Below are 144,179 nucleotides of genomic sequence, written 5' to 3' on the forward strand. Positions count from 1 at the left end.
GAGATCCAAAACATACTGTGCCATAACTATAAAAACGCTGCCTGGCACATCACCAGAATATACTAACTTTTTCTATTTCTCTCCTATTAACCAAAATGCTTCCTTCAGAGATATTTGCTCCCATCCATTGAACACCATTGACACTCAGTTTTCTACTCTGCTGTTCTGCAACTTTAATTTGATCTGAAAAGAGGAGGTAAAATATTTGCTACTAAAAGATTTCACCTAAAATAAAATCATATGTTTCCCCACGTTGCTCATATTCAAGAATAGTGCATTAAAAGTCAGTCCCGCAAGTCTTTATTATTCAGGCATTTAATCATATGGAAAATGTGGTAATTTAATTAAAACAAGCAACATAGGTTAGCCATCCCTAGGGATACAAACCAAGGGAAAATGATCTAATCCATCAGGTTTCCATTTTGAAAATGTATTAATAGTAGACCACAAGACCTCAAGAAAAAAAATGCTATTCATTTGCAAAGCAGTAATCCGATGCTGAAACAATTTCAATGTAGGAAGCCAAAATGTACACTGCTTTTACTCAGTGTCTGCAACTAGTGCTCGTCAGAACATAACGTGACCTAGCAAAGATCTATAAACATAGTTCAATAAAGGTTGCATTCTTTTACTAGAGACACACACATAGTTCTGTGTTTTATCAGTGTAGACAGGCATTGATTTTGAAGGTGGTACTTTTCAATGAAATCCTGTTTGTGGATAGGGAACTACTACAGATTTTCAATCATCATTGTTTTGTAGTTTACTAAGTTTATTCTTTCCAAGTCTTATGTCTGCCCCCACCCCCGACATTTAAAATGATTTATTGGTACTGTGATTTTTTTTATTTTTTAAACGGGGATGAGAGGAAAGATTCTCATGTGCTCAACTGGTTTTGCATTTCTCCAAGGTCTCCACTAAATCAGCATTCAGCTTTTACACCTTCTCAGAATGGAAGCGTTTACTGTTTGATTGCAAAGTCCTTTTTCCTATTCACAAAACCCCAAAGCCACAGTCCTAGTTTCAAAACTAGACACACATCCTCTATTATTAGAAATCACATAAGCGATCTTTGCAAGAAAATGTGCATTACATATTAGTGTCCTAATATGCTTAGGACATTCATATGGGAGGAGGGGAGTGTCAGTTATCCACATAGGAGATTTACTCTGCCCCAAAAGGAGCAGCTTTTATTTGCACAAGGACATATTTGAAATTTTTTCAGCAATGAAAGTAGATAGTTTGGCACTTTTAGTACCTACAGAATTCACCATAATTCTGTAGATATTTTGCATAACCATGTGGTCCAGCATAATTCTAATTTTCTTAATAGTGGTCTTAATCCTGCAAGGTCAATGTACCCAAATAAAATTCACACTGAAAATAGCAGAAATTGTAACACAAGAAATGCAGGGCTGTGCCCAATGCAAGTTGCATTTTTCCAAATATGATCTGTAGATAGGAAAATATAGGCCAGATCCTCAGCTGGTATATCTCAGCATAGATTCATTTCTTTTCCCATTGCCTATATGTGGTGGTGTAAAATATTTCAACATACCATATACAAAAATATTATGTACATTTGCTGTAACCATTACATAATTAATAGTTCTTATCCTTCTGATTTTTTAGCTTAAATTGAAATATTCAAAGTCTTCAACGTGGAAGTTAATTCCTAGTGAGGAAAATAGAAAGGAGCATAAGCCCTGGCAAGTGAAGTATAAAAATATAATTAGGAAGGCCAAAAAAGAATTTGAAGAACAGCTAGCCAAAGACTCAAAGTAATAGCAAACAAATTTTTATGTACCATACAAGCAGGAAGCCTGCTAAACAACCGGTGGGGCCACTGGACGATCAAGATGCTAAAGGAGCACTCAAGGACAATAAGGCCATTGTGCAGATACTAAATTAACTCTTTGAATTGGTCTTCACAGCAGAGGGTGTGAGGGAGATTCCCAAACCTGAGCCATTCTGTTTCAGTGACAAATCTGAGAAACGGTCCTAGACTGAGGTGTCATTAGAGGAGATTTTGGAACAAACTGAGAAACTAAACAGCAATAAATCACCAGGACCCAGATGGTATTCACCCAAGAGTTCTGAAGGAACTCAAATGTGAAACTGAAGAACTAATAATTGTGGCTTGAAATCTATCATTTAAATCAGCTTCTGTATCAAATGACTGGAAGCTAGCTAATGTGAAGCCAATTTTTTTTTAAAGGACTACAGCGGTGATCCTGGCAATTAAAGGCCAGTAAACCTGACTTCAGTACCTAGAAAACTGGTTGAAACTATAGTAAAAAGCAAAAGTGTCAGACACATAGATGAACATAATTTGTTGGGGAAGAGTCAACATGTTTTTTGGAAAGGGAAATCATGCCTAACCAATCTACTAGAATTCTTTGCGGGTGGGGTCAAACAAACATGTGGATAAGGGAGATCCAGTGCATATATTGTACTTAGATTTTCAGAAAGCCTTTGACAAGGTCCCTCACCAAAGGCCCTTTAGCAATGTCAGCTGTCATGGGATAAGACGGAATGTCCTCTCATTGGATTGGTAACTGGTTAAATGATAGGAAACAAAGGGTAGGAATAAATAGTCATCAGAATGGAGAGAAGTAAATAGTAGTGTCCCACAGGAGTCTGTACTGGGATCAGTCCTATTCAACATATTCATAAATGATCTGGGGAAAGGGGTAAACAATGAGGTTGCATAATTTGCAGTGATACAAAACTACTATTCCAAGCTCTACAAAGATCTACAAAAGGATCTCACAAAATTTGGTGACAGGGCAACAAAATGGCAGATGAAATTCAATGTTGATAAATGCAAAGTAAAACACATTGGAAAACATAATCCCAACTATATATATAAAATGATGGTGTTTAAATTAGCGGTTACCACTCAAGAAAGAGATCTTGGAGTCATTGTGGATTGTTCTCTGAAAACATCCACTCAATGTGCAGCGGCAGCCAAAAAAGCGACCAGAATATTGGGAATCATTAAGAAAGGGATCTATAAGACGACAGAAAATATCATATTGCCTCTGTATAAATCCACTGTATGCCCACATCTTGAATACTGCATGCAGATGTGGTCACCCCATCTCAAAAAAGATATATTGGATTTGTAAAAAGTTCGGAAAAGGGCAACAAAAATGATTAGTGATATGGAATGGCTTCCATCTGAGGAGAGATTAATAGAACTGGGGTTTTCAGCTTGGAAAAGAGATGACTAAAGGGGGGATATGATTGAGGTCTAGAAAATTATGACTGGTGTGGAGAAAGTAAACAAGGAAGTGTTATTTACTCCTTTGCATAACACAAGAACTAGGGGTCACCAAATGAAATTAATAGGCAGCAGGTTTAAAACAAACAAAAGGAAGTATTTTTTCCACACAGTGCTCAGTTGACCTGTGCAACTCCTTGCCAGAGGATGTTGTGAAGGCCAAGACTATAAAAGGGTTAAAAAAAGAACTAGATACATTCATGGAGGATAGGTCCATCAATGGCTATTAGCCAGGATGGGCAAGGATAGTGTCCCTAGCCTCTGTTTGCCAGAAGCTGTGAATGGGCGACAGGGCATGGATCACTATTCTGTTCATTCCCTCTGGGGCACCTGGCATTGGCCACTGTCAGAAGACAGGATACTGGGCTAGATGGACCTTTGGTCTGACCCAGTATGGCCATTCTTATGTTCTAAGTCTTAAATATTTTGTGTCTCAACAGTTTTGCATCTTCATCTCCAACTAGAATGTTAACACTTCCCAGTCTCCTGAAGCAATTTTTAAAACAGTGGTTCCTGAAGCACATTTTAAATAGATTATAGAATATAAATTCAAAAAAGTTCTCATAACTCTATTCTACATTTCAAGGAAAACACTCTCCAAAATTCATAATACATCCTATGTAATTCTAAACTACACAAACTGGAGTGTACTTTAAGCATCAATATGGCTTCACCAGTAAAAAATATAAATGCATGTTGATTTTATATATTAGAAAAGACATAGAATCTGCCTCTGCACTCCAGCATGTGTAATCAAGATTGACACCTGCAGTTCCAAGAATGTAACGAGATTCCTCTGGGAGCCCACAGAAGGGCTCAAAATGCCAGTGTGGGATTTCCCTGCTATGACAGTCATGGGTGAAAAGAGTTACAGCTGCTAATGAATCTGCACTCCTGTCAGACAGTTAGGATTAAAGGAGTCCCTCAGCCTTTCTTTAGCTGGAATAAAGAGAAGAGGAAGGGAATTTTCTAAAGCCATTTTCACTTCTTGCTTCCCTTTTAACAATCTGGCAATGTCTTCCAGACCTGTTGCACAATCTCAATAACTGCTACAGCTAGAGGTGCTTTTCTTGCTTTATTTCTTTTATTCTGTATCTAGGAAAGACAGCCTACAAACACAAACAAAATAGCATGCACATTATATTCTGTCTAGGTATTTATATCACGATTGTAGTCATCTGAGTGCTTCACACATGATTTTAAAATCTGGTAAGTGTTCTCTGCCTCCTATTTTGACAAAGGTAGATTTATTATTTATCATAGACTCAGACTTTAAGGCCAGAAGGGACCACCATGATCATCTAGTCTGACCTCCTGCACATTACAAGCCACAGAACCTCACCCACCCACTCCTGTAATAGAGCCCTAACATCTGGCTGAGTTACTGAAGTCCTCAAACGTTGATTTAAAGATTTCAAGTTACAGAGAATCCACCATTTACACTAGTTTAAACCTACAAATGACCCCACCCCCCATTCTGTAGAAGAAGGTGAAAAAACCTAGGGTCTCTGCCAATCTGATCCGGGAGGAAATTCCTTCCCAACTCCAAATATGGCAGTTAGGTTGACCCTAAGCACTTTGGCAAATGCATCAGCCAGACACCTGGGAAAGAATTCTCTGTAGTAACTCAGAGCCCTCCCCAGCTAGTGTCCCATCACCAGCCATTGGGGATATTTGATACAAGCAGTCGCAGATCAGCTATATGCCATTGTACGCTGTTTCATTGTACCATCCCCTACATAAACTTATTAAGCTCAGTCTTGAAGCAGTTAGGTTTTTTGCCCCCACTGCTGCCCTTGGAAGGCTATTCCAGAACTTCATTCCTCTGATAGTTAGAAACCTTTGTCTAATTTCAAACTCATTGATGGTCAGTTTATATCCATTTGTGTCGATATTGGTGCTTAATTTAAAAATACCTTCCCTGGTATTTATCCTTCTAAGATATTTATGGAGAGCAATAATATCTCCACTCAGCCTTAGTTTGGTTAGGCCAAACAAGCCATGCTCTTTTAGTCTCCTGTCAGAAAATAGCATGATCAGAGGAATGGAAAATCTAATAGCCCTTCTCTGCACCTGTTCCATCATTATTTACTGATGTGTGTGAAAGCTAAGTCAAAGCAATGTGTTTTACATTTAGCCCTGAGATTTGTGGTCACTCTGTGCTCTTGCAGGAATGAGTTCCATAGAAGTAGAACTTTCTTTTCAATTGGCCTATCTCCTGCTTTTACAAGTTTCCCTCATGTGATTCCAAGGGTCTTGGACAACACAAGCTAATGCGTAGTACTGTGATCCTAGAGAACTTATCCTACATAATCTTTTGAGAATGCCAAAGAGGTTGGAACACCCAATCTGTTCTAGGCCAGGTATCTTTTGCCTCACTTCTGTTCCTCACATAAAGTCTGTAGTTGATTCTCTTTTCTTTTTGAAAACAGCAACATGTGGCATTGCACATCTATGTATTGCTCTTGGCATGTGAATATTGTTATCCAGATAAATAATGAATAGTATGTGTTATGGGTTGGACCCCTTGGGATGCCACCTGATTTGCTGAGATACCACTGAGTCTACCTATTCTGCCAGCATGGGCCCCCTTTAACCTGTATTCCTGAGCCAGGCTATTAAAGCCTGCTCCAGCACAGACACAGGCAGGGCCACACCCAGCTGCCAATCAGCTCTGGGAAGACTCAGTTTAAGGGACTTGCACTAGCCTGCAGGTGGCCACATCCCTTGGAGTGCAGACCCAAAGATATATTATGAAATCTGCCTCCTCCCTCAATGTGGAGGAAGGTATGCACAACTTCTACCCCCTCCCCCCACCGTTAGAAATTACAGAAATTGGGTTATATTATAAACAAAACAAATTTTATTAACTACAAAAGGCAGATTTTAAGTGGTAAAAGGGGTAACAAACAGAACAAAGCAGATTACCTTAGTAAATAAACAAAAGCCGCAGACTGAGCTTAACACACTAGGTAGGTCGGATACAAATTAACAAATTCTCATCCTGAGTAATAAACAGGCTGGCTGATTCTCAAGGCACAAGTTACCTTGGCTTTTCCAGGGTTTCATACACAGGCTAAGGATCTTAGCCTGGGACCATAACTTCTCACAGTTCAGTCTTTGGTCCTCACTGTCCCTACAATAACACACCTGAAAACAGAGGAACACTCATGTTGTCATTGTCCCTCTTTTATATCTCCCCCCCCGGCCACAACTGGCTGGAAAGCTTCTTTTGTTGTGACCTGGGTCAAACAATTCTCATTGCGTAGAACAGGGGAGGGCAAACTACGGCCCGCGGGCCGAATCTGGCCCAGCAGGGCTTTCAATCCAGCCTGTGGGATTGCCAGTCTCATGGTGCAGCAGGGCTAAGTCAGGCTACCTGCCTCCCCTGGCCCCGCGCTGCTCCTGGAAGCTGCCAGCACCATTTCCCTGAAGTCCCTGGGGGGTAGGAGGACAGAGGGTTCCGCACGCTGTCCTCGCCTGCAGGCACTGCCCCCCCACAGTTCCCATTGGCCGGGAATGGGAAACCGTGGCCAATGGGAGCTTCAGGGGTGGTACCCACAGGTGAGGACAGCACGCGGCGGAGCCGCCTACCCCACCCCACCCCACCCCACCCCCAGGAGCCATTATCGGACATGCTGGCCACTTCCAGGAGCAGCATGGAACCAGGGCAGGCAGGGAGCCTGCCTTAGCCCCGCTGCATGCCACTGTGACCCCGGAGCTGCTCGAGGTAAGTGGTGCCGGGCCAGAGCCCACACCCCAAACCCCTCATGCATGCCAACCCCCTGCCCCGAGCTCCCAACCCCCTGTCGTATCCTGCCCCCTCCTGCACCCTGCACCCCCTCATACACCCCCTTTTGCACCCTAATTCCCTGCCTGAGCCCTACATTCATAGCCTTGTATACAATTTCCCCATCCAGATGTGGCCCTCGGGCCAAAAAGTTTGCCCATCCCTGGTATAGAGCTATCTGAGCTGTGTCAAACAGTTCTCATTGTGTCGAGCTCTCTCTAAGAGGTTTCTATTGCACACAGTTCCTGGGGTAATCTTTATGCTTGTGTGCATTTCTTCAACAAGCCACTAACATTGTTTAGCCTCATCCTACATTCTACATTTGAAATACAGAGACATGGTCAATATTCCCAGCATCAGATACAAAAATGATACATGCATACAAATTGGATAAATACATTTAATAAATTATAACCTTTCCAAGGATCTCTTACAAGACCCATCTTGCATAAAGTATATCTTAGTTATACCATATTCATATCATAACCCTATTTCCATAAAGAGTATGGGATGTAATGTCTCAGTATGGTGATCATATTTTAAATAAACTAATTTCACAAGAAAGTTGTTTTGGGGTTGAATTTGGGGGAGGAGATCACTTAAGTTTGAGCTTTTATTCTGAGTAGGTTCCCAGTTCTATGTCACCTATGTTTCAGTGAACTGTATGCATATAATCAGAGAGGGAAACAATCACTATATTCCAAAACAAACAAAGACTCTTTAAATATTCAGTGAGTGCACTAAACAGAAACAGCACAGACTGAATATCAGTCATTGATTAAATCTAGTCCTCTCCTAACTAACGGCATTGCAGGAAAAAACCTGGAAAGGTTATATGGAAGGATAAGTTTCAGAGTAGCAGCCGTGTTAGTCTGTACTCGCAAAAAGAAAAGGAGTACTTGTGGCACCTTAGAGACTAACAAATTTATTTGAGCATAAGCTTTCATGAGCTACAGCTCACTTCATCGGATGAAGTGAGCTGTAGCTCACAAAAGCTTACGCTCAAATAAATTTGTTAATCTCTAAGATGCCACAAGTACTCCTTTTCTTTTTATGGTAGGATAAGGGCTTCCTAGGTGAGTAGATATTTCTAATTCAGATTCAATTTACATTTTTGTCTCTCTATACTAAGAAGAAAATGTATAGATTTATTGACAAAAAGATAATATTGTTTAAGCTTCATAAGTTATTAATGAAAAACATGCTACTAAAAAAGAAAAAATATTGAATAGTAGGAAGTAGTAAGACAGCAGCAGTGTTTAATGTGTTATAAACAATTCACCAAAACTTCATTTTACCATCGTAAATGTAGCATTTAAGGCCAGATTCTAATACCCATATTCATTCTAACTAGTACCTTAATAAATAGTCCAGTCTCACTGAAGTCTACTATTTGTGAACTAAGGTGCAATTTGATATAAGTAAACAAATCAGAATCTGGCTCTTGACTTAAAGCCCCAGTCCAGCAATCAAATGATTTCAGTGGGGTCCTCCAAGGTTGTAAAGGGCTGCCTGTGCAGATCCAATTGCAGGACACAGGCCTCACAGAATTTCTGTTGGCTGTTCAAAAAAAAAAATGTCTTGCTAAACTTCTGTTACCTGATTATAACAGAATCCACTCTCTTTCGAGCCTCACACTACATCATATCCTGTTTTGTCTGAGTGATGAAGGTACAAGGAGAGGAATTTTTTTCACTCTTACATGCTAGCAGAAGCCGAGTTGCAGGCACTAGGGCCTTCTTACTCCAACCTGCAAGAAAAGATAAAACAGAGACTACAAATAAATAATAGTAGATGGGGTAATGCATGGGCCAATAGTGATTACAAGGTCATAAAAGCACAAAGGTTCTGAAGATCCAATAAGCCATGCAACACGTAGCAGTGCACAATGTTTGTCAAGGGAATATACCCAGAGTGCAATAAAAGCATGTTGTTCTCCTGAAAAACTTTATTACATAAAAGAAATGAAATCAAATACCAAGAGATCTTGACACAAAGGTCCCTAAATATCTATGTTCACCACGAGAGTCCCATTCCGTTACTCCATATAACTTTCTGATTCCAAAGTCCTGATCTCTGTCTGTTGTAGAGCTGGGGAGCCAGATCCCCAAATGATGTAAATTGGCATAGTTCCACTGACTGCACCAATTCACATCAGCTAAGGATTTGGGACACAGTCTTTTTACTTTCAGTCCTCACTACATTCCTCCAGCACCTTTCCTAAGTGTTTCTTAATATCAACATAGGTATACACAGAGTGTGTACAGTGTAAGACTGAATTCTGCACAGTAAATGCAGCAAAGACTGTGTTTACACAGTTCAGTAATTTAAACTATTATTATGGGTGTGCCCTGTTGAACCTACTACACATCTATCATAACTTTATTCAGATTTGATGATAAAATTAGGTCTCTAATACTTCCATCTTGTATTTTAAGTCATTTAATAGAGCAAACCAATTTATGGTCTCTTCTTTCCTGCTTCTTACTTGTGGCACTGCTAGATTAACAGACTAACTCTTTCAAATAGAGGAATTTTGGGAAGGGATATTATTTGGGATTTTTGTTCTCTTTAAATCAAAGAACACCTTTGTTTTGAAACAAACATTTTAAAATGTTACTGATTTTAAAATATCAACTATGTGCTGTCTTTTTTATAATTTACTTGTTAAAAGTTCTCTAAGAGACCAAAAATGAGAATCTTCATGCCCGAGTTTATTAGACAAATGAAATGGAGAAAGTGGAGCAAATTTGGAAGAAATGGCCTAGATTTTCAAATCTTGGTACGTAAAGTTAGGTTTTAATGTCCATGTTTAGGCACCTGATTTTCAGAAAAGCTGGACATGCACTAACTTCCACTGACATCAAGGAGACTGCTCACATGTATAATAAAGCAAGCTGGATTTAGATCCAAATTATGTAGTCTGCTGTATACATGTACTTTTAGCTTCCATCATCAGCTAGCTATTCCTCAAAGAAATCCATTTCTTTTTTTCTGCAATAGGAAAGATATGAATCCTGAATGGCTTTCTGAAAAAGAATCACTCTGCAAACATGATTCTTGAAAATCTAGACATTATGGTTCAAATAGGGAAATGAAATATAAATAAAATTACATTCAGATAGTATAAGGGAAGATTTTCAAAGGCACAGAGAGCAATTAGGACTCCAACCCTAATTCAAAGTCATTGGGAACTGGGTGCCTAACTGCTATTTGTGCCTTTGAAAAATCTGTCACCTCTAGCGGTTTCCCCCTACTAAACACTATAGTTCAGTTTGCAAACTATTGTAAGTTTGTAACTCCATTGTAACTTCTTTTTACAGTCATTCATATTTTTCTGAAAGTTTTTTTTCTTTTGGACTGAGATTTTCCATTCTTTGTTTCTTTCCGAAAGTAAATACTTTGGAAAGTTTGAGCAAAGTCAGCTGTTTGTGAGCTATAGGAAAGGGAAATAAAATACACTTTTCCTCATTTTAAAAAAAGTTCTAACACCACAGTTTGAGACATAGTTCTGGGGGGGGGGGGAGGGTTGAAGCCTGAAATATGACACGGAGTTAATCCCCACTGAGGTCTAGTTCGTTTTCTTAGCTTGAGAAGAAGTCAAAAAGATTTTTTTTAAATTAAGCAATTCAAAGATCCCTTCTCTGATTATAAATATCTTTCTATTAGTACAATGAGCCCATCCTTCACTCCCCAACTGATCTTGCTATGTGACTGAGAGCTACTCCAATATAACTCAGGAATAAAAGAATAATAATGCTCAATAGCTTCTGAAAAGAATTTAGCAAAGCACTATGAAGCTACCCTCTTGGTGACATCATAATGGCCATTCTCCCCACCCTGGTTGGGAAGCCCAGAAGCTGCTTTTGTTCCTGAGGAGAGGGCAGCACAGAAGCTGCTGCATTGAGACTGCCTCCAAGACAATTTGCATGAGGACTGTTAAAAGGCCCTATCTACACTAGGGAGATTTTTCAACCCTTTTCCACCATTACTAATAAGCATTAGCAAACTGAGGAGCCCTGGTGTAAGGCTACCAATACAGTTTGCAACCTTAGATCATCCAACTCCATCTAAGAATGAGTCTAATTGACATGGCACTGAAAAGATTGAATTACAGTACTGCCCAATCTGGGCTGTACAACCATACTGGCTGCAGTGAAATTACATGGGGGTCAGCATAAAGCTTGGCTGTTCTGTATCCAGAAGGTTAAGCATGAACTGGATACGTTTCCAGTATAATACTTAGAATGTGTTCCGGAAAGTAAAGGAATCTACATTTCATTTGTCAAAACAAGAGTTGGAGAGGAGTGAATACCTGTCAACCATGCACAGACTCTGGGTACATGATCCCTAATCATCTTGACTTAAAGTCCCTCCCCCGTTACATAAAATGGTCATTAAAGGGGAAAAGGATCAGAACTCCAGAATGAATATTTGTAATTTTATATTTAGTTCTGTTCCCAAAATATTAATAGGAAGACTGTCTCTTCCTCTCCTCTGTACAGTAAAGTGTTGGGGTGTTTTTAAAATCATTTATCTCTTCTTTAAAGGGCTAAGGAGATCCTTTGGCTTGACCGATTACATAAGGCTCTTGAATAGTTTCAGTATCTTAATGAGGCAAATTACAATTGTCTTTCCACCCTTCATTGCATTTAATCACTGTATTTATTAGCTGTAGCATTAACTTTGTACATGGAAGCCTCTTTCAAGTTTTACCAGTTAGATCATAAGAACTCTTAAATACTGTGTTAAAACAGTGAAGTAAATAACTCAAGGTTCTACAGAAGATCAGCTTCTGATGAAAATATATTGCTATTAATAGAGTTCCTCTCTCCGGTGTGTCCAAATATCAGCCAACACTTGACTTCTAGCCATACCATCATTTCTTCTAGACTGTTTACTGATAAACTAGTTATTTATGGAGTAAGTCATTGATATCCTCCATATTTTATGAGGAAATTAATGGAAAATATGAAAATTTAGGTTTGGCTGAGATCCAAAAGGTTATTTTCTTCTGCTGCTAAATTGCAAGCAGAAATACAGACATGATTTGATGGAATTAATCATACATATAAGAGCAAAAGAAACTAAGAAATGATCCAGATCAGTTTCAGATTCAAAATGCTTTCCCTCCACCCCAGGTCATACTATCTTTGTACTAATACCTGGTTATCCAGATACCCGTTTTGAAAGGGGCCCAATATTTTCAGAAAGCAGATCTTATTTGGAAAGCATATACCTATAAGTTAAACTTCCAGCTGGTGGTTTGTCACCGCTTTCTAGCTGCCATTCACTAATGAAAGCAACAAGTCAAATGGGTAAAAATGAAAAGTCAATCTTTGCCAATAAGCACATTTTATAAAAGCAAACACATGCACATTACAGTCAAGTCAGTCATCTTAGCTTCTTCAGAAAAAAATGTTAACCTAGCTAATTTCTATGAGATCAAAAGTATTGTATCTCTGGAAAAATTAACTTGTTTTATGTGCTGGCTCTTACTGAAGTGACTTAAGTATATTCCACAAGCACATGTTGTTAAACAGCCTAACTGGTTCCACTTTGTGGGCTTTATATAAATTTTTGTTCAAGTGGAAATTGTTGATGTTATGGTACTGGACCTAAAGGAAGATGCCTCAGTAACTTCAGTCCCTATACATACCTGTACAAACACCTAATATGTTATGGGTGCTACCAGAGTAAATAGTGGCAGCACCTTTACAGCACCTTTCACCTGAGGATTTCAAAGTACTTTACTTAGTTCATTATGTCTCACAACAACCCTGTAAAAAGTATCTACAATATGTAGATTCTCATACCATGACCAGCACCCTGGTACTGAATGCCCTTGTCCCATATTCTAGTATCATCTCCAGATAGTTAAACCAATGCAGAGGGAGGTTGAGGGAAAGATTTTAAAAGGCTCAAATGGAATTTAGGTGCCCATCTCCTAAAGATTTTAATTGTGAGTTGGGCACCTACCAGACCTATGTGTCTGAAAAGCTTCCATTTTAAGTCCCATATTTTTGATAAAGTGGCCTTTAACTTTGGGTGGCCAAAGTTAGGTGGTAATTATAGGTGATAAGAACACCCACAATTCTGAATGAAGTTGGAGGGGTGAGGCCAAAGGTGTTCAGCACCTCTGAAAATGAGACTCAGTATCTAGAGCTGGGAATAGACAAACCGAAGCATGCAAAAGCAGAGACCGCTTTTGAAAATTTGACTTTAAGTAACTCACCCAAGGCTGCGCAGCAAGACAAGACAGACCTGAGGACACAACCCTGTAACAGGGAGTTCAGAGGGCTGGGCAGCCTAGTGGTTAGTGCGCCTGACTTCCAGCCCCTAGCCTCTCTGTCAGGCTGGTAGAAGTGCCTGTTCCTGACCTTACGCCAGGAATCTTTGGCTTTCCACCCACATCTGGGTTTAGGCCCTTAAGTGGGTGTGGGAGGGGAACCTGGGCCCTCTGTCTGCTCTAGTCCCAGCCAGGGCCCTGTAGGAAGTACACTGCAGCGTCCTCCCTGCAGTGAGTTTAAGTTGCTTCCTTGGGCTCCTTCCTAATTATAGCTCCCTTCAGTTTGGAACATGACCCCTATAGCCCAAACAGTCACTCACCTTACAACCAAAAGAGTCCAAAGGAGCAGGGCCCATGAGTTCTCAAAGGGGATGGTGATAGAAGGCACTACCTATGAGCCTTACACCCATTCTGTGGTCACCTCTCAGGCTCACTCTTCTGACTGGCTTCCTAGAGAAGAATTTCCCTCTCCTTCTGCCTGTCTAACACCCTTTGCTTGGTCTTCTGAGATCCTTTTAACCCACTCCTCCAGCTGAACAGCTGGAGTATACATGGCGGGGGGGGGGGGGGGGGGCATCACCTGGGCCTAGATTGCCTTTTAACCCCTTCAGGCCCAATGGAGAGCTCAATCCTGTGAGGTTCCAAATGCCCTCAATTTATATTAAAGTCCCTGGAAATTCAGGGAACTCAGCACCTTATAGATCCAAGCCCCAAAAGCAAGTAAGTAATTTATTTAATGAAAACAATGACAAAGTATAGTGAAAATAGTGACATTAACGTTATTTTGGAGCACAGGTTAGCATGATTTCATGTTACCTGCCATATGAAGTTCTGTTTGTCCTAATTATGTTTATATTTTAATTATTTGATACAGGTAGAAGGAATAATCCTGTGTGTGTGTGTGTGTGTGTGTTTACATACAGTCACTATTTACAGCTTGCTCAGAGCCTACTTGTGTAAGAACAATTTTCAAATTATCTCCTAAAGGCTACATTCCACCTACTCACTGTAATCTTTCATTATAGAGTTATGGATTGTAAGTGCCAGACTTCTACAAAACAGATTTGTGAGTCTCTACAGTTTATTGGATAAAGAGACAAGTGCCTTCATTTTTCAGTGCAAAAAAAAAAAGATGACTGTTGTTTGCTTTTAATTTAACACTTCTATTACAGATGTACAAGATCATGCTTTTGTTTCAGAAGCATAAAAATGTTTGTACTGATGCTTTTCTCCAATACAGGGATGCACTTGGAATAGGTCTGATTTCCTTAATGACTTCTGGCTTCTGCATAATGCAATGGTTATATATAGAAGAATAAAAATGTTATTAAATGTGGACAAAAGTACTACTTAACCTCTGGGCTTTTCTGATATTGCAGGTATTGTTCCCCGTCACCTCTCTCCCCCCGCTACTAGATATTTCTTATTTTCTAATGCCATTTATAATTTTATACAGTTTTACACTCACTTTCAAAATATTTCCATGTGATTACTTGAGAACTGATAGAAAGGTCTAGTTGTGTGTACAGTAATTCAAGTAGGGCTAGAGGCATGAAGTATGCATTTTCTGTAATGATATAGTCGGGGTTTTACATTTAGTGTGTACAATTCAGGTATCTTTATACCCATATTCGCATGTTCTTAAGTTGATCTTTGTTCAATAATCTTACATGTCACACACACATATGGAAGCCAGCCAAAAAAAAAAAGTGAAATAAGGCTTTAAGTTGCCCCTTTTCTACTCTAGCACCTAATCAAAATTTGGACAGAAACAAGGGATAGTCCTGGGTTTCTTTGGTGCATTGTTGTTTATTTACAAAGAATGTACAAAATCCTGTGTCTCTGATCACAGAGGGAATCAATTAGCAGAAAGCAGCTTTTTTGCTCATAGCAGCAAGAGCACTTTTTCCAGACTAAACTGCTAACTCAAGAAACCTCTCCCCAGGTTTCTTCTAGGATAAGCCACATGCTTTCAGCTGCTCCTTTGTCCTGTCTCTCTCACCAGTTCAATCTGTTCTCAGTTTGTGTGTTCCCATCATCCACCCCCACTTACACCTGGTCACAATACCTAGTCAAACTCTCCTCCCAACTGGTGCTAGTTTTGGCAGATGCTTGTTTTGTTCAGGCCTTGTTTTAGGTGTGGCCCTTTGACAGTGTTTTACAGCTGACTTAAATGGGGGACACATTCGCCCCTCCATTTAAAGAGATTTTAATTCAGCCCGTAACCAGGTTTCATCCATCTCATAATAATATCATTCAATTTTGTTCCAGAAAACAGGTTTTATTCCATTATGCCTGTCCAAGAGAAACTCTGCATGACTAAAAAAAGTGACCATCTCCTAAAATTTCCCACAGACAATGCCCATCATGTGAATGAGGACTAATCACATCTATTTCTGTTTGTATCTCTAGTGATTGCCCCTATTAGGAATATAAGGGTTGCCAATGAAAGACTGTTCTTAATGTGCTGAGCCACTTCATTAGCTTACCACTTATTTTTTGTTATTTGGCATTTAATTTGTATTTCTATAAAACATTATGAATAGAATCATTTCAGTTACTGAGTCAGTGCTCTAGAGGCTAATCCTCTCGTGCACTGAAATTCCCAGAATCACCTTTTAATGAAATACTTTCCATATTTAGAGCTATTCACATTTATAGAATCTGGTACAAGAGACAAGTTTATTTTGAAAACTTGAGTCTCCATGAGTTCAGAATTAAAATGATTTAGAAAGCTAGCTTGGTGGATTAGAGGAAAGTCTGATGAACTTGGACCAAAAGAATCCTTGGTCAAAGAATCCTAGAAAACTCCCCTCCCTTTCATCTACCCAAAATGAGTTGCAGAGCAGTCACTTTTATATTCTGAAGGGGAAAGTAGGGTCCTTCAGTGCTGACAGAATGGTTGTCTAAGGGGATAAGTAAGTAATTCATCTTGAATTGGTTTTATATTTCATGGAGTATTAGAAAGGGTATAGACCTATTATGTGTGACTTCTTAATCTCAGTCCCTGTTTATATGCTTTTTTGTTCTACATTGGACCTTCCATGTCTGGCACGTAAATTATGCTCATTTTGTATTCCCACTGAAAGACAAATCAATGCAAATTTCCACTCATGGCAGACATATACATTATTTATGTCTCTCTTGGAATGGACTTCCATGGCAGCTGCACCTACTTATTCCATGATACATTTAGCTAAATTTGAGTTTTGACCATACACTATACTGCATTCCTGATTTGGCATAATTTTAAACTGGTTTATATTGCATGTCAAGTAGCTGTGGTACCCCTTTTCCTAATAATGATAAAATAAAAGGCACATTTTAAAAAATGTGTTCTCATTTCCATGGGAGAATGTAGAATCAGGACCCAGATCCTTGGGTATTTAGAAGTAAATGACTGCCCCACTTAATTGGGTGGACCATACCCATACATAGAATTAAGTAGTGCATAGTTGATATATATAGTAGATTTCTATCAAAAATTTCCAGAAAATTTTCCAAAAGATTTATCTGCACTAAGAAAGGATTCCTTCATTCACAGTCTTAACTTTGCCAATCCAACAGTAATTAATGAGATCAGAATGGTTACAAACAGACCCTTTAAAGAGCGTTGGGTTTTTTTAAACAGTCTGAAATGTCCAGTTGTTTCAATAGTGCAGAGGAATGATTTTAAAAGCACAATAGAATAAGAAAAGTCACAAAGGGAACTATGGAACTGTGTTTGCACTGATATTTTGTCCCTATCCTCCATTTCTATCATCATTTAAGCTGGTGGCAGCAACAGTAATATAAACAAGTCACCGATGATTTAATTAACATGTCATCTAACCTAGTTCAAACAGGGCTAGAAAACATGGTGGTTAAAATCAGAGCTGGCCAAAACTTGGCATTTCCATTCTGTAGGAAATTCCGAAGTCAAAGAAGTTTTGTTCTGATTTGGAAGAAACCATAAACATTTCAAAATTTCCCACAGAAAGGAAATTCTGTAATATTTTTGTTTCAGAAACAAAACAGAGCAGCCAGCTGCTCCAGACTCTGGACGGGGAGCCTAGAGAATACATCTACGCAGACCATGGCAGCGAGTGTCAGAACCTGGGTCAACTGACTCGGGCTTATGGGGCTTGTGCTATGACACTAAAAGTAACTGTGTAGGTATTTGGACTGGAGTTCAGGCTCTGAAACCTATCTCCCCCTCACCCCACCCCCAGGTTTCAGAGCCTGAGCCCAGGTTGCCTTGGGACCCCTCACTTGAGCCCTAGAGCCCCTGGCCCTCAAGCAGAAATGACAGGACTTCCCTAGAGCTACAAATCCTACAAGCCCTAGGATAGCCATCAGCCCATCAGATAAGCTGGCAAGAAACAGGCAGGGTTCCAGCAGAATCCTGCCTGTGTTTCGGATGAACTCAGTCAAAACCAAAACATTCTGGTTACGACAAATTTCTAATTTTCCTATGGAAAAATGTTTCATCAAAATGATCCCGACCAGCTCAGTTAAATATCATCGATAGCAAGGGCCTTATCTACACTCCTTCACCCTGCATTTCTAACATCAATTCATCTTGATTTATGATAGCAAAGATGGGAACTTTTAGGGTAAAACCATAATGTATACCAAGACTTAGAGATTCTTTGAGCAAACTGCTTTTCATTACACCAGTGTAAATCTGAAGTCTGTGAAATTACTGCTTTCCATTGCTGTGGATTTACATCAGTATAAATGAATACAGAATTTAACTCTTCTCGCCTAATAGTAAGAATGTATAGACTACTTCTTATAGGTAGACCAGCTTATTTGATGGTAAAATGTCCTACATAATGATATAGTGCATGAAGGACAGTATGATCCCAATCCTAGGTCTAAAATGTGTGAGGAGAAAGCAAAGCACAACATTAGGTGAAAACATTTATAAGGCAGTTGAAAACACAAATTAAAAGTTGTGTATCTATGATATAGTATATGAAAAATTGCATACGGATAACGTCTGCTATTTTGAGCTTAACATAGATGATGCATATAAAAGGCATACATGGAAATCAAAGAAAAACTGATTTAAAAAAGATGTCAGGAAGCCCTTTTTTCATGTAAAGAATCATAAATACATGAAATGACCAAGCAACAAACCATTCAGATGAAAACACTGGGGCTATTCAAAAACAATTGCATTGAATCATGGGACGGAACTGGATATGAAATTACTATGCCTTCTTTTGACATATCCCAACATCCTGTGTGTGCATTTTTCAATATATAATGTAAACACACACATACAAAATTCTGGAGTCTCATATGCACTCCATTGAAATAGCTGTTCCTTAAAAATAACCTGAAAAAAGTCAGATGTGCTGACGACACAGTAACAAGAAATGAACACATACCACGAACACAATACAGAGCAGGAAAGCCAAGCCCTTAGTTCTTTCTATTTCCACATTTGGCACTCAAAATCAAATTTATTGAAATTCATTTTGAATGTTCATACTGTTCACAGTCATGCTCTTTTGGTCTTAAGAAGACTAATTGGTTTGCACTCAAGATCAGAAAGCTCTTGGTTGCAAAATACAAATCCTTTTCTGGTTAAAATACTTGGGTTTTCTTGGGCTTCTTTTCCTCTGAAATCATTAGAAATTACTCTAGTACCATCTGAAATAGTTACACTTTGTAACTGATTTTTTTAAATATACAAAAAGAAAAGGAGTACCCGTGGCACCTTAGAGACTAACAAATTTATTAGAGCATAAGCTTTCGTGAGCTTACACTTAAGTGAGCTGTAGCTCACGAAAGCTTATGCTCTAATAAATTTGTTAGTCTCTAAGGTGCCACGGGTACTCCTTTTCTTTTTGCAAATACAGACTAACACGGCTGCTACTCTGAAACCTTTAAATATACAGTAAATACAAACAACTTTTTAAAAATTGAACCCGCTTCAAATTGGGAAAATTCAAAATTGAAAAAATACCATATATTATATTCACCCACATCCAAACAAAGTCACTAATATTTACATCCATACAGATTCATACAAACACCCCCACATATGTGGAGATTATATCCATGTGATTAATTATAGGCACATATGAAAAATTGCAGAACAATGTGATAAGTTAATATACCATACACCTTTGACCAACTTACCAGCTTTGCCCACAAATAGAGCTATCAGGGCTACTTTTAATATTCCAGCTTCCTGAGCAATGTCAAATTGCAACCATTTGATCTTCCAATCAACCTCACAGATTCCTCTTCCCTCAAGTTTAGAATTTCCTTCCAGATTACACCCTGGAAGGGTCCAGGAAGGGGAAAAAATATCAGACATGGTCCAGTATTTTTGTATTGTCAATGTTCTGAAAGTTTATATTTATTATTTATATGTCAATAGTTCTAGATCAAGCCCTCACTGTGCTGGGCACTGTATGAACAGTGAATAAGAGACAATCTCTTCCCCAAAAGCTTACACACTAAATAGAGAAGATAGACACAGGGTGAGGAGAAAGGATGTAACATGTAAACAAAAAGAGAACAGATTGATGGTGTGCAAGTGCCATGAAAGTTCCACCATTCTGGGTGTTTCCAGGGGTGAAAGTAAAATTTCTCTCTTATTGGTACGGGAGGCAGTTCTACCCCCTCCCCCCTTGAAGGGGCTGGGCCTCGAGTGTAAGGGGCAGGGCTGGGGGGGTCAGCCAGCCCGCCCACGCCACCCGGGGCTCCAGTGGCGATTTAAAGGTCCCGGGGCTCCAGACACTGTGGCTACCACCACAGCAGCCAGAGCTCCAGGCCCTTTTCAATCGCCAGCATTGGGGTAGCTGCTCCCTTCCCCCCGCCCACCAGCAGCCGGGGGCGGGGGGCAAAAGGGACAGGGATGTTACAGCGCTGCCATGGCAGTGCTTTAAGCAGGGTCCTTTTGCCGCGGCAGTGCTTTAATGTCACTGCCCCTTTTGAGCGCCCCCCCACATCCGCAGCTTTCATCTGCTTTAAAGTCAGTGGTACGGGCCGGTACAGGTGGCTACTTTTTCCTGGTACGCCATACCAGCCTGTACCGCCTTACTTTCACCCCTGGTGTTTTCTATACATTTCTATACATAAAACAAAACATGCTGAAAATTTTGTAAGAATTTTTCTTAACATATTTGGCACATGGAGAATCCACAACGGTCTAGTGTTCTAAAACATTTCAGCTGGAACTCTTGTGATGACATCTTAGTGTTACTTGTGGTTTTGTCACTTGTGAACCATACAGTCATCTTCATACCTTCATACACCATTGTGAATACAACAGTCTTGCAAAATTGTCAAAAAATATTTACCAGTCCATGCTAAAAATCTATTAATCAACCCTTACATATAACACAAACACTTCACAACTATTTTGCACACATACCATCATTCAGCTCAATTTTCAACACTCCACTCTGTCTCACATCCACACCCACACACAATTTACCCCTATTCAACCCTCCTACTCCGGGCTTGTCTACACTACTGCTTAGTTGATGTAACTTACATTGTTTGGGATGTGAAAAAAACATCTCCCTGAGTGGCGTAACTTACATCAACCTAAGCGCTGTCCACATTGACGCTATGTCTTGTGAAGGCAGAGTAATTATGTCAATGGGAGAGCATTCTTCCTTCAGCATAGTGTGTCTTCACCAGATGTGCTATAGTGGTGCAGCTTCGCCAATGTAGCACTGAAGTATAGACTTGCTCTCAGTCACAATTCCATTTGCTTACCGATCCATTCACTCTGACTTAGAGTAACATTTGCCTAAGTGACTTAGGCTCCATTTTCAAAAGTGACAAGCATTTAGGAGTTTAAGTCCATTGTTTTCAAATATGTCCAAGCTGGTGTCCAAATGCATCAGTTCTATTTTCGCACTTCTTTAATTCTTTTCTATCTCACTCTCCTAAATTCATGATTTTTATTTTTCTCAACAACTCTCCAGAATATGTGGAGGAAAGATTCATTGCGGGGGAATCACCCTAAAGATGATGAGCTTAGCTGCACTGAAAATTTGGGAGAGATAAGGTTTGGTAGTAGGAAGTTTAATCTTGGGAGATACTGTAGTTGTGAGAAATTCCCCTCAGGAGAATCTCACCATGTCTTGGAGGATTATCAACAATGTCTTCCTACCATGGTAATGGGAATAATGAGCAGAAGGCAGGGCTGTAATTTGTGATGAAGAGGTAAATATGATTGATAGAGAAAACCGCTAAGGTCCTAAAACTTCCTGACAGTTCAGCTCTTTATTACAAGCTAACTTAAAACCAAGCCATAATTCAGATCTCCAAACTCCCTTGAATGCTAACCTTTCAATTACTAGAATGCAATCACTATTGCCTGCTGCAGTGTGAAGGAACAAAACACTCTAAATGTCACTTTCTTGATTATAAACTACATTTTCAGTACAATACAATTTAAACGGTTCTAAAAGCCTTAGGCACTATCCTCACAATTGCAAATCATTCTGGTTATCGCCTGCTGGAAGGGCCACATCAAAATCCCAAGAGTGTCATCTTCCTGGAAAGGGCAAAAGAAAAAATGTGTGTGAAAAAGTCCTACATGTTTAAGGGAAAAGAATACAAAAACTAAAAACCTGTTTAATTCTTCTGTGGCCATCTTGAGATGTACATGAGGAATAATGAAGAAAATAGTATGAATATACATTAATCTGAATTGGAAACACTCCTTCCCCAAACCTCCTGTAGTTTAGGGAACGCTCGATTCCATATCTGCATCCCAACTTCAGAGTCCAAGTCTGTCTTTGTTATTACCATGAATTACTTTAGAGTATCCAGAATTACAGTCCTTCAAAAAAGACATAAGAGAACTTTCCCCTTCCCAAGAGATCTTACAATCTAAATAAATGATATGAAAAGTTATGGTACAGAAAACAAGAGATGTGTAAGGACAAGGATGAAGCAACATAACATTCAGTACAACAATGGGAGAGTTTTCCTTTCTGTACATTGCATACATACATCCTCACTCCCTACCTGATTCTGAAAATGAAAATTGACAATGACATGTTGAAAAAAAGAGTTATATTAAGTGTTTCAATCTCTAATTGTTTTTCTGTGTAATTAGTCCATAAGGAAAATCAAAGTTGGATCTCAACTTGAGAAATTTTAGGTGTGGCTGTACTTTGAAGAGTAACTGTGTACAAATATTCTGTTTACCTAATCTTTCTCTGACCTAGTAGATGCAGGCATTTAGAATATTGCCTAAGTCACCCCCTATTCCCTTTCGATAGACCACCTCATCCTGTGGGGGAGGGAGGACGAAGCACACACCACAGGCTACTATGTTTCCCCCTCTCATAGATGGACAGGAAGAGGTGGAGAGAGTGGAGCCTTGATTCCACATATGTGCATACAACCCAAAGCATCTATCAGTGTAGTTACACTAAAAGAAAAGGAGTACTTGTGGCACCTTAGCGACTAACAAATTTATTAGAGCATAAGCTTTCGTGAGCTACAGCTCACTTCATCGGATGCATTTGGTGGAAAAAACAGAGGAGAGATTTATATACACACACACAGAGAACATGAAACAATGGGTTTATCATACACACTGTAAGGAGAGTGATCACTTAAGATAAGCCATCACCCACAGCAGGGGGGGGAAAGGAGGAAAACCTTCCATGGTGACAAGCAGGTAGGCTAATTCCAGCAGTTAACAAGAATATCAGAGGAACAGTGGGGGGTGGGGTGGGGGGGAGAAATACCATGGGGAAATAGTTTTACTTTGTGTAATGACTCATCCATTCCCAGTCTCTATTCAAGCCTAAGTTAATTGTATCCAGTTTGCAAATTAATTCCAATTCAGCAGTCTCTCGTTGGAGTCTGTTTTTGAAGCTTTTTTGTTGAAGTATAGCCACTCTTAGGTCTGTGATCGAGTGACCAGAGAGATTGAAGTGTTCTCCAACTGGTTTTTGAATGTTATAATTCTTGACGTCTGATTTGTGTCCATTCATTCTTTTACGTAGAGACTGTCCAGTTTGGCCACCCTATATCGGAAACCTACTGACCGCTATTCCTACCTACATGCCTCTAGCTTTCATCCAGATCATACCACTCGATCCATTGTCTACAGCCAAGCGCTACGATATAACCGCATTTGCTCCAACCCCTCAGACAGAGACAAACACCTACAAGATCTCTATCATGCATTCCTACAACTACAATACCCACCTGCTGAAGTGAAGAAACAGATTGACAGAGCCAGAAGAGTACCCAGAAGTCACCTACTACAGGACAGGCCCAACAAAGAAAACAACAGAACGCCACTAGCCATCACCTTCAGCCCCCAACTAAAACCTCTCCAACGCATCATCAAGGATCTACAACCTATCCTGAAGGACGAGCCATCGCTCTCTCAGATCTTGGGAGATAGACCAGTCCTTGCTTACAGACAGCCCCCCAATCTGAAGCAAATACTCACCAGCAACCACACACCACGCAACAGAACCACTAACCCAGGAACCTATCCTTGCAACAAAGCCCGTTGCCAACTCTGTCCACATATCTATTCAGGGGATACCATCATAGGGCCTAATCACATCAGCCACACTAGCAGAGGCTCGTTCACCTGCGCATCTACCAATGTGATATATGCCATCATGTGCCAGCAATGCCCCTCTGCCATGTACATTGGCCAAACTGGACAGTCTCTACGTAAAAGAATGAATGGACACAAATCAGACGTCAAGAATTATAACATTCAAAAACCAGTTGGAGAACACTTCAATCTCTCTGGTCACTCGATCACAGACCTAAGAGTGGCTATACTTCAACAAAAAAGCTTCAAAAACAGACTCCAACGAGAGACTGCTGAATTGGAATTAATTTGCAAACTGGATACAATTAACTTAGGCTTGAATAGAGACTGGGAATGGATGAGTCATTACACAAAGTAAAACTATTTCCCCATGGTATTTCTCCCCCCCACCCCACCCCCCACTGTTCCTCTGATATTCTTGTTAACTGCTGGAATTAGCCTACCTGCTTGTCACCATGGAAGGTTTTCCTCCTTTCCCCCCCCTGCTGTGGGTGATGGCTTATCTTAAGTGATCACTCTCCTTACAGTGTGTATGATAAACCCATTGTTTCATGTTCTCTGTGTGTGTGTATATAAATCTCTCCTCTGTTTTTTCCACCAAATGCATCCGATGAAGTGAGCTGTAGCTCACGAAAGCTTATGCTCTAATAAATTTGTTAGTCTCTAAGGTGCCACAAGTACTCCTTTTCTTTTTGCGAATACAGACTAACACGGCTGCTACTCTGAAACCTGTAGTTACACTAGTGTACTAGGGAGCATATGCTGTCATAAGTATAACTCTCTTGCAGTGTACTCCTCCTGAGAGCAATAGGAGACCAAGAGGGATATTGTGACTGCTGGAATCACAGTCTTCGTCTCAGGCTGCTCAACAACGTACTGCCCGCTACTCTGGGCTAGACTGCAAACTGATGATTTAGTCTCAAGGAGAAGTTTTGGAAGTATAAATAGATTAATGTGGCCACTCTTATAAAAGATCACCATAAATTATGTTAAATAGTAGAGTATTGAGATAAAACTTATCGTCACTACTGTCATTTGGCTAGAGACTTCAGTCCATGCTTATGTTAAGTAGGATTAAGTGTATAATTCAAACAAAGATCTGAGCAACTTTTATTCAAATATGCTGAACCATCCCTGAACATGGCAAGTTTGAAACAGGAGGTATCACTGCAGTGTAATCACCGTTATATTATGGCATCAGCCCAGAGTTCCTCTGTCTCAGGAGTGCAAGACAGGTCATGTGCAAGTTCACTAAACTAAAAGCAGAACCCACACATTGTTCACCCAATTCCAACATCAAGCAGGAATTAAATGCATGTGCTACCAGCCGTAAGTAGGTACTACAGGTTTGCAGATTCAAACTCTTTACATTAGCAGGAACAGAGGAAATAACTGTACATGCTCTGAGCTGAAACCTTATCTTTCAATAGTTAGCGCAAGCAGAAAATCTGAACACAAAGACAGTTTGCTCTATTTTCATAATTGGGAGACAAAATTTCAAATAATAAAAAAAGGAAACTGGATATTTGTGGTTCCAATGCCAGAACAAAGAAAAAAATAACTTTCTGCTCAATTACCATGGAGGAAGTCCCCAAAAAGGATAAAAGAGCACTTTAACAAGGTGAGATGCTTAACTGATCAGACCTACTCTGTCACTTTCATCTTTTGCAGCACATATGAAGCAGAATGACGACTTCCGTGCCAACCCTTGGCATGGTGACCATGGACTGAAAAAAAAGGAGTCAGGAAGGCTGAAGACAAAAGTGGAAGCAGTTAAAGGCAGCAGCCAACTCTACAGAAACAAAGCAGCTGGCAGGAGACAAGGACAGGGAAGAGACTTGCGCCTGTCTGGTGTGTAGAATGGCAACAGCATAATAGGAAATCTGAAAGACACAAACAAGGATAGCTGTATGCAAAGTGGAAGAAAACCCTCCAATTACTGCTTTAGACAGCCCTATTAATCCTGAGAAGTACTCCTGACAGAACATCTATTCTATTTTCACTCTATGTGTTCTGTCTAATGGGAACTGTATTATGTTTGACACTGAGGGTAATTACCTCACGAAATTTTTGCATAAAAGAGAAGTAAAGGCTTTAATTCTCCGCAGGTGTCTTGGACACATTCCTTACAAATTCTTTGACCTAAAATGAGGTGCAGCACATCCCTGTTTTGCAGGGCTGCTCTCAGAGTGGGATGGTTTACATTTGAGGGCCAAGTAAAAGACATTTCTCATACAGTAAATGGAGCAGCACGTAATATATTCTCCCATCATCACACAAGCATGGGTCATTGATTGCTCCAGCAAAACTAAGTTAATACCCCACCCTCACCCGCCCACTACTTACTAGAATGTTGTACATTTTAAAATATTCATCCTTTTGCATTAAAAGAACTGAAGGCTAATACTGACCTGGTAACATTTGATTCCTCTTGCAGTTGAAACAAAAACATTAGCTCTTGTACATCAGGGTTGTCATATAATGTTTCAGGACAACTTGTGGTGAAAAAATAGAAAAGGATAAGATAGGTTTTGGTTGGGGAGAGGGGTTGTGCCCTGATAAAAGTGCAATTGAACAAAAATGTTATGTTTTATTAAAAGACAGATATATATATACTCAAAGGTATGGTAAATTGCTTGAAACAGTTCATGAAATACAGTATCCAGATTGTGCTGGATTTGCATCTATTTGCAGACAGATAACAAAACAAGCCTCATCCAAAAGAGCTTTAACATGCAGGCTGTTAAATGATTCATGATAGCAAAACCCTGATATTTGAAAACAAGTTACTTCTTGCCTTTTCCCTGAGATGAATTAGGGAAAGAATCAACAACAACATTTCTAGGATTTTTTTTTTAAGAAATCAGTAAAATATCTGAAGTTCTGCACAGTAGATGAAATACCAGGTATATTTGTGCACAAAACACTAATATTTCACATTTACTAATAACTTACTTATATTTTACATTTGGACAGTATCTTTAATTTGATATGGTTCTAAACAGCTTCACATACACACCATTGTGTGTGCATTCACGTTGACTCACTTCAGTGGTTTAATGTAAGAGCTAGGTATCCACATCACTCTACTGCCACCACCACCACTATCACTCCTGTTGTGGTGGGTGGCAATTTATGAGTATACTACACATTGAGAAGAGATATTTTTACCAAGGACTTTGAGGTAAACACCTACTCCTACAAAAAAAGTCACAAGCTTTTCACACCATCCACGCAAAACTGATAAATGTTTGGTTCATAAGGAATATAATCCAAAGCACCACAAAATAATAAACTATAGGCTAGATGTGGTTGTAGTTAAGAAACACAAAGAGCTGGGTCAATAATACCAGGACTTGAACATCAAATATCAAGCTTCTACATCCAGAGCATAGTAGACTTTGATGCTAAGCTATCTCTTCTAGATGCAGACTCCGCCTCCTTTTTTGGTAAATGATTCAGTGTCATTACTCCTTTAGATGGGTAGCTGGCACTTGCTACTTTGGCATCGCATCTCTTTAGAACCATTCAGAACAGGATAGACAAAGAACTCAGGGGAAAATCTGAGACTGCCTGAAAACTATGAATCTGTTGAACAAACCCAAACAAAGATGGCCAAAGTCTAGTATAATTCAGTTGAAATCAATGGAGTTTCACAATGGATCCACAGTGGAGTTTCACAATTGCCCTATGAGTTGTACCGTATGTATGTTCACCAGATATCTCAGAAGCTAATGTGCATCATCATGTTGTAGATTCACAGAAACTGAGATGCTGGTGGGCTCAGCTGCACTGCAGGAGATGCAGGTTTGAATCCCTCCTCTGCATCAGGGTTGGAACCCAGATGAGTGCCCTAACCACTGGGCTATATAGTCTCTCTCTTTCTCTCTCAACCAATGACTATTCAAGTATTTTATACAAAGTGGAACAGCTTCAACAAAGATAGAGAGAATAGCCTAGGATGGTAGTTAAGGCCTGGTGCATGGTGACTGCAGTCAGAAGACAAAAATGGTCCCTTAGATAATGTGCTTACTACTTATGCTAAACAAAAAAGAAGAGCTGTGTGTGGCTCAAAAGCTTGTCTCTCTCACCAACAGAAGTTGGCCCAACAAAAGATACTACCTCACCCACCTTGTTGCTCTAATATATTGGGACCAAGATGGCTATGACTATACTGCAGACAAGTTCAATATGTGAATCTCAAATCACAGAATTATAGAATATCAGGGTTGGAAGAGACCTCAGGAAGTCATCTAGTCCAACCCCCTGCTCAAAGCAGGACCAATCCCAACTAAATCATCCTGGACAGGGCTTTGTCAAGCCGGGCTTTAAAAACCTCAAAGGATGGAGATTCCACCACCTCCCTAGGTAACCCATTCCAATGCTTCACTACCTTCGTAGTGAAATAGTTTTTTCCTAATATCCAGCCTAGACCTTCCCCACTGCAACTCTGAGACCATTGCTTCTTGTTCTGTCATCTGCCCTACTGAGAACAGCCTAGCTCCATTCTCTTTGGAACCCACCTTCAGGTAGCTGAAGGCTGCTATCAGATCCCTGCTCACTCTTCTCTTCTGCAGACTAAATAAGCCCAGTTCCCTCAGCCTGTCCTCATAAATCATGTGCCCCAGCCCCCTAATCATTTTTGTTGCCCTCTGCTGGACTCTCTCCAATTTGTCCACATCCCTTCTGTAGTGAGGGGACCAAAACTGCACAAAATACTCCAGGTGCAGTTTTTGTCCCCTCAGTACCAAATAGAGGGGGATAATCCCTTCCCTCAATCTGCTAGCAATGCTCCTACTAATACAGCCCAATATGCCATTGGCCCTCTTGGCAACAAGGGCACACTGCTGACTCATATCCAGTTTCTCGTCCACTATAATCCCCAGGTCCTTTTCCGCAGAACTGCTGCTTAGCCAGTCGGTCCCAGCCTGTAGCAGTGCATACTGTGGGAGACTGTATCAAAACTATGCTAAAGTCAAGATATATCACATCCTCCGCTTTCCCCATATCCACAGAGCCAATTATCTCATCATAGAAGACAATCAGGTTGGTTAGGCATGACTTGCCCTTCATTAACCCATGTTGACTGTTCCTGATCACCTTCCTCTCCTCCAAGTTCTTCAAAATGGATTCCTTGAGGACCTGCTCCATGATTTTGCTGGGGACTGAAGTGTGGCTGACTGGTCTGTAGTTCCCCGGGTTCTCTTTCCTCCCTTTTTAAAATATGGTCACTATATTCGCCTTTTTCCAATTGTCTGGGACCTCCCCCGATCACCATGAATTTTCAAAGATAATGGCCAAGGGCTCTGCAGTCACATTAGCCAACTCCCTCGGCACCCTTGGATGCATTAGATCTGGACCCATGGACTTGTGCATGTCCAGCTTTTCTAAATAGCCCTTACCCTGTTCTTTCACTACAGAGGGCTACTCACCTCCTCTCCACACTGTGTTGCCCAGTGCAGCAGTCTGGGGGCTGAGACACTGGACAAACAGAAATCAACTTCCTCTGGAATTAGATGGTACACACTGCTAACCAGACTTCACTGAATAAGGGTCATAGAGTGCACAGAATTATGAAGATGATTCAGTGGAAGAGGCAAAACCAGAATTCATGATAGTGTGACTCTAAGCCCTGTACACATTCCCCTAGACTAACTGATATTCTACTGAAGAAAGCAGCAGGAGAAATATCTCTTTCACTGGATTTTGCATTTCCCTAACTGTTTAAGAAGTTGTACAGAGGGTTTTAGGGCCATTTAGTTAGCTCTACAGCTCAAAACACAGATGCACACTCAAGAAAAAATTCTGCTGAACATGCTCAGTATACAGTTTCCATATGTTCATAATAACTTAGTCAAAACAAACACATTTCTCTAGAACAAAGTCATGCACTGCACTTTCCCTTCACCAAAATAAAAACACCCCACTACTCCATGAGCCCTAAAAATACAAATCTATACTGGAACAAATGCAAGCAGCATAGCAAAGTCCCAGTAAAATAAAAATAAATTAGCTTGATCTTTCAAAAATTTAAAACAGGAAAACATACTTTAATACACACAAACTACCCATCACATCTAAACCCTCAGACCACCCCAACCACCACAGCAAATAAATGGTCTTCACAACAGTCAATAAAAAAGTCAACCAATTTGAGCTATTTTGGAACCAGGGGGTAGAAGAGGAGCAAGCTCTTCAGCCAAGCTGCCCGCACAGAGATAGTCCTGGCAGCTCCCTCTCCTATATTCTATACCAGAGGGCTCCTGTTTGAGTGCATTCGTGGACCACAGTGGTGGCCATATCCCATGGAGAAAGGTAGTCTTTGAAGTGGACAGACCCCAAGCTTTATAAGCCTTCATAGACTAAAACGGATTTATTATCTGCGGTGTATGCTTCCTGATCAGATGATAAACTTTTTTTTTTAAGAGAACAACTAATGAAGAATGGTAAATAAAGCATAATGCACTCCAAGGGAGAATTTTGGAATGAATAGTCAACTGTGTTAAACATTTATGAAACTTTGGGGATTTGCAAATAATTTTATAAATATCTGACTTCTGTCAGAATACTCAAATATGACCCCTGTCAAAAAATGACAGTGAACCTAGTTCATTGCTTACATTCAAAGTATTAGTTTTTTGATATATCCACCCTGATGTACTTGACTACATATACCTTGAAAACCACAGACTAGAACACCATCCTCATTTATATGCAACAGTTCTCAGTGCATTAATTACTTAGTAGGAGAAAGTTAATCCAGGAGTGCCATGAGTCCCCCATTCACTCAAGTTGGGCCAGTTCAGTGTATATGTACATAGTACTTGCTGGGTGTAAATTTCAAAATTCTGAGTATATGCATTAATCAAAATTCATAATGAATTGCTGCTGTAATTTCCATGCCATATTTGACAGATAACTTTTTAACATATTGATAAAATAATGTCCTATATCTCTAACTCCGTATAAAGGAACATCAATTCTATGATGTATTGGCATCTTGTGGCTCTGGGACAAACAGTTTACAGAACTGTACACAGTTCCTCAACAAAGTTATAAAATCACTATTGGCCAAATGTATTCCTGGTGTCACTCAACTGCCTTGAGAGGAATTTCACTATGGGTTAATCATTTTAAAGCAAGGCTGCAAATAGCATTTAAATTATTACACTAACTTTCTTGTCACCAAGTGACACCAAGACCACAAATACTTGTATCAAAACTCATATATAGCAATTCATCTGCAATAAGGGAGAAAAGTGCTGGAATGCAATCAGAGAATTTACTAAGTGTGACAGAACAGGTCAAATAGGAGGTCAGCAACATGGGTAGTTTGGCATCCAGAAATTTATTGGCAGAACAGCGAACCGCGGCTACTGAGAGCTGCGGGGGGCCATGCTGAGGACAGTCAATGTCAGCAAAATGTCTTGCGGCCCACAATCAGATTACCCTGATGGGCCGTTTGCAACCTGCAGCCCATAGGTTGCCCACCACTAGTTTAGAAGAATCAGCATTTTCTGACAAAATTCACTTCACCAAAATTTCCCTGACCAGCTCTATGTAAGAGCAGAATAAGCAAGCAGTAAAACAGAATTTGCACAAGCAAGTCTTACATAAGAAATCAGAATGATGCAAAGAATAAGCCAAATTACTTGGCTGTATATTACCATCTGCATATTCAATCAAAGAAACCCAAACGCATAATGCTCATTATTTTTCCAACTTTCATATTAGTAAAATATTTTTACAAAAATATTCTACCTCACACCACAACAATAACATTTGAGTTATGTCTAGAGCTCTGCTCTCATACACAAATGTGTGTACACATCTGATCCGCAATCCGCAAAAATTATCTGCAGATATCCGCATTCGCGGATGCAGATATCCGTAGATTTGCAGGGCTCTACACAGGAGGCTGGACTGAGGCATCTCCCCCCTCCAAAGCCCGGTCGGGGAGACACGTACTGGAAGCTGTGGGGAGCAGTGGCGGACCCTCCACCTGCCCTAGGTGGGGGGCCCAAGCAGCCCCCCTACCCAGGGCAGGTGGAGGGACCCAGGTGTCCCACAGCTACCAGTGCAGCTCTCCCTGACCCGACTCTGGCTGGGGAGTGGAGCAGCTCAGAGCCGCAGCCTGATCATGATAAGAACTGGGCGGGCAGCTGTGCAGAGCTGTGGCAGATCCTTCCCCGGCCCTGGTCATAGGGCCTGAGCAGTCCCCACCCCGTCCCTGCCTCCCAGCGCCCCTCCCCCCGCCCAGTGTCCCTGCCTCGCAGCCCCCTCCCAGGGCAGGTGGAGGGACCCAAGCACCCCACAGTTGCCAGGATGGCTCTCCCCAACCTGGCTCTGGCTGGGGAGGGGGGCAGCTCATAGCCACAGCCCAGCTACAATAAAAGCCAGGCAGACAGCTGTGGGGAGCCACAGCGGACCCTCCACCTGCCCTGTGTATGTGGCCCGAGCAGCCCTAGGCCCCTGTCCTTGCCCCCCAGGCCCTCCCTCCCAGGGGAGGAGCCACCCCACGGTTCCTCACAGCTGCCCGCCCACTCTTATGGTCGGAGCCCTGTGCGGATACAAAATTTGTATCCACATGCACACCAGTATCTGCAGAAATGGTCCACGAATATAAAGCGGATATCCATGGATTTGCAGGGCTCAAGTTATGTCATTGGAGTTCAACAGTGATTGATCAATAAGAAACAAACAAAAAACAGTCACCATCTTATTTGCATGCAATAGTTCTCACTGCATTCATGATTATTGTACAACCCAACTTTTGGTTTTGAATGCTTTTTATCTATCCCAGTTAAAAAAAAAGATCTACTGATTAATACGGGAAAGCCTAAAATCATACCACTTTTGCCTCATAAATTGTTCCCAAAAAGACATGAACTCCAGAGTTATCCTACCACATGGGTTTAAATACATCTCCTACTGAACTATACTCCATATGTCTGTTAGAATTTCACATTTTATATAACCTTTATCATGTGAAATATAAATTGTGCAAGATTTGATTGGCACAATTACTATTCTTGTCCAGCCTAAAAAAACCCAAACAAGCTAATTACAAGAACTACAATGCTTTCATCATCATAAGCATCCTATGTCAGTATAGTCCTGGCTGGAAGTTTCATTTGCTGGTGCTGTAAACTCTCATGTTCCGGAATCCTGGGCAAACTCAAGCATGTCTGTTGAAATCAACAATTGCTAGTTTTCCCTGGAGTAGCCTGTGACTAGTAGGTTTAAGATCTAGCATGCATCAGTATCTCAGGTACAAAATTCTTCTATCATCTGTGTCAAACAGTTCAATCATCTGACCACAATGATCTGCAAATATCACAAATGACACATGCTTCAAGCTTTACAAGTCGGATATATTTTGAAACTAGACCAACAAGGAGGATCAAAACATGAATAAATGAAAAACAGATAACTAAATATGTAGTACAGACTTAAATGTCCAACATCTTATATAATAATTAAAACAAACAAAGCATTTATTTAGTATCTTGTAGTTTCTGGAATTCTTATTGGACGCATTCCTGATAATAGAAAAGGAGTACTTGTGGCACCTTAGAGACTAACAAATTTATTAGAGCATAAGCTTTCGTGAGCTACAGCTCACTTCATCGGAGCTGTAGCTCACGAAAGCTTATGGTCTAATAAATTTGTTAGTCTCTAAGGTGCCACAAGTACTCCTTTTCTTTTTGCGAATACAGACTAACACGGCTGCTACTCTGATTCCTGATAATGTTTCATAGAACATCCTTCATTCCACTCATACTGAAATATCAGACCAGATGGAGAAAGCTCGACTCAGAGGCTTGAAGAAAAGGAGCAGGGAAGGTCTATATTTTCATTAACTCGTTGATTGACAAAGAGAGCTGCAATAAAGTTATTTTTTCTTTTCATTTCCTCTTTTAATGGTGTTTTCTCAAGTCCACAGAATAATTTGTGTTTTTATTAGTGTTCTCCTTTCTCCCTGTAATATTAGTCTTCCCACAATACCATGCATATTTAGTCTAATCACATTTCTGTGCTGCTGCTTTTTCCTCTCTCTCCTTTCCCCTTGCTGAAGGGCACAGAAATGTCCATACTGGGTCTAGCCCACTATCCTGTCTTCCAACAGTGGCAAATGCCAAGTGCTTCAGATGAAATTAACACAACAGGCAATCATTGATTGACCCATCCCCAGTCATCCACTCCCAGCTCGACAGTCAGCAGTTTAGGGATACCTAGAGCACAGTGTTGTGTCCATAACCATCTTGACTAACCACCATTGATGGATCTATCCTCTATGAACTTATCCAATTCTTTTTTGAACCCAGTTATACTTTTGGCCTTCACAACATCCCCTGGCAACAAGTTCCACAGGTTAACTGAGCACTGTGTGAAGTAGAACTTCCTCAAGTTTGTTTTAAATCTGCTGCCTATTAATTTCATTGGGTGACCCTTGGTTCTTGTGTAATGTGAAGAGGTAAATAATACTTCCTTATCTCCACACCATTCATGATTTTATAGACCGTTATCATATCCCCCCTTAATTGTCTCATTTCTAAGATGAACAGTCCGAGACTTTTTAATCTCCCCTCCTATGGAAGCTGTTCCATACTTCTAATCATTTTTGTTGCCCTTCTTTGTACTTTTTCCAGTAATATATAATGTTACTAATACTAATATATCTTTTTTGAGATGGGACAACCAGCACTTCACCCATTATTCAAGATGTGGGCATAATATGGATTTATAAAGTGGCATTGTGATATTCTCTGTCTCACCTGTTCCTTTCTTAATGGTTCATAACATTGTTAGCTTTTTTGACAGCTGTTGCACACTGAGCAGATGTTTTCATAGAATTATCCATAATGACTCCAAGATCAAGTTGTAACAGCTAGATTCCATCATTTTGTATGTATCACTGGAATTATGTTTCCCAATGTGCACTCCCTTGCATTTATCAACATTGAATGTCATCTGCCATTTTCTTTACCAGTCACCCAGTTTTGTGAAATCCCTCTGTATCATTTTGCAGTCTGCTTTGGACTTAACTATTTTGAGTAATTTTGTATCCTCTGAAAATTTTGCTACCTTACTTTTTACCCCTTTTCCCCGATTAATTTATGAATATGTTGAATAGCACTGGTCCCAGTACAGATCCTTGGGGGGACTCCCTATTTACTGTGAAAACTGACCATTTATTTCTATCCTTGTTTCCTATCTTTTAACCAGTTACTGATCCATGAGAGGACCTTCCCACTTATCCTATGACTGCCTTCTTTGCATAAGATCTTTGGTGAGCATTTCTAAGAATGCTACTATGGAGGTCCTGGACTTCAATCCCTTACCTATCAGTCTATATTTGGCCTACTGAACCTTTCTCCTACCTTTTACTATGTCATTGGTACCTACATGTACCACAACCACTAGCTCCTTCCCAGCACTAAACATAAGTTGGGCTGGATGTCTCCAGAGGTCTGCAACCTTTGCACCCAGCTTGCAATTCCCCATGTGATTCTCCCAGTCATCACAAACCTAAATATCTATTTTCTAATAATTGAATCCCCCATTACTATTACCTGTCGTTTTCTTTCGTTGAGAGACAAAAGTACTTTTCTACATCAATTGTGATGCTATTGACCATCATTGTATTCAGCACACAGGGCTAAATTTTCAAAGCAGTAGAACTACATGCACAAGATTTGGCAGAAGACTGTGTGAGTGGGCATGCAGTGCCTGCTAAGGTATTTAAAGAAGAAATGACGGTCACAGTAAACTTGAAAGTGCATCTGTATGGCATCTAAGAAAATGTGGTTAGGGTGCAAAAAAATTGTAAATGCAACACATGGGCCAGTTCAGGATCATAGGTTAGGCTTATTTTAGTGAACAAAAACAACACATTTAGAAAAGGTAGTCATAAATGGGAACAGTAACAACAGAAAGCAGCTCCCAAGGTCCAGCCAGGATATTGGGGCACTTCTGGCATACATATTTCTGCTACATGAATGGACGCTGTACTCAAGTAGCAGAAAGAAAGTTCTCACCACAGTGGAGAGAGAGAGAAATCCAGATATAAATGGATACAAAAAAAAACAAAAAAAAAAAGTGTCCCTACTCTACTCATAGAGCATCGCAAAAGGAAGAAATTAGAGCTGCACCACAGGAGCTCATGCTTCTCATGAGAAGAAGCAAACTCCTCAAGGAGCAGATGGAACAATAATCAGAAGGAAGTGCATAGTACAGACCCTCCTATCACAGCAAATCATTTAATTTATGTTTTCAGTTTAAATTATGCAAAAAGATGTCAATTCCAGGCCATCCAACAATATTCAAGGTAAAACAGTAGCAAATAAATTCTATAATGAAGACAAAATTTACAAATCTCCTTGCAAGTTCCTGGCATGAAGCTATCTAATGGTATATACACACACACCACAAAGATTAGAGAATACAAACCTGCCACAAAATACTCCTATGTAACTACTGAGAATGGAAGTGCATTTACATCATCCCTGAGTAGGATTAGTCAGAACATTCTCTGATGCATGGTACCATTTGTTGAGATACTAATCTGTTTTAATATTCTCAGGCAGACAAACCCTGAGCTGGAGTTATGCACAATTTCCTTTAGGAATTATCTACCATCTTTTTAGTTGTGCCACACTGAAAACTATATATATATTAACCCAGTATGAAATGGATAACATGGCATGGATTTGTTTTTCTCCTGTCTCTGTCCTGTTTAAAGGTAGCAGTTGAGGAATGGTGGTGAAGTAACTGATTATTTGAAGTTTGCAAGTAGTTTCATGTGTGGGCATCCATCCAGGCCTACAAGAGTCCTGATATTATTGAGCTAAAGCCAACCAGGGAAGTATCACTCTTTTAGCAGGGTGGCAGCTCGGCATGGGGAGGAGGGAAAAGGAGAAGGAAAGAGACAAGGAAGAGAATACCATCCTAGGTGTTGGCAGCTGACTGGGAAACAGGCAGATGTGCAGACCTCGAAGGCCCAAAGCTTAGCTGCCAAACCCTTTGGGGAAGTGATTGTGGAAGGAAGAAGAACAGTCTGTGGCATTTACCAATTGTGTCTCCAGTCAGACATGCTCAGACATGGGGTGAGGCTGAATGAGGTGGAGAGAGCAGTTAATCATTGCACTGAATGAGAAGATGATCACGCTTTTGGAGGAAAAAATAGTTGGGGGTTGAAAGAAACATCATTGAAACTAGTGTACCCACCTTTCTTCATTTAAGATAGCTGTAAGAAACAGGCAAGCTCCTTTATTAAATCATAATAGTCCTCATCAGAAACACAGGTATACATCACCACCCAAAACAGAAGCACACGTGAGCTCAGGAATTATAACTATGTGGATGGAGGGTTTTTCCACTGAAAAATGCTTGAAAGTGCATCTGTATGGCATCTAAGAAAATGTGGTTAGGGTGCAAAAAAATTGTCAATGCAACAAATGGGCCAGTTCAGGATCATAGGTTAGGCTTATTTTAGTGAACAAAAACAACATATTTAGAAAAGGTAGTCATAAATGGGAACAGTAACAACAGAAAGCAGCTCCGAAGGTACATTTGTCTGTGTGTGAGGGAAGAGGAGCGGAGAGACACAGAAGCAGCCCGAAAGCCAAACTGACAGTAATAGAAGGTCTGGGAATGATGTTTTGGAGAAAGCTAAGACAGCAGCTTTTTGGGCACAGAATGCTGGCTGGAAAGGCAGTTTTGGAACAAAGAAACTGTCCTCCTCCTATTCAATTTGGACTGTTCAGCAAACAAACAAAACTGAATCAAAGAAAGTACCTGGCTCTATCATCAGTTTCTCCTCCTACTGGAAACAACCCACAGGTCCCTGAACTTTGGCTTAGCAAAGATGGGTAACAATACACAAAGCACACGTGATGTCTTGGTCAACAGAATTTTAGCTGGGTTTTATATGCGTATATGTTAGGCAAAGCCTATACACTTCAGACAGCATCAGGCCCTCAACCATGAGCTGTTTGTTTCATAAAGCCTACCACCACTCATGCAGAGTTCAAAGCTGCCTCTATATTCCATACACCAAAAATGAAGGATTCCTGGACTGGCTTTATGAGTGGTTGGTAGTACAATGTAGGTGACTGCTGTATAGTTGTCCCTCCATCAGCAAGCAATCAACATGGAGTTTGTGGCCAGATAATTACACCCTCAACTGTACAATCAGTTTTATCTGTACTCAGGTTGTAAACTGCTGGAACCATGCCCATCTTTCCCCACCCAGCCCTTAGTTGTATCCTTGCAACAAATTTCTAGCTGTAAATTAGAATCAATATTCCATTCATGTTTTTAAGTTGGTTAAAAAATAGCAAGTTTTACTTGCATCTCTCTGGTTAGCATATAAAAGCACAACTCTGAAAATCCAGTTCGCACAATTCAGCTAAAGCAATTATTTACACAAAGCTGCATTTAAACTAGAAGAAGGCTCAATCTGAATTTGTATATTTCAGAGAATGGAATGCAAGAGAGTACAAAAACCCCTCTCTTAGAATCTCATGACATTCTCAAATTTAGTAAGGGCTCTAAAGTAACGAAATATCACTTAGTTCCCACACCCATAATGTAAGGTAGTGGTCAGAATAAAATGTAAACATTTCAACCCAATAATCCCTTTATATCTTAATTTAGACAAACCAGGCCTCCTTTATAAACACAGTAATAGACACACAGGCTCTACCTTATATTTTGGGAAGAAACTACTACTGGATTCAGTTAATTGCTACTTTGAAAGTAACTGCACAGATTTGAATGCCAATCAAAAGATTAAAACTGTGCCCAGTGACATATTATTTCCCTTTTAACACTACAGACAATGCATACAACGGTATAACTGTACAACCGGCAGAGCATCCTGTTGAGACTCCTGCAGAAGTAGATGGGTTGAAGGAATACGGCTGCTCTTGCAGAGAAAAAGCCACTGATTAAGATTTCAGTACTTTTTTTGTACTTTACTTCTGAATGAAAATCACACACACATACAAAGGCACATCGAAGCCTTCATTACCAAACCACAATCATTACTGTTTTGAAAGCCAGATGTTATCCTGAGTTATGAGTAATCCAAATGACTAAAATAATATCAGATGGCTACTTTGTGCTACCTTTTTTATTTTATGATTAACCATAGATTGAAATATGAGAGAGAAAGAAAGTAGCACAAATTTTATATCACGCATAGGGGTAAGAGATTTAAATCTATTTCCTCAAGTTTTAATTCCTAATATGAACAATATTGGGATTATAATGAGCCATAGTTCTGAGTGTGTGTAATTTGTTATGTTCATTATTTATATTTAAAATTAATTTTTCTGTCCATGCACCAGAACACCTGAACACCTCTTTAGGAATGCATTGACTATTTGGATAGCACTCATTCAGAATTTCCATCATTCCAAAATATTTTCATTTGTGGAAAAAATATGTAACAGGGTAAAGTCACAGAAAATAATTTTCTTTCTTTTATTACCATATCTTGGAAAAAACAGGTCTTTGGACAAGGATTTCCAGAGCTGAGGTTTTTTCCTCACAGAAAGAGAAAGGTACTTTCAATTTACTTATTCTTGTTAACTGCTAGAATTAGCCTACCTTGCTTGTCACCATGAAAGGTTTTCCTGCTTTCCCCCCCCTGCTGCTGGTGATGGCTTATCTTAAGTGATCACTCTCCTTATAGTGTGTATGATAAACCCATTGTTTCATGTTCTCTGTGTGTGTGTGTATATAAATCTCTCCTCTGTCTTTTCCACCAAATGCATCCGATGAAGTGAGCTGTAGCTCACGAAAGCTTATGCTCTAATAAATTTGTTAGTCTCTAAGGTGCCACAAGTCCTCCTTTTCTTTTTGCGAATACAGACTAACACGGCTGCTACTCTGAAACCTTTAATAGAAGCGACTCTTATCTTGTGGAGGCAGAACCAGGCACCATAATCTCAAGCAAAGAATAAGCAGCAGGAGATGAGCTACTAAAGATCAATCCTATTCTAATGAGAATTTTTACAATAAGAAACAGGAAGAAAAATCCAAATTGTTTCTAAATATTATGCTTTCTAAAGTTTTACATGAGGCATCAGTGCATCTTTAGTATTTGTGTATGTTAATGAACTTTTCCTGCACTCATTATCAGACAGTTTCAAGATTATTTATTTTTTCATGTCTGTGCAGCTACTTAAAAGTTGAAGGCTGAATCATGCAATGCTTACTCAGTCTTCACATGAGCTTTCAGTATCCATGCATGAAAAGGCAGCCAGCTGTAAAACTTTTTTACATGACAAAGAAAAGCAATTGCACATATAAGGGCATGTTGGTACACAGCAGATCAGTAGTACCTCCTGTTCTGGATACTGCCTGAAAAAGGAAAATTTTAGTAGGGAAAATAAATTTACAAGGCCTGATTTTCATTTACGCTTGCCCTTTTTATGCTGCTTTACCAGCATAAAGGAGCCTTATAGTGGGTGGAAATGTCTTGAATGTTTCAGTAGGTTTCAGGACTTTTACCAAGAGCTCCAACATCTGTAATGGATCTATGGAAAGCTACACTAAATGCATTGTGCTCATCACAACAATATGACCTCAGGAAAGATTGACATCTCACTAATCCTATACAGAACAAATATTAAGAACACCAACCACTATAGAGAATCCACTGGATCATCTAAAGACATATTAAAGTTGTATAGGAAATTAAAAAAAGGTTATGCGGAGTTGGATGGCAAGTGCCAAAAACAAGAAATACAGTATTATGTTATTCAGGACCACATGGGAAATCATAGAGACAAGAGAGAATATAGAGGGAAAATCTAACGAACATCTTAGATGTTTGTATTCTAATGCAAGAAGTATGGGGGAATAAACAGGAAGAACTAGAAATACTAGTTAATAATCACAATTATGACATAACTGGCATCATGGAGACTTGGTGGGATAATTCACATGACTGGAATATTAGTATAGAAGGTACCGTTTGTTCAGGAAGGACAGGCAAGGGAAAAATGGGAGGAGATGTTGCTTTGTATGTCACTTGCACTGAGGTCAAGATACATGTGGAAGGCACAACTGCTGAAAGTCTCTGTGTAAGGATAAAATGGTAAAAAAAACCAAGGTTGATGTCATGGTGGGGTCTACTAAGAGCCACCTAAACAAGAGGTGGATGGGGCTTTTAAAAAAAAAACAGCTAACAAAATCATCCAAAGCACAGGACTTGGTGGCGATGGGGGCCTTCAACTACCCATATATCTGTTGGGAAAATAATACAACAGAGCACAGATTATCCATCAAGTTCTTGAAATGCATTGGAGACAACTTTTTGTTACAGAAGGTGTAGAAAGTAACTAGGGGAGAGGTTGAGTTAAGAATTACTTAGACAAGTTAGATGTCTTCAAGTTTGCAAAATATATCCTAGAATACTTAGGGAACTGGCTGAAGAGATCTCTGAGCCATTAATGATTATCTCTGAGAATTCATGGGGAAAAAGAAAGATCGTAGAGGACTAGAAAAGGGCAAATATAGTACCTATCTACAAAAAAAGGGGGGAATAAAGACAACTCAGGGAATTATAGACCAATCAGCTTAACTTTGGTAGTAAGAAAAATAATGGAGCAAGTAATCAATTTGTAGGCACCTAGAAGATAATAAGGTGATAAGTTAACAGTTAACATGGATTTTTCAAGAACAAATCATGCCAAACCAACCTAATATCCTTCTTTGACTGGGTTACAAGCCAGTAGATGGGATATGTCTTGACTTTAGTAAGACTTTTGATACTGTCTCACATGACCTTCTCATAAGCAAATTAGGGAAATATATCCCAGATGAATCTACTATCAGGTGGGTGCATAACTGTTTGGAAAAAATGAACTCAGAGTTGTTATCAATGGTTCACAGTCAAGCTGGAAAGGCATATCAAGTGGAGTCCTGCAGGGATCTGTCCTGGGTCCAATTCTAGTCAATATCTTCATAAACGATTTGGAGAAGGCATAGAGAGTACACTTATAAAGTTTGCAGACAACATCATGCTAGGAGAGGTTGCAAGCACTTTGAAGACCAGGATTAGAATTCAAGATGATCTTGAAAAACTAGAGAAATGGTCTGAAATAAACAGGATGAAATTTAATAAGAACAAATGCAAAGTACTATTCTTAGAAAGGAATAATCAAATGCACAAATACAAAACGGAAAAGGAATGCCTAGGAAGGAGTACTGCAGAAAAGGATCTGGGGGTTATAATAGATCACACACTAAATGTGAGTCAACAATATAATCCTGTTGCAACAAAAGCAAACATCATTCTGAGATGTATTAGCAGGAGTTTTGTAAGCAAGACACAAGAAGTAATTCTTCCACTCTATTCAGCACTGATAAGACCTCAACTGTGTTAAGTTCTGGGCACCACCATTCAGGAAGATGTGGACAAATTGGAGAAAGTCCAGAGGAGAGCAACAAAAAGGATTAAAGGTCTAGAACACATGATCTACCAAGGAAGACTGAAAAAATTGGCTTTGTTTAGTCCAGAGAAGAGAAGATCGAAGGGAGATGTAACAGTATTCAAGTACATAAAAAGTTGTGGTAAAGAGGAGGGTGATAAATTATTCCCCTTATTCACTGAGGACAGAAAGAAGCAACGGGCTTAAATTGCAGCAAGGGACATTTAGTTTAGACATTAGGAAAAAAATTCCTAATTGTAAGGATAGTTAAGCACTGGAACAAATTACCTAAGGAGTTTGTGGAATCTCTGTCATTGGAGGTTTGTAAAAATAAGTTAGATAAACCCCTGTCAGGGATGGTCTGATACTTAGCCCTGCCTCAGTGCGGGGGAATTGGGCTAGATGACCTATTGAGGTCCATTCCAGTCTTACATTTCTATGGGTCTGTGATTCTATACAGTGCATTGTCTTTATGAGAAAAGACATTTAATATATCCCAACCACATTTCTCTTATATTATCTTTCAATAAATCTGGTGCTTGATTTGAAAAGCAGCATGTATTCTTGGGGGTTATAGAAGTTCCTCTTTTTTTGAGATAACTGCAAGCATACCGCATTGGTCTTTGACACTGTCTGATCTTGGCAACAGGGTACAAATGAAGAACCTTAAAGGAAAAAGAGAATGCTAAAGAAAGTTGGGTTTATACCACTTTTTGCACCTGTGAATAATTATTTGAGCAGATGTGATCATACAGCTCACTTTTTTAAAACTTACAGTGTTCACAGTAACAAAGGAATGCTATAGTTAAGGTTGGAACTGTACTACCATTAGAATCAGCTGTTTTCTTTCATTCCAGGAACTTCATATACTGGTCTCAGCCCAAGGGGATTTTCACTTACATACAACCACACACACAGGAAAATCCTTTTGGAAACTAATATCATGAAGTAAATGTGCCCCTGCAAAGCAGTGAGGCATTTACCCACATGGATCTGCCTGAGAACTAAAATTGTTTTGAATTGTTGCTCATTACTTCTATTAGCACCAATTGACTTTTGTGATCTAGCTCCAGTGGTAGAAAACATATCCAGAAGCAAAGGGAAATTCAGAAAATTAAAATTTCATCTTTCAGTTTCCCAGTTCATGAAGGTATTTATACTAAAAGTGGACTGGAAACAAAACTCTGGGCCCAAAAAATCCACATTACAATGCAATGTTGAAAATTCAAGATCAGATCCAAATCTTGCAAATGGCACGGTTTGGAATGGTTGAAATCCAGATCTAAATTTTGTAGCATGAATCTAAAATGTATTTATTGGTCTTTGGTTTAATTTGGTATCAGTACAACAGACTCCATGTACATGAGCAAAATGTGTAACAAACACACAAAGTTTTGATTAAACTCACATTAAATACATTTAGTCCTAAATTAAAATCACTTCCTCCTAAAAGAAGGCAGTATGACCCAGTGGATATGTCAATGGCCTGGGAGCAGTGGCACTGGAACCATTTTAGTCGTGGGGATCCTGAAAGCCAGCCCCCTTACCCCTGTCCGTGCCCGCGCCCCCCACGCTGAGGCTGGGAGCAAGGCTGTGTCTCTGGGAGTGGGGGTCCTGGACAGTGGTTAGGGGGCCAGGGCTGGGGGTGGGCATGGGGCCAGGAGCAGAGTCCCGAGCAGGGGCTGGCAGCCATGACCCCACATGCAAGGCCAGGAGCAGAGCCCTGGCCTTGGGGCTGGGCATGGGGCCCTTGAAGTGAAGTCCTGGGAGCGGGTGGTGGGGCCAGGCACAGGGCCCTGGGCTGGGAATGGGGCCCTGGGCACGAGCCCTGGGCACAGGGCCAGCAGTCAGGGAGTGGGGCCGGTGGCCCAGACCCGAGCCCCAAGTGCAGGACATGGGGCCAGCAGCCAGGGAGCGGGGTTGGTGGCTTGGACCCCAGCCCCAGGTGCAGGGCTGGGGAGCAGAGTCCCGGGTGGAGGGCCAGGAGCAGGGCCCTGGGCATGGAGCTAGCCCTGGGGAGTGGGGCCAGCCCGCAGGATCAGAGCTGGGGAGTGGAGCCCTAGGCATGGAGCTAGCAGCCTCACACAAAACCTGGGGGTGCTGCAGCATCCCCCCCCCCCCCCACACACACACACACACAACCCTACTTCCCACATCTATGCCTGGTAGTCAAAAAGTCCACTGACCTTCAGTGGACTTTTATCAGGTTACTTGCATAGATCCTCTCTGTGCCATTAAAAATGATAGTTCCCTACCTTTGCACAGCACTTTGAGAGCTACAGATGAATGGTGTTAAATAAGAGCAAAATTATCTTTTATGATCATCTGCTCCCCTCAAGCAAAAAGACTAGGTATAAATAAGTTGTGATGGTCAATTGACTTTGATTTCAATGAACTTGTAGGGCAAGTAAATTGTAGAGTCAAAGGCCTTCAACTAAATGTCCTGTTTTCAAGCCCTACATGTTCAAATCTAGTGACTTACTAAAAGCAGTCCACCTCACCCCTGCTGCTGTAATGATATACAGTTGCTGCATTGTCCTGTGCCGATGGCACAAAATCCAGCAGCAAGACCAGAAGAGAATTAGTCTATTGGAATCACTACACAATACACTGATAAAATTGCAAGCATTAGTAACTACTGTGAAAACAAATGAAAACCTTTAGTGCACTCCCCCTCCAAGATAGAAAATGATCTGTTTAAGGGAAATAAGAGTAGTTTGACATTTTTGCAACTCATTGGCCATTTCTAAAGTAGTGCACCTACAGAGCACTGAACAGAATTTATTAAAAATGAAGTTGTCTGTCATTTAAAAATCCCAAGAGCCACAGATGATCCTAATCTATTTATCATGATTGAAAAATATACCTCAATCCCTAGCACAATGGGGACCATTCTTGGTTGATCCTTAGGCCTAATATAATAAATATGATTAATATTAATAATATGTAGATCTACTAGTTAAGGCCTTACAATGGGAACCTGTTTAATTAAAAGAGTGTCATAAATCACAGCCTCTTGTGTGACCACAAAGGAATGAGAAAGACAGCAGCATAATCATACTTTACCTTACCGTGTGGAACTTGAACCATTCACAAAATAGTAACACATCTGAGTAATATAAATTGCTTTGTTTCCCTGACCAATAACACTGCAGGAAATGGAACAAGTTAATTTCTATTAAACAAGTTTTCTTTGCCAAGAACATATCGGCAGCCATTCTGTGTTCTGCTAATCTCATTGTCACTTTACAAGTAACATTAGTACACGTCAGGGAAAGAGAGACTGTCACACATATTGAAGAAAAATCAAAGCAGATGGCAGGAAGAATGGATTCAAGGAGGGAGACCCTGGGGACTATGTGCTCAATCTTACAGAATAGATTTTTGCAGCCATTGCAGCCTTTTCAACGTTATTTTGAGTAAAGATGAGCCTGATTATGAAATTTTGAACTGAGTTGTCCAGGGAGAGGATTTAGTTTTGGCTCATTATTAAGAGGGCCGAGCTGCCAAATTTGGATTCCGACTTTGAATATCACTCCCCAAACTCCAGGAGTGTTCAAGATCTGGATTTTAGGGAACTACTTTCAGGCCCATATGTAGTCTGAATGACTTGCATTTCAAATTTTGACACCTAGTTTTTCCTTGGAAGGTTCAGTGTCTAAAAACATTAACAAGGTTACATGGCAAATGTTTAACAAAGTTAATTTAACATTATGTTAACCCTAATTGTGGTTCTCTTCTTTTCCCTCTCCCCTACTCCCCCATACATGGCAGATTCATTGTGAAATCCTAATTATATTCCAGAGTTAGAAGGATTCCGTTAATTCATGGTCTGAGATGTAAACCCATCAATTATTCTTTTGGAGAATAAATTTTACCTCGTAAGCTCTAGCCTCTTAGTGCTGTATTGTAACTTGTGTATGTTTACTCTTTAATTCCTTGGATGTTAACACTAATTTCAATACAAATATACTTTTAAGTAAAACATTTTGATCATAGATCTGGAATCAGTCACAATTATCTTATAGTGTACACAGTGCCGGATTAAGGTATTAAGCTAACTAAACTACAGCTAGGGCCTCACAATAAGAGTGGCCTCTAAAAAAAAGAAAAGAATGACTCCTTTTCAAATTTTATCAAAATCGGTTGATAAATAAAGGAGATATGGGAAAAAGAAGATTATCTCTAAATATAGAATTTTTTGTTCAAATATAACAAAAATACACACATCTGGCTACACAAATACCCTTACCCTTCCCTGATTGTTTTTTACTGACAGGCAGAAGGCCAGGGCTGAGAAAAAAAAATGATAATTACACTTGTAAAATTAGTATTTCTGTGAGGAATTCTGCTATCAGTCTCCTAAGGCAGTGTTGTTGGCCAGCTGCTACTGATAAAATTCTGACCATGATTTAATAACTTATTTAAATAAATAAATAACTAATCTCACTGTCGGGGAAAATGTGAGGTTGGAGACAGCCGTGTCGTGAAACAATCAGGCTCATACTCGTATGTTAGTGTGTTCTTTCTTCTTTTGATCTGTACTTACATACAATTGTGTATTTTAGCGCACATGCTGCTTTCTGCTTCATGCACTATTCATGCTTCACATGATTGAGTTTGCAGGTGATCATCTTATGGATCTGGATCGAGTGGATCTTGAGGAGCATAAATTTGTGTTGGCTTCCCTCTGTCAGTTTTGGGAACCTTCACAGTAAATATCAGAGAGTGCTGACAAAAGGATAAATAGAGGGTTTTGAGAGAAGTGAAGGAAGATATACATATATATCAAAATATTCTGAGTACTTGGTGAGCAAGTTATTTCAAACTATGTGCATATATGATTTGTAGGCTATTAAAGCCTATAATATTCATTATATTTTCTCTAATATAGGTTAGTTTTTCTCACTTTCTCAATGCCTGTCTAGAGATGACCAGGCTTTTTTCTTGTAAAATCTTTCTTTCTATTTTGCACATATAGCTCATTGTCCCTCTGTGTGTCCAAGGTGTTTACTCAAGATTAATTAGTGGTTCTGGGGGAAATACAGGATATAGAAGTGAAAGGGAAGAGAGATGTCTGCCTAGAAAAAAAGACCGGGATTTCTGCTCGGCAGGTTTTATTATAGGTAGTGTGCTTTGTAAAAATTCTTATACAGATTTATAAATATATCATACAGATTTATAAATATATCATATTCATAATACATTGCATGTTTATAGTATGGCAAAAGAAAAATCCCAACAATTAATTGTTTCGTAGCGAAATTAAATCGGAATAAACATTTGTAAATATATTTTATATATAGTCGGATAAACTTTGTATTTCCCTAACACAATCAAACATTTTTTCATTGATTCATATGAAAAGAATGATGATTTCCTTATTCATCGTCTAAAAAAATTATATATTCTCTCGTTTTCCTGTGACAACAAACAAAATAGCACTATCTTTCACAGAAATATCCTGGTAAAACAACATAGGTTTTTGACATATATTAATAAAAATATAATTTGTTGTTTATAGATATATAAATCTCAATATTTATAACACAAAATTAAATTTTTTACTGGTTTCAGTAAAAACATTCCACTACTAATTTTAGTACCAATATTAGGTAATTCAGCATAATCTTCTATGAAAAGAAAAATCAATTTATTGGAAAAATACAACCCACATACAATTTTCTGATGGTTTGTTTATTACATGGGTGTAATTCATATCAATACAACTAATAGTTGAGCTTTAATTTTGTGGGTTATCCACATCCTATATCCTCTATTGCTTCTTGTATCCTCTATTGCCATCTTATATCCTCTAAGAGTCTCATTGCTTATTAAGACAAGGAATTCCACAATTTAGATGCCCCGACAGAGAAGAAAAATTTCCTGAGAACTCTTCTAGTAAATTGTATTATTTACTGTATTTTTTTTTAATTTTGTATTTTTTATATTCTATTGTTTACTTCTACTTTACTTACATAGACAATTAGTTCAAAGAATTTGTCTAAAGTTTATTTATGTCATGTCATCATTATTACAGAGAGGGCTGCTGAAAATGAAGATTATTATTCTATTTTACAACTTCGCCTTTGTATATATGCAAATATAAAGCTTTCGGTTTATATATTCAATGTTCTTTCTGTGAAATAATAAATTCATTTTTATAGTATGTGGCCTCTTACATTTGACATATTTTAGGGCCTCAGAATGTCATAATCCAGCCCTGAGTGTACAACAGAAAAATACAATAAAAAAGATAGGAAAATGTACAGAGCAAGTATGGTCATACACTTAGCACTGGAATCACAGAACATGCACAGCTAGATACCAATATGCATCACTTTTAATACTATCAAGGTGGTCAGGTGACAGACCTCTCATAACCCTACATTACACATGGGCATACCTGGTAAGGTTGATGGTTCAGAAATCTGGAGATTTTGTGTGTGTGAACCAATACCCAAATTTGCATATTTGATAAATAGGCAGTATCTTTAGTTAATGTCTGGATTACTAGAACTTAAGCCTTATGATGTGCATCATGGAATGAGCTTTAGTAACACAGGACTCCTGTGCTTCTGGATGATTTGGCAGTCAGTGTCCAGGTAACTCTGAGGTGCTGCCCTTGACTGCTCCTTGTCCTGGGTATGGGAGAGGGTTGGGTTGGGTTGGGTTGCTGGACTTTGGTGCTGGCCATTGCTTGCCCTGGGCTGGGAAGGGGATTTGAGGGATATCAAGCTGGACTACTGGCCTAGCTCTGACTGTCCCTTGCCCCTTGCTCAATGGCTCTGGCTGCTACTCCCTGTCTGGATGAGCTATGGCTGCCACTCTTTAGTTATACCTCCTGTGGTTAGCACATTGGACACAGTGTTCTTCTAGTCACAGGTCCGCATCTGTTTCCATGTGTGAGTTTGGGGATTATGCTCTAGACTACATCTTTTATAATTAGAACCCTCCTAACTGCTAACCATGGAGATCCTACTTAGTGCAGCACCAGCCATTGAGATTCAGCCCAGAGGGTCTCCTGTGTTCTCCACATCTGGAATTGTAGGCTCGTAGTCAGCAGCCATACACGAAGCAGATTCAGACAGTACCCTTAATATGTCTGCATGTACAGTCCATAAGAGAAATCAGTGATAGAAATGAAACAAATAGTGTGGGCATTATAAATGAGGGCAATATAGTAGCAACACTGCCTTAAGTTCTGCAGAGTGTTCATACATGAGGGAGTGCACCATCTGCACTAGAGCTGATATAGCAGACATGCACAGACAATATAATTCTAGTGCAGAGCACTGGTTTTACAGAAACTGCCACATCTGTTTTCTGAGCAAACAACTGATTTTTCAGATTACTGGCTGAACCAAAAAATAGGAGAAAATTGTTTCATGTCAAATAAAACATTTAATTTTGAATTTAACCCTTTTTTAGCAACACTGAAGTAAAATTCAAAATGAAAAGTCATTTCAAATAAAAAAATTGAAATGTTTTGCATTAAAAGTATCAAAAATATTTATTTTTGGGGGTGGGGTGCTTGAACTGAAACAATTTGATAAATTCAACTTGAATTCGCACAATGTTTTGGTCAACTTCAATCTGCATTTTTCAGCCCAAAAAAAAAAAAAGTTTCATCCAAAATTCCATACAACTGCCCTGACACCCTGCCTCAACTTGTTCTAAAGGCACTACCTTGAAACATTGGTTCATTCACCAAGCTCAGGCAGCCCTTGGATCACTGGCCTTCCACCAAGATAGCCAATAAGAGTTGACATCAATTCCGTGGTGACAGCAGTACCTTTTCAGTACAAACTGGAGTAAGACCAACTCAGTTCAGATACTATAGGCCACTGAAAATTTATTATATGGATTTTGTGGAGCTAGATTTGAACAAAAAACCTACAGATGAAAGGGTCTACATCCCATTACCAAGGCATGACCCAAGAACATTTTTCAATAAAATAGATAGAATAAATGCAAAACCTTGAGCCAACAATGCCAGTTTTTTACCCTGACCATCTTTTGCTGTTACTCTGAAAAGTATAATGGATATTCTCCTCGTTCAGCGGGCGTGAAAGGACAGGAAAAAAAAAACAGCCAACAACAAAATACATGGAAAAATCTTTGATAGTTTGAAAACTTAATATTGTTGATGTGTAAATAGGAACTTAAACTCTGCCAAAAACTTCAGTAAGCCATGGATTTTTTTTAAAAGATGACTATTTTAGACAAAATAGTTCTGTTAAACACAATCTTTGTCTCAGTTGTACTAATTAGAAACATCTATTGCAGGAAGCTAATTGAGTGACATAGAAACAAAAAAAGTCAGTCTCCATTCATCTGTAATGTGTTTGATTTAGAAAAAGGCTATGATAATCAAGACAACTTCATTAACACTGTTACTATTCACTTCTGTGGATCAACTGGCCTTAGATGGATAATAAACTCTTACAGTTATGTGCTCTACATTGTGATTCACCTGTAGCCAGCAGTGGTGCTGAAACAATTCTTATAGTGAGGGTTAGGAAGGCATACATTTGGGCTATTCTTACTACTTCAAACCAGGGGATACATCAGCAACCCGAGCATCCCTAGTTCCAGCACCTCTGATAGCCAGAGTAAGGCCAGCAGCGTCTCCATTCATTTCTATTAACAACATCTCTTAGCTTCTCATTCAAAGGTGGTTCTGTGAAAATCTTTTAGAGAATCAACAAACATAAAACTTCATAAGGAAATAGTAAGAATGAAAGTAACCTACCTACCATTCAAGATCATCATTTCCATAGAATAGTCCTTCTACTTCAAAAATTACCTTAGAATAGTGAAAGCCTGCAAATTAACAGCTATGAGTTATAGCCACTTAAGTCCATCTTCACTTACTATGAACTTATGCAAATTACACTTCCTCATTCAACCTTAACATGACCCATTTTACACATTGAATGTATCCGCAATGAGTCTCAGAAAGAAATGTCTTGTGAGACCAATCAAGTTTAGAAAAAGCACAGAGGCAAGATATTATAGAGTAGGATATTTAAAACTGCATTTTAAGTTTCAAAAGGATCAGGGTTCTAGCTCAGATCTAAAACTTATCCATAAGTTTGTATCTTTATCCATAGCTTAGCCACATCTTTGAGGCTGCCCACTCTTCCCTACGCACCGACAAGCTTTTCCTCTATTTTATCTCCACCAAGAAGCCCTGGCTCCCATTATCTTCTAACATAGTATTGTGACAGAGGCCTGGTGACCTACCATCTCCACTCCATTCAGTGTTTTCAGTGGTCAACCTGAAAGAGCCACTCCTTGTTCTGGAGAAGGAGATCAAGATAATTCTTTTTCACGGTCCTTCTTGAGTATTGCTATTCTGCCTCTTTAAAAAATGTCAAAGGCACTCTGAAGCTTAATGTGCTTCAAATACAAATAAGTGGAAGGATAAGATACCGAATATTGAAAATGAATTGACATGGGTGACAATGGGCATATTTTGTTCATTTATCTGTACATAGGCAGAAGAAAATTATACATCAATGCCTAGCACTACCTACCTGGTACAAGCCAACCATCAGATCTCATGGAAAGAGAAAATAAACTCCTTAATTCCTGAGAACCCCAATGAGAGGCAGGAGTGAAGAAGACATGGCCTGCAGAGAGATGGGAGGGAGGAGAGATCTTGGGTTGAAGTCCCTCAACCTTAACTTCTAGAAGCAGCACACTACAGGTGAATGTTTGGGGGAAGAGGAGGGAAGGTATTCAACAAAATCAAACACATCAAATAGGTAAGGCCTAATATTCAGCCAAAGGTTTTGGCCCTCATAGGTGTCCGGTGGAATCCCTATTGACCAAGTTATATCATATTGGAACAGACATTGTTTCCAAAGAAGTTTACAAATGAAAGCAACTGGGAAAACATACAGTATGTTGGCTATTTGTTGATGCTCCTGGACAGTGAGAACATAGATTGTTAGTATACTGTCAAAGAAAGTGTGACAAAGCTCTGTCCTTCCTCCGTGGGTCCTGTGTTTCCTGACGGATTTCGCTAGCCTCAGAGGCTCACTGTGACCCTCCACATAACCCTTCTTTCTCTAGAGAAAAGGGTCACAGTCTACTGACCATTTTCATCATAAGCCAGTGAGGGAGGTGAGGAGAAGTTATCCTTCCTTGCACAGTCTCTGTTGTCTCCCAGTCTCAGTGATTAAACAGGGGGCAAAGGTGTGGGGGGGGAGCCTGGGCCCACCCTCTACTCTGGGCTCCAGCCCAGGGACCCAAATAGTATCAGCTATGGTAGCTGATCTTTTAGAAACATGACATGTACAATTCCCTGGGCTACTTCCCCCACAGCAGCCTTCACTTCCTCAAGGTCCACTTCACCCTTACCTCAGGGCCTCCTTCCTTGTGCCTGATATGGTGTGTACTACTCAGCCTCTCCAACAGCACAACTTCTTAACCCACAGCTCCTGACATGCACACCCACCTGACTGACTGGGAGGCTTTTAACTAGTTTCAGCCAGCCCCTGATTGGCTTCCGGTGTCCCAATCAACATAGCATTCTCCCTGCCTTCTGGAAAGTTCTTAATTGGCCCCAGATGTCTTAATTGACCTGGAGCAGCTTCCATTTCACTTAACCTGGTACCAGGGATTTGTCTAGCCTGGAGCTAATATATCTATCCCCCACTACTTTTCTATAGCCATCTGGCCTTGCCCGATCACATATCCTGCCCCCCTCTGCTCAACACCATAGAGTTGGGCAACTTGGGATGCCAGGCAGTATGCTCGTGACAGACCATCAGCGTTGCCATGGTAGCATCCAGCCCTGTGCCATATGCGGAACTGGAATGGCTGGAGGGATAAGAACCACCTGATGACCCTTGCATTCTTTTCCTTATTCCGCTGCATCCACTAGAGGGGTGCATGGTCCGTCACAAGAGTAAATCGCCGGCCTAAGAGATAATAACGCAGTGTCTCCATAGCCCATTTGACAGCAAGGCATTCTCTCTCAACTACTGCGTATTTCTGTTTTCTTGGGAGAAGCTTTCTGCTTCGGGTGTTCCTCTTCGCCCACCATTTGCGACAGAACTGCTCCCAACCCCACCTCAGAAGCGTCTGTTTCTAAAATAAATTCCCTGTTAAAGTCTGGGGCTATGAGTATGGGGTCATTACAGAGGGCCATCCGAAGGTCTGTAAATGCCCCCTCTGCTGCGTCGGTCCACTTTACCATGTCTGGACCTTGGGCCTTCACCAGATCCGTTAGGGTACTTGCCCTAGTGGCAAAGTGGGGAATAAACCGTCGGTAGTAGCCTACCATGCCAAGGAACGCATGGACCTGCTTCTTTCGGGTCGGCTGGGACCAATTTTGAATTGCCTCTAGCTAATTTGTTTGGGGCTTCACTATGCCCCTTCCCACAATATATCCCAGGTACCTAGCCTCTGCTAGCCCTATGGCGCATTTAGCGGGATTAGCAGTGAGGCCAGCCCGCCTAAAGGAGCGCCATACTGCCTCAACTTTCTCCAAGTGGGTTCCCCAGTCAGGTGTATGGATGATGACATCATCTAGGTATGCAGCTGCATAACTAGTATGGGGGTGCAGCAGCTTATCCATGAGGCGCTGGAATGTGGCTGGGGCCGCATGTAGCCCAAAAGGGAGGACAGTGTACTGGAATAGCCCATCCGGGGTGGAGAATGCTGTCTTTTCTTTAGCTTCTTTGGTCAGAGGAATCTGCCAGTACCCTTTTGTCAGATCCAGTGTAGAATCGGGCACTACCCAGTCCGTCAACCAGTTCATCGATGCGTGGTATGAGGTATGCATCAAACTGGGATATTTCATTAAGTCAGCGAAAGTCATTACAGAATCTCATGGTACCGTCAGGTTTAGGCACTAGAACAATTGGACTAGACCACTGACTGTAAGATTCTTCAATAACCCCTAATTCTAACATTTTCTTTACTTCGGCCTTGATTTCCTCTCTTTTGGCTGCTGGGATTCGGTAAGGTCTCAGTGTTACCTTGGCTCTGGGGATTGTGCAGATATGGTGATAGGTCTCAGTCATCAGCCCTGGTTTTGTAGAGAACACATCTCTGTTGCAATTAATCATGTCGGCTGCCTCGATCTTTTGGATCGGCATCAAGTCGGATGATATCCTCACTTGCTCATGTAAGTTATCTTCCTGGGGAAGGGTCTCCTGCATGACTAAGCATGCCTCTCGATCGTGCCAAGGTTTTAGAAGATTGATGTGGTAAATTTGCTCCAATTTCCGGCGGCCTGGCTGCCGCAACTTATAGTTCACCTCTCCCACGGCTTTGATTATTTTGTAGGGTCCCTGCCACTGGGCCAACAGTTTACTTTCTGCTGTGGGCACCAGTACCATCACCCGATCCTCTGGTTGGAACCATGGAAACTTCACAATGGGTTCGTTGGGTCTCCTGTGCTCTCTCCAAGTGTTCCTGTACAATGAGCGTAACTCAGGCTATCTGATCTCTCATCTGCAGTACATGCTCAACTATGTTCCTTCCGGCATTTAGCTCCTCTTCCCAGGCTTCTCTGGCTATATCTAATATGCCCCGAGGGTGGCGCCCATATAGTAGTTCGAATGGAGAGAAAGCCGTGGAGGCTGCGGAACCTCCCGGATGGCGAACATGAGGTAAGGCAATAGGGTATCCCAATCTTTCTCATTCCAGCTCACCACTTTCCTGATCATGGCCTTGAGGGTCCTATTGAATTTTCTACAAGGCCATCTGTTTGCGGGTGGTATACAGAGGTCCGTAGGGCTTCTACATGGAGCAATGATCAGAGATCTTTCATCAACTTGGACATGAAAAAAGTGTCCCTTGATCAGTGAATATCTCCTTGGGTAGCCCAACCCGGGCAAAGATCTGTATTAGCTCCTTAGCTATTTGTCTTGGAAGCTGTGTTGCGCAGGTAAACAGCTTCCGGGTACCGGGTTGCATAGTCCAGTACAACAAGCACATGTTGGTGGCCTCAAGCTGTCTTCTCTAGGGGCCCTACCAGATCCATGGCTATCCATTCAAAAGGAACCTCTATTATTGGAAGAGGTATCAAAGGAGCCCACAAGTGCGGGCGAGGGCTATGTAACTGACACTCCGGACAAGAGGTGCAGTATCGCTGGACGTCTTCATATACTCCTGGCCAGAAGAACCTCCGCAGGATCCATGCCTGGGTTTTCTCTACCCCTAGGTGTCCTCCAAACAGGTGACTGTGGGTAAGACTCAATATGGCTTTTTGATGTTTTCGTGGCACCAGAAGTTGTTGTATCTCTTGCTCCTGCATTTGCTCCATGTGGTAAAGGAGATCTTTCTTCACTATAAAGTAAGGTCCGGGGTCCCAGACCTTCCCATCCACAGGTATCCCATCGATCTCGGCCACCTCTTTCCTGGCGTTATCATATCTGGGGTCCTCCGCCTGGTCTCGCCCAAAAGTCTCTCTCCTGGGACTAACCTGCCCAGCTTCTGCTTCTTCCAATGGCTCGCCACCGTCATGGCTGGGGGCAGCTTCTGGCTCACCTTCTGTGGTGAAAGTTTCTCTGTTGGCTGCTCGTGTCCATCTGCCCTGGGTCAGGATCCGGATTCCCAAGGTCTTCGCGGCCTTCCTCTTTTTTTTTTTTTTTTTGTCTTCCAGGTCTTTTTGGGGACTGAGAACAGATCCTGAGAAATCTCAGTGAACATCAGGGGTTGACATTCCCCCAGTGACGAGTCGCTGTCCTCAGGGTCCCCACCTCCCTCCAGCCTCTCCGGGGGGAGTAAATTATCAAACCTTGGATAGTCCCTCCCAATGACTACAGAATATGGGAGTTTAGGAACTACGCCCACGGTCACCTCCATGGGGTTTCCCTGAACCTCTATCTCCACTGGGTAATGGCTCACAGCCCCATGCACGCACGTCACTACTATGTGTTTGGCTTATAGCAGCTGACTATTTTTTACCAGCTTACCCAATATGAGGGTGATAGCACTCCCAGAGCCACAAGCGCTGTAGTCTCTGCTCCATTTATCCTCACTGGCCTGGTGTAATTATGCGGGGCTAATGCGAGCCCCGTGAGGTGGATAAGGGAGCATGGGACCTCCCAATCCCCCAAGTTACATTGCATAGGCTCCTCAGTGCTGGGACACTGTGCTGCTATGTGTCCCCACTCCCCACATGCATAATATCTATAATTGCTTTTAATCACTCCCCTATCCCGGGGGTTAGGGGGTTTAGTCCCGGGGTTCCCCCCACTCAGGCCAATCCCTTCCTTCTGGGGTCCCCACTGGTTTTCACCCCACTCTCCTTCTTCCACCTAGGACTCCCCAGGGGTTTGGCTGTCCAACCTTCCGGGGTCGGGATCGGGTGCTTGCTTCGAAAGGGGCCTTCCTTGGGTAGTCGGGTCAGTTCCCTGGCTGTCATCCGTCTTTCTACCAGTGTGATCAGCTCATCATACATGGACAGATCATTCTGGCCTACCCATTTGCGGAGATCTGGCGGCAGTCCCCGCATGTAATGGTCTATGACCAGGGTCTCCAAAATCTCCTCCGGCCTGCACACCTTGGGCTGTAACCACTTCCGTGAGAGGTGTATGAGGTCAAATAGCTGGGACCTCGAGGGTTTGTTCTCCTGGTATTTCCACTCGTAGAACCTCTGGGCCCTTACTGCTGCTATTACCCCTGATCGTGCTAGGATCTCTGCCTTCAGATGGGTATAGTCAGTGGCATCTGTGGCAGGCAAGTCAAAGTAGGCCTTCTGGGCCTCTCAACACAAAAAAGGGGTGAGAATGCTGGCCCACTGCTCCTGAGGCCACGCCTCACGCTGAGCAGTCCTTTCGAATGAGAGGAGATATGCTTCTACGTCATCTCTGACGTCATCTTTGGCAGATAACCAGTGGCCCTCAGGGTTCGCATCCCGTTGGACCCCCAGTCCTGGGTGGTGAGGATCTTCAACTGGTTCACCACCTCTCTCAAGAGGGCACGATCTTGGGTCGCCTGGCTCATCAATAATTGATTGGTTTCCTGCTGTAGCTGCATAGACTCCTGTTGTGCCATTGCTTGAACCTGGGTGGCCTCCTGCTGGGCTGCCATGGCTTGTACCAGAGCTGTTATACCTCCATTGTGGTATAAAGCAAACAAACAAAAACCAAAACAAAAAAAAAATCCAAAACCCCAATGCACTTTTTTTTTTTAAAACCTCTTTCTTCTGCCACGCTGTGAATGAAATCCCACTTCTAACACCAGTTGTGACAAAGCTCTGTCCTTGCCTCTGTGGGTCCCATGTTTCCTGGTGGATTTTGATAGCCTCAAAGGCTCACTGTGACCCTCCACGTAACCCTTCTTTCTCTAGAGACAAGGGTCACAGACTACTGAGCCATTTTCATCATAAGCCAGCGAGGGAGGTGAGGAAAAGTTATCCTTCCTTGCACAGTCTCTGTTGCTTCCTAGTTTCAGTGATTAAACAGGGGGCAGGGGTCGAGCCCGGGCCCACCCTCTACTCCAGGCTCCAGCGCAGGGACCCAAATAGTATCAGCTATGGTAGCTGATCTTTTAGAAACATGACATGTACAATTCCCTGGGCTACTTCCCCCACAGCAGCCCTCACTTCCTCAAGCTCCACTTCACCCTTACCTCAGGGCCTCCTTCCTTGTGCCCGATATGGTGTGTACTACTCAGTCTCTCCAACCGCGCAACTTCTTCCCATAGCTCCTGACATGCACACCCACCTGACTGACTGGGAGGCTTTTAACTAGTTTCAGCCAGCCCCTGATTGGCTTCCGGTGTCCCAATCAACATAGAATTCTCCCTGCCTTCTGGAAAGTTCTTAATTGGCCCCAGGTGTCTTAATTGACCTGAAGCAGCTTCCATTTCACTTAACCTGGTACCAGGGATTTGTTTAGCCTGGAGCTAATATATCTATCTCCCACTACTTTTCTATAGCCATCTGGCCTTGCCCCGTCACAAAAGGTACAAATGTGCACAGAAGGGAAGCCTATATGAGACGACTCTCAGCCTGATCTTTTTTGTGCTAGCATGGGGATACTGAGAATCCAGAAACAGAATGAAAAAACTCTGATAGAAGCTAAAGATGCACTGGTACCTGATCTCCCAAACCTACAGATCTCAACTAACCACATAGAGGGATTCTCCCCCTTTCCTCAGTTTCTGTGTCCTGCTTTACCCTCGCTACAGCAGCAAGACAGAACCCATTAGCTACTTAGCTGTGCTGTGACACCTGTGTCTGGGGAAGGGAAATTACCTATAGTTTAACATCCTTCATTATCAAAAACGTCTGCCCTCAGAGAAAATTCTCAGTCTGAAACCTTGCAATTCTTTTGGATTTCTCTGAATGCTGCAGATACCCAAAATGACCACCACCACCTTAAAAGGTTGCCCCAGTCTTATCAGACATAGGCTATGTATTCATTACCTCCAAGTTTTGTTATTGCAGCTAATATCTTGGAATGAAGCCACCCAGCACAGAAAAGCCACAGTCTCTCTGCTTAGTAATGTATGTTACCCTGAGCACCCCACCCACTACTCATGCTCCTGTCTTTGCACTGGCTCCCCATAAAATAGAGTCTAGTTCAAGGCTCATATTCTGGTATTTAAAATGTCTCATGGAATTGGCCCTTTCTAACAGAGAAACCATCTCCCCCTCTATGACCAGACTTACCACATCAGCTACTTTCCATTGCAACAATGCAATTGCAACAAATATGAAGAGCTGTGTGCATACAGGAAACAGGACTTTACAAAGCAGTTTTTAGAAGGGCAAGAGAATAATTATCCCATTTAAAACTGAAGAAGAATCTATGTCAGCAAAATGTGATTTAGCTAATTTGAAATCTGAGCAAAACACAGTGTGAAGTTAATCTAATTCACATCATTATTTGTATAGTGCTGTCCATGTTATAGGCATGGTGCAATAACATACACTGCCCGAAAGAGTTTACACAGCCTAAAAAGGAAAAAATAAGAATACAAGAAACAGTATTAATCTAAAAATCATTTTATAACGAAATAAAAATACTAGAAATGTACTGGAATTGGGCCTGGCTTGACCCTACACAGAACATCAAATGAACACAGCCTCAGTTATTCTCCGAGAAGTAGCAGCCCGATATGGAGTGACTGCAGTTGCCTTTTGAAAAGTTATCCATTACTGGACAGAAAGATGCTGAGTTTTCCACAGAGTTGCTCACAGTTTCTATAAAATAATAAAGGTTACATGAAAAAATGTCTTCAGGGCAGGGACCTCGTTTTTGTTCTGTGTTTGTACAGCGCCTAGAACAGTGAGGCCCTGGGCCATGATCAGAGCTCCTAGGGATTATGGTTATAGTAATGATAGTAATATTTTGATCATCCATCCAATCCATCTTCTTGCAAAGGCAGGATTGTTCTCTAATGTATGTGTTCTAGTGTTTTGTCTACTTTTACACATTTTCTAGTTTATATTTCTAATCTACAACCTCCCCAACCCCTGCCATATAGTAATTGCTATGCAGCTAAACAAGTAACTATATTGACATTTTTATGTAATAAATTAGCTTGCAAGTTCTTCAGGGACAGGAACTGTGTTTATTTGTAAGCATACGCTGCTGAGCAGATTGTCTAAAGCTTGTCAAATAGTAAGAGAATTAGAGAGCAACTAAATTATGGTTACGTAGGTAGGCAGTGAGCCTGATTCTTTTCTGCCTTGAATCGGGTATACCCATTTATACCTATGCAAAGTGGATGCCAAACACTAGCATTTTGATACAATAGTAATGGGTGACAATATAACAACCTGGGTAAATTCTACATTGGTAGCATTTCATATTCACTTTGCACCAGCATAAATGACTCCATGAAGTGCAAGGCAGAATCAAACCCTGGAACTACATTTAACATGAGAACCTGAAGTGTTCCATAATCTGTATATGTGTATACCTTGTTCAACTCATGCAATGGCATGGAAGGTATTACAAGTTCTGATAACCACTATTGTATATTTACTTCTTAATTTTAGAACAATCACATTGGAAAAGGTACATTATATTATGCCACATGTTCACAGAAGTAAGGCCTTGAAAAGGCTGCTGTAACAGTTAGGCTTACATAAGTTCCACAATGAGTTACTTATTTGCACCTCCCCCTGACAAACAAGACTCCCATCTTTCCTCATTATCTCTCTACAGTAGGAATGATTTTGATTTAAACCTAGATAATAACTAAATTAAAAGAGCCGGTAACGGTTAAGTATGTATAATAGGATCGTGTTTTAATTCCCTGAGAGGTTTGTTTGCAGCTTAGCATTCTAGTCAATTTACTTTAATAAAAGCAACTGTTAACCCAAAGGTTCTGATGAATGAAGCAATGTCATCACAAATCTTTCATCTGAGCCACAGTGGGACAATAACTAAAGCAGATCTCAGTCTGAGGCCGATGATCCTCCAGGCGGGTCTGGGCAGTAAATGTGTACCACATCTACATTTCTCAAAGCATCTGCCAGGCCAACAGTGAGATTTTTTTTTTTAAATCTATAAAACTAATCATTGTAATTCCTCAAAATCTTTAAATAGGTTTAAATAGAAAATTAAAGCAGTTATAGATAATGTATCTCCTATCTCATTTGTACAATCCTGCTTTGAGTTAGGAAGTCAACTGCTGGAAAACGTCTTTATTTAAGCATTTGTAAGAACAGATTTAGAGTACAGATATCAAAGTTGTTTTGTTTTTTAACCAGAGCACTACTAGGATAAAATATATTATAGTATCTTTTATCTTCCTTGGCTTCTTTCTTTGATTATTTTTACTTGCTTCTGTTTTTAATGTGACAAATAGGTGATAACATGGAATTAACTTGAAATAGGTCAAGTGGCTCTGATAAGCAGCAGCTGATGGCAAACAAAGAAAATAAAAAGATTTCATTTCTCCCCTTTTTGTTAAACTGCATAAAATCTTATTAAACGGCATGCCTTCTTATAAACAAAGGCAAATTTTCCAGATAAAATAAGATATTTACTCAAATTCCTTTCTTGTCATATTTTGTATGTATCATTGGAAATTAGGCAAATTTTGTGAATTTTTATGGACAATATGTGAGACTCAGTTTACGCAGTCACTTTGTATTGCTACCCTTTGGGTGTGAGGAGGTTAATGTCTCCCTGAGGACAGAGGGGAGTAATGCATAGCTGAATGTCACATACACCTGTCTGGCACGGAACAAAATATACCATCAACAACTGATTGGAGTCAACTACAGATGAACGGAGCTCTCTGGAGAGACAAAAGAAGACAACAACCAGACATTAACTCTTAATGAATGGGAGCCAAGGCAAGCTGAACATGTGAACAGAGGGGGGATAAAGGGAACAGATCTGAACTAACTGTTTTTAAGTCTGCTACTGCCCAAGGCAGAGGGACAAAGGATGAGGGAAACTGAGGAAGACAGAGAGGGAACCTTGGAGGATCTGGGAAAGCTGGGAGATAATACTGCTAAGATGGAGTCTGACTTCAGTTTTGCTTTACCATTCTGACCTGGACTTTTAAATAGACTCAGTAGACTATTAAATGCTGGCTTGTTTTGAAAAAGCTGTCTGTATTGCTACAAAATATCTACTGGTTGCATCTCATAAGGAATAAAATGGCTACTAGGTACCAAATCACATCAGAGAGCCATGGTTGAGAACAGGAGTGTTCTAGTCTGAAGGCCCAGTCTCTGAATCATAGAGCCACAGGACTTGCACTTTTCTAAAAGATAAGCCTAGAGCCTAACAAGTAATAGTGGCACTCTCCGAAGAGACTGTATAACGGCTGGAGCATCCAACAGCCGGTAAATCCATGACAGTTGGCATCATCAACCAAAGCTTTGAGACAACTCTCTTTTATGCTAATTAGGTCTGACTCTCAACTGTGTTAATTACTCCCAATTATACTGCACAGCAGTGTAGTTACACCCATGTAAAACTGGAATAATACAGTGGAGAACAAGGCCCCTTATCTCTAATGAAACTAGATATATTTAAAATAAAAGATTTTTATACAGATTCCCATTCACATTTTTAAAAGCTGAACAGTTTTTAAAACAAAGACTTCTTCCTGAGTATAATGAGCTCAGATCTGAACAAAGCTAGTTCAGGCCAAGTTTTGTGGGCTCCTTATTCCTAGTCATTTTATGGTCTGAAAGTTAGTGAGACTCAAGCCAAGGAAAAAAAAATTGAGCCTCCAGAGTGAACCTGAATACATAACTCAAGCACCCTCTAGCGCTAACAGTAACAGCATAATAACAAGCAACAGTAATGGCAATAACAAGAATTATCTCCAATCACATTAATTCTGCTTAATATATAACATGTGGAGAGGCAGCATGGCCTTCCAAAATGTCTGTCTTTGAACACTGAATATTAAAACTTATTCTTTTCTAAGATGATTGTGAATAATCACAGTTTATCACTACTTCAAATAAAAGGTTATCTTTGACAGAAACAAACTCTCAGTTGTTTAAACATCTATATAAAATAAATGAGGCAGTGTTTATTTATACTAATTTCCTTAGATCCTCTGATGGAGAGCAAGAAACATTTCTGAAAGCAACTGAAATGGGATACTTTACTTCCAGTGCATCAACATTTGTGCTATGAGTTCAATCTCAACCAGGGCAAACAGACTGGATTCTCTGATCTAATGAAATGCAGTATGTATTTTAATGAAAAGTCCCTCAATTACAAAAGCACTGTAATTGTTTTTTCTCTTTTTTTTCCCCTCCAAACAGTGGATGCATTTTTTTTAAAAGCAAATCAATTAGGTTTACACCCGCACCACAGAACCTGTTCAGACAGGATTAGATGTGTGGCTTGAACCCAAGACCAGGACAGCATATTAAAATTTCCACTACAGGATAGTTTTCTAGGAAATCGTGTTGGATCACAAGGAGAATATATTTTCAGAAAAAGGGAAAACTATTTTATATATAAAACTAAAGAACTTCAGGGACTAAGAACATCAAATACATTTACCATGAGAATCACATTGTTACCCAGAGGATTCAGCTAAGTAAGAAAACACTTCTGAACATTTTGAATTTTGTTTCAGGAATAATGTATGCTTTAAAATATACATGTTTACATTTTTTGAGTAATTTAGTGACATTTAATGATACTTATTTATATTGTGCATAGTGCTAAAATGCACAGCACTCCAAATTCATTAATGAATTATGGCATGCATGTCGCTTTTTTAGTGAGGTTTTTTTTAAGTATGTTTTCAATTTTTAAGATAATTTAATGCCAGTGAAAGATGTGGGACTGATAGCAGAGTACCCTGAATTCTTGTTACCCACAGAATAGACATAGAATGAGCAGTGGCAATGAAAGACCCCCAAATATCTGCTAGTGTGCCTCACCCCAAACTGATGGCTTCACTTATGGGCAAGACAGTATTGCATCCTGCAGTCCTTCATGAAGAAACTGATGAAACTGCCAAGAAGGATAACAAGTAGTTACAACTATAATGGTGATTTTTGCAACGTGGACATAGGAACAGGACTGAAATAGTTATTTGTTATCCTGTGACATGCTGTACCTCAAAGTAGCACCCTATCAACCCCTATTCATCATTAATTTATGGTTGTGATATTACCTACAAAGCATGCCATGTAAGATCATATGTAAAGTCATGATCTGCTGAGACCCATTGTTCTGCCAAAATATGTATATTATTAGTGTGTATGAAGTTATGAGATTTTGTTGTATGGTTGTTATTGAAATATGTTGCGAGTTTGGGAGTTGCCCACTGCTAGTTCTCCAGTGACGAAGAAGGAGGTGACCCACACCCAGATGGGCGTTAAATGATCATTAATCAGGAGAGGAGTTTTAAACAAGGGATTTACAATTCTGTAAGGGCTTGTCTACACTGGCACTTTACAGTGCTGCATCTTTCTCACTCAGGGGTGTGAAAAAACACCGCCCTGAGCACAGCAAGTTTCAATGCTGTAAAGCGCCAGTGTAAACAGTGCACCAGCACTGGGAGCCGTGCTCCCAGAGCTGGTAGCTACACCTCTCATGAGGTGGTTTTTTTAGAGCTCTGGGAGAGCTCTCTCCCAGCGCTGCACCATGACCACACAAGCCACGTTAAAGCGCTGCAGTGGCAGCACTTTAGCATTGCCAGTGTAGACTAGTCCTAAGAGAGATGCATGAACATCAGACAATGGGGATTGCTCAACTCTATGACTCAGGTACACAAGACCACACTAGGGGGATTGCTCATCTCTGACTCAGCAAGGCCCACCAGGACATGTCTGGATTAGTATGTTCCAGGCACATGGACTGAGGGTAGAAAATAAGGGACAGTGGCACCATGTGACCATCTCTCTCCTCCCCTACCTATGCTGAAAGCAACAAGAGCACTGGGAAGAAAGAGACTTGAACTGAGGAGACTGGTCCCAGACTGAAAAGGAATGTCAGCCTATATATTAAGGACTATTAAGGACTGCAACTTTCAGTGGGATGAGAAAAACTGCTTGATCCAAATACTGCTTAGTCTAATAAGATTTAGGATTTAGACTGTGTGCTTATTTTCATTTTCTTTGGTATCTATCTCTGGCCTTTATGCCTACCACTTATAATCACTTAAAATCTATCTTTCTGTGGTTAATAAACTTATTTTAATGTTTTATCTTTACCAGTGAGTTTGTCTGAAGTACTTGGGAAATCTGCTCAGGTTACGAAGGCTGGTTCTTGTCCACTTTCCTTTGACAAAGTGGTAAACTAATTAACAAGTTTGCACTGTTCAAAGAAGGTCCTGAGCAGTGCAAAATGGTATATTTCTGGGGTGCGAGGGGGGGCGCATCTGCATTCTGGTGGCTGAGAGATAACAGCACCTGAAGGGGTTTGTTGCTTGTCACTAGCAAAGCACTGTGAGAGACGGATCAGGCTGGAGAGTTATGGGGGAAAAGTGGTTAAACAGTTCCAGGTTGTACTCTGAGGATCCCATCACATATCCATTGGAACAAACTCCCAAGAGATTTTGTGGATTCTCTTTGTGTCGTCAGATAAAGAGTAGCTGCCTTTCTAGAAGATATGTTTTAGTCACATACACATTTTTGGGCTCAGTTCAGTGGTAACTATGTGGAATTTAATGGCCAATGATATATAGAAGGTCAGACTAGATGATCTAATGGTTCCTTGTGGCTTTAAACTATATACGGTATAATAACTGTATAATGGCACACAATTTTCAAATGGGAATGATGATCACTCACTACCCACCTAAGTAGGTTTTAAAACTGGTTACCTATAAGTGAAAGGTTTCATATACGCCAACACTTCTCATATTTTTTCCCAGTCATTACTTGTTAGCAGAGATCAGTCACAGCCATGGTGCTTGTCTCCAAATCAGAATCCAAATCTCCTCCCATGTCAGAGATTGTTCATATCTGGTGTTACTTCAGCCATTAAAGAGAGCTCTGAGCTCCAAAATCTTATATCAGGATGTGAAATCAAAAACTTACCAAAGCTGGATGGCTTTGCATCTCATGTACCATATTCAAAAAGGTTGTCACTTCTCTTTTGGATTAAAACTTGGACACCTGCACATATCAGTACCTCCCCCACCACCCAAAAACAAACCAAAGCATAGGAGCAGCTGAGACACAGTAGAGGAGAATGAAAACTGGACATGTCCTAGCAATCGTATTTGTTAGTCACATTTTTCATATATTGTGAAAGAGAAAACATGGTGGAGGCTTAGGTAAAGTGAGAAGATTAATTGTAAAAAATCTGTCCTCCAATAGAGATCAATTAAGAAATAAGAAAAACTGCATGTCCCCTTCAATCTCTTGTGAGGACATTTTTTTTAAAACTAAAATGAACATCATGGAACAAAAATGTCTCACTTGTTTGCTGATTAAAGGGTCACTACCAGATCAATTCTGTACAAAACCTAAATTTTTGGCCAAAGCAAACTTTTACAAAACAAGAAGAATATTTTCATTTATTTATTATTACTATTTCCAATGCGAACAGATTTAAAACATGTAGCACATGGCAGCACTGTGATAGTTTCTGACTAGATACCATTTAGGATCAATGGTAAAACACTGTCTGAGCATACTAAAATTGAGAAAGCAAACAAGCAGCAAATGTACCAAAAAGGTTAGATGTTTGTTAGAACTGTGTTCATTTAAAAAGTGACCCATAAATTTAAGCCACCATCTCCCGAAGATGATAAGCATTTCACAGGTTTATCATTCTTAGTCATTCTTTTTTATATGTACATAGTTACTTCATATGAAAGAAAATCTTGAGTTCTGTACATTTTTAAGTGTAAAAACTGAGAACAATATAAACCAAAGCAAACACAAATGCCTCATAACTGTATTCTATTAAGCTCATGTCCATATGCTGCACATATCTACATGTATATTTTCCCTTTGTACTTTATGTACATCTATGCATGAAACAATCTGAGCTTAGCACATTTCTTACAGGTTCAGCCTTGCTGGCTCACTTGGTACAACTGATGCCTCTGAGCCACAAGGGCTTTCCAGCTGAATCTTGACTAAGAATGTACACAGGAACCAGCCACACCCAGTGGACAGAGGACTCTGCTAACTGGTTAAGTCCGCTTCAGTGTCTGGCCACCAAATGGCAGACACTACCAGCAGCTGCAGTATTCATCTCAAATTTATAAGACACCCTTTATTAACACCACATTTTAATACTAAACCAAATGATGTTTCGATAGAGACGAACATCTGTGTTGTGCATTCCCCTTGAGGAGCCCTCTCCCCTCAGTGGCAACATTTATTCTCTCTGAAGTTCTTTTAGAAACACATTGTGTAACCTGGCTTTTGTTCTATGTATATAAATATTTCACAGTGCATTTTGGAAGTTGTAGGGCCCAATTCTCACCCACATCAGTCCTTGGGTCCTGATCCAGGAAAGCACTTTAAGCACACAAGTAGCACCACTGAGTTCAGTTGCTATTACATGAGGGCAGTGACCCAGACCACAGCCAACCTACAGTTGGGGATCTCAGAACCAATATTTTCGGTCAGGGCCTGCATTGCAGATAATAGTAAATGCTGGGGAGTTCTTATTCAGGTTTTTAATTTGTCTAATAGCAGAAATTAATTTGGAGTTTTTCTGAACAGAGAGCTATTCAACTACCTACCCACCCCACCACCTTACAAATGCTCATTAAATGAAAAGTATGGGGAAACAATCCATAAAGAACAATTCAAAACAAAGTGATATGTAAAATTGGAGTTTCTGATTCTGTTATTCCAAGATTCGGTCTCCCTCTCACATTACTTATAGTAGGTTAGGGTATACATCAAGCATGCAAAAATTTAAATATAATAGCTTTATCATACTTAAATCTTTAAAAGAGAAAAGGCATACAGCCCCATCCTGCAGATGTTCACATTGTGCTTACTAGTATGAACAATTCCTGAAGTGCTCATGGTGGTGTGAACTACCCCCGGTGTTTGCAGGATCAGGTCATAATTTGAACAATGCCTGCCTATGTACAGTAGGCACACTTAAAGCTCATCTAGAGATGTTACTAATTCAAGTGCCATCTCCCATTTTAAAGACAGGAATTTTTTCTGGAACATTTATCATCTCTAAAACCAAATGAACTTTTTCATAGACCAGATTTCAATATCCTTCCTCCTGCTGAACAGTACACATTATTTCTTGAGTTGTTCCATTGAAATTCTAGAACCAATAAGATCTACAGAATTGAAGTCAAAGGAAAAACTGAAGGAGTAACCCAACATGAGTGAACGTATGAGGATCTAATCTTGAATATGCATTTTGTATTCCACATCTATACTGGTAGAAGGCTCTGGTTTGATATTGAGAATTGGGTATATTTTATCATTTAATTGGGAAAAGGTAAAAAATTTCATGTAACAAAATTACTTCTCAATGAAGCAATACAACAGTTGAAATTCCGTACTCCTGATTTACCTTGGTCCTTTGGTCCATCTACTATTTCTTTAGTGTATAAATAAAGGCAATACATTTATTTAGAATGATATTTAATGAAAATGAGCTTTCAGCTCCCTGGCTGGATTCATATATAATCTTGTTATACTCTCTAAAAATAGGTAAAACACAAAACTTTCAGTCAGTAAATCTTCCACCCAAATACGTAGGAGCAGAGCAACACATTTTAAATATACAGGCTAAACTCCCATTGACTTCAGTGCTGCAGGCTTAGCTCTTTAGTAAGGACCACTCCTGTTTATTAGTCAGACGGATCTAGAATGATTAATCTACTGTAATTACGTCTAACACTAATAACTGTGTGGGGGGTCCTGATTGAAGACTAATAAATCTAATTAAGAAAGATTTCTCACTAATTAAATCCTAATATCTAGTAAAGACTAATCTAAGTATCATTTGGGCACAGAAGCTAATTTTGCAGTAAAAGCTGTTTTTAATAATGAGAGCCAAGCTGATTTACAAGCAAGAGATTTTTGAAATCTTGTTAAAAATAATTGAAGCGTATGTCTTCAATACTATGTCATCTGAAAGCCAATTGTAAGAGGCAACCTACATAAACTGCAAGATTCTATAGAGGACACTGCTTCCATTCATGTCATACCCAGCACTGTAAAATTCTTGTGCAATTTTACTCGATTCAGAAATCTCCTTTCCAAAGATTTCCTGTGGGGGGGAACTATAAGGACTGACACTAAATTTGTCAGGTCAGATTAATTAGCATGTAAATTTCAATCTCTTTTCTTTATTTTGTGTTCTGCCTTAATAAAGAACACAAGTTAAAATATTTCAACCATCGCATCAGACAGTGTTGGATTTTAGCTTAATGTAGGGGAACATATAGTATATCTGCTCCTTCACATTTTCAGTGCTACCAATTAAATTGCAGATCCCTCTTTCATCCAGGGAGAGATGTGTTTCTTACCAAGAAAGTGGCAACATCTGCTTTCTAAGACAACATCTGCTAGGGAAGTGAAGAAAGCAGAATATAAGCTGTTTAGTCAAATTGTTCATAGATAAAGAAATAATTAATTACAAGAGGTGGAGCAGGCAACAGATTAGGATCTGCATGTAATTAGCTATGCTTCAGATGCCAAAACACACTGCTTGGGAAAATATAATTAATGAGTTATTGAGAGTGCCTGATGACTCTCAGCACTGCAGAGTGATAAGAGTGCTACAATCTGTGCCAAAATGTCTACTGGGCAAAGGTCTAATGAGTTGGTTTCTGTGCTTGCAATGAGGCATGCTCTGGAGCAGAATGCATTCCCACTGTGCCCAAGTCCCATTAGAACAGGCAAAATATATATATATATTTGTAACCACCGCCTGTGGAATATATAATCCTCACTCTCAGCCAAAGTCAGTTTTACCAGCAAAGGTTTAGTTTTGTCCAAGTGAAACAGTATAAAAAGATTACATTTTTCGGTACTTGCAGAGATTGCACTGATGAAGAATATAATGTAGTCTAAACCCTCACAAGCTGGTAATTTATTGCAGGACGAACTCAGAAGTCATAGCAACATACACTATAACATATTTAGCAGACGATGATGCAATGAGAAAAAGAGAATCCAGTTAGTGCTCTCTCCTGTGCATTTCTTAGTACCTATGTCCCAGATTCTGAAAAGAAAACCACGTGGCCAGATCCTGCCCCTGCACAGAGCCCTCTCACAGGGCTTTCCACATCTAGAATTTTATGTCCATCTTAATTTTAATTCATATCAAAATGCATTTGGGAAAAAACTGAAATTTTTGAAATATTTCAATTCACTTCACTTCACTTTCCTTTTGCCTCCAAAAGGTGATTTTCTACTCCATGTTGTGTTCCCCAGACTCCTTAAAATGTTTACAGATTAGCTGGGCAAATTCATTAAAGCTTAAAATTTCATGAGTCCCACATTCAAACTTCCATGCAAAACTGTTGCTTATGAATGTTGTGACCATTTTGCCTTGAGAGAGAACTGTCACATAGAAAGTCTCTCTCATGCACACAATGTATATATGGCTTAATTTTGCCAAACTAATTAACAATTTTGGGTGCCCAACTTGCAGCAACTTCAGAGGGCCCAATTTTTAGTGATGGGTATCCAACCTCTGAAAATGAGCTGTCTCTAGGTATCTGAAGTTGGGCACACAAAAATGGAGGCACTTGAAAAATCACTAGTCATTTTTGCAAATGTAAGTCATAAACGTGCATACACACAAATAGACACAACACCACACAAGTCCAGGTGGGAATTACAGTACTCAGGGAAGGATATATGTGCTTCATGTTTGATCACCAGAAGTGACATAGGCACATGACTTTAAAATAGAATTCAGGGCAACCACATTGAGATACGAGTTGGAGGCTGAAATTATTATTATATTACAATTACAGTTTTGATCTTGGATATAGAGCACATTAAAGTCAATATAGTTTTTCTGTTTACTTCAGTGGGATTTGGATCCAGCCCTGTGACTATAAGGGGAATAAAAAAAAAAAAAAATAACATGGCCAAACAATATTTAAAAGCATGCTGTAGAGCAAACTAACTCAAGCTAAACTACATATAATATCTAGTAATGGAGGAAACTGAAGTGGATTCAGATTACGGATACTTACTGAAATTGTGAATACAAGGACATTCTAATCAGGCAACATGGCCTTCTTCTCGTGGCACAAAACCCCGCCAGCTCAATTACTTCTTGTCTTTTTGCAGGAGAGGACTGATGGCCTGCCACATGACCTCTAAAATCTTTGTGAGATAGACTATTCTTCCATCTGGTGTTTGGGAGCTACCAGGACAAACCACAACCCAATTACAATCCCTCCATTCTGCTTTCTTTTGTAGCTACTGAGGGTGTTAATTACAGCTGGTGGAAAGTTTTCAGATGGAACAGTTTTCCATTGTAAAGTGCCAATTCCACAAAATTGAAATATTCCCAGGAAATGTGTCAATCAAAATTTGATGGAAATTAGGGAGGGTGATCACCCTCCAACCTGCCTGATTTCCTGCTTACTAGCCAGCAGGTAAGCTCTCCAGCTCTGATTCAGTCCTGGATTTTCCTGCAAAAAAATGTGTATCTCCACTCCTAAATAGTTCAGATAACGAAGGTCCATTGTCTCAGTAAAGGAACAACGTACACCAACTTGCTACCTTGACTGGAATTACCCACACAGTTCACAACACTGGATTCATTTTGATTAATGAACAAAAAATTATTTTACTACAAATGAATAGGTTTTAAGTGAGTACAAGTAATAAGGCATTAAAGTCAGAAATAGTTACAAGAATTATAAAGATAAATCGCTTTCTAAACTTAAACTAGACTTGGTTTAAAGTGAAGTTCCCAGTACCATTGCTGACCAAGTTTCAAGTAAGAATCTGCATCCAAAGTCCATAGACTACTTCTTTTGTCTTCTTAGGTGGGAAAAAAGAGCTGGACAGGGAGAGAACTTAGGGTGTTTCCCCCCTCATTTTTATAGTTCAGTCACTCTTTGAAATGCATTTCCCCAAGAGTGACCCCTAAATAAACTTCTTTTCAGCTGGGAACAAGGAGACAGAGTCTCATGGGGGAAAGTGTAATGCCGTTGTTTGCTAAAATCACCTCCTTTTCTTGACAAAGAATGGCCACTTGATAGGTGATGGCCCATCAGTTTTGATGACACCTGGCTGGGGTATCAACTTGCCCTTTGTCTTTGAAAACCTCTTTGGGAAACAGGTTTATCCTCTTCCCAGATTTGACTAGTAAACACACTTCAGTCATGATTTTAGCTTATGTTCATAACTTTATATGTAAAGTTGCTACATGCATTCTGCCATGATATTACTGACCAGCAAGTTATTAGTTTTCACATGATATCTCAACAAGGCATATTTTATACAACGATTACTACCATGGTGTATAGGGTACAAATACAGGGGCGCATTCTGTCACAATATGCATATCCTCTGAGAAAATGACTCAAATCTGCATCCGATAGCCCTCCTAAACACATAAGTAGGATTCACCCCAAAGTTAAAGTAGATTAAGAAGGATTTTTCATCACACCAGCCAAGAAGGAGCAGGAACTGTAGAGGCGCACTACTTACTCAAGCCAGGGAGAGGAAGAAGGGGCACTATTTTTAGCAGAGGAGGGAAGCTTCATTCCACCTTTATAATCATACCATTACTTTGATCCCTGGGCTCAACCAGTCAGGGAACACAAACGAATGCATGAGACTTAAAACTAGTCACAACCAACCTACCCATCTTAAAATTCAAACACAAATTGTAGAAATTTGCCAACATACATTTTCACAATCTTCTAAAACATTAGTAGTTTTATATTGATAAATTGTAAATGTTACCATAATTGTTCCTTTTATTCTATTTTGTTAATCTGGAACACAAACAAATCCCAATGAAAACATATTGGTTGTGAATTGTTAATCCACATTTGGTTGTTAGAGATCAGTGAATAGTATTTTCAAATTTGGGGGTCTTAATATTTTGAAACATGAATACCATTGAAATGCAGGCTACTTGACAAAAGTAGCACATTTGTATTTGTTTCATATGGTATGTGAAACACCTACCTTTTACGTTGATCTGCAAGGGATTCATGTCACATCCAGTAGTGGTTGTAGCAATGTCTCTCTATTGGGATCCTACAATTAACAAAATACAGAAATGAAATTTTTAACAACCTATGATGTGGGGGGAGGGAGAAGTGATTACTGCTGTACAAGCAAAACAAACGACAATAAGTTTTAACCCGTTTTATTAAACCATAACGTTTTTACATGAAAACTGAAATTATAATGATATGGGCAGAATCCACCAATTTGTTATTTTTGTATGAGATAGGTACATTTTCTAAGTGAAAATAAGTCACTAAATAAACCTAGCCATTGCTTAAAATAGTCACCAAGACAGCCATGGAAAAAAGAATTATTTTCCTTGAATGTTGTGGCCCTTAAGAGGCTGACATGCAGAGAATTATTCTTTGAGTTTCCTTTGCTATGGAGCACCAACTAATAAACCAAGAGACAATTTGGCTCCCACATATGCTTCTTATCTCCTCAGTCAGTTGTGACATATATTCAGCTTTCTAGTAGTGTGCCTTTTCTAGACTTTGAGCATTGCTCTACCTGAGCAAAGACATCCAAAACTAAGGTCAAGCTGGCCTTAGGAAGAATGCTGTGTTTACACAACCCATCAGCTATGTTAGGTAAACTCATTTCAATCACTACATGTCAATATGAGCCTTCTATGAAAGCTTTGTTTTAGACATTGCCAGTCATCCTGGTAATTTTGTTTCTGCCGTACTGCCCAGAGACAGGATGAGTAGTGTCCTTTGAATGACCATATCCTCTACAGGAGGAGACTACACAAGGATGACCCTATGAAAAGAGACTCCTGTGTTGGATAGATCATTAGTAGTTTTCTTGTATTCATCTTTCTCTTTCTATTATTGAAGAGGAAAATACTTCATTCTTTTATTCTTATTTTGTTTGAATACCACAAAAATAATCTCATACAACAGCCATCATAGCACACTCTGTTTTATATGAATTGAGATTATACTGGATTGATGGGATCTGATTGTACATAGTTACTCAGAACTAGCCTGAAGGCTTCATCACAGTTGAAATTGTGGCTTATCAGCTTTCAGAAAAACACTGGGTTTTTTTTCTTTGATTTTTTAAAACACACAAAAAATATATTTTTACACTTTTCTGTTTATATTTAACTATTATGCTCAAAGTTATATGTATTTTTCAGAAGTAGTCTGTGAACTCTGGAAGGTTTATATGTTGCAAAATTGTGACAGAATTCTCTTGCATATCTGCAACCCTCGTGATTCTCTTACATTTGCAGGGTAGGATGTAGTTAGAGCTTTTTATTCATCGTCCTACCACTTCTTCCCTAATGCAATGTAATGAGCAAGCTTAAAAGCCATTATTCTTATCACACTAATTTAATCCTTTTTAAAAGAAATCATATTTTAAATGGTTTTTGCCAGGAAGTAATTATTTGCTATTTTTCACAGCCCCCCCCCCCCCCCCCGCTTCTTGAAGAAAGACAAGCCTAACATGTTTGAAAACCTCCAGATTCTTACACCCTTTAGCATACTCCTTTGAATACTTCTCATTTCATAACTTTTGCTTATGTGTTGACAAGGAGAAGGTTCCAGAACTGGAGATTGCTGAATTTAATAAAGTGTAACTTATTCCAGAGCTTCAACAGAAAGTTTCTGATATCATATATATGTAGAGAATGAGGTGGGTGAAGGAAGACGTTGACTGGGATTTGATCAAAGCAAGTGCTTTGGCTATGATCATGGGGATAAACTGCTACATGTAAGTTATGTATCTGGAGCCTCTTTGTTCCAATAAATGCCAGCACTCTGCCAAAAAAAGTGAGTATTGCTTTTAAGCCTCCAAAACCAACAAATCATTGCATTTTCTTAGCACCTCTTGATGACACCTCTAATTGTGGCTTCCAAATTGACAACAAAACAAGAGTCTCATTTGTCTAAAATGCAAAAGTCAAACTATTTGTTTGAACTCCTGATAGAGAAAAATATTCATATGAAAAAAAAAATCCATTGTCAGCTCCATCACTGACCAAAGCCATATTAGAATACGCTGCCCTCTTCTTCAAAGTCTAAGAATATTTCTTCCTTTATAAAGTGAGTGTGATTTGATTAAATGACTACTTTACTAACTAATAAAGAACTAAGCATCTTTCAGAACTGTAGCAGTCTCTAATCTAGAGCCAATGGAGGATACAGGCAAAAAAGCAAACTGCCTTCTTCAACTAAATAAATTATTTGTATTTGTCATGCTTTCCATTTCCATTAACATTCTTGGTATTTTCATTAGCTGATCATAAGAAAACAGATTTTAGATATGATTTTTCCACCCTATAGTTTACTCTTTCTTATGCAGTAACACTTTTGTACACATATATTGCTTTTATTTAAAGTGATTCCAAGGAAAAATTATACAGCCTCATTTCAGGGCTCTCCTTTGAAACATGATCAGTTGCAGTGGACAGAAAACTCAATCCTTTCTAAAGCTGGCAATTTTAAAGTTAAAATCAAGTGGCAGTTTGGCAGAATGCATGGGTAGTTTCAGTACTGCTCCTTGTGTTGAGGTAGTCACAATACAAAAGCCATCATGAGAATAGGTACTAATTGGCACCCATATTAAGTAGTCAAAGTAGGATTGACTGAGCATAGATGGACATTGCAGTGCCCTCTAAACCCTGGACATGCAAGTTATGTACCTGGAGCCTCTTTGTTCCAATAAATGCCAGAACTCTGCCAAAAAAAAAAGTGACTATTGCTTTTAAGCCTCCAAAACCAACAAATCATTACATATTCTTAGCACCTCTTGATGACACCCCTAATCTCCGCCTTTCTACCTACATCAGGACTGAGGCATTTTGACAGAGCAGAGGGAAGAAAGCTTGGACTGCTGATGCCTAATTTGTGCAAGCTCTGTGGATAAGTAAAGGACATCAGCCTTCAGGATAGTCAAACCAATACTTCTCAGGAGCAAGTGGACCCTTGATAGACTACCAAATTCAGATAGTCATGTGGCTAAATCTGGAAACCTGGATTCTCTTTCTAGCTCTGCATACTTCTAGTGTGATCTTGGGCAAGTCACTTAGCCTCAGCCTCTAAGCACTGCCATCTGAAAATTGGGACTATCATATTTACACACCTCACTGGGGCAATGTGCTTACGGATCTTTAGATGAAAGGTGCTATAGAAGCACAAAATAAAATTAAAATAAATGTGAACGTAGTACAATGAATCTTTACTTATGAAGGACATGTGGGGGTACATGGCACAAGTAAAAGCCTGAGTGGTGCTGAATTCTCCAGTGTATCAGATTTTGACCTTTAGGTTTCCCTAATAAAGCCAGCTATCAATTATCCCAAGTAGCTGTCATAGCAGCTAGAGATGGGTGGGCACAGGAAGGACCAGCCAAACCTCCATGCCAGGCACAGGAACCGGGGTGGCCATTATGTCATCTCCACAGCACCAGAGGATCCCCCTATCTAAAGGATATTCCAACCTTAACTGCAGCAATAGATATACATTACCTTTGTATTACTAGCACAGTGCATAGCAATCGCAACACGGGAGAATCTGAGGTTATATTTTTATAACAGACACCCAGAATAAATATAATCACACCCCTCTGATCTGGAAGGTATTAAAGCATGGTGCAAAATCTTCAGCCCTGCTATACTCAGCACAGGATGCAATTTAGCAATAACCCTTCAGTGATTACATTCAATCCGAGTATAACCCCATTTAAGTCAATGAATTGAATCCATGGAGGAATTTGTCACTTTGTGTCTTCTCCCACACTCACCCTCCATAAAAAAAATCATTAAAAGCCTGAGGGTTATTTTTGACTCTAGCTTATTTTTTCAAGAGATCTAAACCACAAAAAGAAATTGACAAAACCTTAAACAACAACACTGGTTCATTTAGAATGGCCTCATTCTTCTGGTATCTTGATCACAGATACCACGATATAGCAACCAATGGCACAGCAGAACCATTATTATTATTGTTAGATTTGCATAGTGCCCTCAAGCACTTTTCAAACACAGAAGGTATCAGCATAGGAGTTCACAACTAAACACAGAGATTAGTGGGAAGGGATACAGCAAAAGTAGGGCACCCAAGTGCCATCTTGGCCAAACAAAGGTTTGGGTTTTTTAAATGTACTTGTCAGTGTAAGTCATCTGGATACTTACAGAAAGCACAGCAGTTTTCATCTGCCACTAAGTGGAATTTCACACTACTTGCACAAATAGCACCAGTTTAGATGGTTCCCCGAGCACTGGCTAGGATATAAAGACTACTACAGAGTTTTTAACTTGTTTCTGGTTCAACAAAAAGTTTGCTGTCATACATTATTTCAGGACATTCTTTTCCATCACTGTTTACATTTTTCTAAATACTTGAGCCCTACCCTGTTCCTAACTGTTTACTTTGTTTTCCCATGGAATTGTGTGTGTTCAAAAGAATCTTATTTTTCATGGAAGTCCTAGTGGGAGGGAGGCAATCACACAGCAGTGGCAATTAATAATATATAGACATTATTTACAGATTAGTCTGATTATGCCATTGACGGAAGAAAATAGAGAACTTTTTAAATCTCTAAAATATAAGTACCTTCTCCTCCATGTTTCTTTCACTACTTTTCGTATTACTACACTGCATTGTGGAAAAATTATGCTCTGCTTCTGCATTCCTTCTGCTCCCAAAATATCCATGATTTCGTGTGCAAGCAATGCAGATTTAGATCCTTTGTTCACTTTTTGCGGGGAGGAGGCGCATAAAAGGGTCAGTTTAGCTTGGAAAACATACTGAGGATAATTATGTGTGTCTAGAGAAGAAAAGCTTTTGTACTTCCCCTTGATACAAAGTACTTCATGTGTATGTGAAATCTTCAATCTTCTGCCTACTTTAGATTAAATGCAGCCAAGGGAATGTTTGTGTCTATAACATTTAAAGAGTAAGTATATTTAAAAAAAATGTACCATAATTTTCAATTATGCACTCACAATCTATAATTGGTTGAAAGAAAAAAAGATTGCATATAAAGAGTCATCTGCATGCTCTGGATTCATGTTACAGCAGCATCTTCTGAATGGAGATGAGAGAAGTGGAGGAAAACTAATGAGGTAGGCAATGTGAGCCTTATTAAAGACAAAATTTAAAAGGAAAGGACGAGTGTAAAAGTGGGAAAGTCATAATACCCATAGATCAGTTAAAAGCAGCGCAGATGAGATCTGAAGTATCTGATGATGCAGAATAGGAACAGAATGAAGAAACACCACTCTCCCAGTCAGAATATGCTTCAATTACTTAACCAAAGGCTCTGAAGGCACTGAACAATGTTCATGCCACAACATACAAGTGGACCCCTGGTATTTGGCCATGTAAATGACGAATAAGGAACATCTGGATCATTTGTTTAGAGACTATCTGTGACTCCCTTAGAGAAAGGAATCTAACTGTAACCTTGAACCACAGTAGAAAAAAGAAGAAAAAGATCATTGTCAAATAATCAAAAAATCAAATCATCACTGAATGCCAAGTACCATACCTCACTAACCACCCACTTTGTCTCCCAACACCCCACACGGTGCAAAGTGTTACAGAAAGTAGTAGAAAATCTGTCTCAGTAGCACCTGAGCTCCACCAGCATCTAGGCCTTGTCCTCATTTAAAAAAAAAAAAAAAAAAAAAAAAAAAAAAAAAGGTTCATTCAAGTTAGCCATGCCACAGCTCCCCACAGTCTTTACCTTGAAATGCTAACTTGTGCAAAAACTAGAACCTCCTCATCTTCCTAAAATTTTAATTTAGTTATTTAACTTGTGTTAAAAACACACCTTTTATTTTTAAGACCCTTTCTAGTGAGCCTTCAGACTTTCATACAGCACAGGTAATCAGTCTTATCCTAGGCAGAGACAAAGGTCAAACATCTTTGCTGACAGTACTAGACTTATCAACAGTTCCCCACAAAAGTGCTACTAGTTGACATGTGCAAAGAGGTAGAGAATTTAAAAGACAAGTTAAACTGGCTTTGTTCATTTTTTTCAGGAAGATCCCAAAAGCTCATGTTGAACAACAGTTCCTGCTCCCTGAAAGCTCACATATGCAGGGTCCCACAAGTTTTGATCATATCCCTTCTCCTACTCATCATCTATGCCAGAGTCTAGAGGAAATCATATTGTGCCATGGGATCAAATATCAACATGTCAATAACACTGAGTTTTAGGTTGTAAAAAGCAGCAGACAATGACAGTCATTAAATGTGATTTTATCTTGATGATGTATGTTTAATTGCCAAAGAATTAACACCTGGACAAAGTATCTTAACACATTCCCCAAGCAGGGGGTTTAATCCTGTTCATGGGTGCAACTGTCACTATTGAAAAGGAGAGAAGATATATTGAAAATAGAAGATGAGAAAACATTTAACTATGCCGTGGGCTGAAAAAATTCTCTTCCTACCTCCTCCCTAAGTAAAGCAGCAGGCACGTAGCAGGTTTTGTGGCTGGAGCAGCAGCAAGAGTGCACACCCACAAATTTACATGTAGTGTCTCTTTTGTAGGCAAAGAGATAACTCAGGGATCGGCAACCTTTGGCACGCGGCCCACCAGGGTAAGCCCCCTGCCAGGCCGGGCCGGTTTGTTTACCTGCCATGTCCGCAGGTTAGGCCGATCACAGCTCCCATTGGCCACAGTTCGCAGCAGGTCTGTGGGAAGCAGCATGGGCCAAGGGACGTGCTGGCCACCGCTTCCCGCAGCCCCCATTGGCCTGGAGCAGCGAACCGTGGCCAGTGGGAGCTGCAATCGACCGAACCTGTGGACGCGGCAGTTAAACAAACTGGCCCAGCCCGCCAAGGGGCTTACCCTGGTGGGCAGAGTGCCAAAGGTTGCCAATCCCTGAGATATCACTTCAGGACCAGTTCTGCCCTCTGTCACACTGGCATAACTCTTCTGAAGCCAATGTAGTTACATCAGTGTAAAACTGGTATAAAATAATATCAAAATCAGGATTTTATATATTATTTGTTTTACCATAGTGCCTAGGAGCCCTAATCAAGAACTAGGAGCCCATTGTGCTGGGTGCTGTACAAAATACAGAACCAACAAATAGTCCCTGCCCCAATGAACTCACAATTTAAATATAAGACAAGAGACAACAGATAGATACAGACAGATGTGGGAGTCTAAGGAAACAATGAGACAATATTGATCAGCATGATAAGCACACCAGCAGCCTAACTTAAGTTTTTTTTCTAGGTATCACAGCAAAGGAAAGTTTTAAAGAGGGATTTAAAAGAATAAAGTAGCTCTGTGGATGTTTACAGGGAGCTCTTCCAAAGCATGAAGGGCAGCTTTTACAACTTAAAGAACTGTACAAATGTTAGCTGAAATAATCTTCCCAGGATATGCAGAAAATGAAGCACAGAAGACCTGATTCTCTTCGGCTCTACTCCTTGTGCAATCGTGTACAGCTGTACACAGTGGATGTAAAATGCTACCAGATCAGAATGGCAGCATTTTACTCCTACTTTAATGACTTCGCAAAGTGCAAGGAATTAAGGAACAAGGCCCCCAGGGCATATGTGGCTTGCCCGAGGTCACACAGCAAGTCAGTGGCAGAATTGAGATGAGTTCCCTACTTCTGGTGCTCTGCTAAGCAAAAAATATGCTCCCTCAAGGGCTGCAGTCCCCAGAACCTTTAATCTGGAACTTTTCCCCAGCACTTCTAAAAGAAAAAAAAATTAAGCGGCCTTGCTGTAGGAAGGGGATGAAACTTTTTTATGATCATTAGTCTGATCCCCACAGGCCTGTTTATACTGTAGCTTTTCTCTCTTCAGTCAGAGGAAGCAATAAAATAGTATTTTAGAGTTTGGCAAATACCTAATAACTTCCTGGGACACACAATATACAGTACATGAACTGAGAAAAGCTTTTGATCATTATCTTGGGAACTACACAACATAACAGAGCATGAAGTTTACTCTTATGTGAGCCATTTCCTGACACAACTGTTCCAAGAGCTCAGCATCTATTCACTGGGATAATTGTGACAGCTGGATACTGTACTAATGTATATTATATTTATTAGTCATATATAGACTTCATTTTCCTTTACCAGAAGAGACGTGGACGTGTATGAATCTCAAGGAAAAAGTAATTTAGTTACCTTTTCATGGCGAGACATACAGAGATTACACTTACAGTGCAAAGATTTCAGTTAATCTAGGATAAAGATCAAATTAAAGAGGAGAGTAGCCACTCTAGAGGCTAGACAACCTTCTAAATTTGGTTATTTGCATTATTAAACTGCTTCAAGACATATGGACAGACTTCTATAAGCAGCCTATTAGTTCATTCTTACCTCTCCTGTGCCATCTAGTGTTTTCAAGATGTTACTGAGAATTTAACACTTTGTTAAGGTTTCAGCTGACAATTTCGCCTTCCTGTACTGTTAAGGAAGCACAAACAAATTAAAAAAAAATTTTCTCAAAGGGGAGTCAAAGTAATGGAAGTTGAAAATGAACAGTGCTTTACTGACCAAACAACATAAAGGGAAGGGTTTACACTTTAAACAGGAAACTCTGGTGTACACATATTGAGACACAGCATAATAAAACCAAGAAGTCTCATCAGAGTCCTGTGCAGTGCAGTGCAAGTAGAATTCAGAGCCCAGCCTACACATCTGTTTGGAAAAAGGCAGACACACAGTGAGGACTCAAACACAACTACCTTCCCATATTTATGTTTCCACATTTTTGCCCAACTTGTATTTTGGGCTTGGGTACCTCATCTTGTCAAAATAGACACTAATAGCTGTGGCTGCAGCACCTACTGCATACATTGTTCCCCAGAACTAACCCTACTGTCCTGTGGATACAGCCTATCAGCCCTCTAGCTAAAAGCACATGCTATTCCCATGGTGCACGGTTAGGAAACGCTTCCTTCCATCAAGCTGCAGGTTGCTTGACATACCAATATATGGAAACTGGCTGTTAATTTTGTCATTGAAATTTCTGACACAAGTCGTGACCCAAAAAATAAACCCACAGCTTTTTTGACATGCTAGACTGCTGGTACATACAGATACTCTCACTGCAAGGCTCAGTATTGTTCAAGTGTACCACAAAGCTGCCCGCCTTCATAGTGACAAAGAAGCAGCAAGTTTTATCAAGAGCTGTAAGAGTGTGGAGAGCCACCTGCCAAGCAAGTCTTTTTTTGTCTAAAATTTAAGAAACACTTCAAGTTCACAAGCCAGCGGTGAATTCTGGAAGTAGAAGAATAAAGCTACCCACTTGGGAAAAAGGAGACAGATTCAATGTTGACAAGCTCTCATGATTTTATTATGAACACAGTATGTTGAAAAGCAGGATTTCTATCCCATGGGAAGTTTGATATTGTTCCAGATCAGGATGAAAAGTTGAAAGATCAATTTTCTTTTTTCAGAATGGAAAGTTCCAAAATATTTAGATTCAGAAATTTGACACTCTCAAATGTCTGATCAAAACAGTGACATTCTTGAATCGAAATGTTTTGTTGCAGTTTGTTCACATTTTCTTTCAGCTCAATTCAACATTAATCTGTCTGCACATGCTGCAGTGCATGAAGGGAGTTGAAATTCAGACGATAGTAGTTTGGGTAGGGAGCCTGGCCCATAGAAGAGAATGGGAGCATGAAGTACTTTAAATATAATTCCCAGGAGGCACTGTGGCAGCTCCCAGGCATACACAGATTAAATGTCAAACCAAGCCAAATCGAAAAATTGCAGTTCAACAAACCAAAAGGATTCCATTCAGGTTGATCTGACCCAAAATAAAATTTTTCATTTTTGATTTTCCCAACAGGAAATCAAAACCATTTGGCAAAATCAAAGGGACATTAATAGAAAATTCCTGTCCAGCTCAAGCACAAGTCTCATATCTGATGTTTTTCTTAAAACCTCTGCTACTGGAAGCATATAATTACATAAGAATCTCATCTTTCACTTTAAAAAAATAAGTTCTTCGTCCTCATAGCTGTGGAAAAAAACCCTGAAAACATTGTTCAAGTATACCCTAAAAACTCAGAAAACAGGAGGCAAATAAAAAGAACCCAATACTTATTTCTTTCACATCATTATTTTCATTATTTTGGGATTAAGGGGAGGTCAGTATGACACTTCAACCCATATTCTTCACAGTGATATTATTATGATATGATTATAGCATGATTATTATACATTTTGTGCAAGACAGGTCATGTAAGATATCATTGGAAAAGTTAGGATAACCATATTCAGCCAATCATATTTGTATGCATGTATCATTTTGTATGTGAAGTTATAAATATTGACTAGGAATCTGTATTTCAAATGGGCTTACTCCGGGAAACACCCACAGCCAGCCTTTCAGGTACAACAATGAAGAAGCCAGACAGTGCCGATGGCTCATCAGGAAAGACAATGGACCCCGGAACAACTTAACCTTCTTATAAATGTTCCAGACAGCCTGTAAGTAATGGCTGCTATGACTCAGCACAATATGCCAGGGCATGTAACCAGGCCACATGACTCTGGACTCCATCTTGGAATGTCTGTATTTTTCCACAAACTGGTCTGGGAACCACATTTAAAACAAAGGGTCCCTGCAATATGCTAAAGCTGTACAAAACAGGTAGTGACATCATCTGTTGTTCTTCACTCCCCACACAAAAGGACTCCTGGAAACACCTCAGAAACAAAGACTGAAACAGGGGAAGTACTGGACTCAGACTAAAGGAATTTCTAGCCTGTGTATGAAATGCAGCTTGTGCCTTAAGAATCTGAAAGCCTGCTTGTACCATCACCGAGGGTGAGAAACTGCTAATTCATATCCAATCTATCTAGTACGCTAAACTTAGTTTGCATTTTTGTTTATTTGCTAGGTAATCTGCTTTGATATGTTTGTTATCCCTTAAAATCTATCTTTTGTAATTTAAACCAAATGTGCCTTTAAGTGAAGTATCTGGGGGAAAATCTCAGCTTGGTTTAGCACAAGCTTGTTGCATTTCCACATTGAGGGGGAGGTGAACTGGATAATAAATTCATACCGGTTGGGGTTCGGAAAAGGGAAGGACTTTATAGCTCTGGGATCCTAGGCTGGGAAGCTGGTGATTATTTTGACTGTAGCCTCTCTATTGTTGGTTTATGCAGTGGCTGGTCAGAGACCCTGCATATGACTGGGTGTGAATGCTGGAGGAGGTGTAGGACTAGGATCGGGTCTGCAGCTTGTCACAGCAGCACAGTGTGAGAGGGAGCCCAGGCTGGTGGATCAGAGGGGTCAGTGGTACCTCAGTTCCAGGTTGCACCCCAGGGAGAACCTGTCCTGGTCAGGATTTTTAAGTTCTTGGGGTTGGCAATACTGAAATAATACTGCATTCTATCTCATACCTCTCAAGGCCTTGCTATACTAGGATATTTTTGCTAAAATTTCCCATGGTTCCTAGCACCATTTCATTTCCACCAGTGCAAGCAATAGTAGAAGCTCTAGTCAGTCATTGACATTTAAGCACCATGTCCTCTAACCCTGCTCAGAGAGAAGGCATCAACCATTTGTAGTTTTCCTATACTAGCTCTCCCAACTTTTCTACCAAAACAGTAAATCTGAAATGCTGGTAGCAATCATAGGAAATTCTGAAAGACTATCAGACTATTTTGATAACTTTTTCCTTCAAGAAATTGAAACAGATTTTTGGTTTTAAAGGAGATGTATGGTTTCAATGAAATTTTCATCAGGAGGGTTTCTCAAGTCCAGGATGAAATTTCTGATCAAAACCAAGAGATACTGCTACCCAGAATAACCAATAGTCCAGTGGTTAGGCCACTCACCTGGGATGTGAGAGACCCAGATTCTAGTCCCTGCTTTGAAGCAAAATGTCTGGGTACCAAGATATCTGAATGCAAGTGCCTTAATCACCAGCCTATGGAGTCAGTCTCTCTCTAGCCCAATGAACATTTAATTATTTATTCAAGATGGAACAGCTCTACAACAGGGAAGATTGAGAGAGACTGTGATTTGAGCAGAGATTTGAACCTGGGTCTCCCACATGAGTGGCACAACCACAAGGCTATTGGCTATTCTGAGATGGGTTGGTGTGTCTCTCAACATTTTCAAAAGGTCTCTTTTTTGTCCCAAAGTGGAATGAAAACAAATGTCAAAACCCCAAAACTGTTCACAAAATTGGCAAACGTTTTCCTCAAGTAGACAAGGCCCTAGGATACTCTCATTCTCCAGATAGAGACATAACCTTGTCAATGGAGCCCACAGAAACTGTGATTGCACCTCACTAGCCAACTGTGCTTCAATTCTGCTCTTGCTAGAAAAAAAAAACTAGCATATTTTCCATGGCTATTATGAACAGAGCCTAACCGTGCTAGTCACTAATTTACAAACCATTCTGTTGATTTGGCAAGGGCTAATGCTGGAGAACTTGTCTATAGCAAGGACTTGTTTACAGCATGTCAGACTGTGTCTACACTACAGTACAAAGACCTGACTTTAAGCCCAGTTGGCTAGATAGATGCTTTTGCTGACCAGAATATCCGCATCTCTGATTTTAGAGTATATTTTAGCAACTATCATACTGGGGGACCCAGTTATACAATGTTGTTGTCTCTGACCATTAAAACAAATTTGATCTTTCAGCTTGGATGGGATGAATCATGCTGCAGCTTGGGGTTGAGATTTTCAAAGCCCAAGGGATTTAGCCACACAGTTTGCATTCACATGATTGGGAGCTGTGCAGCTTGAATATCTCAACTATAGTCTTCAGAGCCTTGTCTATAAAGACAGTTTTTGGGACAACTTCCCCTGCTGAGGAGCTTTCCCCAAACTGACCATTGTTACACAGTCAGTCAGTGCTGATGCATGGTTCAGGAACACAGTTAAAACACGGTTTAGTCCTATCCATATTGGAAGACAAAATAGCCATTTAAGCATCGTAGCCTGCTTTCCTAACAAGATTCCAGTGTAGATGGAATCTTTCAGTACCTGTTTTTCTTTTCAGTTTTACTGGGTACATGGAAGTGAGCTTTTGAGCTTTTCTAGAGAGTTCCGCATCTGATCAATTCACTGTTCCTCTAATTCCTTCAGTTTATGTCAATTTTTCAGATCAGCAACACTTTATTCTGTGACTGTGCTGTGTTTAGATTTAGTATTTATAGCTAGATACAAACAGATATGAAATAGTAATTATAAAAAGTTACTAAGGGGACTCAGTACCCACATCCTAATCACTTCAGTGCAAGCTGCAGGCGTTTTAGCACCTCTGATAATCAGGCAAAAGCACATGTGTGCTTCATTGCAAAGAGAACTCACTGTAACTTCAGACTCCAGTCTTACCCACACACAAAAATCCTTAACACGAGTGTAGTGGTGCTTCGTTTATCTCAAGTTGGCTGACCCATGGGGGGATGCAGAGTGGCTCAGTTTACTGCAATGCAAAGCAACACACGCTCCCCTAATATCTTAGTGTGATGCCGTATCAGTGTGGACGTGTGCAGCTCATTCAAGCACGACTCTAGTGTATCGCTGCAAAAATGAAAGCAAATTATTTTCACTTGTTCCAGAGACTGCTTGGCACTTACCTGCTGACTGTGTCTTATGGACAGAATTTTAGAATATGAGTTGCATACAAGACCAGACACAGGGATGTGCTTATTCGACTGGCATTCTACATCATGTTAGTCCCTTTTATGCCCTATATAATTTACAGTGTTAGCACAGGAGAGTGAGTTTCTGTTGTATGAATTATGTGAAAAGAAGAGTGATATGATGGCAAAGAGGGAAGTAAACATGGCATATAAAATCAGGGAAGACAATCTGGCATCAGGGTTAGCACGGGAGAAGGAATAGAAGCATATTTAGAGGAAGGGAACCAAAGCTGCATGAAGCAAAGTAAAACTGCCAGAGCCTGAAGAGGAGAGTGCAGGTGATTAGCAACTGTTATTCTTACAGCATCCAAAATTATACTGGATGTTTCACAGAAACATGAAAGAGGACAAGGCTCTTTGGGGCTAACACTGGGCTGCTTACATGAGATATAGCAATGATAAAAGCTGGAAGTTGGCGGTGGTAATATTTCTCAGCCCCTAAATCTCTGAGATTTCAAAAAAATGTCCTGTTCCAAACAAAAATGAGACCTTTTTAATTTTCTCCCCCCCCCACATACACATAAAACAGGTAGTAGGGAAGAGAGAACAAAATACCCCAGACTATCTAATAGCCTGATGGTTAGGGCACTACCCCCTAGGATGTGGAACAGCTAGGTTCAGGTCCCTAGTCTGAATCAGGCAGAGAGATTATGGCACACACCTGAGATAAGAGACCCAGATTCAAGTACCTCATCTGAATCAGACATTAGAAGGTAAGTGCCCTAATCACAGGGCTATTGGCTATTCTGGTGTGTGTCTCTTTCTCCACTCCAAGCCAAACCACAGGAGCCTTCCTGACAAAAGTTGTAAAAAAAAAAAAACAAAAAAAAAACAACCACTGTCAAGTTTCCACCAAAAGTTTCAACTTTGAGGAACCAGCATTTTCCAACCAAAACAGTTGCACACAAAACTGTCCTGCCCAGTCCTAATTATGCTATGTAGGCACAAGAGCTATGCAGAGCTTTAAAAGTAAGGAGTATGGAGAATGAATTTCATATGGAAGGAGAAGTAGAGGCAGCACTGAGACTAATACAAGATGAGATCAAAGATACTATAAATCAGCAAAGAACTGTAGAAGTGGCTATATTTCATGACTATTCATTCACCTTTCAGCAGAGTGACTTGATAGTAAATACATTTATAGAAGTACAAATCAGTATGGTAGCTCTTTTGGCTGACCTCACTCCACTGTCTTCCATTAGAAAAATCGCTGCTTCACTACTCCAGACAGTCACAATAGTTTAGCAACACAAGTACACTCTATTGCTATTGAGCTAACACCCAAGATAATTATCGTGCCCACACATTTCCCCATCTGCAATATTTAGCAGAAACAGTAACATTCCATAATTGCTTACAGGTGTCAGGCCTGTGTGTACACTACTTTTGCATTGACTATAATATTAAGCAAGCATGCAGCAACTATAAGATGGATATACAGGGCCAGATCATTCCTCCTTTGCACTGCTCTGAATAGGCTGTTAATTTTAAGAAAACCAGTAAAGATACTAGGTCTTTAAGGAACAAATCTCCACCCAGCCTCTGTGGACATCTATGCTTCAACACTAAATGGAATCTGTTGGAATGGAACAGATGCAGTAAACTCGTGCAGTTTTCTGTACCCTTTGTGCACTGGAGAGCTGTGCTCTATGAAAAATCACCTCTCTCAGCATGTGGAGGAGTATGGAGAAGGGATGAGTTCAAGGCCAGTGGATCCACTGGCTGACTTCCAACACAGAGCTGGAACACAGGCAAATCAGACACTGCTAGTGTGAGATGGGTGTGGAGTTGGGAGAACACAATCCCTTCCCCCATGAGTACTGCAAGAACCCTCTTGCCTGGTTCCTGTCTATTTGGGCTTGGCCCAGGGACCAGGAATGAGTCCCAAATGATTCTGGACCAGTGCTTCTGAAGTTTCAGCGCAAAGTGGGGGGTCGCTCATTAACCCAGCAAGTATTCAAATACATCAAAGGCCTTTAAGGAAAAGAAGTCCGGATTAAATCTGTACTAAGATGTATGAATGCTGTTGGGACGGATGAGCTGTGCAGATTTTCAGAGACTCTCCCTATGCTTTATGGGGCTGTAACAGCAGAACAAGGGGATAGCTGTTGATAATTGCAGTTCCTGTATAAGGATGGTAGGAGGAGGCAGAAAGCAACTCTCGACTGTTTAGTGTGTGTGAGAGAGAAATCATCATTAAATAAACTCCAATATTGTTTGTTCTCACCTTAAATTTTTTGTGAGAATGAGAGTTTCTGCAGGTGGAAAACTGACATTGCAGTTTTCCAGAACCCACCCCTTCTCCATACTACTTCTCCCACTGTGAAAAGATGTTTTCTCTGGTTAAAATCATCACACTTGGTCATCTTTCGAGCAATTAGTATTGCTACGGGGGAGCCTGTTCATTTTATGATCCACTTGTAGCTCATTTGGAAAACATACTCTTGCCATCAAAACTTCTTGCAGTGTTGAAATGTTTTGCTGAAAGGTTTTACAGCATTCACAGGCAAGAGTAGTGAAGCAGCTATTTTATTAATGGAAGATAGTGGTATGAGGTCAATCAAAAAAAGCTACAAAAAGTGTACATCAGGTCACTCTGCTGGAAGGAGAACAAATAGTGTACTGCTCTTTGGTGATTTACAGTGTCTATGATCTAGCCTTGTATTAGTCTCGATGCTCCATATCTCCATTCATACACCTAGCTCTTGCTTTTAAAGCTCATCTTAACTCTCCTGCCCACATATCATCACTAGAGCTGGTCAGGAAATTTTCAAAATGTTTTTGTCAGAAAATGCTGATTTGTCAGAGTTGAAACTTTCTGTAGAAACAACAGTTTTAATAAAACTTTTGTTATGAAGGCTCCTCACGTCCAGCATGGATTTGTTCTTGGTAATATTCCTGGAATAAGATAGGCTTAGGTTATGCACTGTGGTTGCTTTGCCCTAATTACAATATAAAAGTATTCACTCTGTCTTACACATTCTGCATTTGTTTCATGTTCTCATTTCCTTTAGAATCAGAATAGAATCATAGACTATCAGGGTTGGAAGGGACCTCAGGAGGTCAGCTAGTCCAACCCCCTGCTCAAAGCAGGGCCAATCCCCAATTTTTCCCCCCGATCCCTAAACGGCCCTCTCAAGGATTGAACTCACAACCATGGGTTTAACAGGCCAAATGCTCAAACCACTGAGCTATCCCTCCCCCCGTCCCCTCCCTTTCTTTCAAACTAAGTGGAACATGCAAGATTCCTACTATGTGGAGTGATTTTTATTTAAAAGGGAGCAGTTTTATCTCCCTGCAATATTACATTCTAGGATTCAGAAAATATTGCATCATCACTGACATTGCACAGCCCCGCCTGGGCACCTTCAGCATCAGGTTGAGGCATAACCAGTGCACCTGCCTCAGTTTCTGCTTCAGTTCTTTCCAGAACTAGTCTAAATTTTAGTTTTGCATAGAAAATAGCCCTTGTGAGACTAATGATTACAAAAGAAAGCCATGTGCAAATAAGTCATAACAAATTAAGTCCCCAGTAGTCTATCAACATACAGCTCTGGCATCTCTCACTAGAGAGCTCCTGGCAGGTCCAGCACTCTCACCATGCTCACCTCCCAAGTATTCCTCTAGCATGTCTCACCACTCCTCAACAGTTTCTGACCCTCTGCAGGTTTCCCTCAGGCAACTCTCTGCAGCACCTTCTTTTTCTTTTTCTTTTTCTTTCTCTTTCTCTCTCTCTCTCTCTCTCTCTCTCTCTCCCCTGTACTCAGGCAACTCCCACCTGCCACAACTCTCACTCCCAGGCAGCTCTCACCTATCCTTTTCCAGACTGATTCCATCTGTGCTCTAAGGCAGCTCTGACTCACCATGTCTCTCTCTCTCTCTCCTTTAGGTCCAGGTGTCCTCTTTTAAGCCTAATTGGGGTCAGCTGATAAGTCATTCATGCATTGGCCTCTTTCCTGTCCTCTAGGAGATCTGCCTGGCACCAGTCTTCCCCAATCCCTGGTCCTAGCCAGCTTTCTCTCAGGAGACTCACATCTGCTCTCCCTCTGCCTGCACCTGCTCATTCCTTCCTTTTCCTCCAAAATTAGAAGGACTCTTAGCTCCCCCTTGGAAGTCTGTTTCCTGCTCCAGGTGTCTTAATTTGTTCTAATTAACCCTTCCCTGCCTTGCAGGTGTGCCAGGTTACAATTACCAGTATCATGAAGAGATGAGTGTTATCTTTTTAAACACAATCCACCATACCTAATTTTGCACTTTACAACAATTATCTTATACCAGTCTTTCTGTATGCTCAATTAGAGTTTAGTCCAAAATCCATCAAAATCAATAGAAATATTATACAATATAATAATCAACAGATTAAGCCCTTACTGAACAGCTCTTACTTAACATCATTTCATTATACATCATCTATTTACTTTTTTTAAATTCCACATTCCACTATACATGGTAGAAATGTATATTTGCTGTGTAAAAAAACCAACCCGTTTACCACACTATGGTTTTGACTAAATATTGCTAGAAAACTTTACAATAGAAAAAATATCACAAGAAAATAACCAAAGTCAGAGTCAGGCATAAACGGAGTGGACTGACCAGATATCAGTGAGGCTGATGTGTGCACCACAATATTTTTTTAAACAGGGGCTGGTAAATCAAAAGAGAGGCTCATATTGAAATGTTTTTAGTAGCTCTCTGAAATGATACCAAAGGGATTAAAAGTGCATTCTGGGAAGCTAAAAATGAACAACAAAGAAAGAAGAATCAATAACTGCATCCTCCACTTCTATTTTTCAGAAATGCTGCTTTCCCCAGACGTAAAAGATCATCAGAACACCTGTGCAATTTACACTTTGTAGTAAATATCTAAACCAGGCAGACAGCTACACAATGCTAAAGGTACCTGATTCATTTGATGCTGTTTATTTCTATTTAATCTGTTAGTCTTTAAGGTGCCACCGGACTCCTTGTTATTTTTTTCTATGTAATTCAGTGGGGAATCCAATGGAAAAAAATCAACGATCATCTCAAGTGAGAGAAGTGTGGAGCAGTGTGGGGTAATCTCAACACATATGTGTCCAGTTAACTTAAAGTCTCACTTTCTTTTTCTGAGATATTCCATTAATTCACTTATCTAGACAAGCTTCAAGGCTTTTTATTTTAAATTAGAATTTTTGAAACCAAAAGCAATGAGTAATCTGATCCAGGTTTGACTTTACCTCGAGTTCTGCTTCCAAGGTTCATTTCCCCTATAAGTAATATGATGATCAGACACATCACAAGCCTTTGTCAAAATTTTCCAAAGCCTTGTTAGTATTAGTCTATCTGAAAGATGATTGTCTAAGTTTTGTTTTGGGAAGCTGTCCAGCAATTATTTATCATGTAAGCCCTGAAAACAATTACTCATATGGGGAGTCATAACTCATGTGAGTTGTCTTACTGAAGTGAATTATTAATATTCACTTAAATAAAGTCTACTCTTATGGGAGTTGCAGAATCGAGCCCTAACATTGACAATCAGCTATTCAGTGATAAGGAACAAATGACAAATCTGTACTAAAAGCTAACTCAGGCTGTATATTTGCATTCAAATTTTCACAAAATGTATTAAATTAATTATCTCATCCTGCCTATCCCTCTGCTGGCCAACATGTCCAATTCCTCCTAATCTGTCGATCCTCTAGTGCACGACAACCTACTGAAGTATGAACAAAAAACACGGCACTATGTAACAATGATCCAAGATTGCTCATAGTAATGTTCACATGAAATGCCTAGTCAACCATTTTTAAGACATTGGAACTGCTGTTTTTCTAGGAAGTCATAAAACTCAAAAAAGGAATTTAAATTTCTGAAAGATAATTTGATTCTTCCTGCATAAATCTTACTAAACATAATTCATACCAAACTGTGGAATTTTCCACACATAATGAGGTTTACCAATGGACAATCTTGCAAACTATATAAAATACGACATTCATTTCTTTGATTCTGAGTGACTCTTCTTTTTCAGATCTTACTCACAAGGGGCGTAGGTGGACAACCACATCCTCTGAACAGCAAATAGTCAAAGTGAACAGTTAAATAGCCCACAGACTAAAGTTTGTTTGCATAAATTGCACGTCGAAGAGCTACAATTAACAAATAATTTTTTAAAAAAAAAACTCAACAAATGTTTAGAGAATAGAAAACAGGACCGGAATCCTGATCCTGAAAATTATTCCATGTGGACAGGCCCCTGCAACAGCATGGATCACCACTGTTTTCAATGGGGCTCCTTTTGGGTTGGAACAGCAGAAAAAATATGCAGAATCAGGACCTAAATTTGCAATGAATAAGTCGATCGGTTCTAATCAGTATATGATCTACTCTAAGTCCAATGTGTAAAATATGCTATTTGTACCATATTTACATATATGCTTTTATCCATATGGAAGAATCTGCACCATGCCTCAACCTCATGAAGTATCAACTTACTAGGTGATAAACTGACTCTTTCCCTTCTGCCATCACAAAACTCTCTGGCATGGTTAGTGGCTATCAGATGACTGGGTAGTACCACTATTGCTCCTTTGTAACACTGAAGAACATATCTCAGAAAGGTGGCGCTACTCTCTCTCACCATGCACGGCAAACTGCTGCAGGATTATGTCCGGTGAGAACACATTACACCTATTCTATAAGAGTCATCTGTTCTATAAGAGTTAAGTAATTTCTCAACCTGGAGGCATTATGACTATTTCTCACTTCCACAAATATCATGCCTTCAAACATGCTGCCATGTGGGTTATGCTAGTCTTCCTGACCCCTTGATTTGGCTATACCCATCAACAAAAACAATCATTTTTCTTTGTACTAGACATCCTGGGAATTTCCCTGCCCCAAATTCTTCCCAATTCAAGAAACTGCTACTTTCCAAAAATGTGCACTGTAAAAATCTGTACTCTGCAAAGCTAAACAAGTAGTTCATGCAAGCACGCAGTTCTCAAAAGAACAAAACTAAGTAACAAGTGCAGCCCTCAGTGAGTACTAGAGTAGCAACTATAGGTGGCAAGATAGAATATCTTTTGCTGGAACAAAAAATACAATAATTCTGTGTCTGATACTCTTTCAGCAAATTTCATGTGCTGGTATAACAACATATATGACTCCAAGCACTATATTTTCCATTTGCAAAGTTACAGTGTAATCTGCACCTCAAAGAAAAATGAAGTGTTTTACATGCTCACTTTACAACGTTTCCATGGTCAGATGGAACTTATTTAGATTTTAAATATCAATAACTGTCACATTTCTCTCAATACAGAGTGTCCGGCAAAAGAGATTTTACTTGATCAATATTGTTAATATGATTGCCAACCCTCCAGCATTGTCCTGGAGTCTCCAGGAATTAAAGATTAATCTTTAATTAAAGATTATGTCATGTGATGAAACCTCCAGGAAATGTCCAACTAAAATTGGCAACCCTAACTGTCAATCAATCAAAAATCTCTATGTAAGTCTTAGTTACACAATCTCAGCAAAAGTTTTATGAAGCAATAGCTGTTTAATAGGTTTGTTTAGTTTTTCCTCGGCAAACACTGTATGGAGTACCTTGCCTATATGGAAAAAATAACAGCATTAGATACAGTTTAAATGAACTTTACCCAGCTTGTGCAGCATACTCCTGATCTGCTACCAGCTGTAGCAAATTGGTGAGTGGTTTTGTTATATAAGTAAATGTCTACTGCAAAGATAAAGCCACAAAATGCATTCTCAGTTGTGACTAACAAAATTCCAACTCAGATCTCCAAAGGTGAAAAGTTAATCATATAATTAACTAAGTGTGACATTTAGCTGCTCCCTTGAGCCACATTTTGTTAAATACAAAAAGAAAATCCATTGTAAACAAACAAAAGAATGAAAAATGATCACTGTTCCATCAAATGAAAAGTAGGTGGCTGTGAGGGAGAAATTGAAAACCAACTTTTTTTGGTAGAGACTATTTTGTTGTTCTGTATATAGTGTCTTTTGTTGTACAGCGCCTAGCATAATAGGGTGATTACTAGGGCTGTCAAGCAATTAAAAAATTAATCGTGATTAATCGCATGATGAGTTGCACTGTTAAAAAATAATACAGTATTATTTATTTAAATATTTTTGGATATTTTCTACATTTTCAGGTATATTATTATTATGAAAGTTGAACTTACAAATGTAGAATTATGTACAAAAAAATTGCATTAAAAATGTAAAATTTTAGAGCCTTTAAGTCCATTCAGTCCTACTTCTTGTTCAGCCAATTGCTCAGACAAAGAAGTTTGTTTATTTTTGCAGGAGATAATGCTGCCTGCTTCATATTTATAATGTCATCTGAAAGTGAGAACAGGTGTTCTCATGGCACTGTTGTAGCCTGCACTGCAAGATATTTACATGCCAGATGCATTAGATTTATATGTTACTTTTTGCTTCAACCACCATTCCAGGGGACATGCATCCATGCTGATGATGGGTTCTGCTGATGCCACCAGCAGAATGTTGATTTTCATTTTTGGTGGAACAGGTTCTATAATTTCCACATTGGAGTGTTGCTCTTTTAAGACTTCTGAAAGCATGCTCCACACCTCATCCCTCTCAGATTTTAGAAGGCACTTCAGATTCTTAAACCTTGGGTCGAGTGCTGTAGCTATGTTTAGAAATCTCACATTGGTACCTTCTTTGCATTTTGTGAAATATGCAGTGAAAGTGTTCTTAAAATGAATAACATGTGCTGGGTCATCATCCAAGACTGCTATAACATGAAATATATGGCAGAATGTAGATAAAACCGAGCAGGGGACATATAATTCTCCCCCAAGAAGTTCAGTCACAAATGTAATTAACACATTTTTTTTAATGAGCGTCATCAGCATGGAAGCATGTTCTCTGGAATGGTGGCCAACACATGAAGGGGCATACGAATGTTTAGCATATCTGGCACGTTAATACCTTGCAATGCCAGCTACAAAAGTGCCATGGAAATGCCTGTTTTCACTTTCTGGTGACATTATAAATAACAAAAGGGCAGCATTATCTCCTGTAAATGTAAACAAACTTGTTTGTCTCAGCGATTGGCTGAACAAGAAGTAGGACTGAGTGGACTTGTAGGCTCTGAAGTTTTACACTGTTTTGTTTTTGAGTGCAGTTATGTAACAAAAATACCTACATTTGTAAGCTGTACTTTCACGACAAAGAGATTGCACTATAGTACTTGTATGATTTTCAGCAACTACTGTACAGTTACATGTTTTCTTAACACAGTTCATCCCAATCACAGTTTGTGCCAGCCAGCTAATTTTCTTTGCTTGTCACAACTAATTCAATTACAAAATAAGACTGGTTCTGGAAAACATTTCACTCTAGATTTGATGACTCACTCCATTCTTTTTTAGCACTTACTTTGTAGAAGGTGCTTTGTCTGTGTCACAGGGTACACTCACTGCAGGTGGCCTCCTCCTGGCCATCCTGGGGATTAACTCTAGCAAGATATTATGCCCTCTTTGGCAATGCCCCTTCCATTATCATCTCACCTGTGGCCCCTCTTGCTCCAGAAACCACAGCCTCCTCTTTGTGACTCAGCCCTCTGGCGGGTCACTATGGGGTTTCCCCTTCCAGGGGACTTCCCAAAGTCCTTCTGCACAGCCAGTCCCAGTCAGTCCTCTCCAGCACTGCCCTGTTGGTGCCACTTCCCCAGTGACCAGTAGGGAAACCTGGGCCTGCCCATTATTCAGGTTCTACTCCAGGGACCGTCAACCCAGCAGTTCTTTCCTCTCACAGCTCCTTCCCTACTTCTTACAACTCCTGGTTCTCCTCCTTTCTCTGGGTGTACCAGCTCCAAATCCTGTTCCTCCTCAACTGGATGCCATCAGCAATGAGATGCCAACCCTCCCTTGCTTCTCCTCCAGGTGCAGCCTGGGCAGTTAATAGGTCTATCTGGCCACTTTAACCCCTTCCAATCCTGTGTGGGGTGGACACCCCATCACAGTCTGATTGAAGACTTTTAAAACAATCTTAAACTGCAACCACTAACCAGACCTACAGATATAAAATAGGTTGGGTAGGAATACAATGACTGACATCTAATTATTTGTACAACATTGATTCAAGACCACAGTTTAGTATTAATGTTAAATAAAACTTTTGCTGACAGCAGTGTGGACATGTTATGACATCTGGCAGTTTTCTAGAATTAATGGAGTTCATTTTCTTATTCTGTAATGAAATATCATGAAATCTAACAGCTCCTGAAGTATCAGTAACATATACACATACAAAATCATGCCACCTCTGGTTTCTTCTATATTGATTATTTTTAAACTTACCATCAGGATAAAAATAAATGGCCAAATTCTGGATTAGTTTATACTGACTGTGTGCAACCTGGCTGCAGATCATGGGATTCCACTGGGTGCAAGTCAGTGCAGAATCCTGACCTAAAGGTTTTGACCCAGAAAAGTTACATCAGGCTTCCAGACCTCACAGAGGCTTATTTTTCATGGCTTACTCCCCTGGCCCAATGGATCTCCAACGTATTCTTTGACTGAATGAAACCTAAAACATTTGGGTCCTTTTTTATTCAACTAAAAACCCAGACAAGTTTGGAGAATATCATACAAACAGACACATGAGAGGCTTTGGTAAAGCTGCAGACAACTGTTCTCATTTTCTTTACTTTGCAAAAATAAACTTAGTTTCCTTACTCTTCTCTTATAAACTCAACCACACAAGATCTTTCTAAATAGAGTGTGGGTTAATAGTTTAAAACTTGGGGCTATATTTTTCTCTTGCATGTGCTCACAGAAAGCCCCACGCATTCACCTGAGGGAAGAATTTGGCCCCTAGAGATAGGTTCTCCAAAGTGATTAATTCTGTGTATATTTCTTGGATTTTTTTTTAAAGGGGACTGTTTGCCAAGATAAATTAGCCTTGATGTTTGGTTAAGTTAGCTACAATTCTCCCAAACAACAGGAAATGTTTTGCTGTAGTGCAATTATAAACCTTTATCTCTTTCTTCCAAAGAGAAAACACTCGTTGTCTCTAAAGGTCTGTCCGTACTGCAATAAAAAACCCATGGCACTAAGTCTCAGAGCCTGGGTCAATTGACTCAGGCTCACAGGGCTTGGTCTTACAGGGAAAAAAATTGCAATGTACACGTTCAGGCTCAGTCTGGAGCCGGGGGCCTGAGACCCATCCCCCTTACAGGTCTCAAAGCTGGGGCTCCAGCCCAAGCCAGAAAGTCTACACTGCAATTTTTAGCCCCGTGAGCCCGAGTCAGCTGATCCAGGCCAGCTGTGGCCAGGCCACAGATCTTTGCAGTGCAGATGTACCCTATGGGGCAGAAAAAGGTATTACTTGAGTGACTATAATATAGGTAAAGTAGATAAGTGTAAACCAGAACAAGGCTTTGTGAATTTATAAGAGGCAGAATTGTGCATATTTTAATATGAGATTAAAGGATTTAGGGCCAAGACTTTAAACCAAGTAAGTGTTAATCCATTTGCTTCCAGCCTGGTAGAAAGTAGCACTATGAATCCTTAGATTAAACTATGTGGTGACTGATGACTTTGCAAACCGCAAGCTTGATATCCTTGTGCACTGCCCAGACAAAACTCTTATTGATTTCAATGGATGTAATACCCAATTTAAGGAAAGCCAGATCAGGCTCCTCATATCATTCCACTGCAGAGAGAAATCTTTGCAGTCTAACTCCCTTAACGGAAAAAAAAATGCCTAAAAATAACTACTGGGCACACAAAGACCCAAACTACTGCTCATCATATCCAGGTCACAGTGTATCCTCAGATTGACTGGTATTACCATGAAGTAATTATCCTGTTGCAAATTTGATTTTAAAACAGATCCTGCTCTAGTAGACCTAAGCCTATTGTGTCTATGCTTTAATCCAGTTCTGACTGATTTGCTGGCTGTGTGTGTGTGTGTGTGTGTGTGAGAGTGTGAGTGAGAGAGACACACACATGCACACACACACGGAAAATCAGTCAGACTGGATTAAGGCATAGACAGTATATATATCACTATAGGTAATATATATCATACACACAAACACTATATATTAACTAAAATTGAAGGTTGTCGTAGAAAACTACTGTCCCACAGGTTTCAAAAGTTACTAATAGTGTGAAAAAAATTATTGTCACACAATACATTGTTGGGCATAAGCCTCCTCATGTCTCTAGAAGTGTTTAAAATTATCTTTATCCACTCTCACCCTTTTGCACAATTCTACTTTTTTCCCTGTGATATTGCTTTACTTTAGTGGGACTGAGAAGCCTAAAAGGAAGCATAAGAGGGAAAATATGCACCCCAAACACAGAAGGGGCAAGTTATTTTATTTATTTATACTTCTCAATGAACCTATCATGCATTCTAAGCACAATTCTTCTGCTTAAAACAAACAAATATCACTTTATCAAAAATAAAGTCATATGAATTTTGCATTATGATTTCATACAACACTGAAACTCCAGATTATAGACAAAAAAGAATAAGCATCAAACCTTAAAAATCTTAGTCGTTCTTCACCCCAGCTTCAATCAAAGTCCACCCAGAGTGGAGAATTACAATGAACCTACACAGTATAGTGTACATGCAGTAACTCCCTGGACTGAAGTTTTTCAAACTAGCTACCACCAGGTGCCTGAGAAGGATTATGTCACTTGGAATGAGTTGCCATTCTATTTTGTTGCATATTCACTCCTCTGTCAGGAAACAGGCAGAGCTTCCATGAGATGCTGGTGGACATTTCGGCAGCATTTTCTGACCCACCAAAGTCAACTGACATATTCTGATGGAGCAGGAGGAGAAGGCAGAGAAGTAGGAATACCCTGGCATGGCAGACTTGCACTGGCTGATGCCGCTCAGTACACTCAGCATCCTTGCTGATGCCCTCTACATAGACTGGCACTTTTGGCGCAGGGCTATAAGCACAGACTGGTGGTCCCACGTCGTCATGCAGACCAGGGATGACCAGCAGTGGAGCCAGAACTTTTGCATGAAGAAAGCTACATTTTTGGATCTTGATAAGCAGATTGTCCCAACCCTCCTGCATAAAGACATTCACATGAGGTCACCCCTCCCAGCCCAAAAGCAGGTTGCTATAACCCTCTGGAAGCTGGTTACCCCAGACTGCTACGGTCTGTTGCCAACCGGTTTGGTGTTGGAAAGTTGACTGTGGGTAAAGTGGTGGCAGAGGTTTCTGAAGCAATCCGTGGGGTTTACCCCAAGGGGGGCAGAATTAAAGATATTCTTGAGATAATTGCTGGCTTTGAGAGAAGGGAGTTTCCTAGCTGTGCTGAGGCCATTGATGGGACTCATACGCCCACAGTTTGCCGTCCTCAAGGAGCATATGAGTACATAAACCGCTGAGGGTACCACTCCATTGTTATGCAGGCCCCCATAGACCACAGAGGCCAATTTATGAATGTCATCATGGGCTACACTTGAAAAGTTCATGATGCCAGAGTTTTTCCACTGATTGGGAATCTACGTTGGGAGCCACCAAATGACATTGTCAAAAATGGAGTTACTGCCCCCACCGTTATTCTGGTGACCCTGCATACCCCCTCTTCCCTGGGCTTATGAAACCATACCATGATTTCAAAAGAAGGTTTAATTATATTCTCAACAGGTGTAGAATGGTTGTTGAATATATTTTTGGCAAATTGAAATCCCATTGGAAATGTCTACAGACCCATTTAGATGCCAGTATCATCAATGCTGTTCACATTACTGTGGCTTGATATGCTCCTCACAATCTTTGTGAAGCCAGAGATGAGCCATTTTCCCCTGACTTATGACAGCAAGGGGCCACTGAATCAGTACACTCAGCCAGCAAGTGCACCTACCACGGCTAGGCTGGATGCACCAGGGCAACAGAAGTCAGGGCTGCTTTGTGGACATTATAGACTTGCCTGGACCAATAGAAGGGGCGGGAAGCATAAGAAAGAATGTGCTTGTAGTGGGCAAAGAGGCTAATTAATTTGAGGTTGTTCAATGCTTGGGAGGCACAGGACTTGATTGCAATACAATGTACTTATGAATTACATGATGAATAATGAATTGGGAGGGGGGCTGATTCACAATATGGGTTCATATAAGGAAGTTTTTTAAGTGTGAATTGTTGTACCCAACTGTATATAGGAATAGTGTTTGCTTAGTAATGCATAATTGCTCCTGATCATCTTTTCAGCTTTATCATCTCAAATCATGACAGGATGCAGTGAAAACAATAAACTTCCTTGGTGACATAAAAGGCTTTATTTGTAAACGTGTTAAAACAATACAACTGTCACCCACCATTGCTAGGCAGGCCAGCTGTCATTACCATACCCAAAAACAACTAACAGAAGAATATTTCCAAAACAAACAAATAAAAAGAATACAACAGACAGTGCAAACAGATACAATCCCCCTACCGCTGTATGTCCCCTGGCCACAAATTCTCGTTTTCCACGCACGTGGCACTGTGGGGGATGGGAGTGGGGAATTATCCACACAAGAGGGTTCAAAAAGGAAGAACTGCTCAGCTGTTCATGAGGCTTGATGGCATGGCCTATCCCAACATGGAGTTGTCCAAGCTACTTCTGGACTGAGGGTACGTTGCTGGGGGTTCAGACCATGGTGTGGGAGAGGCAGCAGGACCCTGTTCTCTTCCAACCAGGATGGAGATGAGTCGCCCAAACCATTCTCTCTGTTGAGCTCCTTAGCTACTGTTCCTTTTTGGGAACTGTGTTGCAATTGCCTACTCCCTTGCTGAAACCCTCCCCTCCAGCTGCACACAGAACCTCAACCTTTCCTCCTGCCGATCAGCATGCTGTTTCTCCAGTCTTGAGTCCCTTTGGTACTGGAACTGCTTGTCGGCCCTCTCAAGAACTTCAACCATAACTTCATCATGGAAGCACTTCCTCTTGGTACAGTCCAGGAAAGTATGTTAGGCCAGGGATCAAGTTATAGATGTACAGCAGCCAATAGAAATTGAAGGGCCTGAAATAGGACAACAGTTCCTCCTGAAACAGAAGATTATTGTCTAAAATACCGCAGTGGAAGAGCACAGAATTAATTCTTATGGAATTTCAAAGACATGAAATGTTACATGTCAAAACTCAACTGCAATATATTGTGAAAGGGATGCTTCTGTCCAGAGAATCTCCCTGGACACAGCCTGATTAATCGCAGTTCTAGAAGTGCAGAGACAATGGTAAGTTTCAAATTATAAGCTGTTTTTGTTTTATAAAAATTCCGTAAGTACTTGGATTGTGGATAGGTGGCAAATAGCTTTTAACAAAAAAAAAATTATATCATTTCACTTTTGGAGGACATAACTGTTCTTGTGGTGCTCTACTGGCAAAGGGAGATGTTATTCCAGATGCTTGTGGGAAACCTGCAGTGTGTGCAGCTGAAGTATTCAAACATATAATGGCTGAACAGCACATCTAAGAGTGGAGTGGGCTAATCACCTATCCAGTTGGCCCTAGAAAACACGCTCTTCCCTGCAATGTGATTACCTATCTGGAGTTCCTGCTTCAGGAAAAGTTTGCAGCTACCAGCATCCAGATTGGGTCAGAATTCATGAGGGATTTAACAGGATGCTCTGTTAGCTTCCACATGTCTTAGCCTGTTATGACAGCATGCAAACATGCAGAAACCCACAGCCTTCCTCCTCTCCACTCTCGGCACATTTCTGGACAAAAATTGACACCCTGGTTGTCCTTGGGAGAAATGATTTTGTCACCTATGGACTACCTCTAACTGAAATGGGCTAGATTTGGAAATTGAACACATATCCCCAAACACACACAGAGAATTCACTGTTTTCAGGTGGCTCGATAGACAGTTGAATGTTTACAATGCAGCAAACTCAAAGCCATTATTACTTTAAAGAAAACAAGAATGATGCTAACGAAAACCTGGGCCTTTCCAATAAAAATACTCTTTAAAGCTGTTCTTTACTGTTTGCATTTCCCGGTCACCATTTTGAACTCTACATGGTGGGGGGGTAGGAGGAAGGAGATGCCAACGTGCAGGGATATACAATCTGCTATTAGCCGATACATGTTAATAGCTGGGGCTTCTCATAAATTTTGCATTGGTTCTCTGAGCTGTATTACTGTAGTAATAAATTTTAAATTGGAGTCAGAAACTTGCCGTGCATTGTCTCCTCTGAGTTTGCTAAGGAAGACGGCAATCAAACGGCTCCTCCAAGTATGGACCCAGAATTTGCTGGTGATCCTGTTCTGCAGCCTTCTCTGGGACCAGTTTCAGCAACAGAGTCAATTTGTGGTCCTCACTAGGAGCCTACTGTTGGCTCCCATCAGTCCCCATGTTGGATTCAGGGGCCAGCAGGGCATATCGCAACTGACCAGGTCATCATGCACCACTGTTAGTTCCGTGTTGGGCACAGTGCCCACCACCCAGTCAAACTCCTCATAAAACGTGTGTCAGGTTGGCAAGTTGACCAAGGTGAAGTTCTGGTCCCTGGTCTTCCGATATTCACTCTTCAGCCTCTTAATCTGTTCCCTGCACTGTTCACCAATCTGAAAAATTTGCAAAGATGCCAGCTTTTTAGCTATCCACTGGTACATGTGATCATTCCTGGTACTTTTGGTAAAGTCCACTGTTTTGCTGCCCTCATACCAGACAGTCAGCAAAATCTGGCTGTGCTCTCATGACCATGAAGCCACATGCTTTGCAAAAGTCTTGTTTTGTTTGGTTTCCATTGCAAACACAGAACACGGTTTGATAGGATGTTTGCAGCTCAGTGGTCAGAAGACAATGGAAGGGTTAACGCTGGCTCACTGAGCTGCTATACGCCAAGAGGTAGTGTTTCTGTTTTCCATGGAATCTATTGGAGACTGTTGGGATAGAGAAGACTAAGGAAGTTGGTCCATGGGATTGTGGGATACTTTTGGTGGACTCCCAGGACACTAATCAAGTGGGACTACATCTGCACTGCAAAGAAACAGGGCCGGAACTCTGGATCAAGCCTTGACATGGGCACAGCCCCTCAGGTCCTAGGACTCTAGGTCCAAGCCCAAGTCTGAGAGATTTGTGTAAATAAAAGGAGGTTTGGGCTCAAACCTGAGTCTGAGCCCAGGCTTACACTGCAGTGTGGACATACCCTGAGTGCTGTGGCACATCAGCCCCTTCCAGATATCAGTAAGTGTGCTCTGATCAGCACACTAGTAGCTCAGAGACAAGTGCTGTACTGGCCCCAGATACTATTAGAGGCAATGTGATCTAGTGGATAGAAGTGGGAGTTGGGACAAGATCTGAGTTCTATTCCTAGCTCTGCCTCTCTGCCTCTGTATGGCCTTGGACAAGCCAATTCACCTCTCATTGTCCATTTCCCCTCCCACCTCTTTAGTCTGTTGAGACTAGAAACTCTTCAGAGTAGGGATTGTCTCTCATTACATTTGTACAGTGCCAAACACAATGGGGCTCTCAATCTCAATTAGAGCTCCAAGGCACTACTGCAATACTAATAACTGACTCTGCAGATTCTAGCCTTTGGTGGGTTTCCAACTTCATACACATCTTCCCAGTGTGTATCAGAGTTCTTCTAGTAGGGCTGAAAGAAGAAAAGAATGCAAATACCCCAAATATAACACTTCACATAGTTACATTAAAATCTCAACATAGAAGCTCCTGAGTCCTGTCCCACGAAAGAGGAGTACCCAGATAACCATGCCCCATGGGGCTCTTCAGGTTTACTATGTGGACCTCTCCCTTCTTGTTCACCTCTCTTCTGGGAAGTAATTAGGTGCTGGGTCCACAGATCCGCCTGGCCAGAGTTCAGTTCTGTCATGTGTAGTACTGGACCCTCCAACATTCAGAGGTTTGCAGCTGCTATTTGTCCCTTCCCCACAGATTACAGATCCCATTTATGACTTTCCCCAAAAACTTTCTAAATTTTACATGTTTATGTGTCATCCTCATTCCTGCAGATCCCTGCTCTTTTATATCTATTCTAATCTGTAACTGTTGGGGGAATACATGCACTCCCACACTACCCCTACATATGATATTTCAAATTAAGTTGGTCAAATATCACATGGGGGAAAATCCTGGTTTATAAAAACACACACATGGACTCTTGATCTCTGCCTCTTAACATAAAATGTGCCATGAAAATCAAAGTTACAAAGGGTACAATGGGAAGTTTATGCAATTTACACCTTGAAGTTGTATAAATCAAGAAAAAATGTTACTGGCTCTAAACACATAGGACTGTATTTTCTAGCAACATATAGCTCATTGTTTCCATCTTTTCTGCCAACTTGCTGAGTGCTCACTTTTCCCATCTACCCCACAAAAACTGCTCTAAAATGCTTCTTTATATTAATTCTAGCATATTTGTGTTAAAGAAAAGAATGTACACAATGTGGTTGCATGAAGAAAAACAGCACTTGCCAGCAGACATCACACAGTAGTCCTTGAGGTTGCCCCAGGTCTTTTCTATTTTGACTTTTATTCCGTGACTATCTGAGTGCCTTCCAGCAATACACCGAGTGACACGGTTAGCACCTGTCATGTGTGATTCCTTCTCCATTGTGAAACTGAGCCTATTTTTATTTTGATTATGATGCATTGTTGTTTTGTGCATGAGGGCATAGTCCAAGAAGTGCACCAACAGAAAAGAGTTTCACAATTCTGACTCTGCCCATGAGAAAGCTCCATCTGTTCTCATAAGAAACCTTTAACCTTGCAGGAGAACATTCCATCTTGCTAAAGGAGTGAAGTTGAGACTATAGTCATGGCCCCAGAGCATGAGATGATCATTCAGAAATCTTGGGCCCAAATCAGTAAGATCCTTCAAGATAAAGACAAGATGCTTTCCTCCCAACCCCCTTTCCTGTACCTCTCAATTCCCTTATTTAAAATAGGAAATAGCTGTGGTAACTGGTGTTGGTGAACATTAACAGAACCAGAACCTATCCATTATTCTAACAGTACATCTCTATGCAGCAAAGTTTAAAAATCCCAGCCAACTTCATTGAACACAGCAAACAAGTAGTTAGTAACAACTTTCATTTATACATTCAGTGTTAGATTTGAGAGCTACAGTTCTAATACGTATATGAAGAGTACAATAACAAGTTAGGATTTTATTTTCAAAGTAATCTGCAAAAAGCACAAAAATCCCTACTGCTTTCAACTAAAAATTTCTGTTTTCTGAGATTTCTGCTATTTTCTTTTTTCATTCTTTAAAACTTTTTATTTGTTACAGTGGAGTAACTGCCAACTGAGATGAGGGAAATTTAGGTAACCAGAATGAAATGATCTAAGATAGAACCTCCAGAAAACTGTATTAACAACCTTTCAAAAAGTGACATGGATGTACAATGATCACAGATGGCCAGGACTGCATTTTTCACATCCCCCTCTCACAGACAGTCCCTCCTGCAGCACTGGGGCATTGGTTCAGTTCAGGCTGGAGCATTGGTCCAGTATAGTTTTGTATGGAAAAGTACTGCAATACCAGTTTCTGCAGTTCCTGGATTTTCTTAGACTTCTCAACACTACTCAGCAAACTGTAAACAATCCTATGTTTTATTTTTTTAAACAAATGTGAAATCTAGAAAATCAGAGCCCAGTGCAGTAAGGCTGCAGGTATGTCAACAATTTTCCCCAAAATATTAGAATAAAGATAATAGCAAAGAAGTGTTGAGAGCTTCAGTTGCTTGTTACAAGCTTCTTTTCACATGCTTGTATTATTCTTTTTAATAGCTGTCAAAATATAGTCATTAAAGGTGACAGCCTAACCATATTGGATTTCTTTTTAATCAGAGCTTGAGTTCAGTGTAATAATTGTTGTTACATGATGTACTGTGCACTGCCAATGTCAAGTTGGCTTCATCTTGCATCCTTTTTTCCAGTGTGAGAAATGTATTTATTAATTTACCAGTCCTGTAAGTGGTATGTGTGTCTAATGGGGATTTTGACAGTAAAATAGCCTAGTTATAGTGCATGATTTATTAAATTATTCACCACAACTTTAATCTCCCACTCCCTTAAATCTCAGAAAAGGAATAGATGTTTTACAACCTGTGTATATTTTCATGGGCCTTTCACCAACATTACAAGACTCTATATCTATCAAATACACTGTATAACACCTTTTTGGCTCATGTAATTCTGTGATTAGAACAGCTTCCAACAATGACACAAAGAAATGCTACAGAAAGAAAAAACCCTTTGAGGCAGCTAAAAAAAAATCCCTTCAAACAAATGTGAATTCTTTAATTTTTACCTGTAAGAAATAAAAAAAGTCAGACATTACTTTGGAGACATAACTATATGTACTTAAATAAAGTATGAGAATGGAGAAGTTCTAAACCAGAAGATATTATGGACAGGTCTCTCCTGCTAGAGATAAAAAAGCTGTTTTCCCATCTGCTGCTATTCAAGGCAGAATATTGTGCCAATGACTTTGTGCTATTAAAACAACACTATTTATCATTTCTACATAATAGAAATTCATCCAAGGAGAATTCACATTTGTAAAGTGTTTTGATAAGCCCCATATTACCTCCATGATGTACAACAGGTAAGCATTATACTGCTTATCTTATTGGTGAGTACTCGGAGGCACAGAGAGATTTTTTAAATAAAATTTGGAGCACTGGGGATAATCCAGAAGACTGGAAGAAAGCGAATATTGTGCAAGTTTTAAAAAGGGAAATTAGAAGGATGACCCACATAATTATAGGTCTGTCAGCCTGACATCGATCTGGGACAAGATAATAGTGCACCTGACGAGGGACTTGGTTAATAAAGAATTAAAAGAGGGTAATATAATTAATGCAAATCAACATGGATTTATGGGAAATAGATCCTTCTTAAACATGTTTGATATCTTTTTTTGGACAAGATTACAAGTAAATAAAGGTAATAGTGTTGATGTAATACAGTTAGACTTCTGTACGACGTTCAACTTGGTACAACATGACATTTTGATTAAGAAACTAGAATTATACGAATTCAGTATGGCACACACTAAATGGATTAAGAGCTGGTTAACTGATAGGTGTCAAAAATGTAATTGTAAATGGGGAATCGTTATCAGGCAAGTGTGTTTCCAGCAGGGTCCTGCAGAGATTGGTTCTTGGCCCTACACTAGCTAATATTTTTCTCAATAATCTGGATGAAAATATAAAATCATCACTGATAAAATTTGCAGATGACACAAAAATTGGGAGAAGCCAATTCTTGAAACAGCTTAACAAAATTAGAGATGGAGACACAAAATGATCCCTTCATTCTCATGCTGCTTTCTGAGACTTTCCTCCTGTTCTCTCTTAGACATAACAGATTCAAAGATTTCATGGCCAGAAATGATCAACTAGTCCAGCCTTCAAGGCAAGAAAGGAATCAGAGCCACAGAGACTGGAACAAGTCACACAGAATTTCAGTGGTAGAACTGGGAATAAAAGCCAGAGCTCCTGGGTCCCAGGATGTGACACTCTCTCATAGACCATGCTGCCTCACTGTGGGAGCATCCCCATCAACTTCTGTGGTGACTACAGAGCTACCTATGCTAAATGCTCACTACCCATATGTGCAGTAGAGACCATACCTCCATCAAACTGGTGGGTCAGGAGTACTGTACATACAAGGCAGATTATTATAGCACCAGAGAAGTCACCAATTACCACTATGATGCTATTTCCAGAAGTACCTTCTGCAGTTGGTATGTCTAGAAAGCAAGAATTAACAGTTGCAGGTAAATAAGAGAATGAGGAGCCAATGCTAGGTACAGAAACCCTGATTATTCTTTTGAAGATTACATTGTTTTGAAGAGGGATTTTCAAAACTGCCTATGAGATTTAGGACAACAAATTCCAATGAAAGTCAATTCACACCATCAATTCTTTAGTCACATTTGAAAATCTCACCTATAACACATTCTAAAACATTACTTCAGCCTGAATTTAAGGAGACAAACAGAACCCACCAAGTATCTTTAGAACACCTTGCTCTAAACACTCACTTATAAGTAAGCCATTAGATGGAACTGTTAGGTTTAGTGTGAACCAATATTATATTCCACATGATTTAAACAGTTCACACTAGTAGTAGGCTAACAATTCATAACAAAAATTGATGAATATTTCCTCCTTATTCACAAATTGTCCACAAAATTATCACAATTGCTTTAGATGTATTTATTATTCGAAATTATTAACAGATGATTTCTGCAAATAATTCTTCACCTGCGAGTTTGTTTCATTTACAATATGAGCAATGAGAGTGCACATATAAGCCACATGGTATTTGCATGGTCAAACTGATGGAGATTAACTTTTAGAATCAGTTCCATTGTGAGCACAAGTAAATATAAATTTAAAATTTACTTTCTGTAGATATTCAGCAATATTCGTTTTAAAATAGCTTCTTCAAACAATATTCCTGTTAGTAAATTAATTTGACAGGATATTCACAGAAAACAAACAAAAGATGTTTGAACTGTACTTACTTCCAAATCTTAGGGCTAGATCCAGTTCCCAGACAAAGTCCATAGGAAAGGAGGAAAACACCAGAAAGACTCCCTCAGAGATTTAAAGTGACTTCATTTCAAACTTCAACTGTTCACTTTTTTTTTTTGCATTATTTACCCATTTCTAAGGTCACATAATCCTCAGTTTAACATATTCTATTTTGTTGAATGCAGGTTGACATTCCACACTCATCATCAAGATATCTGTTCAATACAGAAACAATAAGTGTCTCAATTTTACATTTAACCTAGCTACAACAGTGAGGATCAAGAATTTTTTTTCTATTCCATTATTCTCTCCTTCCCTCCCTTATTGTCCATCTTTTTTCCTTCCAGTCCTAAACTCCACAGCCTCTCCCTTGTTTCTCTAACTCCTGATTCTTTCATCTTCTGCCCCAATACATCTTTCAGGTCTTGCCTTCCATATCCCCTCCAGCTTCACCCTTTTTTTCCCTATTACATGATTTTTACAACTATACTCTTCTCCTTTATAGTGATCAATAATAACAAGCATAATAATTGCAAGGTGGCAATAACAAAAAAAAATCAATCTTTTCAAACAGTCCTCCCAAGTCTATTAAAAAGCTACAAATGCAGACTAGCTCATGTTTTATTTACAGCTTATTTTCATTAATTTAAAAAAATTTGTTAAGTTTCTCTATCTCACCACCAGAAGTTGGTCCAATAAAAGATATTACCTCACCCACCTTATCTCTCTAATATCCAACATGACTACAACACCACAGCATATAATTTGCAAGTTGAATGCTGTTCCTGCAGGGAGCCCACTGAATTTCCTTGAAACTGCCAGGAACTTATAATAGCAAAACCAAGGCCGGTCTCATATATCATTGTGTCATCTATCCACAAGATATCAATGTAGGACTAAGACTATTTTTTTTAATTAAGTGACTATACTTTCTCATAAGTACTCCAAAGCTTTGAAGTCAACAGGGCTCTACATGGGTGTACTACTCTGCCTGTAAAAATGTTGCAAGATTAGGGCCTATAATTGAAAATTACCACACTTCAGCTTTTATCCCCCATTTTCAAATTAGTGCTGGTGTAGGATGAATGATTAATAGCCATAGAAAATCAAATCCTCTATTTATCCACAGAGAGTGGGCAGCCCTGGCACTGTGTTCCTTCCCAGACAAGGAGGAACTACCTCTGGGATAAAATTGTTTAGATTCTCTTACCATTTCAGTCCATTTGTCTTTCTGCTGCAAATGCCAGCAGACATGCCAATTCTGATAGCAGAAAGTGTAATCTGATAAAACTAAAAGCAGTTTAATAATGTTTAAAATACACACAGAGCAATAAATACAGTCAATAATTGGAGGAAGTGTTTGTGAAAACAACCAAATCTAGTACACTTGCACTGACCATACTCTGCCTGCCTGCAATACATATATTGTTTAATGTAGGTGACCTAAGAACAAGATTTCAATTCCCTGTTTGCCATTTTTCAAAATAAAAAGGCCTGTGATGACAGGTGACTCGTAATTGCAATGGTAATTATGCTGATGCTATTGACAGATGTCTGGGAATGTGCATTTCCTTGTAAATTGGTGCCATGGGAAAACATGCTGGACTATATAACTGATGTAACATTCTTACTGTAAATTGACCTGTGTAAAATCTGAATGATCCTGCATGTAAAAGGGATGATGGTGGGTAATAGAGACCTGTCACATAATCTTGGCATCTGTACTGCACACCCTGAAGCAGAAGTCTGGAAGACACCGTCTCAGCACTAAGACTTTCAAGCTCTAGCCTTACATCTCGTCCCTCAGGACAGGATCCATATGTAAAATCTTGCCTTTTCTTTCCCCACAAACATTCTCAGAGGGTATATTACATGAAATGTATAAGAGTTTTAAAAAGCCAAATACCCTGCACAGCCTTTTTTCTTTTTCAATTTTATATTTATTGCAATGTTCTGGATATACATTAACTTTAATTACTTTATTTAATACGGTTTCACCTGTCTTAAAATGGTAGCTACAAGCACTTTGCCAAATGGACTGAAAAGTGCCTAACTACACTTTAGCTTCTGTTTGTATTGTATCCTTCATTTATCATGCTTCCTAAATAACAACCGATATCCTGATCAGCAGTAGCTCTACTCCATTAGGAGAATACCCTGGCTGGGCAGTGAATAATGAAACTGTGGTACTTGATTTCTATGTGCTGAGACATTAATTTAGGAATTCTGCCCATGTACAGAGACAGCAGCTATTCTATTGCGAAAGTTGCGGCAGTCTACCATTTACAGGAGATACACACAGAGTTCTCTCTTTACAGACTTTATTTTTGCTTTCATTTGCTGTTTTCCTTAAACTAAAAAGTAATTCAAACTGTATAGGATTACTCTTTGGTTATGGCAAAAAACACAATACATATCAACAACAATTACTACACTGTCAAGACAGTAGCCTTTTTTGTTTTCATACCAGTAAGTTCTGCATGAAGTTGCTGGGCATTTTTCTGGGTAGGATGAAGTAAATACCTAAAAATCATCCACTTGTAAACATAGGAAACTTAATAGAAACTGAGGAAAATTCTTCCATAATAATGTCTACAATTAATTGGAAAAGATGCTTCTAAAGTATACCTGCCACCATATTCAAGTTTCTGTTTTTAAAAAAATGTATTGTAACAGTAAGCATAAGTAAAGTAGATACATTTAGTAATTACATTCACTACAGATCCCACAATGCACTTTATTAGCTGTCCCAGTAATTTCAGACCAAGATGATTTAGGCTGCAAATGATCACAGCTGCACGTGTAGTAGTTGTCTTACCACAGATATAGTAAATAAACAGAGAAGGCAAAATAGATATCACAGTAACTAGAAATTCTTATGTAAGCAATAACACACAGCAGGGATTTGTGTCAATTTCAAAGGCTCTTGTTCCGTGTATGGTACCAAGTTACCACAGCAATGACCCTTTGAAGAGGAAATGCCAGCAGATGAATTTGTGGACAGCTTGGGCCAATCACAAAGAGCCCCCAAAATGAAGTGGATTATATTTTAATGCAAAAAGGCCTGATTTAGGTCAAAATCAGTCTAATTAAATTCATTCTTAATTTAATGTGAAGGTTTTTTCCATAGCTGTGCTGGAGGTAAAGAAGGAGTTTTTGACTGTGCCACAATCTCTGCAAAATAGAACTGTTCCAGATGGCAGACAGGCTTGGTTGCAAAATGAATATTTTGCTCTATGCAGAATGACCCTCTGCTTTGCAGATAAGGTAGCTCAGATTCAGATCAGAATTTTTGCCACCCTGGGAAAGATAAATATGAAGTTTTCTGTGCTTGAGTTTTGGCCAGTGTCTCTTACATTCTGGAGGTTCTTGGGGAGCTGTGGATTACAATCTGAACTAATGTGACATTTGACTCGTTAAACCCAATGGTGAAAAACTGAGCCAGTTCTTAGAAGAAATTGTTACTGTGCCTTTGTGAAGGCAGGCTGCCAATCTCCTTTAAAGAACTAATTGTTATCTAGGAAGCCATCTCTTGATGCTTGCTGACAATTTCATTATCTATCGCTGTGTGTGGAGGTCACATCAATTAAGTATCAAGTGGCTAAGGGAGGAATAAAAATGGCATAGCTCCAAGCAGTGTTGGAAAAGCCATCTTTATTCAAAGCTAAGAACCTAAACCATAAACAAAGTCTCATTCCCCTGAATGAGTCCTGGAATGCGGTCAGTTCCAGAGAGAAAAAACACATTTAGTCCACAACTTCACCTTCCCTTACCTCGGGGAATTTTTCAAGCTGGAAGACTGGCATCAAACTCCCCATCAGCTAGGCAGAAGGTTGGCCACCAGAAACCTGTTGCTGAATCACTCAATTCCATCTCAGACTTTGGGTAACTGTTTTTGGAGTGCTTCTAAACTATTGTATTTTATATGTGTGCTTTGTACTCAATAAAAACAAGGATTTTTGGATGGAAACACTCTTGTGTGTACCAATCATTTATCAGACTGAGGTGCTGTGTCCCCCACTGATTTATTTCCTGACATTGCCTGGAAAACAGAGATTAGTTACCATAGCTTTGGGTTCAGTCAGATAATCCCAGGTAACTGATGTATCCTCTCAGACTCTTTATTGGGTATAATGGGGATTAGAAAGGGGGCCTCAGAAAGCAGGAATGACTTAATCAATGAAATGTTGTTCTTAACTCTGGAGATAGTACAACCAGGTATACATATAGTAATAGTGTGGATTCCAGTGCATGTAGGGATATCAGGTAATGAAATTAAAAATAAGGTGGTTGATATGAAGATCCCTCTGAGTAAACAGACTTCAAAAGTTTGGTTAAGAGAGAATTTAAGAAGGAATGTCAAAAACTATGGACCAAAGAGAAAAAAAAGATAAAGTTTCTATGAAATACATCTTAAACTCAAGGATAATGGTATATCTGATAGTTATAACAGAAGACGTGAAGTAAGTATATTTAGAGTGACCTGAATGATAATTTATATTTACTAAAAAAGCTCAACAATGGATTTTGCGATACATGCAAAGTCCAAGAAATGGTTGTGCATCTGCTGTGGCAATGCAGGGAAAATTACACAGAAAGAAAAATTATGAACAACTGAGACACCTCAAGAAGAAATAATATAGTCTGGAGGGATTGGGGAGAGTACCTGGAAAGTAGGCTAGCATTAATAAAGCATATTTCCCTTTTTTAAGGATACAGGACTGAGTAAGAGGATACAGATATTTGTTTATATGAAAACTGTGATCGGTGGTGGTCATAGTCTCACGTGCTGAGGCCGCTGAACCATATAATGACAAAGAACAAAAGAAAGGAGGAAATCATCTGTAGTCACAGAGTCAACAAAGGAAAATGTTGCTGTTGTGCTTTGGGTGTCACTACTATACCATGGTATGATTTATATCAAATTATAATCCCTGCTTTGAATCTCCTCCCTGACTCACATGTGTAGTAATAATTTTCCACACATAATAAGGATTTGGGCTCAAACATCCCCTACAGTACCTGAGAGTAACAGATGACAAGTAAAATGTATCGCTTTGCAATTTTAACTACGTCTGCCTTGAGTGTATATCTTATAATTAAACTTCCAAAAAGATTCATTTCAATAACCTCCTCCTGCCTTCCCTCTATGAGAGGGAAGAGTAGAAGAAAATAACTAAATGAAAAATGTGGATACTGACAGTATTCTTACCAGTGAGAATGCTGTCTGATCCCTGTATGTTTGTTTGGAGAACGGGGATTGAGCATCTAATCCACTGGTAGGTCTTTCCTTTAGGGCTCATGAAGAAGGGGTGCAGAGGCTGTCCCTTTCCTGGAGTTCTACAAGAAAGGAATTCAGAGGATGAGGATTAAGAGAAGGCAAAAGGTTGGAGTGTAGTGGAAAGGTATAACCTAAATGTTCCGAATAGCACCACTACCCATGTTTAGCCTTACCTGTCCACATTTCCCATGCAGAAACCTGAGAGAGAGATAATAGAGCTCAGAGTTATTCCTTCACCCTACATGATTTCTTCCAACTATATACATTTAATTTAAAAACACAAAGTGAGACTATATGCATGAGGAGGAGAAATTTTGAAGGCTAAATACACAGAAACAGGCTTTGGAAGCAAGAATAACAGAGTGCTCATTCATTTGAAAAATACTTGCTGATGAGCGTTGCATTATCAAGGTTTTTGTCAGCAAACAATTCTAGAGTACAATAGATTGTTTAATGGACTAATTTAATCAATGTGACAGCCAAAGTTAACTGACAGTACAAACAGGTAATGATAAAAGGTAATTGTAGCTCAGAGTGGACTGCCCCAACCATATTTATGATGACTGATGAAGGTTTAATATAGTTGCTAATAATCTGGGGCTACTGTATGTGACAAAATTGTTGAAGCTAATCAAGATTAGACAACTCTGAAGAATTTCACAAAAAGCTAAGAAATCTCAGTGACCAAGCAACTTGATGATACAGGAAAGTCAGTGTAAACAAGTGCAAGTTAATGCAAATTGAAAAGAACAAACTGAATTGCTCCTACATAGATGATGAGGGTATGTATACACAGCAACTAGACACCCATGGCTGGCCTGTGCCAACCAATTCGGGCTCATGGGACTCAGGCTGAGAGGCTGTTTCATCTAGCATGGTATCACCATCATTGCACATCTGACTCCTAGATAGGTAAAATGACTTAGTTCCTCTAGTATTTCTCCAGTTACCCCGATGGTTGCTTTTGGGACACTGATAGCTGTATATTTTCTCTTCCCCTAGTTAGGAGTGTGCTGCATTTTTTTCATATTTCATGAATTTTAAAAATTATTCTTAGGTTGAGATTGTGTGTATTAGCATGAAGTTAACATGTAGGTCCAAGTTATATAAAAAAACACTAAAAAAGACATCTATATTGAACCTGCTTGGAACCTGAGACTTACTTGGAAAGGTACAAACAGATAACACTACAATAATAAGAAGAGGGTAAAAGGTTTTGTATTAACATGCACATTTATTTCTATTTCCCTCTGCTTTCCAGAATCAAGTATTTGTGGGAACCAGAAAACCACATGAGGATTTATTCATCTGTGCGTCATTGTGCTTAGTGAATGGGAAATATTCATGAATCCTGGTAGTGCCCCTGTTAGCAAGTTATTCAAATCACATGGAGAAGCACACTGGAAAAGAAGGGTCAAATTCTTTTCACAGGGATGGTTGCTCACAAATACTCTGATGAACTGTTGGAATGTGAAAGATATAAGGGAAAATATATGACACTTAGGACATTGATTCAAACGTGTCATTGAATAATCATATATGATGCATGAAACAATCCCTAAAATCACTAATGGTTAAATCCCAGCAAGGAAGGAATCATTTATAAATGAACATGTCTTTGCAAATGTTCCTGTTGCCACCAGTGAAAGAGACCAGATTAAGTGAAAATATGAAATCTTGAGCCCCTTTTGCACCATCAGATTCATTTAATACCTTCATAACTAGCTAACTAGATAAATGACATGGAGTTCTCTTCTGACAGCCTTCAAATTTCAATACATTCTTGACTATTCTTAATAGCACCATTTATTATTATTAATTAGGCTGCTTGTTGCTGTACAGTCCAAAAAGGAAGATGGTCCATTCCTCAAAGAACTGGGTATCAAAAGTAGACAAACAAAGCAGTTCATATATATAATATCTTGGCTGACCAGTTCACAGTCCGGTCACTAAGGGATGATATTTTAAGGGCGGGGAGGTAAAGTGGATTATTATTAATAGTTCACAGGACTGCATCTATTTAAGGAGAAATTTGAATAAAGAGTATGATCTACTAGCACAGAAGTGGAAGACTGCCCCAGGGACAGGAGTGGCACAGAGGAAGATACACAAATTAAACTGGGGGCTGACTCATCATTCCCCTACACTTTATGCTGTTATTTAGCCCAGTGTAATATCAGTATAAAGGGGGTGACAAACTGTACTATTCTTATATGGTAGAGTCCTGAACACCTTTTACACTAATGTAAATGACTACACAATGTACAGGGCCAGGGTAAATCAGGGACAAAGGGAAAGGAGAAGAGCAAGTACTGTGTGGTGTATGAAAGGGAATTCAACAAGATTAAGACAGAGAAATAAGCAGTAGGGTAGATGTGTACAGCCTGGTGAAGAGGTGTGAAGGTGAAGAGCTTCAACTTCATGTGGAAGGTTCATAGGAGCCAGAACAGGGAGTGGCATGGTCTGAGTACTGGGGAAAGAAGTTCATTTTAGTAGCAGCATTTGGGATGGACAGTAGAAGCAATAAATTAAAGGTCAGAGACGAAGAAATTTTAATAGCTGCGGTGGAAAATGACCAGACATGCACAAGTGTTATAGGTGACTCTCTCAAGAGCAAGAAGCAAAATTGTTGTGCAATGTATTTTTCAAAGGATTATATTGATTGTTTAGTAGCAAATGCAAAATAATTTCAATTATAATCCCTCTTCACACACTCATAATTCATGAGGGCAAAGGGGCAGAAAGTCACTTTTTGTGCTGGAAAAGTCCCTTACTCAACTCCAGTCAACGATGGATTTTTTTTAAAAGAAGTTTGCAGAACACTTATCTATATGACAGGAACATTGGGAGGTGTGAAAATATTATTTATACTGACACAAGACTTCATGGTATTTATAGAAAAAAATATGCCTTAATTTATCAGTTTATCTTTATGATATCAATTTATCATAAAGAATTTTCAGAGGTTCAGATGGAATGCCCTCTTGTATTCAATACATAGCTATTTTTCTGAACAGGATACAATGTCTGAGAGGAAGACAATCACACTACAAATCCATGTTGAAGAGTGCACACACAAAAAGAAACAGGAAATCTACAGGCCATGAAGTATCAATAAACAAGGAAGATCACGTCCCTCTCACCCCTCCCCCAGAACTTTTTTTTGCTTTGTCTTAGGTATTGAGTACAAGCGTGAATAGGCTATAACACTGATTTATCTGATGGATTATTTTATCAGTCTTTCACATGAACTGTTTCATTATTGTACCTTAAACTTGTCAAGGGAAAGCCTAATACATTACAACTGGCACATTCTTTGTTGACAGTGAGGTAAAAGTTTAGCTGCATAGGCCTTGCTCTTAATAATTGTGATGTTGTTGTTAGACACAGGTCCAAGAGACAGCTAAAGTTCTCTCTGTCAGCAGAAAACTTGGCACTGCCATTTTGATTTTTAGGCCTCATTATGAAAGACTTACAATTCCACAGTCTTTATCAAACAAACTGCTAGGAGGTATTTTTTTTTGGTTTATTTTTCAAAACTATTTCTACAGAGATAGCCAGCTGGAATCTATTGATGGGCTCTGTGTAAGTGTTATGGGGGAGGTGGAAGGGGTAAGATGTGGGAGAGGACAAAGAGGGAGACTGGACAGAGTTGGGGGAACTTGAGGGTGTCTCAGTCTCCATACGTACTTCACCAAGTATAATTGCTTTATTCTGGAATCACTTTTGTAAATGAGTGTAAGATTGCATGTGGGACAGAGCAGGTCAGAGAAAGCAATTTTATGGTTCTTGTTTTCATTGGCAATTGTAGAAAGTTAAAACCCTTTATGACTTCATCCTGAATTTGCTATCATAACAACTTATTTTTGAATTTCTGCCTTTGGAAAGTGTACCTTAGTAGGATGCATTTTCCTCACTGTTCGACCCCTCACGAATCAACACAACCTGCCACACATTTTAACCAAAACATCTGAGAATTTACTTTGAACAGTTTTGATATGCTTGATTTGAGCTGGATTCCAAAAGCCATTGTAAACCTGATCATTATTTTCCCACTAAAGAAAACTGACACTCTGAATTTCTATTTGTCAGTTCACCACTTGCATAGATTTCTTGAGTGAGGATTTCAGAAACTGCCAGCCAAGTAGCTAATATCCTTGTTTTTACTGACAAGAAAATCCTGCCTGCTCCAATGTATAGAGAAGCAGCTCCCTAACTTTTTTTAAGTTTTAAGTTAACTCTGGTGCTATGTACGTGATCTATGTCTACCCAATACATAGTCATAGGTCTAAAGAAGAGCTGTGTGTTTCTATCTAAACCTATAAATATCTCTCCCAAAATAAGCAGTCTCTCATTTTTTCTGCACCTATTCTAGTCCTGTCAGTACACATGTAAATACGAATCCACTTTAGATGAAAAGTGATGCCCGATGAAGACTGATTTTTCTTTCTGTGCACAGAATCGGTAGATAACTTATTTGTAGTTGCAGTGTGTTGTTTTTAGAGTTTAAGAAACTCTTTTCATTGCACAGCTCAGTGACTGCTCAGTAAACAAAAAGAAGACTATTTAGACAAAAGAGGCTACCACCATTATACTTTACATCCAGAAAAGAATACAAAGTAATTTCTCAACCTATACTGACCTCTGCTCAGCAGTCTGACTTGGAGTTGTGTGACACTTAACTGAGCCATTTAAAATAAATATCCTAGAAGTTGAAGCAATATTGTCCAGCTGTAAGATAAATCACTGCTACTAATGTTCATTGTGTATTTGCATTGTTTTACAGAAGAGGACCTACTAAGCCTTCTGAAGTCATTTACACAAGCCTTTTTTAGAAACTAAATTTCCCAGTTACAGTATAAATATTCTCTGGATATTATTTTATGCTACAAAAAATTCATATAGCCATATAGCCATAATTCATACTGATACTTTAATTATGCATCTGTGTAATTTGATGTGCAACTGGAGATTGATTTAGACTCCAGCCACATGTTGCTGGAGCACACACTAATAGCTGGCACTCAAGTGACATACAGTTGGATGGTCCTTTGATGTTATACTGAAAGAATAAGTAATTGATCTTTAAATATTCAGGGTAAATAGGCCAAATCCCCTGAGATGGGATATTAGATGGATGGGATCTGATTTACTATAGAAAATTCTTTCCTGGGTATCTGGCTGGTGAATCTTGCCCATGTGCTCAGGGTTTGGCTGATTGCCATGTTTGGGGTCAGGAGGGAGTTTTCCTCCAGGGCAGATTGGAGAGGCCCTGGAGGTTTTTTTTGCCTTCCTCTGTAGCATGGGGCATGGTTGACTGGAGGGAGGCTTCTCTGCTCCTTGAAGTTTTGAACCATGATTTGAGGACTTCAATAGCTCAGACATGGGTGAGGTTTTTCATAGGAGTGGTGGGTGACATTCTGTGGCCTGCGCTGTGCAGGAGGTCGGACTAGATGATCAGAGTGGTCCCTTCTGACCTTAGTATCTATGAATCTATGAATCTATGAAAGATGAGGAGTACTTGTGGCACCTTAGAGACTAACAAGTTTATTAGAGCATAAGCTTTTGTGAGCTACAGCTCACTTCATCCACCAAATGCATCCGATGAAGTGAGCTGTAGCTCATGAAAGCTTATGCTCTAATAAATTTGTTAGTCTCTAAGGTGCCACAAGTACTCCTTTTCTTTTTGCGAATACAGACTAACACGGCTGCTACTCTGAATACTGAAAGATGGCTTCTGTCTAGAGGAGATCTCTTCAAATGAAGCCCACAAAAGTTTGTTTTCAAATTTGTACAAGAATTTCACCTCAAATAAATTAAAAACTTGATTTTCAAATTATTAAACCCTGAAAACCAACTGTTATTCATCCAAATAAGCAGCCAGGAGTGGGTGAGCATTCATCTCCCAAACCCTCCTTTCTTCTCTAGCAGAGACTTGTTAGTAGGCTCCACTTATGCATCAGCAGTAGAGCAAAAACAACACAGCACAGCATTGATCTCAGTGTGATTCCACCTGAGCACAGGATTCACTCAAGCAGTTCTCAATGCAGGATTGTGACCGGGCAAGAGTAGGTTGAGAGAATCCCTGCCCAAGATGCCCATCAAAGAGTCACACAGCTGTAAGGGTGCATCCATGCATTTCTCAATGCAGAATCAGAGCCTTAGTGTGTTGAAATTCTAGTTGCAAATGGAGCAATCACCTTCCTGCATGTATTAAGTAATTTCCTCTATGCCAATGCCTCAGGAGGGTTTTTAGGAACCTTGTCCCCCATGCAGTGTCAATCAGTCCCCTATATAAAATATACCATGTGCATTGCATTTACTGGTCTATAATTTTCTATCAGCACTAAAGTTATTCACCCAAAATAATTGTTTGTGTGGTCCCAGATGTGAAGGGTGTAGTCAAATTTTTGTCTGGTTCATTTAATTACCCCTGTGCCAGGGCTCTAAGGAGGGGCTTGTGGAACTCTGTCCCCCTGCTGTGCTAATAAGTGGAGTCCCACAAAACATACTAACTGGCAATGAAAAGCAGAGGACAGGAAATTTTTTCTGACAAATTTAGGACTCAGGCAGATGCATAAGACCAATCAGCACCAGCAGAGCTTCAGATACACAGCCTGGCATTTCTGCTAGTCACGAATCACAGCAAGAGTAAATGGCCTGGTTTTCAGAGGAAATGGCCTGGTCTGACTAGACAAGTCAAGTTCAAGGTGTGGGTCCATATCTTTCAGGTGTTCATGGGCCTGAGCCCAGATAGCAAGAAAAAAAATCATCTAAAAGTTCTTGAATTGAGACCCTCCTTGACAACTCTGCTCCTCTGGCACAATGGAACTTTCTACCACAAGGGTAAATCTCGCCTGTTCATGAAACAGCTTTGCCAGGTGCTAGCCAGATACAATAGAAGGACTGCCACAGGAATGAAGAACCATCACAAACCTCACTACATGCCGCTCCAAGTGCATTTCTTCAACTTGACTTCTCTAATATAAATCGCAGAGCAATGTGTACATACTAAAAATTCTCAATTTGGGGAGAGAACAAGAATGAAAATGAACCACACGTGTCAGATGTTAGGATATTTAGTGCGCACCTGGAGGGCACTCATATACTACCACAATGTGGACAGTATAAGAACACAATAAACTAGCATGAAGCTTCTTTATACCATTCAGACTCCTTTTTACCCAGCCAGATTGGTAAATGTGGGTCAGTGAGACTCAAGACCTTAATGGTCAAAATGCAAAGCACACATACAACCCAGATAAGGAAAAGAGACAGACCAGAAACAGCACTGGGGAAAGTCAGTCTGGGACACCCCCCCCCCACTTTCCTCTACACCCCTAAAACCTGGATTAGATTTGGGTCACCCTACCTCAGCCACATGAGCTTGGGGAATGTAAAAAATAACAGCTCCTGTGGGGATCCAGTTCAGGAGCACTAGAAGACTCCTCATAAGAAGCAGATGGAGAACTCTCTATCATTAGATTGTGACTTTTTTAGTTGAGCCTCAGTGCATTACATTTTGGTTATTGTTTGACTGTTAGTTTAGATCTCCTCCCATCATAGGCAGCAGGTGGCTAGGGCTAGAAAGGGCTCAGCCCCTCTCCCTCAGTCTATCTCTGCCTTGTCATTTTCTGAGCCATCCCACTGCATATGTGAAAGCCCAGCTCAGCAAGCAAAGCCCTGGCCAGGAAGGGGGATGAGGTTGGCGAGGCATCGAAGGGGGAGAGCCCCATGTGCACGCTGGATTAATCCGCAGGTGGAGTAAGATTGCTCAGTCCCGGCAGAGGGCACTGACTCCTTAGCAGTGCTTCCTGGGAAGTTTGAAAAGTGCCAGTATTGGGAGGCTGCACTGAGCGGTGAAGCTCAGGAGCCATGTCAGGAGTGAGAGCAATGGTGCCCGGGGAGCCCCGGGTGAGTGGGAGAGACTTGTTCGAGTAGAGATCCTGGGGGGTTCCCAAGAGGAGTTGAGGCTGCGTAGAGCAGAGAGTCCCCATGTTGGGAATAGGAATGAGGTTCTCTGGGAAAGGGAGAGACTCCCAGGAAACACCAGGGATCCTGAAGCCCTGAATCTGGTGACACCAAAGTCAGGAATGGGGCAGGGCAGACATCACAGGGGGAGGGCCCCACCTGTGCAAAGACACGTGTTAAGTGTCACTATGGCAGGCTCCTCTGAATCTGTGATTGGTAAAAGCCCATGGGCTTGAACAGGAGCCACTGCTGAGGGTTAAGTGCTGGGCAAGCTCAGCCCCACAAAAAGAATATTTTCACCAGCCATCTATGCCTTCCACCACTTTTCCTCAGAGCCTTTCCACTGTCAGCCTCACTTTCCCTGTCCCCTATGTTCCCCTCCAGCCTCTGCTCCCCATCCACTGTCCCTTCTTTCCTCTCCCCGCCTCCTCTTCCCTCTCTCTTCAATCTCCCTTCCCCTCTTTTGTCTTTCCCTCTCACTTCTTCCCATTAACTGATGCCCTCCTGGCTTCCCCCCCCCCGCCCCGCAACCCAACCTCTGTAATAAAATTTTAAAAAATAACCCCACACACAAAAACCCTGACACCTAACAGTTAAAAAATGTGGAAACAAATATGATATTTGCTAGCCATTGTTTTGTTCTCTCTGCTTGTATGTACTATGCACTTCTCCTTTGCCTTTCTTCTCAGTTTAGATAGATTGTAAGCTCTTTGATGGAGGGACTGTCTCTTATTCCATGTTTCTACAGTGCTTAAAACAATGGACCCAAACTCTTGGTTTGGCTTTGTAGGCACCAGTGTAATGCAAATAATAAATAGTAACAACCACCATTCTGAAACAGCAGAGGTAATAAACTCCACCACTGCTACCTACTGCTCCACTTGGGCAAACTTGTCAAAAACTTCACCACTCTATTACTGCATGCAACTGTTGAGAGGGTGCACTGGATGGTTTTCAGGTTGGTTTTGTTTCTTGTTTTGTTTTTAATTCTTTCCCCTTCACCCCCAAACATTACAAGAGCAATAGGAGAATATTTTGTTGTCATTTAAACTATTTTTGTGGCATATTGGATGAAATTCTGTTGTTTCCCTATTCAATAAGCCACATTACGCAAGTGGATACAAACTCTAATGCAATGATTCCAGCAATATTGTCTCACTAGAGAACAGGAGTCTGAGAGGAACCCATATGGATGCTGAAGTGGGCCTCTTTGTACTGCACTTCCATGCACATACACATTCACATTTTGATCACTTGGGTCACACAATGGCAGATTTACACTGTTAAATAGTGTTGATTTTGTATGTATTTTATTTCTTTCTTTTGATTTCTATAAATCAAAAGTGGCTATCCCAGGTTCTAGGCATCCACTGCAGACCTTTGGTATTCATCAAGGCAAGTCTGAAGACTGTTTGTTCCTCCAATCTTTTGTGGTTTTTTTCTCCTTGGTTCATTGTTTTGTGGTTTGGGGTCACCTTTTTTTGTTGAGATCTCTCTTTTTTCTTATTCTGGATTTATAGGGCATTTCTTTGAGCGTATTGCCTTCTTTGCTTAATTTTTCAATTTTGTTTTATTAAATGTTAAGATACTTAGAAGGCCTTTGGACATCCATAGTTGATAGCTAAACTTATTTCAACATTAATAACTAGGTCAGTCTTTAGCAGTTGCAGCATTTTGTAGTTTATCTTTCATCTGGTATGGTGCTTATTCATAGACTTAGCACAAGTTTTCTCTCAATGGGATTTTTAAAATTACCCCTCTCTCTGACAAACTCTTACAACTGCCTCAGATTTGCACATGAAACCATGTTCATATGCCATTACTGTATCAACAGAGTAGATTTCCCTAATGCTACTGTGTGCATATGTTCAGTAGCTTGGCTGGATCATATCTCTTGGGGAGAGGGGCGGCTCTGACTCAAACCAAATCAGCTCTAATGTGGAAATAGAAAAGAACAAAAGTAGATGGAGAGTGTGAGTATAGCATGTTAGGAAAGTAGGCCAATAGACTCGGGTAGGGCATATTCCTTTTTTTAGCATCAGTTTCTGTTTTTCAGTTGTAGGCCAATATGTGAAACCAACATTTCAGTAATTCAATGGACATTAGAAGCAAGAGATCTCTATGCAGTAAGGAGGCCACTAGGGGATGCAGATTCATTTAATTAAATACTTAGTGAAATGAACTTCCGTAGATGGGGCTGTGAGATTGTGACTGCTTTCAGTTTTGTTCTGTATAATTTTTGTTCCATCCCCTTCCATGCCGTGCAGTTTTCCTAAATCCGATGCCTAGGCATGCTGAGAGTCTTAATTCCTCATACAAGTTATTTGACAAGTAGCAGCTTCCACCCAAGGTAGCTGCGGTAGCAGCCAGGTACAAAGAGGAAGAGATAGGGAGTAAGTGATTCAAGAGTCTTGAACTGAGAAGGGGATAGTCAGGTAAATAAATTCAAGACCTTGAGATCTAAAAATGGGCTTATGTCCCTACTTCCATTTAATTTTACAGACCACACAGAGCTAGTACTGAAATGTACTTTAAGAGAAGAGGCTGCAGTTTTAATTAAAACTGAATTTGATATATATATTTTTGGATTGCAAGGGAGATTTCATCTCTTTCTGGTGTATAGCAGATGGATTTATTTAAATTGTAATTTTAACTGTGTAGTTCAAAGCAAGAGAAATGAAAATAAAATCTTGTATGTGCACCAGGTTGATTTTTGATATTTCTCTACTATTTTGCATCATGTTTTAATTAAAGGAAGGAAGGACAGTACTGAGATTTCTGGAGTTCCTACAAGGTGTGGAGTTCAGTCAACCAAAGCAAAATGTTTCAGATTATTTTAAAAAAAGACAATAGTGTCCAGAAGCAGCAGCGCTTTTCATATATAGAAGGTGAGTGCAACTACTAGATAGGGCTGCTGCTCTTGCATCCTCATCAGAGTGGTATGCAAATGAGGTATCCTCAGAGTGGCAGGCCTCTTGCCTACATTACAAAAGCAGAGCTACTGCAGCTGGTCACTCAGGGGAAGGAGGTGGGAGTTGAAGATTAAACTCAACAAGAACCACAAGAATTATCATCTGTATAATAAAATCATTTATCCCTACTGTGATGTTGCACTTCCTATGCTTTATGAAATATGCTTATGAATATGGCATAAATGGAATATGCTTTACACTAAATACCCCTTGTATGGTGCCATTGGAAAGCTTGTAATCTACTAAGTGTGTTCATCCTATTTGTTTGCATGTATTATTCCTATGTCCAAAGTTAGGAGGATAAGATATAAACTTGTATCACTGATGTAAACATATTAAGTGGCGGCCATTAAAGGTGCTTCAGAAACAATCACTTGTAAATGGCCTTAGTTACTTGAAGGCCTTCCTATGTACCTGTGGGCCAGCATAGGGGGAATGAAGACTAGGAGGTTTTACAGTGACATGTGACCATGTCACCTGATAATGAAATCCATCTTAAATCTGGTATTTTTCCATTTAGGAGGAGGGGTGGGGACCCAGAGAGACAAAAGATTCCCGCCTTGTGCCAAAGCTATAAAAGGGGGTGGAGCAGGACAAAAGAGGTGACCACTCATGAGAGATCCCCTGCTTACCACCTGAGATGTCACTGGAACTAACAAAGACTGTACCAGGAGACAGGATTCGTCCCAGACTAGGAAGGAGACTAGTCGGTGAAAGACGCCTATTGGAACATCTCTGAGGGTGAGATATTACCTGTAATCAGTTTCTTAATGTATTAGGCTTAGATTTGTGTGTTTTTGCTTTATTTTGCTTGTCACTTACTTTGTTCTATCTGTTATTACTTGAAACCACTTAATTCCTACTTTTTATACTTAATAGAATCACTTTTGTTTATTAGTAAACCCGGAGTGACTGATTAATACCTGGGGGAGCAAACAGCTTTGCATATCTCTCTATCAGTGTTATAGAGCGTGGACAATTTATGAATTTACCCTGTATAAGCTTTATACAGAGTAAAACGGATTTATTTGAGGTTTGGATCCCATCAGGAAGTGGGTGTCTGGGTGCTGGAGAGGTAACCTACTGAGCTGTTTTTGGTTAAAGTCTGCGGCTTGCGGGGTGTGGCCCAGACCCTGAGTCTGTGTTGCAGCAGGCTAGCGTGTCTGGCTCAATCAGGCAGGGCTCTGAAGTCCCAAGCTGGTAGGGAAAATGGGCTCAGAGGTAATTTCAGCACATCAGGTGACAGTCCCAAGGGGGGGGGGTCTCTGTGACCGAAACCATCATGCTTACCGTTATTCTATGTCTAATCAAGTTCAGTATTATAGGAATGGACTTAATCTCTAACTACCTAATCATATCACCTATCTCATGCTAGAAGCAATAGAACTCCAGCACTTCTAGTTGCACATCTAACCAGTCACTGCATGCAGATATTTCTGAAAACTTTAAGCCAAAAGGATGAGTGAAAATGTCTTCAGAGTGCTTTACAAATGTAAACCATCACATAATTTCTAAGGAATATTACTATCAAGCCAATGAGAATGTTGTTTGGAAGAAAGAAGAAAGAACCAAATGCAGCCAGAAAATGCTACAACTTGACAGATTTTTTTAAAAATATCCAAACGAACTATGTAGAACTGTGTATTTTGTTGGTGGTCCAATTAATTTTCTCCTAGCCTGTAGCAAGTGTATCTTCATGTGCTTCAGTGATGTTGGGATCTTGATTGACTCATTTTTATGATCAGGTTTAAGCATGTCCAAATAGTTATCACACAAAAATGTGGAATGCGGTGAAGAACATAACAGAAATGTTTTAATGAGCAACGAATCAAGTGGAACTCGTGTACCTATCATGCTATTATATGGCATCTCACATGTTGTAATTTTTCCCCTCCCTCTTGCTCATAAATAGTTTGTCATAATTGAAAACAGGAAGCACTGCTGTGTAAGCCTGTGTAAGAAATAGTGAGAGAATAAGTATAAGAAGAAGAAGGAAGCCCTGTTGCCTAGGCTCAGGATGAGAGTCATGCAATGATCTCTGTTTGTAGCTTTTAAAGAAATGTCATCAAGGGAGACAGGACAAACTAAAAAGCATCTTTTGGAAGAAGAAAAGTGGTAAGCAAAGAATAGTGGATCATAAATTGTGTTATTTTGATAATATATTAGTCTAAAACTATTTTTTATCACAGGAATGTTAAATGAACTAGTCAGGTCTCTTTGAAGTTGCTCTGATCATGAGACACATCAAAAGATTCCAAATCAGTATAATGTATTTATAATGTAATTATTCTAATTATTAAAATTCATGAAAATCCAACACCATTAACGGATGCTGTAATGGAGCAAGCTCCAGACACTCACCAAAACCCTCATTAGCTCAGGAATATTATTTTTGCTGTAACAACCACAGCAGGCAAATATGCACAATATTGTTAATTGAGTCTCACTAAGAAACAGATGGCAACGCAGCACACAAAACAGGCCTAGCAAAAGAGCAGATTTCTGAATTTATACTCAATTATTCTGAAATTCAGTTCTTTGCTCACTTCTGAAATGCTTTTTGGGAGAAGTCAATAAACAGGATACCCAGACAATGATTACTACAGGAAGCATACGTTTGTTTCACAAACTATAATGGATTGTCATGGACTAATAAACTGATAATTGTGAGAGTCCCATATGATTGTTGTACGTTAATTGAGCATTAACTTGTATTGTTCCCAATAAGAATGAGATAACCAATGAAATAAAAAAGGCAAGAAATGTTAATCTAATAAAAGGAAATACTTTTTTTTTATTTTACAAGACACATGGTTAACTTGTAGAATTCACTAACATGAGTAAGCAAGTCCAGGTAAACCTAAGGCTCATCCATAGTCTTTACTTCAACCTGCTAACTCATATGAAAATGACAAACTGCATTGTCTTCATTAGGATTTTACCTCATGTTAGCTGGTGTTAGCTAACACAAGTTAAGAACACACATTTTTCCGTAGTGAAGAGAAGGCCCTGAGAGTATAGAGCAGGAGTGGCCAACCTGTGGCTTCGGAGCCACATGCGGCTCTTCAGAAGTTAATATGTGGCTCCTTGTATAGGCACTGACTCCAGGGCTGTACCTATAGGCACAAACTTTCCAATGTGCCGGGGGGTGCTAATTGCTCAACCCCTGGCTCTGCCACAGGCCCGTGCCCCCACTCAACCCCTTCCTGCTGCCCCCCCTGATCCTGCAGTGCCCTAACTTCTCCCCCCTCCCCAGAGCCTCCTGCATGCCACGAAACAGCTGATCGGGAGGTACGGGGAGGGAGGGGGAGGCGCCGGTGGGTGGGAGATGCTGGGAGCGGGGTGGGGAGCTGATGGGGGGCTGCTGACATATTACTGTGACTCTTTGGCAATGTACATTGGTAAATTCTGGCTCCTTCTCAGGCTCAGGTTGGCCACTCCTGTTATAGAGGATGAGTATAGCCACTATTTAACACTGGAGTAGGATATTGTATCTGAATAAGCAGATGTTTCTTACTCCATATACAAAAATAGACAGCCAAAGGACAATTTTTGTTATTATTGTAATGTATTTTATAGGCCAAATTCTCCACTTAGAAGTGTACAACTGAACTCAGTTCTGATATTCTGCTCTCTGTAGATGCATGGAACCAATGCATCAGTTGGGACAGCAAAAATATTGGAGTCACGGTCTGATGGGAGGACCTGAGAGGAGAAATTTGTGTTATGTTTTAACACAACATAACATAATAACATAACATAACATTTTTTAAAAAAATTACCAATACTTAATGTCATAAAGGGATTGAGCCGCTTTAGTTTAAGCCTGACCTAACTGGTTTTCATATGTTGTGATACATTGATCACATTTTGTCATAACTATCATCCGACTGCTGCATTTTCAAAAAGTCAAGTTACTATGTGTTAAATCTATGTCATTTATATTACATGATGTGACAGCATGCTATTCTAAATTACATCTGGATATACTGTATCAGGTTATGCTTCAATAAATTGCAATGCATCACATCACACATATTACATTGCATTGCAATTTACATAGTTAGGAAATATTCCTGTCCATCTCCTTCCTTTAACTTAGCAGGTAGAAGTACAATATATCACCAACATAATACTTCTAAAATATTTTTTGGGGAAGGGAATCACTGTGAAGCATCCTGTTACCCAACTTGCTGGCTGAGCGCTCAAGCCAAGGAGAAGAAAAAGAGAGGATTATCTAGTATCAAAAAAAGAAGAAAACAAATGCATGCACTTCATGAATCTAATGTGTAACACACCACTTACTGTAGGTCAGCTTTGGAAACTGAAGTAGTCACTAACTTTGTCATTAATCTCAACCTCTGTTTTCATATCAAGGATAACACACCTTATACCATTCCCTCTCAACTGATTGTCAGTATCAGGGCTGTCAGACTAAATACGTTTAGTGCCAACTCAAACAAACCTCTAGTAACTCTTCCACAGACAGGCAAGACCCTAAACCTCCAGCCCAGAGAATTCATATCTTAAAACAAACTATACTGTGCTGTGTAGCCCAGGGGACCCAGAGAGAAAATCCCTTGCAGTTCCTCTGTTTCTTTATGGAAGGGAGTGGGATCTTATAGTGTGTGCAAAGGTTTTCTTATTTTCTGACTGATAGGTTTCATGGGAATGTTGATATAACAGGCACAATTGGGAAGAAAAATATTGCTCTGAATACAGGAGAAAAAAATTAGGAGTGAAAGTTCTGGTGTCACAGTGCATTGGCCAATCTGTAAGCATAGCTGGTTTCCTGAAAATCGGCACAACACAGATATTTCCCTAAGTCATGTGGCTCTGAAATTACTAACAGATACATAATTTTAGCCTCTCGTTTCTTCCCCTGTTTTGCTTTAAACCGTGCACATCCATGTGGTGGAGTCACAGAGTTTCTAAAGCAGATCCCTTTCAGTGACATATCTTCAGGCACCCTGCAGCTTGTGTTAATGAGAAGCATGGGTTTCAAATCAAGGCATCAAAAGAACAATTTTCGCAGAACATTATCCTTTAAGGGGTCTCTAAAGCAGCTTTCCCTGTGGATTTAAACAATCTATGCTACAAACAGAATCTCTCCAGTTAGATTTATGATGTGAGAAGTAACACCATTTTGGAGCTTTTTGAATGAACATAAGAACAGCCATACTGGGTCAGACTAATGGTCCATCTAGGCCAGTATCCTGTCTCTGACAGTGGACAGTGCCAGATGCTTCAGAGAGAATGAAAAGTTCAGGGCAATTTCAAGTACTTTTTTTCCCCTCTAACCAAGAGCTCAGTTTAGCTTAGTGTCCAATTTTCATGACAGACTCCAAGAGCATCCATGGCTCAACTATGGCTAATCCTTAAGTCTGACTCAGAAGCCAAGAATTTCTCTCCTCTGCTCCCATTTCCTGTTCAATTTTGGCAGTCCATGTGGAGCAAGAAATCCCTATAGAATGTGTACTACATATATTATATATAGGGCTATCATTTAATCACAGTTAATGCAAGTGATTAATGCAAAACAAATTAACTAGATTTTAAAAAATAATCACAATTAACTGCAGTTTTGATCGCCCTGTTAAAAAATAATAAAATACCAATTTAAATATATTATAAATATTTTTAATGCTTTTCTACATTTTCAAATTCAATTACAACACAGAATACAAAGTATACAGTGATCACTTTATATTACAACAGTGCCATGTGACTGCCTGCCCTTACTTCCAGGTGACATTGTAAATAAGAAGCGGGCAGCATAATCTCCCTTAAATGTAAACAAACTTGTTTGTCTTAGTGACTGGCTGAACAAGAAGTAGGACTGAGTGGACTTGTAGGCGCTAAAATTTTGCATTGTTTTATTTTAGAGTGCAGTTATGTATCAAAATAATAATAATTCTACATTTGTAAGTTGCATTTTCATGATAAAGAGATTGCACTACCGTGCTTGTATGAGGTGAATTGAAAAATACTATTTCTTTTGTTTATCTTTTCTACAGTGCAAATATTTATAATAGATAATAATAATAAAGTGAACACTATACACTTTGTATTCTGTGTTGTAACTGGAATTAATATATTTGAAAATATAGAAAAACATCCAAAATATTTATAATACATTTAAATTAGTATTCTATTACTGTTCAATTAAAACTGTGATTAATCATGACTATTTTTTTAAATCTTGTGATTAACTGGTTTTTTTAAAATAATTTGACAGTCCTAATTATATACTATCATCCTGGACACTTAAAACTCCTTCTGTTCTGCAGGGGATTTTCCTGCTTTTCAGGGTGAATTTTGTTGAATAGCGCTACATTCTTTAAAACAGAGAAACTCTCCAAGACCATAGCAATTTTAAAGGGCCAAGACTGTAAATCAGCAGAGTAAAGTCACAAAAAATTCTGTTGTTTACAAATAATGTGAGCTGGTTCTCAGTGGCATAACCATCCCACAATTCATATGCATGAAGGATAAAACTGGGGCTGGGTGAAGCAATTACGTTAAAATAAGAGCCATTCTGAACATTCACCCAATCTCTCTTTTGAAGTTTGAAAAGTATGGCTGGTTGACTAGTTAGTTAATTTAATTTTTATGCCTGTGGTGATCTATCATAAAAAGACTATTTCTGGCCATCTCATATGAAGGGCTCTTCCAACCTGCAAACTCCCATTGTAGGGACAAACCAGGAGTGAGACAGTTGTGTCATGGATGGTCATTGTACCATGCTAGCTAGTTAGCAGCAAGGCCATTTAAGTGCCATAAAAAGGGTCCAGACAGCTCCAACATTTGGAAGAGACAAATAAATATGTAAATCAAATAATCTTTAAAAGGAGGAGAGTCCAAAGTTGTCATACTTTCAAGCAACAGTTGTTTGTAGGACCAGTTGTTACAAATACTGCACTTCCACTTCTCCATCTATACAACGGAATCTGTGTTTAGGGTTGGACTTCTCTCTCTTTCTCCTCCCCAGTCATCTGTAAAAATGGTGGGACAGATTATCAGCTGGTGTAAACAATCATAGCTCTGTTAAGGTCAGTGCAACTATGTCCGTTCATACCAGATAAGGATTTGGCTCACAGTGTTAGCGTTCACTGGGGCTCTATCAGAGACCAATAGTGCTCAAGCAATCCCATCAGCTTTGATTTCTAATATAAGTAAGTGTGTCAATGCTTTTAGGTACTTTTAGGACTTTGGGTGTCAGGATAACCAGTTATGAAGGGTTTCCATGCATTATGCCCCAGCTCACTGCATATCTGCAAAAGAGCCAAAGTGTTTTGTTTCTTGTTTCTGTAGCTATTCTATATTCCAGTCTATGTGTTGTGTTTCTACATCCAGTAGCAAAGGGACAAGCATCTCCTAGTCCAGTATATTATCATAAGCAAACCAGGAAAAGGTTTTATGTACTTAGAGTACTAATTTATTTTACTTTCTTCCATATCATTGCTACCAAAGGGGCCTACTCAACAACTGCTGAAGTCTATTTATTTATTATTAGTCCACACTGGATGAGGCCCTAATGCCAATAAATATGGATCAAGCTGATGACAGTAACCTCTCCAATCTACCCACATCAGTAGGACATGAACGTGAATAGGCAATATGTTTATATAAGCATTTATGAATACAACTACAAAACCAGCAGCAACTCATATGATCATATATTCATTTCCTTCTGCACCCAGGTCGTTCTCAGGAGAAGAAATCTCATTTTTGTATACTCACCTTTGACTATGATCACACAGTTAGAAATATTTCTCATTCAGAACCAACAAGTGCAAATCTTTGCCTCTGACTCACTTAAAAAGGCCTCACAGCTGTATTCATTATTTAGGGGTCTGCCCGTCTGACAGGTTGCCTCCTTCAAAGACCAAGGACACAAAATGTGTCTTAGGCTCTGTCAGATTCATTCCTTTCAGGTTCAGTTTGGCGCTTAGTCCCACAATCCAGCCTGAATTTGCCTCCTCACCAAGTGCCTGCATGCTGTATGACCCAATTACATATATTTGGAAACTTCAAACAGTCTTTATGGGTTTTGACAGCATTTCCAAGTTACTCTCGGTCCTGAGTTTATGAGTTATTGTTAGGGATGTGCTCCAGCTCTGAGTTAAATTAGCTTTTAAAAATATAGCAACAGTGCAAGACAAACGCTGTATTAATCCAATTTGTATGAGCTAGAATAGCATAGAGGGGGCATAAAGATGTTCTAAAGGAAAATTCCCATGCAGAAAATCCTCAATCCAGTTAATTTTAGAATGAATTCAGAGATGTTCACGACCTCATTTTACAGGCTTCTGTAAACAGAAGGGGTGCAACACATTTTGTCTGAACAGAAAGAGGAGTTCAAATTTTGCTTATTAACCAAACCCCTAAAATCTATACTGAATCTCCATTGATCATATTAAAATTTCTTCAGATTTCACTGAGGGGAGCCTTTAAACTTTGTGCCTAAATAAACCAGATCAAGGATTTAAGGCAATTATGTGTTCATGCAAAAACCAGCACATTTTTGTCAAGATGACTCATAACTAAATCTGTTTGTGTCACCACATGAATCCAGAAAAATGGCCATTTCTAGTACTGCCCAACATTTTACCTTCCTGCTCTCCAGACTATTTCTCTGTGTATTGCCCACAATGAGAATTTCAGTAAGTTCTGACCACCTGCTCCCAGATGTTTCCCTTAAAGGCACAGTATTAGGGCAGCAAGGGGGTGATAATATAATATTAAAAATTACGAATATTGATAATATTAATAATATCTAGCTCTTATAGAGCCCTTTCATCATTAGATTTCAAAGCATATTATCACCATTTTACAGATGGGGAAACTGAGGTACAGGGAGGAAGTGACTTACCCAAGGTCATCTAGCTGGTAGAGCCAGAAATAGAGCATAGGTCTCCTGAGTCTCAGTTCAGTCAGTCCCCTATTGACTAGGTATGAGTGACCTTCTTCAACCTTTACTCAGTATTAAGGATAAATAATAAAGATAATTAATAGTAAGCCAAAGTACTAATGATTATTTGTTTTAGTGACTGCCTTGGCATGTGATCCTGCTCCCACTGAAGTTAATGGCAAACTTTCATTGTCTTCACTGGGGACAGAACAAAATCCCTGGTTTCCTTCTCCTTCCCCAATAGAAGGACAATAATCACACAAGTTTAATATCTATTTTTCTGCTTTAGAAGTAACATTGAAAAAATATACACAAATGTCACTGTGTATTTCTTTTTCCATTCCTTGACCTGATTTGTGATTTGTCCTTGGAAAACTCAATAAAAGAAAATACAAAAAAATAAGATATAATGGGAGTATGATCAGCCCACAAAGCCTTTCTTGGACTTAGTTTTTGGACATTTTTGTGTTTAAGATATTTTTTAAATTGCATTAACTCAATTGAGAACTGTTTTCCCCCATTCTCTCATCCCTTGCCTCTTTTCAGACTAATCTATTCAAGTACTTTGGGGACTGCCAATTTGGATCATCCCTCTGACCTTGACAATTGGCAGCTGTGATCAATCACTCATAAAATCCTCAATGCATCCGATGAAGTGAGCTGTAGCTCACGAAAGCTTATGCTCTAATAAATTTGTTAGTCTCTAAGGTGCCACAAGTACTCCTTTTCTTTTCATAAAATCCTGCATGTCAGCTAGAAACTAGTTGTGCTTCTTAAGCAAGTCGATCTGTTAAATAGCTTAAGACATAAATCCATGCAAAATATTTGAAAAACAAACCCATTTGATGAAGTCTTGTTTTATGACACTTTATACTAAAGATGGAGCAGAAACTCCTCATTCTTATTATCCTGAACTGCTCACAGATACTACAGAGACATCTTTTGTAGATAGTGGGGAAGATGGCTCACTTTCTGGTGAAATTTACCAAAGCAATCTTGTACATTGGTCCACATTGCCCATCTAACAGTATATGTACTAAGCATAGTAGTTACCAAATTTTTCAGGCAATTGAAAGAGTTTATCAGATCTACACCTAATTTATAAGTTCACAATCAGATGCTACTGCCTCCAATTCATTGTCCATATTATCATCTGCAATAAAGCAGACTTCTCCAAATCGCAGTCTCACAATTAGCCCAGACTCCACTGCAGTTTAGAATGCACAAAACAGAAGCTCATTTCGAACCCAAAATGCATGAACTAGTTGGCATATCTAACTACTGTGCTGTATGGCAGGGAACCACTGCTATCATAGAAAATGGAGGAAAACTTCTCCCTTAGTATGTATGTACACTGACTAAGTAAACCAGTAAACAAAGGAGCCAGGCATTCTAAACTACACTTAGAAAGCCAGGGAAATCTGTAAATCTTACCCTGATTCCTAGGAACTAATTGTGATCTTATTCACCAGGGTGCAAATTAGGAGGAGTAATTCAATGGAAGCCAATGGAGTGAGGCTTCGCCTGCTACTGAGGGCAATGGAATCTCTCACCTTATACTTACAATGTAAGCTCTTCAGGGCTCTTGTTATAGATCTGTACAGGGCCTAGAACCATACAGAGGCTAAGGTCCTTGGCACTACCACAGTACAAATAATAATACCTTATCTGAAGAAAGCTGAAAAATGGGCTTTTGAGCTCACCCAACTACATGCCTGTTGGTAGGGGCAGGTGTGTCCTCTCTCAACTCCTTTGTATTGAGAGCAAAATATACTATTTTCATAGGACAGGAAGGTTCCTATTGTTAAAATCTCCTGCCTAAGCCAGTTCCTCAGGTAAGTCTGATCCAACATACCTTCTGACCTAAAATAGCAAAACTCATATTGCCTTCACTGGGATAAAATCGACTCTAAACTCAAAATGAGGTTGGGCCTATTAGTGTCTAGCATCGTTCACATAGCTTTCATCAGTTCTGAATTGTTTTAATAGATTAGCTTTTCTCATTTTCTTCCTCATTTGTCTTCAGCAAGTTGATTTATATTTCATTGAGTAACAAAGCATAATTCATTAAGATGAGAGACTACAAACATATTGGAACTAATGTGCAAAGCAATGCACCATTCAAAGCAAATGTTAATTTCCTTTCCCCTGAAGAAATGCTTCAGTCTTCCAAACAAACTACCAGTACATCATGGAAAAGAAAATCCATAAAAGCTATATTACAGACCACAAGAAAGTAGGTAGAACAGAATTTTGGCAGAATCAGCTTAGCATGGAAACTCATACTCTTCCTAATTACTTCTGTTTTAAAAAATACTGTGTTAAATGATTTCTTGGAAGTTTACTTGTTATTAAGGTTCTATAAACCATCCAGCATCCACAGATGCTCCTATTAATATAATTTAAATAATGTGTAAACCCTTTGCATATTTAATCTGTCCCATAAAGCAAAAAAATCTAGCTCCCTCTCCCTCCCCACTTTGGACAAACCAAAATGAAATAGCAATTTTAAAAGCTCAAGTGTAGAAGCTAATTCTAATCTTTTTAGAAGAAATTATTTAAGACTTTATCAGGTAATATGAAATGAGAAAGAATAAGAAAGAAATTAAAGAGGTAGTGAGACACAGAAAGGAAAGAAAGTGAGAGAGGAGGAATAGACAAAATGAGAGGGTCAGCAGTCAAATGCCCACTGAAGTCAATGGGAGTCTTTAATGGGCTTTGGATTGTACAAAAATGAGGATCCCACTGGCTTGTAGTCAGGACCTACAATAAAATCTGATCACCAAAAAAAACCTTGTACAGCATGAGACTGCCTTGCACATCTTCTGGAACAAGAAGAACAAATCCAGATTGCCTCTCCCTGGACTGGATCCAACTCCCACTAAAATCAATGGAAGCTGAGTCAGGTCCCTAGCAAGCATGGGGGTTTTTTTAATTATTTTTTTAAAATTTTATGATGTGATAATGTACTGCTTTCTCAGGACTTCCAGAACTGTAAATCACATTGTTACCCTTCTGCCTCAGCAAGAGAGAGATTTGTTATTGCTAAACTGTCTGTCAGCTTCCTAACACACCAATCTGTTACACAGCCGAACAACAAGACTCTGCCAGTCCTTTTCCTTGCCTGGAAGGTAAGTCTGGGTGCCCCCATTTCCCAACTGCCCTGGAAGAATATCCCTCTGTAGTACCCTGCCTGTCACTAAACACTTACAGAATTACCAAGTCCATTGTCTCCAAAGAGAGAGAACACACACTAACCTGCTGGCTCAGCTGAGGATGTACACCTCACTTTAATATAACAGCACTGAGATAAATTTATAATAAAACAAGAAAAGTTTATTAATAAAGAATAGAGATTTAAATGATACTAAGCAGAGATACTAGAAACAGAAAATGGTTACAAAAACATAATTATGCTTCCTAGTTACTAAAACGTAACTCAACAGGTTACAACCCTGACTAAGATAGTTCTCTTACCTAAAAGAGCCTTTCAGCATCACCCTGCCATGTAGTAGGGGATTCACCCTTCAAAGACACAGAAAGCACTGACCTGTTTGTCCCCTAGGGTGATGAACAACAAAGGGGTTCTCTCCTCTTCTTCTTCTAGTCCAGTAAGCCTTTGAAATGCATTTTCTTTTGAAGTGTATCCCCAGATAAAGTTCTCTTCCCCCGCTGTTTGTTCTCTCAATTTGCCTTCCTTTTGACTCAGATGCAAAGGTAACTTCCATTGTTTCTGGCCTTAGGCAGACAGGTACATCAGCATTCTTTTGTTTAGGACAAACTTGTTGATCAACTCTGCCTCCAAAATATATTTAAGGAACCTATTTCCAGCACACAGGCATAACTCTTTACATACCATCCATACATGTCACGCAATGATATTAATGACTAGTGTATCACCAGCTTTCATTTGATACTTCACATGACACTCTTTATAGATAAATACTATAACAACGTGTTAGGAGTTAGAACAGTGGGCCCTCTGCCAGTTGGCATTAAAAAGCTTTTAGGGTCACAGATAATAAAAATGATTTTCACTCTGAGATTGAAGGGAGGTGTTTTTTTCCACTGTCTCTGCAAAACTCTATTTTATAAAATAAGAGCTGTGAAGGCAAATTTTAAAGATAGGATGGCCATGTAGTTCATCCTTCATCACGGGCCCAGGATAGATTTACCAGCGGTTAATGAGCGGTAATGTTGGTTCCCCCTTGTCCATCCATGAGAGGCTTACTATCTTGGTAGTGCTCAAAGAACGGTGACAGTGTCTTCAGAAGATTGCAATGATATACACAGGAATTTGCCAGTCTGGCTGGTGTCTATTCAATAGTTTGTTTTGGGTTAGACATAGTTGGGGGTCAAAGGTTTGGTGATGAAGTACCCAGATTCAATATCCAAGTTCATGCCTATTAGAGAACATTTCAAGTTTCTTATTCCATGTTTTTCCTGGATAATGCTTGAGGATGACAGTATTAACCACTGGTATCGCTGGCCAGAGGAAATAGCGTTCTCTCTCCTGTTTTGGAGGGTAAACTACTGAGTGGAACCGTGATGAGTTCAGAATTACAATGGCTGGTGACAATTTCCTCAGCGTGATGTCCATGGAAGAATGATCAAACCATAGGAGATCTGACAGAAAATTCATCAACACTTAAGTATAACAATTTATCTTCCTAGCATCAAACATTTTTACTGTCCTATAAATGAGCAGTTACTATTGGTAGATGAAACCTATTGCTTCGTGGAAATTAAAACTATTGTTTTTGAGTGTGATACCTCATATTTTGTCTTGATAATCCATGACAGGGAGATAGGAGATTAGGCAAACCACCTGTCTGCTCTCTGCCTCAGTTTCCTCATCTGTAAAATACAGATTACGGTAATATCTGTCAGTTATAGAAAGAATGATACTTTTCATAACTGGATGTCAGACGCTGGCTTCACAAATCTATATTTAGGCACCTAAATAAGTGGCTTGGTTTGTAAAAGGGCTGAATCCTTAATAGCTCCCACTGACTTCAGTTCTACTAGATATCAGATAGATTACAGGTTTCAACTTCATTGGAAGCTTGTTCTGAGCTGTTAGGTGCCTAAATATGGGTTAAGACCACCAGCTTTAGGCATCTAGCTTTGAAAAAAATTGGTCAATACCTACCTATCTGACAGGATCATTGTGGGGCTTTCTTCATGTTTGTAGAATAATCTGAGGGTCACAACATAATGCATTATAAGTGCAAAGTATTGGAACTATAAACGTTTTGGGGAAAACATGTTCTGTGATCACTATTATATTATTAATTATTATTATTATTATTACACTAAAATTCACTACGATCAATGTATGGCTAATCAAAATACATTTTTCGACAATGAGTATCCAAAGACATGTTCTGATTGGACAGTTGGGTCTTTCCAATGATGTCAGAGCCATGAACTAATTCCCAGGGATATATGTCTGGATCTAACTGAGAAGTTAAAAAATAAGAAAATTCCTGCAAACTTTGTGATAAATGTGTTTTTAAACCTCATTTAATAAAGGGAAGCATCTAAAGCATTTTTTTAGAATCAAGATTTCTATAAATCCAATATTTTTCCTTTGTTGCTAGAAAAATCCTGAGCCTTCTTCCATACAGAAATTGCTGCAGACATTATTTTGGAAAAACAACAGCTGCCAGAAATGACAACTTGGATCAATTTCATTTCACTTGGGATCTTCTGCAAGGGATCTTTTCTTGAGTACTATAATTTACTCTTACAATTTCATCTTTTCCAATCTTATTTACACTCTTGCTTACTTTAACTTCTTTTTCTGTTTAACTTTTGTTAAACCTATGCCTGCTATATAATTGTTTTGTCCAAAGGATATATTAAGGGCACAAGAACTATATTAGAAATATTCTTTTCTATTGAGTGTTTATTTTCACAAACCTGCAACATTCAAAATCATCTGCATATTTGTCCATTAAAATTAGAATGAAAAGTTATGTAATCTTTTCTGGTTTACTACTATAGATTACATTAGTAAATACAATAAATATTTTAATCAAAAATTACAGGAAATGTGGATGGTCAGGGAAGTTTTTTTAACTCTCTGCCACTGTTACAGGGCAAGCTGCACCTGTGTCATCTTTCTGGTCTCTCAGGGTATGTCTACACAACAACTAGACACCAGTGGCTAGCCTGTGCCAGCTGACTTTGGCTCATGAGGTTTGGGCTGCTGGGCTGTTCCACTGCTGTGTATGTTAGAGGGTTTTCTCTTCACCCTCTCCCCTAGTTCTTGTCACGTAGACAGAAAGCAGAAGATCAGAAGTCCGAAGCGCAGGCAATGCGATGTTTATTGGGGTTAGTTTCCAGCAAACATGTATCCCATAACTCTGACACTGTAGAGCCTTGTTTCCCATCGTTCTGTCTCCTCCATCCTCAGTAAGCATAATTATACCTGAAATGGATGCCCACAGTCCCACCCCAACTTATGGTCATGTTCCGTTTTGGGGGGTTGAGAGTCTGGGGTCTTCCTCCCACCCCTTTTGTACCCCATGGGAGGTGTAAGAAGTGAGGTTGTGCTACAGTCAGGGCAGGCATTTCTCTGGTCTTTTAGTGTTTTACTTCTTTCCCCACCAATCTCCTCTTGCCCCTCCTGACTGGTTGCTTGACCTTGCCTTGAGGTAAGGAGTTGAGGCAGTTTTCAAGTGCGCGCTCATATATTATACTCCCACCAGGCCCAGTAACACTCTAACTACTCTTATCTGTTCTCATTATACTAACAAGCCCTGGCTTAGGCAAAAGCAACATACACAGTATCTTTGTCACATATTAGTAAGGATCCATTTGTTCACACATATTAATAAGAATATGTATAAGAATAACAATATGCATGTATATGAATAAGAATAAACAGAAAAGCAAAACCCAAAATATCTCAGGCAAAAATACTGGCCGGGATCCTACATTGGCACTAGCACTCCTAACAGTGTAGACTTCCAGACTCAGGCTGGAGCCTGGGTTCTAGGACCCTGCATCCAAGGGATGTAACTAACCTCTGTCATTGTGGTTTGTTCTCTCTCTCTCTCTCACCCTCTCCTCAGAGGAAGAATTGCACCTGCAGTAGAGCATTTTGTTTTGTTTTGGTAAACATTGCTCTGTGTTTACTTAAGATAAGGAAAGGTCAAAGAACTGCACCTTGCATTTGGAGCAGAAGGTGGTGAGACTTGCAATTGCTTTTATCCCCCTGAGAAAGCTCTGTCTCCTGCACAGACAAGTTTTACCCTGAAGATAGAATGTAGCTGAGGAATGGAGTTGGCAACTGACTCAGCAACTGTAGTCCTCTTATTGGAGCTTGAGACAGTCTTTTAGATACCCTGTGCCCAGCATACAGAGCTCCTTGAAGACACTGACTGAGACCTTGAACTTGACTTAAGGTAAAAGAGAACAGGTTTGAGGTGCAGCTGAGGATAGGGATATTTCTCTAACAGAATATTAAAGACAATAATAGTATCTCATCCATCAACCCTTCATCACTTTTCCTTCCCTCTCCCATCTTCACTTAACTTTTCATTTTGGGAAGCTGAACTGGGAGACCTTCAGCCAATTCCCAGTTCAGCTTTCTAAAGGAATATTTTGAACTGAAATGTAAACAGAATGCTTCTCTGTCATGGCTTTGCACTGCAGCTGAGCTGGGAAAGGAACAGACTTTTTTCTGGAGCCCCAGCAGAAGAGGTGCTACCTCAAAAGGCCACTTCTTCCTTACTCAGCCTAGCTATGGCACTTTGTGGCATAGGGAAGCAACTAGGTTCCTTTTATTAATTTGTTTACTTTAAAAAGCCGATTTGGGAGTCTTATACTAATACTGTATCTAGAGCTATTTTCAGAGAAAGCCTGTGAAATGGATACATGGCTTACGTTAGAACTAAAGTCAACTGCTGTGTGTCTAATTCCCTCTGCACTACATCGGAAACCTGCCTCTCAGTATTTCTGAGTTATCATCTTTATCAATAAGTCAAGTCATTCTCTGTAATTTGTATTATTTTCTAATATTTATAAAAATATAATAGTACATAAAGTTTTGTTTAAGAAACATTTAGCATCTCTTTCTGAAATGTCCCTGAGATGGTTAAGACTTTATATTTTTTCCAAAAAAGAAAAGGAGTACTTGTGGCACCTTAGAGACTAACAAATTTATTTGAGCATAAGCTTTCATGAGCTACAGCTCACTTCATCGAATGCATGATTCATCTGTAGCTCACGAAAGCTTATGCTCAAATAAATGTGTTAGTCTCTAAGGTGCCACAAGTACTCCTTTTCTTTTTGTGAATACAGACTAACACGGCTGCTACTCTGAAACCTATATTTTTTCCATTGTACTTGATTTGTGGGTTAATATTTATTGAATGGCATACTTCAGTATTTAATGGCATGATTAATCCTACAATTTTTGCTAAACTGGATTCTGGCACCACATGCTGTGCCATATTAACTTGCAATTACTAAGAATGTTAAATTAGCTGTAGAATGCTTCCACATTACCCCTTAACAGCATAAAACCTAACAATGCTCACCAATGTACATGTGATGCATTGCCTTTCAATATCACTGATTTCTCATGACTGCAATGTTCATTCATTAAGAGTATGGATATTTTATTGAAAAGTATTGTATTCTTACAATATGACTTCTACAGGGCCAGATAATGTTCTGTGCATTAATGCCCAGGTAGGGGGCCAGAAAACTCTCATACTGATCCACAATCTGGTTAGCAAAGTGAATTTTGTTTCACTACGTAAATGAATGCAATAGGCTCACTATGTTTTATCAGGTTTGGACTCATCAGTATTCCACACCAGAGTCAGTTGTAGTCTCAAATTTAGTCATAAATCTAGCAGAAACTAAACATTGGCCCAATACAGACAGACATCTCCCACAATGCACTAGCATTTCAATGGTGTTGATGTTACACTGCAGTGCACATCTCTTGGCACTACAGAAATGAATGAGGACTATGAAGGTATCCAGTTTAGACATATGTTTTCAGTTAAAGTTTTCAAAATAAAGAGCAGATACATGACCATACATAATAGGGTATGGAAATTACACCATTAGAGAAGCATGGCCCAAAGGCCAATCCCATACATGCATTCTATTTATACCAACACAAACCTTTTCTGGAAAAAAAACTACAAAAAAAATTAAGAGTACTGACAGAATTGTATAACTATTGGTTTGAAAATTAGGTACAAAGGACTTTACAGAAATGTCTCACTGGGATATATGGGTAGATATAGAACAAACTGTGTATAGGATTTCATATACACTAGAAACAAAATTGAAGGTTTCTGCATAGCAAAGAGAAGAGCAACATAAAGAGTTTGGAAAGTAAGTTCATAAAATTGACATTCTATGACTTTTCACTTCACAGTAGCTCCAAACCAATAAGACAGCCCTCACATGAAAAGCGAAGTAGGCAAAAAACTTAGCAAATATTCTTGTGTGTCATTTGTAAAGCTATGAACTAAACCAAGGGTATCAAAGTCAGTTTGAGAGAATGAGTCAGAATTGATATTTCTCCTAGCAACAGAGGGGGAATGTGAATGCTCTGCATACCTGTTGTTCTGTCAGGATTTAGAGAAAGGGGGAAAAGACCAATTATAAATCACACAAGTCTAACACCTGATGTAAAGTTTTAGCACTTATTTCTACAACAGCCCTTCTTGGTCTCTTTTAAGTTGTTCCGTCAATAGTGATAGGATACTATTTTCCAGGTTATGGACTCTTTTTTTGATCGGCAAGTAGTGAAACAGGATAGAGAAGTAAAGATCACAGCAAAATTGGTAGGAGGATGAACTTGGAAGTCAGGGTTGGTTGATGAACATAAGAACTTTCAGAAGTTATAGAAATGAGACTCAAAACACTGGTTGCCAATGTCTGAATTTTTATCTGAACTACTTGCCTGTATTACCCTACAAAACT

General features: G+C 39.7%; 1 long non-coding RNA gene across 1 annotated transcript; it reads right to left on the reverse strand.

Moving 5' to 3' along the window:
* Positions 1-25,073: 25,073 nt before the first annotated feature.
* LOC119854846 lies at positions 25,074-90,359 on the reverse strand. The gene is made up of 5 exons (XR_005292650.2): positions 90,167-90,359; positions 81,255-81,341; positions 72,899-72,970; positions 26,332-26,415; positions 25,074-25,803 (listed from the first exon to the last, which is right to left on the reverse strand). It is a non-coding gene; the product is annotated as an uncharacterized LOC119854846 (long non-coding RNA).
* Positions 90,360-144,179: the final 53,820 nt, after the last annotated feature.

The sequence above is a fragment of the Dermochelys coriacea genome, chromosome 4 (genome assembly GCF_009764565.3).
Source record: "Dermochelys coriacea isolate rDerCor1 chromosome 4, rDerCor1.pri.v4, whole genome shotgun sequence".
NCBI lineage: Eukaryota > Metazoa > Chordata > Testudines > Dermochelyidae > Dermochelys > Dermochelys coriacea.